Here is a 144,179-nt window from a genome sequence, read left to right as displayed (position 1 = left end):
GGTCGTGACGTACCGACCACCCTGGATGCCCTGATTACCCTAGCGACCCGAGTGGACATCCGCTTTCAGGAGCGATCCAAGGAAGTGTCCCGTGAGAGACGTCCGGTACGGCATTCCTCTCCTCCGCAGAAGCCCTCCGTACTTCAGTCATCAACAGCTGGGGCCCTCGTCCACGAGCCCATGCAGATCGACAGAGTGCGGCAGTCTGAACAACGTAGAGCTGAGCGGCTCGCCAAGGGCCTCTGTTTTTACTGCGGAGAGGACACACACCTGCTACGCTCCTGTCCTGAGAGGCCGGGAAACTCCAAAGCCTAGGGTTGGTAGGAGAGGCCACCCTAGGTGCTGGGACTCTCTCAGACCCGGTTACATGGACTGTGCAAGTGACAACGGGAGAGACGCGGTTCACGGCTGAGGCATACCTCGATTCCGGGGCAGCAGGCAATTTCATCCAGCAGGCCACGGTGGACAAGTACCAGGTGCCTGTTACTCCACTTGACAAGCCCCTCGTGATTGCCTCTGTGGATGGGAGACCCCTCTCTGACACCATCTCCTGGATCACCAAGCCGGTGGAACTGCGTATCGGTGCCCTGCACACCGAGAACATCGCTCTCTACGTCCTCCCACACATGTCCCATCAAATCCTGCTGGGCCTTCCCTGGTTGCGGACACACGAACCATCAGTCAGTTGGGGCACTGGCGAAATCACCCGATGGGGCTCTTCGTGCCATGAGAAGTGCCTGAAGACCATACAACCCATCCGACGACCTCCGGTTCCAGAGAACCTACCGGGGCTGCCCTCGGCCTATTGGTCCTTTGCAGACGTCTTTGATAAAAAGGAATCCGAGGTACTTCCGCCACATCGTCCCTACGATTGTGCCATCGACCTGCTCCCTGGAACTACACCACCTCGAGGACGGATATATCCATTGTCTCCAGCCGAAACAAGGGCCATGTCTACTTACATCACTGAGAGCCTGGCAAGGGGATTCATCCGGAGATCCTCCTCTCCTGCTGGAGCAGGTTTCTTCTTTGTCAAGAAGAAAGAGGGCGACTTACGCCCATGCATAGACTACCGGGGTTTGAATCAAATCACCGTAAAAAACAAGTACCCTCTGCCACTCATCCCTGAATTGTTTGACCGGCTTAGAGGAGCTCGTGTGTTCACCAAGCTGGATCTTCAGGGTGCTTACAATCTGGTCCGCATCCGCTCTGGGGACGAATGGAAGACCGCGTTCAACACTCGCGATGGGCACTATGAATACTGCGTGATGCCCTTCGGCCTGTGTAACGCCCCAGCCGTCTTTCAAGAACTGGTGAACGACGTCTTCCGGGACCTTCTTTACCTCTGTGTGGTAGTATATCTGGATGACATCCTTGTCTTCTCTCCGGACCTCCAGACCCACAGAGAGAACGTGCAGCTGGTTCTACAAAGACTGAGAGAGAATCGTCTGTACGCGAAGTATGAGAAGTGTGTCTTTGAGCAGTCTTCTCTCCCCTTCCTGGGGTACATCATCTCTGATACCGGACTGCAGATGGATCCAAAGAAGGTCTCCTCCATTCTCAACTGGCCTCCTCCTTCTGGACTGAAGGCAATCCAACGCTTCCTGGGATTCGCCAACTACTACCGCCAGTTCATCCCTCACTTCTCGGCTCTGACTGCTCCTCTCTCCGCTTTGACCAAGAAGGAGGCTAATCCAAAGGACTGGTCACCTGCGGCCGACGCCACGTTTGGCTCGCTGAAGCGGGCATTCGCCTCCTCTCCTGTACTTCACCGTCCGGAGTTAAACTGCCAGTTCACCTTGGAGGTGGATGCCTCCTCCTCAGGAGCCGGAGCAGTGCTCATGCAGAAATCCTCCTCCGGGAAGATGGTGACTTGCGGATTCTTCTCCAAGAGCTTCTCAGCGCCTGAACGCAACTACACCATCGGTGACCGAGAGCTCTTGGCAGTCAAACTGGCTCTGGAGGAATGGCGCTACCTTCTGGAAGGAGCAGTGTACCCCGTTATCATTTACACGGACCACAAGAACCTGGAATACCTGCGGTCTGCTCAGCGACTGAACCCACAGCAAGCCAGGTGGTCCTTATTCTTTGCCAGGTTTGATTTCCAGCTCCATTTCCGACCCGCGGACAAGAATGTACGCGCTGATGCCTTGTCCAGGTCTTTCATGCCCATGGAGCAGGAGGAGGAGACTACCCAACCCATCATCTGTCCTAGCAAAATCATTCCGGTGGCCCCTGTCACCCTGGCCCAGATACCGCCCGGGAAGACCTATGTCTCTGAGACTGACAGGCAAAAAGTGTTACACTGGGGTCATGCCTCGAAAACAGCTGGGCATGCTGGTCAGAAGAGAACATGGGGTGCGATTGTACGCCATTACTGGTGGCCATCCCTTCGCACGGACGTCGCTGCTTTTGTCTCTGCCTGCTCCTCTTGTGCCAGGAACAAGACGCCCAAACACCTGCCATATGGCCGTCTTCTGCCTCTGCCGATACCTTCAGTTCCGTGGCAACACATAGCGATGGACTTTATTACAGACTTGCCATTGTCCTCCGGAAACACAGTCATATGGGTCGTGGTGGATCGATTCTCTAAAATGGCTCATTTCGTCCCTATGGCTGGATTGCCCTCTGCTCAGGAACTCGCGGACGCCTACATACATCACATCTTCCGCTTGCATGGCTTTCCATCTCACATCGTATCCGATAGAGGAACTCAGTTCACCTCCCGCTTCTGGAGGGCTCTCTGCAACCATCTGGGAGTGACTCTGGACTTTTCATCTGCATACCATCCTCAGTCTAATGGCCAAGTGGAGAGGGTCAATCAAATATTGACCTCTTTCTTACGTCACTATGTCAACGCCCATCACGACGACTGGTCCACGCTTCTTCCTTGGGCTGAATTCTCCCATAACCACCACATCAGTGAGTCGTCCTCCAGCTCTCCCTTCCATGTCGTTTACGGACTTCAGCCCTCCGTCCCATTGCCTGTATCCCCTTCTTCGGATGTCCCTGCTGCTGATACTGTAGCCCGTGACTTTGCAACCATTTGGGACTCTGTCAAGGCGTCCCTTGGGCGTGCTTCCCTGCGGATGAAAAGACACGCAGACAAGAGACGTCTGGATCCTCCGTGTTTCTCTCCTGGAGATCTAGTCTGGCTTGCATCCAAGTACGTCCGATTGAAGATACCATCCTACAAGCTGGGTCCTTGCTACATCGGGCCGTTTAAAGTCCTCAACAAGATCAATGAGGTCTCCTACAAGCTACAGCTCCCGGCCACGATGAGGATACCCAACTCATTCCACGTCTCCCTGCTCAAGCCGGTTGTCCTGGGTCCCTTCTCCGCTGCTGCCAGTTCGGCTCCTCCACCTATTGCCGATGACGACATCTATGCGGTAAGGGATATCGTGGCCATGAAGACCGTACGGGGTTGACAGTTCTTCCTGGTGGACTGGGCAGGGTATGGTCCTGAGGATAGGTCCTGGGAACCCCGGGAGAATGTGGGTACTCCGCTGATCCGTGCCTTCCTGTCCCGGTTGCGGGGAGGGGGGCGTGGGGGGGGGTACTGTCACGCTCCCCGGGTCCCCTGTGCTGCCCTCCGGCTCACCTGTCACGCTCCCCGGGTCCTCCGTCTCGCTTCCCGGTTCCTTGGTCCGGTCACCGCCGCTCCCCGCTCTCCAGCACCCCTTGCCAGCGCGTCCCCAGCGTCCTGGTCCCCGCACCCGGCGTCCGCCGGCTTCACAGCCCCATCCTGGCCCTGCTGCTTCCTCCTCGCAGCTTCCTGCTCTGGCTTCTGGCACTCGGGCAGCGCGCATGCGCATTAGGGCGCGCGCGCGGTCATTGACCCTTTCTTAAAGGGCCAGCGTCCATTAACAGGAAATGATGCAAAACAGGTACAGGGTATAAAGGGGGTTTATGTCCAAGGGGGCGGGGCCTGATCTTCGTGTTTCTTAAGCTAGGAGTCAGGTCTCCTGGTGTATATGTGTATATACTCACCTATCTCTCTTGTAGAGCCGTGCCTGCCTCGCCATCCGGTCCAGACCGAATCCCGAACCCCGAACGCAGTCCATCTGCCATCCTGACAGTCCGTACCATCTCGGATCCCTGCGGTGACCTGTCATCTCGCTCCAAAGGTTCCGGACCCCGCCTGACATCTTCTCGGCTTCCGAACCTGAGCTGCGTCACCCGGACTACCACCAGTGACTCCGTAGTCCCAGGGACTTCTCCGGTATACTCCGGTGCACGGACTGTTCTGCTGCCTATAGTGCTCCAGCTACCGGACCCCTTACCACCATCTAGGAGTTCGGCCCAGTGGATCCACCTCCTGGGTCTGCCCGTCCACCTGGCCCTGACAAGTATATGCTTGTCTTTTCCCCGGTATGGAATATATAGGTCTCTATACATATTACTTAAACCTGTTTTCCAGGACGCCACATGACAGCACGGTAGGAGTTGCTCCTTTGACCTTTACAGGGACAGGAAACGCAAGAGTTTAAAAGCCCCTCCCCATCCCCCTTTCCTCAGTGTTTTTCCTGTCCCTGTACAGGACGGATGCAAGTCTTACCGTCGGGATGTACGGGGTCCAGGCGGATCAGGGGGGGGCTTGCTCTCTCCTTCCGGCCTGTCAAGCAGCCCCTGGCCGACACCTCTAAAGGAGAGGTCCCTCAGCCGGCCGGTGGAGCAGGAGTTCCCGGCAAAAGCCGCTTCCCTCAGGTGAGGGCTCTCGGCATCCCGCTGTTTGCCGCGGCCATGTGGCACTTCCGGGTGTGCGCACGCCATGCGTTCCAGCCTGACACGCTGATGCCTGTGCAGCGCAAAGTCTTCCGCATTTCCTGGTCGGAATATGGCGGCGCCCAGGAAGGCGGCGTGTGATCCGGGTCGGAACACTGGAGGCGGGAACGGGCCCTGTCGTCGCCCAAACAGGTATCAAACCTTGGGCACGGGGAAATATGCATTCTGTGTGTTTCTGTATAACGACCTGCTCACTGCTTATTACAATGGATGAAGGTGACAGGTCTGATGCTAGCCCCCCTGACGAGTCCCAGGGTCACGTAAGTGCAGGTGCGTCAGGAATCTGACCTGTAGTGGTGTGGGTAGAGCCTGATTCAGTCTCCCCTTCCGTTTAGGATTCTTCCACGGCACGCACCGGCACTATCCCTAAAAAAGTTCAGAGGAAGTCGGCCAGAATAAAAAAGTGTGCAGTCTGTCATTCACATCTGTCAGAGTCCTGCACTAAAATTGGAAATTTAGCCTTGGAACTTTCTAAGTAGATTATGCTTCATGGTGAGGTTGCTGCCTCATGTTTTGCTGAGCTCAGCAGACCTCATGTTTAAGTTCAGAATTTACCTGTTGATGGAACCTTGTGTGGATCCTCCTGTTGTGGTTTAATAACACATTTGATTCCACTCTTATCTCACCAGACCAGGTTCTGTCTGATTTACTCCTTCTATAGGAGGGAAAATTGTGGATATAACACATTATCTCGCATTGGAACTTGCCCTCCAGCTGAACCTCAGGGTGAGTTAATTGGTTCAGGTGTGACTAATTTGGCATGTAGGATACCACTCATGCAGTAGGTGTATCCTGAAGTTCACAGATGAATTACACTCTTAGGGGTAACTCTGATCGGGCCTCACAACTCTGGCCTCGTGCCTCAGGGTTCTGGCCTCGTGATGACTCTAGCTCACGTCCTGGCTCCGGCCTCGCGCCTCCTGGCTCGTACCTCCCAACTTGGGGCTCCGGCATCGCGCCTCATGGGTTTGGCCTCGGCCCACACGCCACACAGCTCTGACCACACGCTAGCTTGACGCCTTGGGACTGTCAAGGCCTCACTGCTTGACATCTCTGGTCTTACTGTTTCTCAGCCTTGCCATTCATGGCTTGGCTTCACTGGCTTTGGGCCTCTGGGCTTGTGCCTTGGGCCTCTGGGCTTGGGCCTTGTGCCTCTAGGCTTGTGCCTCTAAGCTTGTGCCTTGTGCCTCTAGGCTTGTGCCTTTGGGCTTCTGCCTTGTGCCTCTAGGCTTGTGCCTCTAGGCTTGGGCCTCTGGGCTTGTGCCTTGTGTCTCTAGGCTTGTGCCTCTGAGCTTGTGCCTTGTGTCTCTAGGCTTGTGCCTCTGGGCTTGTGCCTTGTGCCTCTAGGCTTGTGCCTCTGGGCTTGTGGCTTGTGCCTCTAGGCTTGTGCCTCTAGGCTTGTGCCTCTGGGCTTGTGGCTTGTGCCTCTGGGCTTGTGCCTCTGGCCTTGTGGCTTGTGCCTCTAGGCTTGTGCCTCTGGCCTTGTGCCTTTTAGGCTTGTGCCTCTGGGCTTGTGCCTTGTGTCTCTAGGCTTGTGCCTCAGGGCTTGTGTCTTGTGTCTCTAGGCTTGTGCCTCTGGGCTTGTGCCTTGTGTCTCTAGGCTTGTGCCTCTGGGCTTGTGCCTTGTGTCTCTAGGCTTGTGCCTCTGGGCTTGTGCCTTGTGTCTCTAGGCTTGTGCCTCTGGGCTTGTGCCTTGTGTCTCTGGGCTTGTGCCTCTGGGCTTGTGCCTTGTGCCTCTGGGCTTGTGCCTTGTATCTCTAAGCTTGTACATCTGGGCTTGTGCCTTGTGCCTTTGGGCTTGTGCCTTGTGCCTCTGGGCTTGTGCCTTGTGCCTCTAGGCTTATGCCTCTGGGCTTGTGCCTTGTGCCTCAAGGCTTGTGCCTCTGGGCTTGTGCCTTGTGCCTCTGGGCTTGTGCCTTGTGCCTCTGGGCTTGTGCCTTGTGCCTCTGGGCTTGTGCCTGGTGCCTCTGGGCTTGTGCCTGGTGCCTCTGGGCTTGTGCCTTGTGCCTCTGGGCTTGTGCCTTGTTCCTCTGGGATTGTGCCTTGTGCCTCCGGGCTTGTGCCTCCGGGCTTGCGCATTACGCTTCATGCTTCTGGCATTGTGCGTCTGACATTGCGCCTTGTGCCTCTGGCCTTGTGCCTATGGCATTGCGCCTTGTACCTCTGGCCTTGCGCCTCTGGCGTTGCGCCTTGTGCCTCTGGCCTTGCACCTCTGGCATTGCGCTTGTGCCTCTGGCCTTGCGCCTCCGGCCTTGCACCTCTGGCATTTGCGCCACTGGCCTTGCGCCTCTGGCATTGTGCCTTGCACCTCTGGCATTGTGCCTTGCGACTTGAGGCTTGCGCCTTGCGCTTCATGTTCGGGCCTTGCGTGTCTGGCATTGCGCCTTGTGCCTCTGGCTTTATGCCTTGTGCCTCTGCCTTGCGCCTCTGGCCTCTGGCCTTGCGCCTCTGGCTTTGCGCCTCTGGCCTTGTGCTTTGCGCCTCTGGCCTTGCGCTTCTGGGCTTACGCCTTGCGCTTCCTGTTCTGGCCTTGCGTGTCTGGCATTGGGCCTTGCACCTCTGCGCCTTGCGCTTCTGTGCCTCTGCACCTTGGGCCTTGCGCCTCTGCGCCTTGGGCCTTGCGCTTCTGCGCCTTGGGCCTTGCGCTTCTGCGCCTTGGACCTTATGCCTCTGCGCCTTTGGCCTTGCGCCTCTGCGCCTTTGGCCTTGCAGTGGCCTCGTCCCTTGCGCCTCGGGTTGCATACTTCGCATTGGGTCTCTCGCATCGGCTTTGGTTAAAGGGGCCTCACACTTCTGGAACGGCACTTGGCTTAGCCGTAATAGGCTGTCATGTTTGAGTTGGCCTAGTTTTCTCCTTATTATGGCTCAGACCTGGAATCTGAGGTCAGCTACGGTCCTTCTTTTCTAATCAGTAGTATTCAGCGGTGCTTAATTGCTTAGCTCTGGTCTTTCTTTTATAACTTATGACTAAAGAGAAATGTTATTGAGTTCATCCTATGGTGGAAAGAACTGAATGTAGCCAATCATGGTAATAGCCCGTTTTACTGTGACAGGTCCTTTGATGGCAATTGGACTGGTTTTCTGGCCATTGTTCAACATCCAGAATCTCGTAAATAACCTGTGAGGTTTTCCAGCCTCTTGTGGCAGGGAACTCCATAGTCTCCCTCATAGGCTCGCTGTTCTCACGAGAAAACATCCAGGGTCTCACCACTGTCAAATGAACTATCACTCCTCTGGAGGATGTTCCCTGGTCACTATGGAAGACTGTGTGGTATGTTTACGCTAGTGTCCGATATAGTGGTACTTACAGGCTAATGGAGTATAGTGCATTTCTGGTTGGGTAGTCTACCCGGGTGGTAGTGGTTTTCTTTCCGCCAGCTCAGGGCAACACTAGTCTCCTGTGTTTGCTGCCACGGATATGGCAAACCACTTCTTTAAATTCCAATATATATACTGTATACAGTGTATCTATGAGGTTGGCCACCTACATTTTCTGGGACGCTTCCTCCCATCTAGATTCCATACCCTGCTGTCCTTGGCATCTGCATCTTGGGAACAATGCTTCCTTCAGGTGGTCGGATGATGTACTTGGCTTGCTAATATCGGTCGACGTGCCTTCCGGACTCCAACTCTTCACGTCTTTGGTTCATGATGGTCCTTCTCATTACTCGAGGTCCAGTAGTTTATGCCTTGTCATCTTGGGCTTCTGGAGCCAGGATATGAACTCTGGCGGTACGGTGGGCTGGTCTGTGACCAGGGGTAATCGTTTGAACCTCGGAGAGCTGATGTCCGTACTGACCTGGTTTATTAAGCTCGGACATGTTTATTCTTGATCTAGCCGGTGGTCATTCTATCGGGCTGTGGTTTATTCATTCCTTGATAGGCTGTTAAGGACTTTAACTTCTATTCTATAGTTGCGGTGTTCAGAATGTTCATTAACCCATTTCGGGCATGTCTCACTGTCTCTGGTCGCTGTAGTGTAAGCTGTCTACCTCGTTTATTCTCAGTCCCAACAGGCAGAGCTCCTTCGCTCTTGGACGTCAGACGAGCAGTTCTGGCATATTTAGAGGCTACCAGAGCTGGCGCATAGCTTCTGCCCTCTTGGTGCAAATTGCGGGAAAGTGCCGAGGGAAGACGGTGTCTAAGACAACTGTCTCGGTAGGTTAGGTCCGCTGTTTCAGCTACTTACCAGTCCGCGGGTCGGGACCTCCCAACTCGCATTGGGGCCCACTCCGCCAGGGCTCTGTCCACTTCTTGGGCGGAGAGGGTGGGGGTTTCCTTGGATCTGATTTGTCGTACGGCAACGTGGTCGGGTCCCCACACGTTTTGTAAGCATTATAAACTGGGCCTTCTCACCGATCAGCACATGTTGTTCAGTAGCAGGGCTTTGCAGGCTGTGGTCCCCCCCTCATAGGGATTACTTTGGCATTCTCCTACCGTGCTGTCATGTGGCGTCCTGGAAAATAAGAATTACTACTTACCGGTAATGATGTTTCCAGGAGCCAACATGACAGCACGCTTATTTCCCTCCCGTCTGATTATGTACCGTGTGTTGTGCGTTCTGCATTAATAAAATGGTGTTATCTCCCATCCTGGTGTGGTACTTTAAAAAACACTGAGGAAAGGGGGATGGGGAGGGGCTTTTAAACTCTTGCGTTTCCTGTCCCTGTAAAGGTCAAAGGAGCAACTCCTACCGTGCTGTCATGTTGGCTCCTGGAAACATCATTACCGGTAAGTAGTAATTCTTATTTTCTCTATCGGTTGATCCCTGTCCCTCCTCTACCATAAGGCTTTTCACTTTATCAAGCCTTATTATGCATCTTTAAAGTTACGGATCGCAAAATAAAAAATGACTCCCCTTGTGGCGGCCGCCATGTTTTCGGAGTCCCGCGCATGCGCGGTACCCCGATACTCTCTATTTCCTTATTTTTTGATCCAGCGCAGGCGCAGTAGATACTTCCGGGACGCCGGGTATCTCAAGAGCGCGCTTCTTTTGAAACGCCATTATGGCCTACGCCCAGGACCTTCAGGTATTTAAACCTGTTTTTTTAGGGCACAGGGAAACCCACCCCTGATGAAGTCACCCTAGGTGGTGACGATTCGCGTGGGGACGTGTATCCTCTGACACCTGATTTTGGGTCGCCATGCCTGGCATTCTAGGCTTATAATATCTCTGCGGTTGGTTGTGTATTGTGCTGGGGACTACTGTTTCCCTTAGGCATCCCTTGGTGATATGCTACTCAAATTTTGGGTTATTTGTATCTCTTCAAAGGTTATTTTCTACATGTGGGCAGATATATTTTCTGGGGAACTTTACCTCTATAGAGGCTAACTATTTCTCATGTAAACTGTACCAACATAGTCTATTGCTATTGCATATTGTGGTGTTATATCTGCATATACACCTCTGTATTCTATACCTTCTTGGACAGTTGTTACTATCTGTACTAACACTATTTATTGTTAGCTTACCCCTGTGCAGTAGCCTACCTCTGTGCGGTATCTCACCTGCAAATTGTACCAATATAATTCATTGCTATTGCATATTGTGACGCTATATCTGTATATTTTTAGATACATCTCTGCATATGGTATCCTCGTAGATGGTTGGCATTATCTACATTAATATAACCCACTGTTAAGAAAGCCACGGACCCACTTGGGGGGAGGGGCGACATGACCAAGGGGGAGGTAGGGAGTGATGGGTTAATAGGGACAGTGGTATATGCCTAATATGGCTTTGGGGGATGGTTTTAGCCGGGGAGGAAGAGGAGGAGCAGGGAAAGGGTTAGCTGGGAGAGGAAGGAGTTACCTCCTCTTCTGTTTCCGGACGCCGAACGATCTGCACGTGCACCTCCATGGCAGATCTTCAGGAGCTCCAGCGTCTGATTCAGGCAGCGGTCGCAGCGCACGGGCCCCTGGCAGTGCAGACCCACATCAGGGCTGCCGGGGTTAACCCGTCGGCGCTTGCCCCTCGTCCCCCCAGCAGCGGCGGGCGCCAGTCGCGGCCCCCCCGCAGGTATTCCCCGGGCGCGGGGGGGGCGAGGAGGAGATGTAAGAGCCCCTCCAGGGACCCTCCGCAGAGTGCAGCGCAGCAGCAGCGTCTGGCTGCTGCAGAGGCCGGCGGGAGGAATCTTCGTTCCAGCCGCGGCGGTCGGGAGGTGGGAGTGGCCAGCACGGGGCCTGCTTCCGGTCCCGGCCTCCGGGCTGGAGTTACTGAGACTGCAGCGGCTCCAGGCCGGGAGCGCGCTCGGCGCAGGAGAGAGGCCAGCAGATCCCCCTGCAGTCGGCGGGGGGACCGCGGGGCTGCACGTGGCGGTAGGTCCGGCGCCGGGGGGGGGTCTGCGGTGCCTGACCCCGGTGCGGCTGAGAGAAGGAGTGACGGCGGGAGCCCTGCGGCAACCGCCGGGTCACTCAGTACCGCTGTGCAGCCCCCGGATGTGGCAGTCTCCCGTGGGAGCGGGAGGACTCGGCGGATGGAGGCCTGCAATAGCCCAGGAGGGCCAGAGGCGACGACGGCTGAGATCCGGAGCCGGGCGTCTGGTCGTCCGCGCCCAGAGGCCCCTTGCAGTCGGCAGGGGGGCGGGCGCAAGAGGTCGAGGCCCGGGGTGCCGGCGCGGGGGACAGGACGGTCTCCTGGGTTGTCACCCCGGGGCAAGAGATGGAGCGGGGATGACTCTGCCCACGCGGCGGCCCTGTCTGGCGGCCGTGGTGGGGGGGGTGCTGCGGCGGCGCCCCCCGGATGTCGGATGGAAGATGAGGCCAGCGGCGAGGAGGGGGAAGAGGCTTTCGGTTCGGAGGAGTCGGATGGACGACAGACGGAGGACAGCGAGGCGGCGGTCTCGGGAGACGCCGAGCGGCGGTCGGGTGAGACGGCCGCGGAGGCGGCAGGGGCTGCGCTGGCGGGGGGCTTCGGGGGGGGGGGCGGCTGCGGCTACGGCAGCGCCCGCTGGTTTCGCAGTGTGGAGTCAATTGTTGGGGCTGTTGCAGGGGCTGGCGGCGGCTTCGGGAGCGGGGGGGGAGGGGGCCCAGGCGCCGGTGGCGGCGTGGGTGGGTGCAGCCGGTTTAGGGGCCTCGGCGGCGACGGGGGGTGACGGAGCGGGTGCGAGTAGAGGGGGGGGCGAAGGGGGGAGTGAGACGGGGGGGGGAAAGGAGAAGGAAAAGGAGAAGGAAAAGGAGAAGGAAAAGGAGAAGGAGGATGAGGTGGTGCGCTTAGATGATAGGGCTAAAAGCGAAGTTTATGTTTGTTTTGAGGGCCCGCTGGGGGCCCATTTAAAGAAGGAGGTGCGGGAAAAAATTTGGAAAGGGGAATATGTGGAGATATTTTCTCTGCTTCCCCTGGAGAAATTTAATTTGGATAGGGTTAAGCCGAGTGATTCCAAAAAGGAGAAGGACGAGGAGGAAAAGCGCCGTTATAGGCTTATTCCTCGGACTTTTGCCAACTGGCTACAGGCATTTGCGATTTTGGCGAGCGTGGTCGGGGAGAAGGAGCCGGAGCATTGTTCGGCTTTGTTCGGCTACATGGATGCGATAGGGGAGGCTTATCGAGTTTATGGCGGACTGGCGTGGCTGCGCTACGACGAGCAATTTAGGCAGCGGAAGGCATTGCGGCCAGATATGCGTTGGGACCATAAGGATATTTCCTTATGGATGCGATTGATGTCGGCACCGGCTCAGCCCTTTCGGGGGGGCGCCGGGGGTTCGGGGGGGGCCGGGTCCCCGGCAAGTTTCAAGAAAGGTTTGTGTTGGCAGTACAATGAAGGGCAGTGCAGGTTTGGAGCGGCGTGCCGTTTTAAGCATGAATGCTCCGGATGTGGGGGGGGACATAGCTTGTCCAAATGTTTTAAAAAAGGAAAAGGAAAGGCTGGTGATGGGGCTGGTAAGAGGGACGACGCCGGTGAAGGTAGAAGTGATGGTTCCGTTTTTAAATAGGTATCCGGACAAGGAGGCGGCGGCGTTGTTAAGTTCTGGTTTTTCGGATGGTTTTCATATTCCGTCGGTTGTTAATGCATCGGTTCCGCCGTATCGTAATTTGCGTTCCGCTCGGGATCACCCGGAAGTGGTGGATGAGAAGCTGGAAAGGGAGGTGGCTTTGGGCAGGATGGGCGGCCCTTATGTCGCCCCGCCGTGCGGGAATTTGGTGGTGTCACCGTTGGGGGTGGTACCAAAGAAGGAGCGGAATAAATTTCGGCTGATTCATCATTTGTCTTACCCGGAAGGGTTATCGGTGAATGATGGCATTGCGCCGGAGTTGTCGGCGGTATATTATGTGTCGTTCGATAAGGCGTTGGACCTGGTTAGGGCGGCGGGGCGGGGTGCATTGATGGCAAAGGCGGATGTGGAAGCAGCGTTTCGGTTGTTACCGGTTCATCCAGATAGTCAGCATTTGTTGGGTTGCTGGTGGGATGGCAGTTATTATGTTGATCGTTGTTTGCCAATGGGCTGTTCCATTTCGTGTTCGTACTTTGAGGCATTTAGTTCGTTTGTTGAGTGGGTGGTTCGGGACGTGTCCGGGCTTACGTCCATCATTCATTACTTGGATGATTTCCTGTGTGTCGGGCCGGCGGGTTCGATGGTTTGTGCGGGTTTGCTATTTGCGTTGCAAAAAGTTGCGGCCAGTTTCGGGATTCCTTTGGCGCCGGATAAGACGGAAGGCCCGGCGCCGGTGATGTGTTTTCTGGGAATTGAAATTGACACCATTGCTATGGAATGCAGGTTGCCGGCGGAGAAGGTCCGTGATTTGAGGTCCGCAGTGTCAGGGGTAAAAGCGGCGAAGAAGGTGCGGCTTAAGGCGGTGCAGTCTTTGCTTGGAAAATTGAATTTTGCTTGCAGAATTGTGCCAATGGGGAGAGTGTTTGCGAGGCGTTTGGCGACGGCGACGGCCGGGGTACGGTTGCCGGCGCATTTTGTGCGGATCACAAAGGCGATCAGGGACGATTTGGAAGTATGGGATCAATTTTTGCAGCATTTCAACGGCCGGACGCTGGTGATGGAGAGGGTGGCGTCTAACGGGGCGTTGCAGCTGTTTACGGATGCGGCGGGGTCGGCCGGGTTTGGGGCTGTCTTCAGAGGTCATTGGTGTGTCGGGCAGTGGCCACAGGCGTGGCGGGAGAGCGGCTTGGTTAGGAATTTGGCTCTGTTAGAGCTATTCCCCATTGTAGTGGCAGTGGAGCTATGGGGGTCGCACTTTGCCGGAAGGAAAGTGTGTTTTCATTGTGATAACCAGGCGGTGGTGCACGCGATTAACAACTTGTCTGCTAAGTCGGAGCCGGTGGTGGTGTATTTGCGGCATTTAGTGTTGAGATGTCTGCAGTTGAATGTGCAGGTAGTGGCAAGGCACGTTCCGGGTGTTGACAACGAGGTGGCTGATGCTTTGTCTCGTTTTCAGTTCAGCAGGTTTCGGGCGCTGTTGCCGTGGGCGGACGAAGTTGGAGTGGAGTGCCCCGAGGATTTGTGGCATCTGGTGAGGCGGTGATCTCAGACTTGATTCGGAACTCGGTGACCGAGGTGACTTGGTGCCGGTATGCTAAGGTGTGGGCTGAATGGGAGGAGTTGTTGCGTCTGATGTTTGGTGGGGAAAGCGTGGATTACTTGGTGGCTTTGTTGTCATTGGTGAGTACGGATTTTTCAGCCGGGCGATCGGCATCGGCTGTGGCACATCGGGTGTCGGCAGTGGCATTTTGGTTAAAAATGAGAGGGGAGCGTGATGTTTCACAGGATTTTCGGGTTCGTCAGGCTTTGCGGGGCTTTCGCCGTGGCGTACGGGAGAGGGACAAGAGGCGCCCTGTATCGTTTGGTTTGTTGAGACGGATGGTGGGTGGCCTGAGCGGCATTTGTGAGTCTGTGTACGAGACGGTTCTATTTACAACGGCTTTCGGTCTCGCTTTTTATGGGGCGTTCCGGATAGGCGAGCTGGTGAGCCCGTCCAGGGTGACGGGTGGTGGTTTGATGTTTGAGGACGTGCAAGTGAGCAGTAGTCAGGTGGAGTGCCGGATTCGCCGGTCAAAAATGGATCAGCTGGGCCGTGGTAGATTGGTGGTGTTATATGCGGTTCCAGGAGAGGAATTGTGCCCTGTGCGTTTAGTCGAGAGATTTATGGCCGTGAGGGGAGGCTTACCTGGCCCGTTGTTGCGGCATTTGAATGGGTCGTTTTTGTCGAGGTTTCAGTTTGTGGCGGTGCTGCGGCTAAGTCTACGTAACGCGGGGGAGCGCCCGGAGGAATTCGGGTCGCATTCATTCCGAATTGGTGCAGCAACGGAGGCAGCCCGTTGGGGGCTTGGAGATGAGGTGGTAAAGCGTATTGGTAGATGGGAATCTTCTTGTTTTCGGCGGTATGTGAGACCGCAGTTGTTGTAGCATCATGGGACTTTGGTTACGTGCGGAAGGTTTGAGGAAAGGGGTGTTTTTTGATGTGTTGGTGGTTGTGCTGTTATTGGTTTTGATATTTTCGTTTTGTTTTATTTGTTATAGGGAAGTGCCTGATCTGGATCTTGGGGCACTCCTTCGTATTTTGGGGTGCCCGTCGGGCGGAGGTCCGCCCGAATGGTCGACAGCTGGGTTTGGATCGTGCGCAGGCGACTGTTCGATGGATCGGAGTTCGGGGCATGGAGTGGGGCAGGGTGGTCCCGGAATTTCGTTTCCATTGTAAAGTTGAGCGGCCCCCGGATGTGCTGGTATTGCATGTGGGGGGTAATGATCTTGGTGCCAGGGCGTCGCGGGATTTGATCCGAGACATAAAGATTGATTTACTGCAGTTGTGGAAGCGGTATCCTGGTTTGCTGGTCGTATGGTCTGACATAGTGACCAGGTTGGCATGGAGAGGGGCTCGGTCGGTGGAGAAGGTTAATAAGGCCAGGGCCCAGGTGAATAGGGTAGTGGCTAGGTTTGTGACCAGGAATGGTGGGATTGTGGTACGGCACAGGGATTTGGAGCCGGCTGATTGGCGATTTCGGAGGGGTGATGGTGTGCACCTCAACGAGGTCGGTCTGGATTTATGGGCGTTGGGTCTGCAGGATGGTGTGGAGCGTGCTTTTGGTGTGTGGCGGGTCCAGGCCACGTAAGGTGTCACGTGGTCTGTCCTGTGGCGGTGGGGGTAGGTCTGGTCCAGAGGTTTGGAAGTGATTGGTGGCTGGACCGGGAGTCATTGTCTTGGTATGGTGGCTCTCGGTTTCCGGGATGTGGCAGGCACGGGGTTCTGCCAAAGTGTGGGGGTCAATCCGTGGGTGATTGGCACCTCGTCTCTGGGTCGGTGTGTTGCGGCCGGGGACAGGGGGAGTAGTAGTAGTGGACTGGGCCTACCCCGGGGGGTATTGTAAATGTTATTGTCTATTGTTACCGTTATGTGGTTGTTTTGGGTCGCCCGTTGGACGGCGTCCCTAAGGTACTAGTCTGTAAAACAATAGGCAATAAAAAAGGCTGCTGTGGCCATTTGAACCAAGTCGCATGCAGTCCGTGTGTTTAATTTTAGAGGATAAGGGGGTTTGGTTACACAGACATCATGACCGGAGAATCCTCCCTCAGCTGGTCAAGAAAGCCACGGACCCACTTGGGGGGAGGGGCGACATGACCAAGGGGGAGGTAGGGAGTGATGGGTTAATAGGGACAGTGGTATATGCCTAATATGGCTTTGGGGGATGGTTTTAGCCGGGGAGGAAGAGGAGGAGCAGGGAAAGGGTTAGCTGGGAGAGGAAGGAGTTACCTCCTCTTCTGTTTCCGGACGCCGAACGATCCCCGCCCACCCTCCCTTTGTGTTGTCATGTGGGAGATGTTTTTGGGTAGTTGGGATACCTTTTGTCACAGTAGCGGTGGGGGTAGGTCTGGTCCAGAGGTTTGGAAGTGATTGGTGGCTGGACCGGGAGTCATTGTCTTGGTATGGTGGCTCTCGGTTTCCGGGATGTGGCAGGCACGGGGTTCTGCCAAAGTGTGGGGGTCAATCCGTGGGTGATTGGCACCTCGTCTCTGGGTCGGTGTGTTGCGGCCGGGGACAGGGGGAGTAGTAGTAGTGGACTGGGCCTACCCCGGGGGGTATTGTAAATGTTATTGTCTATTGTTACCGTTATGTGGTTGTTTTGGGTCGCCCGTTGGACGGCGTCCCTAAGGTACTAGTCTGTAAAACAATAGGCAATAAAAAAGGCTGCTGTGGCCATTTGAACCAAGTCGCATGCAGTCCGTGTGTTTAATTTTAGAGGATAAGGGGGTTTGGTTACACAGACATCATGACCGGAGAATCCTCCCTCAGCTGGTCATGGCATATTGCTGTGTTATTGCTACATATACTTTGTCACTCTTTGTATTGTACTCTCTTGGATGGTTGCACTAATACAACCCACTGTTACTGTATATTGCTGTGTTATAGCTACATATAAAATTATACTGCATGGCTCCCCTCTTTTGGCAGTGTGAAGCCCCACAAGTGTTGTGTCGGTGCATTGCCTTCAGGGACTCCACATGGATGGAACAGTCTGGTCACAGGTAGGGAACCTTCTTCTAGGATTGTCGTGACGCCACTCTCAGAATTGCGGTCAGTGGAGACCGCCACTGCAGGTTAGGGGTGCCTGGGGCTGATGGTAGGTGCAGTCAGTTGTAGTAGCCTCCTGAGAGTGAGGCATGCCCCAGGGTCCCGTGTAGGTGTGTAGAACCACAAGGCGCAGAATAACTCAACACAAGCAGGATGTCTTTCAGGGGTTTTACTCACGGAAGGTGGCAGGGTGAGTAACCCGGGCGTAGCTGGGATGAACCAGGCTGGAACCAGGTGTCCTTCAGGCTGACTGATGAGGGTGGCTACCGACTCGCCTTCCTTAGCCCTTTACGTTTTGGGGTAACCCCGACTTTTAGTCCCTATGGGGGTCACCCAGGGAAGTTGCTGGCGCCTCTCTCCCCTTCTTTTTGGCCCGTTTGCTTGTAGCCTGGACCAGGACACTCCGGCTGCTTGCCTCCTGTGAACTATGGGCCCTAACTGTGGCTACGTGGCTGCGGACTCTGTAGTGTTGTCTTGGGGGTGTAAAGTGCCCCCTCATGCAGGTTTGGCAAAGGAAAGGTGAATCTATCCCTGCACTGGGACCTGCTACCCGTTTGGGCCTGGTTCTCCCTGACAGTCTCCTTACTTTCCACTCCGTTGCTCTCTCTTTAGCTGTGTGTGGATTTCGGGTAGCACTCCCAGGTGACCGTTCTCCCCCGTCGGTAGTCACTGCGCGGACGCTGTTAGACTGCCACAGCCCCAGGGTCTGCTCCTCACGTCTGCTTTCCCTGAGCTGCACACTAAACCGGCTCACTCGTGGGACCTGCACTGCTGCTCCTGTCTGAGCTCCACTTCCATGCTCCTCACTCCTCCACACTCTGCCTCAGACTGCTCTTCTCCTCCTCCTTCCTCTTTTCCCTTTTGTGCCTGCCTACGCCACCTAGCAACCAGGCTCTCTACCACACCCCTTGAGTGGAGATGGAGGCTTCGCCCCCTCCACCCCTCGAGTGGAGATGGAGGCTTCGCCCCCTCCTGGGATCCCCAGGGGTCCTCTCAAAGGTAAATGTGTGAGACCTGATCACTATGCGCCTGTGTAGTCACACCTCGGTCAGCCTTCTGGATTACCTGTGTTGTACTGTCCCCAGCATGGGTGCAGTACTCAGTGGTGCCTGACCAGGTCAGGGGCGCCACATTCCCCCTTAGTTATCACCAGCACGTCCTCGGGCTGCAAGACAACATTTTAAAATGCGTAAAACATTAAAACATGGTAAAACGTTTTAAAACCACCAGGTACCATACATCACCACCCTCCACCCACAAGTCCGTTAACCCACCCTAAACCCTCTCTCGTTGGCCGCGCCTTCAGCCACTTCTGGCAGGATGTAGAGGCGGCTTTCATGGTCTGGTGGTTTCAGGGTATACCTGGCCTGGTGGAGCCGCGCCTTCAGCCTCTTCTGGCAGGATGTAGAGGCGGCCTCCACAGTTGGTGCTGACCAGGTACCCTGTTTGTGGTGGAGAGCCAGGCCCCATAAACAGGCATGCTCCCTGGTTGCAGGCGAGCCAGGCCCCTAAACAGGCTGGCTCTGGTGGTGGTACCTCTGGGGTAACTATAAACACTGCGAGAGTTTGTGGCTATAGCCAGTTCATAGCCTTAAGGTTCATGGGTTTCTCACATTAGTTCATGTGGGCACATTTCTTGAACATGTAAACGTTGCAAAACTTCAAACTTTAACTTCTGTACTTTACTTTACTTTACATGCTTTACACAGATTCCTCCTTACCAGGGCTTGGGCCTGTAGGGCTGCGGCACCTGTTGCTTTCTCCATCTCTGTCATCATCTGTAGTGGTCTCATCAATGGGTTTTTTGTCTTTTCTTTCCTCTTCTTCTGTGTCTGTTTCTTTTTCAGGATTACTGTAGGGACTTCTGGGACATGGTGTAACATCCAGTGCGTACCATCCGCGTTCTCCTTGGTGCATGGTGAATTCCACTGAGTCTCCCATCTGTAGATTTCTTCCTGGATGTCCTCTGGGTAAATGTGCTCTAACATCCCTTCTGTTCACAAAGATGCCTTCTTTCATTCCAGGTACAACTATAAAGCCATATCCTGATTTTAAACTAAAGTCTTCCACTATTCCACGACAAAGTGGGCCTCTGACCTGTGATTTGGCTCTTCTTAAAGACCGTTTCTCTTCCAAGTCTCTGGCTGTTACTTCATCCTTCCTATTCGGAGATTGCTGTGCAGGGGAAAACTTTGTTCTGCTGCGGCGCCGTGTCTTGCGGGCTGGATTCTGCTGGGTTGCTACTTCACTGCTTGCAGGCTCCCAGGTGAGGTTTCTGGACAAATCTTCCTCAGCGGAGGGTGTCGGGCTCTCTTCATCCCAGCGGGAATATGGCAACATCTCTGGCTCTGGGCATGGATCCACTGCTGATGGCTCCGGGGTCAGCTCCTCAGCCTTCTGTTCTCCTCTCCCCCTTAGTTCTTCTGAGCACTCCTGTTGTGGCAGCGCTGGGGATGGGTGTTCATCAGCCGGCCAGGGCAGTGGACTTTTTGGCGTGGATATTGCCGGAATCATCCTGGGGGTGTGCGGAGGGAGCAGATACCGGTCCACCATCTCCTGTGGGAACTGGGCCTCTAGGTCAGCCTTCAGCTTCCAGTATTCGGGGTCCTCCCCTAGCAGGGACTTCCTAGCAGGGACTTCCTTAGACTGGGGAGCGGTGTCTGCTCTGGCCTTGCAGGCCGGGGTAAACAGTGGTACAGTCTTGTCTTGGCGGGCCGCGCCTGACATGGCGGCGGCCTGGTCTTGGCGGGCCGCGCCTGACATGGCGGCGACCTGGTCTTGGCGGGCCGGGCAGGGCCTCGCTGCGGCGGCCTGAATTGGCGTCGCAGCTGCGATGGGATCTGTGCAGGCTGGGCTGGGCGTCGCTGCAACGATCTGGGCTTGGCAGGCCGCACCTGACGTGGCTGCGGCCTGGTTCAGCACCTCACTTGCGGCGCGGACGAGCGTCGCTGCTGCGGTGGGGTCTTGGCGGGCCGGGCCTAGCATGGCGGCGGCCTGGGTCAGCGTCACACCTGCGGCGTGGATGAGGGTCGCGGCGGCAGCCGGATCTTTGCGGGCCGGGCAGGGCATCGTTGCGGCGGCCTGGGCTTGGCGGGCCGCACCTGGCGTGGCTGCGGCCTGATTCAGCGTCGCCGCGCCGAGCGCCTCTTCAGGGACCGCGGGCGTGGCAGCAGGGGTCGGGGCACTCGCGCTGGCAGGGGCAACACTGGACTCACCCATCGGTGGCATCATCGGGGTCTGAGTCGTCGCCGCTCGGTCTGGCACTCGTCGCGTGGCTCTCCCCTCGTAGGCCTGAACCGCCGCAGCCATCTCCAGAAGCTCCGTGCGTCCCTCTCTGATCTGCTGCACGATCCTCGCCTCCAGTCGGTCACTGAACTGGGCAAGCTCCCGGGCCCACCAGGCAGCGGAACCCGGCTCTGGGCTCCTATCTTCAGACACCATCTTCACCGCGTCGTCGCTGCTCTCCAGGTCTTCTCTCAGCAGCAGACTTCTGACTTCTTCTTGCAGCCGAAGTGCCAATTCCTTCACTTCCTGCAACTTCTTTCCCAGCAGCAGGCTTCTGGCTCCCTTTCTGTCCCGACGTCTCTGAACGCCTCCGCTCTCATCACTTGCGAGGTCAGGACTCTTCAGGGGATCTCTGGGTAGCCACACCTCTTCGTGGGCGGTAACTTCTCCCAGCGCGGGCTGCTGTTGTTTTTCAGCGCGCTTTTCATGGTGGCAATATGGCGGCGCTTCCAATTTTCCAAGCGGACCGCCCAGGCACATGGTCACCTGTCTGGACAGGTCTAGTCCTTATCCTGTTCGTGACGCCAGATGTGAAGCCCCACAAGTGTTGTGTCGGTGCATTACCTTCAGGGACTCCACATGGATGGAACAGTCTGGTCACAGGTAGGGAACCTTCTTCTAGGATTGTCGTGACGCCACTCTCAGAATTGCGGTCAGTGGAGACCGCCACTGCAGGTTAGGGGTGCCTGGGGCTGATGGTAGGTGCAGTCAGTTGTAGTAGCCTCCTGAGAGTGAGGCATGCCCCAGGGTCCCGTGTAGGTGTGTAGAACCACAAGGCGCAGAATAACTCAACACAAGCAGGATGTCTTTCAGGGGTTTTACTCACGGAAGGTGGCAGGGTGAGTAACCCGGGCGTAGCTGGGATGAACCAGGCTGGAACCAGGTGTCCTTCAGGCTGACTGATGAGGGTGGCTACCGACTCGCCTTCCTTAGCCCTTTACGTTTTGGGGTAACCCCGACTTTTAGTCCCTATGGGGGTCACCCAGGGAAGTTGCTGGCGCCTCTCTCCCCTTCTTTTTGGCCCGTTTGCTTGTAGCCTGGACCAGGACACTCCGGCTGCTTGCCTCCTGTGAACTATGGGCCCTAACTGTGGCTACGTGGCTGCGGACTCTGTAGTGTTGTCTTGGGGGTGTAAAGTGCCCCCTCATGCAGGTTTGGCAAAGGAAAGGTGAATCTATCCCTGCACTGGGACCTGCTACCCGTTTGGGCCTGGTTCTCCCTGACAGTCTCCTTACTTTCCACTCCGTTGCTCTCTCTTTAGCTGTGTGTGGATTTCGGGTAGCACTCCCAGGTGACCGTTCTCCCCCGTCGGTAGTCACTGCGCGGACGCTGTTAGACTGCCACAGCCCCAGGGTCTGCTCCTCACGTCTGCTTTCCCTGAGCTGCACACTAAACCGGCTCACTCGTGGGACCTGCACTGCTGCTCCTGTCTGAGCTCCACTTCCATGCTCCTCACTCCTCCACACTCTGCCTCAGACTGCTCTTCTCCTCCTCCTTCCTCTTTTCCCTTTTGTGCCTGCCTACGCCACCTAGCAACCAGGCTCTCTACCACACCCCTTGAGTGGAGATGGAGGCTTCGCCCCCTCCACCCCTCGAGTGGAGATGGAGGCTTCGCCCCCTCCTGGGATCCCCAGGGGTCCTCTCAAAGGTAAATGTGTGAGACCTGATCACTATGCGCCTGTGTAGTCACACCTCGGTCAGCCTTCTGGATTACCTGTGTTGTACTGTCCCCAGCATGGGTGCAGTACTCAGTGGTGCCTGACCAGGTCAGGGGCGCCACAGCAGCAGAGGATAGTCCAATCTTAACAGAGGTTGGGACATCTTTTGATATAAAGCTTCTAGGCCTTATGATTTTTAAATGATTTTAAGTGTGTGATCCTGTGTTCTATTTTGTAATAAAGTACCTTTTTATACAAATTTGATGTATCCCTCCTTTATGCACACTTCTTTTTTTCTCTCCTTGGTATAACCATTGCTAAACTATTCACTGTAGATGCAGATGCCATCCACTCAGCAACCTCCTCCACCACCGCGCTTCAGCTAGGCAGTGATGCCCCGTCTAGACAGTTAGAGAAGTGGTGTCAGGAGTTACATGTAGGCACTGAATCCACACACACACATCACAAGGAAGGGGTGTATAGGGTAGTGTAAGAGTATGAGCAGGTATTTAGCAAACACCCGTTAGATTTTGGGATGATTAAGGGGGTGCAGCATCATATTCCCACTGGCATACACCCACCTATTAAGGAGAGGTACAGGCCAATCCCACCTGCACATTACCAGTGTGCTAAATATATGCTAAGAAACATGAAGGAGGCAGGGGTCATTCGTGATAGTTGCAGTCCCTGGGCAGCCCCGTTGGTCCTGGTAAAAAAGAAGGATGGCACTATGAGAATGTGTGTGGACTACCGAAAAATCAATCAGATAACGCATAAGGATGCGTACCCTCTCCCCCGTATTGAAGAGTTGTGGCGCCCCAGGACCTAGTCGCCACAACAGCATTGCCCCTCCAGAGGGTTAATGCTGAGCCTGGAGGTAATTGAGAGGTCTATTGGCCAGTAAGTTTAACATCCAACGCAGTTCCTCCCTCAGGCCAGCAGGGGGAGCTCTGAACCTGGAATTCCAGGGAGCATTCCTTAAGCCTGACCTGAGGGAGGGGTTAGTGGTCAGTCTGTAGAGAGAAGTGATAGCAAGCAGACGCAGAGTAGTGCTGTCCTGTGGAATTGGGGCCTAGAGCTGGAGCAGCTTGGCCCAGTGAAGCAGGAGGAGCAGAGAGGCACAAAAGAGACTCGGACATCGGAGTCTGTGGCCACCAGGGCCTAAAATACTCCCTGGTAGCTCAATCCAAAGGGCAGGAGAGCTGCAAGCACCTGGCCCATAAACAGCCCGAAGGTACAGCTGCATCATCAGAGCCCGGTGTGGACTCCAGCAGAGACGCACCAGAGAGGGCCTGCGCAGCCTACCACAGAGGGAAAGGGATGTACCACCAGTCCCAGCAGCAAGAGGGCCATTGCTAAATTCAGAGAGCAGGGTCCTATCACAGTAAGGAAAGAACAGGAGTAGGCCTCATACTCATCTGGCCAAAACGACATCTCAGTTACTTCCAGGCCGGCCGGAGCCCTCTACCACCTGTAACGGTCTCCCAGGACTAACCGTTTGTGAAGCAAAAGAGGAGAAGGTAAAGAGACTGTTGTTTGTGCCTGTTTCTTTCATTGCCTGTCGGCCCTGCACCATGTTATCCACACAACACCATAGCCTCTCACGAGCACCAACAGTGTCCCCGGGGCACCGCTCCACCTGTGGGGAGCAGTACCACCATTGCTGCCATATCATCACCCCGGAGGCCTCACACAGCAGCGGCGGCTTAATAGCCACAAACCACAGGTGGCGTCACGACAACCATAAACTTTATTCACCAGCCATATTTAACTGACACCCACCAGGGCCACGGAGCCGGGCCCCGCCACCACTGATGACCCCCGGACTAGTCCGGCCCGGCACCGGGTGTCCCATAGCCCTGGGGTGGGCGAGTCAATTTTGGCGTCACGAACAGGATTTCATGCCTGGTCCCACCGGGTACTGTGCTTAAAAGACTGTGTTACTGTTTGAAAACTGCCGCCGCCATTAGCCTCGCTGAGCGCAGGAAGCAGGGGGGCGTGCCCGAAAAAGAGCGCGAAGGGAGCGCGCCATCAGAGCGGAGGGTCGTTAACCCCGCGCTACCCGGAAGAGATTTTGAAAAGAAAGCGGAGCCTGGTAAGGTCCACTAAGGGGGAGGAAGATGTCCGACACAGAGGGAGAGCAGGTGGCTGTAGTAGCTCAAGACGCAGCAGCACCGGCCGATGTAATCCCAGTCGCCGTCGCCCCAGCCCCCGCTGTAGCGCCGGTAATGCCGATCACAATGCCGTACATCCCAGGAGCAGAATGGCTGCCACAGTACTCCGGGGAGTCACATACCCTGAGCGACTTCAGAGAAAGGCTGCACAGCTTGTTTAGAGTGTATCCGCTGACTGAGAGCCAGAAGGTGGGCATATTAATGGGGCAGCTTGCCGGCGCGGCCCAGCGTGAAGTGAAGTCCTGGCCTGATACAGATAAAGGGACAGCAACCCAGATACTGGCCAAGTTAAAGAGTACTTTTGACATCCGCACCGCAGCAGAAATAAGGATGAGATTCTTTGGGTGCAAACAACGGGCCACAGACAGCATAAAGGACTATGCCTTAAACTTGCAGGAGGCCCTGAAAGCAATTAAACAGGTGGACCCAGAGAGTGTACGTGAAGAAGCCAAACTCCTAACTGAGCAGTTCATAGAAGGGCTCCTGTCAGATACCCACAGGACCCAGCTGCGTATCATGGTCCTGCAGAACCCTGCTCTGGACTTTGCAAAGTTTAAGGACCAGGCCATCCGGGTACTGAGAGAATCTACACCGAATGACCCAGTACCCCTCCGGCCTCTTGCTATCACGTACCCAGGGGTGGTGCCTGTAACACGAGCCGCTGCAGGGGCTGAGGCGCAGTCCCTGGATAAGGATCCCGCTGCAGAGCTCAGACAGCAGGTCCAGGAGCTGACCAAGACTGTAGCTGCCCTTGCCAAGACCGTGCAGTCTCTACAAGTGACCCCATCGCCTGCAAGTATCGAGTTGACCTCCAGCCCAGATGACATCCCATGGATGCGACAGAGGAGGATTCCGCCGACCCGAGGAAAAGACACAGACCGCTATGATTCAACGGGACAACCGATCTGCCGCCGCTGCAGCCAGGCGGGCCATATTGCAAGACACTTTCCTTTAAATGGGCCGAACCTGGGGCCAGGAGCCAACCCCCAGGTGTAAGGAAGCCTGGCTCAAACCCCAGTCGCAGCAAGTATGTGGGAGGGCGCCCGGTCCTTCCTATTGTGCTGCATGGGATCCCTTTGAATGCCCTCCTGGATTCAACAACCATCCCTTATAATCTGTACAAAAGATATTGGGCTGATTCAGACATTGACCATGGCCCAGATGATGATTTAACAATTGTGGCCAGTAATGGTCAGCCCTTGCCTCAAATTGGGTACAAGGAAGTAACCATTTTAGTGGGGCGGGTAGAATTGCCGTGTCAGGGGATGATAATTGTAGATATTGATCGCAAAGAATCTAACCCACTGCTAACCATTGGTACAAATGTGATGGAAAATTGTCTTGCCGAAGTGATAATTTTGTTGCAGCAGGCGTCTGAAGGTGCCAGCTCCGGGCAGCAGCGTGCCCTACAGAGGGATATCAGAGCCCTGATGAGGAGGCAGCAGGTAGAGCTGGCCGGAGGAGAAATTGGCAGTGTGAGGGTAAGTGACCCCCTCCCCATTGCAATACCCCCAAGAAGTGAAATGTTAATATGGTGTCGGGCAGCAATAGGCCTCAAGGGTCAAGATTACCAGGCCTTGGTAGAACCTGTGTATTCAGAAAGTAGGCCTGGAGTCCTGATAGCCAGAGGGGTAGCAGACGTCCGCAAGGGAAGAGTGCCCGTCCGTGTCCTGAATTGTGGGGAGGAGGAAGCCAAATTGCCCCGATACGCCACTGTAGCAAAACTGTACACTGTCAGTAACAATACCATCAAAGCAGTGGAACCCTTGATCCCGTCCGACCAGGCGGAAGACAATGGCTCCAAGGGACAGCTGGAAGACTGGTGCCGAAAATTACATGTGGGCACCGACTCCACCCCCTCACACCAAAAGCATGGGGTTTACCGGGTGGTACAGGAGAACGAGCGGGTCTTCAGCAAACATCCCCTAGATTTTGGGCAGGTAAAAGGGGTTAAACATCAAATCCCCACGGGTGATCATCATCCCATTAAAGAGAGATACCGCCCTGTACCCCCAGCACAGTATCAGCGTGCCAAAGAATTGTTACGGGAAATGAAGGAGGCTGGGGTTATCAGAGATAGTTGTAGCCCCTGGGCAGCTCCACTAGTGCTCGTAAAGAAAAAAGATGGTACAATGAGAATGTGTGTAGATTACAGACTAATTAACCGCATTACACATAAAGATGCTTATCCACTACCCAGAATAGAAGAGTCACTAACAGCCTTAAAATCAGCTAATTATTTCTCCACCCTGGATCTCACCAGTGGGTATTGGCAGGTTCCCGTGGCAGAGGCGGACAAGGAGAAGACTGCATTCACGACACCAATGGGTCTCTGCGAGTTCAATTGTATGCCGTTCGGGCTCTGCAATGCCCCAGGGACATTTCAGAGATTGATGGAGTGCTGCTTGGGCCATTACAACTTTGAAACCGTGCTATTGTACCTGGATGACGTCATAGTCTACTCCAAGACCTACGAAGACCACCTGAGGCACTTAGCAGAAGTGTTTGAGTCCTTGGAGTATGGCCTGAAGATAAAGCCATCCAAATGTCACCTCTTGAAGCCAAAGGTACAGTACCTGGGTCATGTGGTCAGCGCAGAAGGTGTGGCACCTGATCCGGAGAAAGTCACCGTAATCAAGGACTGGCCAAGACCCACCACGGTAAAGGAGGTGCGGCAGTTCCTTGGGCTGGTGGGCTACTACCAAAGGTTCATTGATGGTTTCACCAAGATAGCAGTGCCTCTTCAAGATCTCCTGGTGGGCCAGCCAAAGAAGGCTAAGAAGCAAAGCCCTCCATTTGAATGGAACAGTCAAATAGAAACATCTTTTGTCCGGCTGAAAGGGGCCCTCACGGGAGAAGAAATTCTGGCCTACCCTGACTACAGCCAGCCGTTTGTTCTGTACACAGATGCCAGCAACGTGGGACTGGGAGCAGTTCTGTCCCAGGTGCAGGGAGGCCGGGAGAAGGTAATAGCTTACGCCAGTAGGAAGCTTCGTCCCACAGAAAGGAATCCAGAAAACTACAGTTCCTTCAAGCTGGAGTTCCTCGCTATTGTTTGGGCAGTGACTGAATGCTTCAAGCACTGTCTGGCATCGGCCAAGTTCACCATCTTCACGGACAACAACCCGTTGACACATCTGGCAACAGCCAAGTTAGGTGCGTTGGAGCAGCGATGGATGGCCCGGCTGTCTAACTTTGACTTTACCATCAAGTACCGGGCTGGCAAGAAGAATAACAATGCTGATGCGCTGTCCAGAATGCCTCACTTACCCGAGTCTGGAGAAGACCTGGATGAACTCGAAGAGATAGAGTTACCGGCTTTCCATCACCAAGGTGTTTCCCAGTGTGAGCATGCTGTAGGAGTGAAGCGCTCGAGCCAGCACGAGGTCTCGGTCAACCCATTACTCCACCATAATTGGGAAGAGACAGAACGATGACCCGGCCGTGCGATTGGTCAAAGAAAAGCTACCACAAGCTGAGACCCATCTCGGTCCAGACGCTCCACAAGAAGCCCAGCAGTTGTGGAAGGAGAGGGGACGACTGTTAACCTACCAAGGCAAGCTCTGCAAGAGATATGTCAACTGGCGAACGAATGAACTCGTCTGGCAGATAGTGGTCCCACAGAGGGATGCTCCAATGGTCCTAGCAGCTTACCATGATAAAGCAGGACACTTCGGGTGGAAGAAGTTGGAGACCCTACTCCGCGATCGGTTCTACTGGGTGCACATGAGAAAGACAGTCGAGAAGTGGTGCCGAGACTGTGGTCCGTGTAACCTGAGGCGGAAGGATGATGCCAGCCAGAGGTCTCCCCTACAGCCAATTGTCACGAAGCAGCCCCTGGAGTTGGTGGCCCTGGACCACGTGAAGTTAACACCAAGCCGGTCAGGCTATGTGTACGCCCTCACCATTGTGGACCATTACTCTCGTTTCCTGGTAGTAGTGCCTGTGAAGGACCAGACAGCCAGAACAGCAGCTAGAGCATTTCAGGCATACTTTTGTCGACCTCACGGTTATCCAGAAAGGGTACTGACTGCTCAAGGTCCTGCATTCGAGGCAGAAGTGTTCCAAGAGTTCTGTTACATGTACGGCTGTAAGAAAATCAGAACAACACCGTACCACCCCCAAACCAATGGATTGTGCGAGAAGATGAACCATGTGGTTATTGATATGCTCAAGACTCTACCTCTGGAAGAAAGAAACCAATGGCCAGAGAAATTACCAGATCTGGTAGACCTGTATAACCATATCCCAGTAAACTCGACCAACTGCAGTCCTGCTTACTTGATGCGAGCAAGACCTGGCAAGTTACCTGTAGACTTTGAAATGGGAACTGTGTCACCTGAAGCGGTTCAAGAGATAGAAGATTGGGATACAGAGCGACAACAGCAGTACCGCAAAGTCCAGGAATGCGTAGAAAAGAGCCTGTCCCAAGCAAGAACGAGACAAGAGCAGAACTACAATCAAACAGCCCCAGCAACTCCCTTAGCACCTGGAGAACAGGTCCTCAAGAAAAAGCGGAGGGCGCATAAATTAGATGATCAGTGGGAGAATGAACCCTACACCATTATTCCCTCCAACTTTGACAATAGTAAGGTATGCCTCATAAGCAAAGATGAAGGCAAGACTTATCAAACAGTGCCCAGAGACCGCCTGAAACCGTGCCCTGAGCGGTGCAAAATCCAAAAAGAAGTGGAAGAAATTCAAGAAAAAGAGGAAGAGATGATACAAACAATCCTTGGCAAATTCCCCAAAACGTGGACCCGAATAAATAATGCCATAGTGGTACCAGTCTTGACATTCCCGCAGTTGGTCGAGCCAGAGACAGAAGAGGTTCCAGATCCATCTAAGGAACTGTCCGCCCCAACATAAGATGACACACCAGCAGTAGAACAGGAGAATCAACCCCCTGCCAGTGGTGAACCTGCCGTACCCTTGGCGAATCTGAGACCCCGTAGGCAACCAATACGCATACCTGTCAGGGTTAGGCCTACCAGTAACACGGAGGGGGCAGGCACTCCAAGTAGTCAGGGACAAACCCCAGAGCTACGCCGGTCCCAACGTAGCACTCGGGGAAAGCCCCCTCCTAGGTATAGAACATAGAAAGTAAAATACCTAACAGAATGTATATAGGTAGTTGAAATGTCTTGCATAAAATGTTTTTGTCTTAGGTGATTAAGTAAATGGACAATTGGGCCACTGGACTATGGGTGGCCAACACTCTAGCTGTACATAGTTAGCACCAGCGTGCTCAGCACCCCTGAAGAAAAACCCGTCTGGCGTGCATAGAGTGGGGTCATCAATGCTCTGACGCACGCCCAGAGCCTACGTTGGGGGTTTTATCGCGGCGGGTCCCCCATGGAGCAGTGTAATGGACACCCGGCAGGGAGCCACACTGGACTCTTATAGATGTTTAAGGTTGTAACATGTTTTGTTTTGTTTTCTTCAGTCCGGGAGAACTGAGTTTAACTAAGGGGGAGTGTGGCGCCCCAGGACCTGGTCGCCACAACAGCATTGTCCCTCCAAAGGGTTAATGCTGAGCCTGGAGGTAATTGAGAGGTCTATTGGCCAGTAAGTTTAACATCCAACGCAGTTCCTCCCTCAGGCCAGCAGGGGGAGCTCTGAACCTGGAATTCCAGGGAGCATTCCTTAAGCCTGACCTGAGGGAGGGGTTAGTGGTCAGTCTGTAGAGAGAAGTGATAGCAAGCAGACGCAGAGTAGTGCTGTCCTGTGGAATTGGGGCCTAGAGCTGGAGCAGCTTGGCCCAGTGAAGCAGGAGGAGCAGAGAGGCACAGAAGAGACTCGGACATCGGAGTCTGTGGCCACCAGGGCCTAAAATACTCCCTGGCAGCCGAATCCGAAGGGCAGGAGAGCTGCAAGCACCTGGCCCATAAACAGCCCGAAGGTACAGCTGCATCATCAGGGCCCGGTGTGGACTCCAGCAGAGAAGCACCAGAGAGGGCCTGCGCAGCCTACCACAGAGGGAAAGGGATGTACCACCAGTCCCAGCAGCAAGAGGGCCATTGCTAAATTCAGAGAGCAGGGTCCTATCACAGTAAGGAAAGAACAGGAGTAGGCCTCATACTCATCTGGCCAAAACGACAGCTCAGTTACTTCCAGGCCGGCTGGAGCCCTCTACCACCTGTAATGGTCTCCCAGGACTAACCGTTTGTGAAGTAAAAGAGGAGAAGGTAAAGAGACTGTTGTTTGTGCCTGTTTCTTTCATTGCCTGTCGGCCCTGCACCGTGTTATCCACACAATACCATAGCCTCTCACGAGCACCAACAGTGTCCCCGGGGCACCGCTCCACCTGTGGGGAACAGTACCACCATTGCTGCCATATCATCACCCCGGAGGCCTCACACAGCAGCGGCGGCTTAATAGCCGCAAACCACAGGTGGCGTCACGACAACCATAAACTTTATTCACCAGCCATATTTAACTGACACCCACCAGGGCCACGGAGCCGGGCCCCGCCACCACTGATGACCCCCGGACTAGTCTGGCCCGGCACCGGGTGTCCCATAGCCCTGGGGTGGGCGAGTCAGAGTCGGCCATGTTAAAGGAGGCTAATTATTTCTCTACTCTTGACCTCACTAGTGGTTATTGGCAGGTGGCAGTGGCGGAGAAGGACCGCGAGAAGACTGCATTCGCTACCCCGATGCAGAGTTCAACAGTATGCCATTTGGGCTGTGTAATGCCCCGGGAACCTTCCAGAGGCTCATGGCGTGCTGTTTGGGACATCGCAACTTCTAGACAGTCTTCTTGTACCTGGATGATGTGATCGTCTACTCCAAATCGTACGAAGCCCATCTGGAATACCTCGCGGAAGTGTTTGAAGCCCTCTCCAAGTACGGGATGAAATTGAAACCCTCTAAGTGCCACCTGTTGAAGCCCAGAGTGCAATACCTTGGGCATGTGGTGACTGCTGAAGGTGTGGCCCCGGACCCTGAGAAGATCACTGCCATTCAGAGTTGGCCGCAGCCCACCACGGTTAAGGAGGTGCGGCAGTTTCTGGGCCTGGTGGGTTACTACCGTCGCTTCAGCAAGGGATACACCAAGATGGCTGCCTGCATGCAGGATCTCCTCGTGGAACAGACTAAGAATGGCAAGAGTCCCAGAACCCCGTTTGCCTGGGGCGAGAAGCACAAGGAATCCTTCCAGCAACTGAAGATGGCCCTAACTGGAGAAGAGATCTTGGCTTATCCCGACCATGGTCTCCCGTTCATTCTCTACACGGATGCCAGCATTGTGGGCCTGGGTGCTGTCTTGTCCCAGATGCAAGATGGCAGGGAAAAGGTGATTGCCTGTGCAAGCAGGAAGCTCCAGCCGACAGAGAGAAATTCCGAGAACTACATCTCTTTCAAGTTGGAGTTCCTGGCACTCGTCTGGGCGATAACCGAGAGGTTCAAACACTACCTGGCGTCGGCGAAATTCACCACCTATACAGACAACAATCCTCTGACGCATCTGGACATGGCGAAACTGGGGGCCCTGGAACAGCGCTGGGTAGCCCGGCTTGCTAACTACGACTTCACCATTAAGTACAGAGATGGCCGCAAGAACACCAACACAGATGCTCTGTCCCAGATGTCCCACCTGCCTGATGAAGAAGTAGATGAGGGTGGGCTGGAGGAAATCGAGGTGCCCGCATTCCGTCAGCCGAGGGATGAAAAGCCTTATGTTGGCCAGCAGCAAGCGAGCTTTGACCCGTTGCCCCGCCACGGGTGGCGGGAAGCCCAGGATCAGGAACCTGTGGTCCGGTTAGTTAAAACAATGATTGCCTAAAGTGCTTCCAGGCTGGAGCCCACTGACCCCTCCGAAGAGCAGTGGTTATGGAAAGAGAGGGATCGTCTCTACCTACAACACTGCAGGCTGTACCGAGGATTGATTAACCCAAAGACGCACGAAAAAGTCCGCCAGCTGGTGGTTCCACAAGCATATGTACCTATGGTTCTGAAGGCTTATCATGACGGGGCTGGACATTTCGGCTGGAAGAAGCTGGAGATGCTACTGATAGAGCGCTTCTTTTGGAGCGGGATGAGAGAGTCTGTAGAGGCCTGGTGTAGGGAGTGTGGTCCCTGCACGCTGAGGAGATGGGACGAAACCAGTCAAAGAGCCCCACGGCAGACGATTGTTACCCGCCAGCCGTGGGAGTTGGTTGCCGTGGACCACGTGAAGCTCACGCCCAGTCGGAGCGGATACACGTATGCCTTGACAATCGTAGACCATTACTCCAGGTTTATGGTGGTAGTCCCTGTTAGGGATTTAACAGGTCGCACTGCGGCAAAGGTCTTCCAGGCATACTTCTGCCGACCACACGGATACCCAGAGAGGCTGCTTACGGATCGAGGTCCAGCCTTTGAGGCGAGGTTTTCCAAGAGTTCTGCAACTTATACGGGTGCAAGAAAATTAGAACCACGGCCTACCATGTCCATACTAACGAGATGTGTGAGAAAATGAATCACTTGGTTCGCTATCTCCTCAAGACCTTGCCGCTGGAGGAAAGGAACTTGTGGCCTGAGAAACTGCCCGATCTAGTGGACATGTATAATAACATTCCTTGCGGTTCCACAAAGTGCACCCTCGCATACCTGATGAGAGCCCGGCCTGGGAAGCTGCCGGTGGACCTAGAACTGGACGTTGAAGTACCTGAGACCATCTCCCCCACTGCCAATTGGGACGTCAAGCGCCAGCAGCAGTATCGGCAGATCCAGGAATATGTGGAGAAGAGCCTGCGCCAGAGCAGAGAAAGGCAAGAGCAGCGATTCAACAGGCGGGCTTGGGCTGCCCCCTTTGGACCTGGGGATGTGGTACTGAAGAGAAAGAGAAGGACTCACAAGCTGGATGACCAGTGGGAAAGAACCCTTTACGTTATCCAGCCCACTGGGTGGGAAGACCAGAAAACATACCTTGTTAGTCGAGATCATGGGAAAACTATGACCACTGTCTCCAGGAATCACCTGAAGAAGTGCCCAGAATCCCTAAAAGGAGTGGAATAGGTCCTCCCTCCTGCGCCGAGCATGGAGAAAAAGAAAGAGGTGTACCACACCGTGATGGGTTACTTTCCAGCCGACTGGCCTACGCAGAATGGAGCGGTGGTGGTGTACCCGCACCAGCGCCCAGGGATATACCTACACCCTGACCCCTTAAGTCTCCACTAGCCGTACCTGACACGAGGGAAGAGGGACCTACTGTTCCTTCTCCCCCACCAATTCCCTGTGAACCTAGTGGGCCCAGGAGGTCCACACGCCCTAACTTGGGCCGGCCACCACTTAGGTACAGAGAAACCGCACTATAGTGAGTGGTGTCTGTGCGTTGTGTAAATACGTTTTTGAATGAATGCCAATCAACTGAGACTGTCACCTGATTAAGAAAGTTAAAAATTAGGTAGCAGTTTCCGGCTACCCTTACAGTTCAGTTCCCAGTTGGGACAGTGTGCAGTTTTCAATTCTTCCCGTTTTAAAGTTAATAACCAAAGACAAAGGCTGAGAACTTGCAGGCCAACCCTTAAACTATTGGGCGTTGTAAATAATCCCTGGACCCCCTTCTTCTCTTTTAAGCAGTCTCCGAAGAGGCTGATTGGAGGATGGGCCTGCGGTAGAGTAGGCTGAGGCCCAGTCACCAGAGGGACCGGTGACTATCCTCCGGGTTAGGGGTCCCCTGGACGTGGGGCTCCTGAAAGGACTGCTGGGTAAGGAACTTTTTACCTGGCCCGTTTGGGCAACACCCGGACTTAACCTGGACTTGGGCAAGGGGTGCCAACCTGTGTTTTAGAGGTGGTGTCGCGGACGGAGGAGGTGCGCTGCGCTCACCCACTGCTCGGGTCCGGCTGCTGCTGCTGCTCGGTGGTGGCTCAAGCGGTGGGCCGGATCCCGGGGCCTCGAGCGGCGCTCCTCGCCCGTGAGTGAAAAGGGGGTTTTGATTGTGGGGATTGGATATTGTCCGTGACGCCACCCACGGTTGTGGTGAGATTGGTGACACCACCGCTGCTCTGGACGGGGATCCCGGGAGCGATGACAGGGAGCAGCCTGGATGTTAATTCTCCCTTCCGTGGGTAGGGGGTTGGTTGTCCCGGGGCCCGGTGATGGGGTAGGTAGGGATGGATGGATGGCAGGCGGGTTGCGAGGCCTGGTGAGGTGCAGGGTCGCGGGGGCAGTGCTGTGCCACACGGCACGGTGGTACTCACTCAGCCAATGATGAAGACACAGTTCTTGGTAAAACACACGGCTGGATGGACGGGTCCCACAGGCGGCTGCGGTGGTTTCGGCTCCCGGCCGGTTGATGGTGACTGCCTTTCCCTGCACCTGTGTACTGTTTAGTTCCGATGGGTTCCCACCGGTAACCCGCTCCCCAGCTTGGATATTGGGCTGGAGGAGCCCCTTTTGCCCGCAGGCTCTGGCCCTGGGAACGGTAGCCTTGGCGGTGGCTGTGTTTCCCTCTCTTGGTTGGACTGTTGCCTTCTGTCGGGACTTGGCTGCTGGGAAACCTAGGAGGTTGCCTTCGCTAATGGATTTGACAAATTCACGGCGACTCCTAGCCTTGTCAGGGTCCGTAAACCCATGCCGGGTGGTGCTGGCTTCTCTTTGCGTATCGGTCCGGTACCGCCGGGCCACCGCCCGTCCACGGTCCTTACGGTCTGCTCCAATCGGCCACTCCTGCAGACGGTCACCACCGTCTGCCAACCTTGCTGCTCCGTCCGGGCCACACACCCGGACCAACTTCAGTCTGTTCTACTGCTACTTTTCTCTTCTCACTTCCTCCTCCAAACTCTATCTCCTCTCTCCTCCAAACTCTAACTGACTGTTTTCCCGCCTCCAGGACTGTGAACTCCTCGGTGGGCGGAGACCAACCACCTGGCTCCACCCCCTGGTGTGGACATCAGCCCCTGGAGGAAGGCAACAAGGGTTTTTGTCTGACTTTGATGTGCCTACCGGGAGTGTGGGGTGTGTTGGTGTTGTTCTCTGTGGCCCCTGGCTTGTCCAGGGCGCCACATTCCCCCTTAGTAAAATGCAGACCGTCCGCGGGCTGCCCGTCCATCACCGGTTTTATTTTCACAACTGAAAAAGAGAAACGGTAAACATATTACAAGCATATTAACTTCTTCCCACATCGTGAGGTACTCTTACTTAAACGTTGCAAAACGGTAACGGCTTCCGCTCTCTCCCACCTAAGCAACCTGGCCCTGATGCTGCCCCTAAGCAAATGGGCAGCACCCCTTGACCCCAGTCCAGCACAAGTTACCCGAGTGGGTTCTGTCCTTTTCAGGGGACCCAAGTCCATGGGGAACCCCTGAAGTCCTCCAGAGGATCGCCACCGGTTCCGGTGGTGGCTGGGCCCATGCCTGCTCCACTGCGGGCCCTTCCTCCAATCTGCCTCTCCGGAGGCGGTTACGGTTAAGCCAACAAAAACATTTTATTTACATGCCAGAAGTTTGTGGTTGCCCTGCTACTTCTCGGGCTTGTCCGTAGTAGTTTCTACGCAGTGGTTTGTAAAGGGGGGTCCCAACGGGGACCAGCTGCCGGCAACGACCAGTTCAAATCAAGGTTGTCAATCAGGTAACTTTCTCAGTAATCATTCTTTTTCATTCACAACTTTAAACAGCACTCTGGTGGTCCCAACGGGGGACAATTGCAACGGGACTCCGCTGCCATTACTCCGATTCTTCGGCATCGGTTGGGGGAGGGGGCGCGGTGCACACACGGGCCTCTTGGCTGCCCCTCAACTTTGCATCCAACGCAAACCACCCCCTCTCCCCGCAGTGCTGGGTGTACTGCACCAGGTCTCCTGGCATCAGGTTACGGCCCGGGTGATCCTCCGGCAGGTGGGCGTTAACATCCCACCGGGCTATGAAGACTTCGGCCTCCAGGCCTGGCTCATAGATAAAGCCATAGCCCCGGCGGACATCAAACTGCCTCACCTGCCCTTCATACAGGGGGCCCCGGACACGGTAGGTCGCTTGCCTGAGACTCTCCTTTTCCCGGATCGTACGGGCCACCATCTCTGCCTTCTTCTTCTCCCTTTCTGTGATCTCTGGGCCCAGCGGCGTCGGCTCCCTATCCCAATACGTTGCTGCTGCGAGCTCTGGCGCACAGGTCGGGCCCCGCGAGACCTTCTGGACACTGCCCACCGCTGGCAATCTGGGTGGAAGGTCCCGCGGTAACTTGGCCTGGGGTGCTGCCTTGCAGCTGCAACCCGGCGCAACCTCAGCCGAGGTGTGGGGGATGGGCATAGGGGTCCTCTTTAGCCGGGCCTCCTGCACGGAGCGGTCTGTCGGCTCCGGCTCGGGGGAAGTCTCTACAGGTGCCTCCGGTTCGGGCTTCGGCACCTTCCACGGTAGCCTCTCGGTTTGATCACGGGCTCCGGCTGCTGGCCGATCCGCCTGGGCGGACGTGCGGGGTACCGCTACCGGTTGCGGTGGTAGCGGGCCTAGTGGCGGGGTCACGGCAGCCAATACGGGTAGCGAGGGAGGTAGCAGGGCAAGCGGGTTTAGACCGGGTCTCGCAGCCGCGATGACCGACCCACTAGGGGTACCGGAGCGTGGGTCACTCACCCTCCTTTCCGAAACTCCCTCCTCGCGTCTTCGCACGGTCGCTATAACTTCCGCCATGTCGGCCTCCCTCTCCTCCAAGAGGAGCTGCATTTTGACCTGCAGCCGTTGTTGGAGCTGAGCTGTCCGGATCTCCACCCACGCCGCAGTTCCAGGCGCGGGGGCTACGGTGCTGCGGGACGGCATGAACATGGCTTTGGCGGCCTCTTCCAGGAACCAGCAAAATGATGGCCGCAGGGTCCTGGCATCCCTGCTTTTATAGCCGTGCTCACATACGACCAGCTGCCATCTCGTCCCCCTTAGTTTCTTTTCGGCTCCACCTCTACAGGGGCGGGGTTTAGGCCTTCGCGCCTCCACTGCTCGAGGAGACGCTCGAGCGGGAATTTTTCGCGCCCAAGATGGCGGCTTCTCCAATTTTTCGGCCGGACACCTCCGGCGGTCACAAGGCGCACCTCTACCAGATGGCAGAGCGGTAAGATCCTGTTCGTGACGCCAAGTTGTCGCGGGCGGAGGAGGTGCGCTGCGCTCACCCACTGCTCGGGTCCGGCACGGCTACTGCTGCTGCTGCTCGATGGTGGCTCGAGCGGTGGGCCGGATCCCGGGGCCTTGAGTAGCGCTCCTCGCCCGTGAGTGAAAAGGGGGTTGATTGTGGGGATTGGGTATTGTCCGTGACGCCACCCACGGTTGTGGTGAGGTTGTGACACCACCGCTGCTCTGGACGGGGATCCCGGGAGCGATGACAGGGAGCAGTTTGGATGTTGGTTCTCCCCTCCGTGGGTAGGGGGATTGGTTGTCCCGGGGCCCGGTGATGGGGTAGGTAGGGATGGATGGATGGCAGGCGGGTTGCGGGGCCTGGTGAGGTGCAGGGTCGCAGGGGCAGCGCTGTGCCGCACGGCACGGTGGTACTCACTCAGCCAATGATGAAGACACAGTTCTTGGTAAAACACACGGCTGGATGGACGGGTCCCACAGGCGGCTGCGGTGGTTTCGGCTCCCGGCCGGTTGATGGTGACTGCCTTTCCCTGCACCTGTGTACTGTTTAGTTCCGATGAGTTCCCACCGGTAACCCGCTCCCCAGCTTAGATATTGGGCTGGAGGAGCCCCTTTTGCCCGCAGGCTCTGGCCCTGGGAACGGTAGCCTTGGCGGTGGCTGTGCTTCCCTCTCTTGGTTGGACTGTTGCCTTCTGTCGGGACTTGGCTGCTGGGAAACCCAGGAGGTTCCCTTCGCTAACGGATTCGACAAATTCACGGCGACTCCTAGCCTTGTCAGGGTCCGTAAACCCATGCCGGGTGGTGCTGGCTTCTCTTTGTGTACCGGTCCGGTACCGCCGGGCCACCGCCCGTCCACGGTCCTTACGGTCTGCTCCAATTGGCCACTCCTGCAGACGGTCACCACTGTCTGCCAACCTTGCTGCTCCGTTCGGGCCACACACCCGGACCAACTTCAGTCTGCTCTACTGCTACTTTCCTCTTCTCACTTCCTCCTCCAAACTCTATCTCCTCTCTCCTCCAAACTCTAACTGACTGTTTTCCCGCCTCCAGGACTATGAACTCCTCGGTGGGCGGAGACCAACCGCCTGGCTCCACCCCCTGGTGTGGACATCAGCCCCTGGAGGAAGGCAACAAGGGTTTTTGTCTGACTTTGATGTGCCTACCGGGAGTGTGGGGTGTGATGGTGTTGTTCTCTGTGGCCCCTGGCTTGTCCAGGGCGCCACAGTGGCATCAAGGCAAGGTTTGTTTGGGTGTTGAAGGCAAGAAGGACCCGGTCCCGTCCCGGTTATAAAAGTTATGCAACGTTTAAGCAACCTGCCTTCCGTAAGAGAAGAAACAAAAATGTACAAATGTTAGTATAATTGTAAGTGTTTTACCGTTTTTTCTATCTTTCAGCATTAAAAAAGCAAAATAAACCGGTGGTGGTCGGACAGCCCGCGGACGGTCTGTATTCAACAAAGGGGGGAGTGTGACGCCCTGGAGAATCCAGTAAAGAATGGAAGCACGGTCTGATAGAGCGCTAAGGAGGCCACAGTATTAGATTCATTTTTGTAGAATTTATTGTTTTCTATCAGCCACAACGCGTTTCGATATACACGATACAGTATCTTCATCAGGTGGATATAAAACGGAATGTGGAGAGTACTATTTAAACGGACAGGTGCGATTCCATTGGTCAACACCAAATTAATTTAAATGTTAACCCTTAATGTATCACAACCAACCCTTCAACAATAATATAAAAGCTAATAAAAGATATTTAAAAAGGATTTTTCAACAAGACTCTTTGCCATAAAAACATTATTTAAAAAACACATGTGATAATATAATCATATAATCATATATTAACTGCTAAAACTTAATACATAAAATCATGAGAACTTTTCAAAAAATGATCTGAGTATGCCTGTACTAGTAACATGTAATAATATTGTTATAATGTATGTCAGTGTGGGTGGATCAAGAATTTAATTTTATAAATTTAGGGAATGGATATCCTTATTTTAAAATTGCGTTAAATGTCTATTGAATCTCAACCACTGGGTGCATATGCCAGCACAATAGGTGCTGTGAATCATTTTTCCAGCACAATAAGTGCTGTGAATCACTTTTCCAGAATCCGAGCACTAGAATCCTGCATATGCCAGCACAATAAAGGTTCCGATTCCATTGTTAAATGTCTATTGAATCTCAACCACTGGGTGCATATGCCAGCACAATAGGTGCTGTGAACCACTTTTCCAGAACTGACAGAAATGTCTATTGAATCTCAACCACTGGGTGCATATGCCAGCACAATAGGTGCTGTGAATCATTTTTCCAGCACAATAAGTGCTGTGAATCCCTTTTTCCGAACCCGAGCAACAGAATTCATTAAATCAATTCAATGTTTGGATACATTCTCAATAGTCAGATTAAGACCCTCAGGGTGTAAGGTACCCAATCTGAATATCCAGTAACTCTCTCTTTTAATAAGTCTCCCAAACTGATCGGATCCGGAGTTATCTATGTGATCAATAATTAATAATCTCAATTGTTTGGAATCCTTCTGATGTGCAATTTGAAAATGTCGAGATAGGCTGTGTTGTTGGAAGCTGTTTTTGATATTGGACCTATGTTTATTCAACCTGGCGTGCATCATTTGTACTGTACGGCCCACGTACTGTAGACCGCATGTGCACTCAAGCAGGTAAATAACATAGGTGCTCTGACAGTCTAGGTGAAATTGAATGGGGAAAGGAGCATTTGTGGTCCGGGATGTAAAGCAAGTGATCTTATCACCAATAACCTCACAGCATTTACACCTGGAGGTGTTGCACCAGTAGTTTCCATTGTTACTGGAAACAATGGTGGTTTTGGAAGAATCTTTAAGATTAGGATTACTTGGCGCTACTAGATTCTTCAAGTTTATATTCCTCCGGTAGATGATGGAGGGCTTAGGGGGATCTGATCTCGAAGTAGCGGGTCACCCTGTAATATAAACCAGTATTTCTCTAGGAGTTTGTGAATTTGGATCCTGGATTTGCAAAAAGTGGTTACTAAGCTCCATTTTCGTGGATTCAATTTATCTTCACTCTATGTAATACTATGCTGTTTCTCTTGGATCTTTCGGATACAAAGGTCCTGAGTGAGTCTTGCTAAAGGCATCATCCAGAAGTTTAGATGGATAGCCTTTTTGTCTGAACCTTTTTCTCAGGAGATTGGAGATTGGAGAATCCACGTAGTCACAAATAGGCCCCCGCACAACACCCTTCCCCACACTTAGGGGCACTTTTCACACTGCGACATCGCAGGCCGATGCTGCGATGCCGAGTGCGATAGTCCCCGCCCCCGTCGCAGCAGTGATATGTGGTGATAGCTGGCGTAGTGAACATTATCGCTACGCCAGCTTCACACACACACTCACCTGCCGTGCGACGTCCCTGTGGCCGGCGACCCGCCTCCTTGTTAAGGGGGCGGGTCGTGCGGCGTCACTGCGACGTCACACGGCAGGCGGCCAATCGGAGCGGAGGGGCGGAGATGAGCAGGATGTAAACATCCTGCCCACCTCCTTCCTTCCGCATAACCTACGGAAGCCGCGGTGACGCCGGTAGATGTTCCTCGCTCCTGCGGCTTCACACACAGCAATGTGTGCTGCCGCAGGAGCGAGGAACAACATCGGACTATCGCGTCAGCGTAATTATGAATTACGCCGACGCTGCACCGATGATACGATTACGACGCTTTTGCGCTCGTTAATCGTATCATCTAGGCTTTACACACTGCGATGTCGCATGCGATGCCGGATGTGTGTCACTTTCAATTTGACCCCACCGACATCGCACCTGCGATGTCGCAATGTGCAAAGTGCCCCTTAGGAACATCAGCCAACCATTTAAGCCTAGTCACCCCCTTAATGCTGGAATCACATTTGTGAGTGTAAAATCGGTCCGAGTTGAATGATAAAAAGTCGGCCGATTTTAGTTCACGTTAGATCATTGTGCAATGCACCTGCACTGCGATCCTGGGATTTTTCTCATGATTGCAGTGCGTGTGCAATGCGTGTTTGATGCTTATGGGATCCATTTTAACTATGTCATCAGCCATTCAGCTCTGCTACATGGCCGCTGACAGCAGACACAGACAGAGCCATGTAGCAGAGCTGAATGGCCGCTGACAGCAGACACAGACAGAGCCGCGCGATCAGAATGAAGTCGGATGAACTTCACCCGACTTCATTGTCATCCTGCGGCTCTGTGTGGCATGGCCCCTGATTTTCGGTCAGCGGTGAAGGTATCACCGGTAACCGCAAATCCACTGAGTGACCGCAGTGAGCCGCGCTATCAGCGGTGCCGTCACTGAGGTTACCCATGGCCACAGCAGAAGTCCTCCCACTGAGATCTGTGCCCATGGGTAACTTGAGTGACGTCATCGCTGATAGTGCAACTCACTTCAGTCGCTGCGGGGAGCTCACAGAGAGCGGTCGTGGTCTGTGGCCGCTCTCTGTCAGCTTCCGATGTAGTAGAGCTGAACGCGTCGTGGGAGCGCTGTGGATTATGTCGGACATGGAGGGGTATTTGGGGACTTTATTAAAATGGAGAAAGAGGTTGCTGTTTTTTGTGTTTTATTACAAATAAAGGATTTTTTGGATGTATGTGTTTATTTTCTTTAACTAACAGGTTAATCATGGAAGATATCTTGGGGAGACATCTGCCATGATTAATCTTGGACTTAGTGGCAGCTATGGGCTGCTGCCATTAACTCCTTATTACCCCGATTGCCAACGCACCAGGGCAAGTTGGGATGAGCCGGGTACAGTCCCGGGACTGTCGCATCTAATGGATGCGGCCATTCCGGGCGGCTGCTGGCTGATATTGTTAAGCCCCCCAGCTCCCCATAACGTGGAGCTCCCCATCCTGAGAATACCAGCCGTCAGCCATGTGGCTTTACCCAGGCTGGTATTAAAATTGGGGGGAACCGCACGCCTTTTTTTAATTATTTATTTATTTATTTTACTGCATGATATAGACCCGCCCACCGGCAGCTTTGATTGGTTGCAGTGAGACAGCTGTCACTCATCGTGGGGTCGAGTCTGACTGAAACCAATCATAGGCGCCGGTGGGCGGGGAAAGCAGGGAATAGGAGATTGAATAATGAGCGGCCGGCTTTTTCAAAAGAGGAGAAGCCGCCGGAGCAGTGTGAACGCCATGCAGCGCCGCTCCGGTGATCGGGGATCGGTGAGTATGAGAGAGGGGGGGAAAGGAATAGACTGACATGGACAGAGAGAGAGGGAGACCGACAGGGAGAGAGACCAACTGACAGAGAGAGAGAGACCGACAGACTGACCGACAGAGAGAGAATACAGAGGGAGAGACCGACTGACAGAGATAGAGATTGACGGACATTGTGAGACCTCACTCATTTCCAGTGTTTTGTGAAACATGCGAGAAATGTATTTAGAAAAACGAATGTCACTAGGATGTTGTGAGTGTCGGTCCGTGTGACATCCGTTTATTTACCCGCTCCCATAGAGTTGCATTGGAGAGACTCGCGCGAGCAACTCTCCAAAACGCAGCATGCTGCGATTTTTTTTTCTCAGTCCGATTTGAGAAAAAAATAGCAGATGGGAACTGCCTCATTGATTAACATGACTCCGAGTGCAATGCGAGAATTTCTCACATTGCACTACTGTGAGAAAATCGCAAGTGAGAAGCTGGCCTTAGGGACAGATAGACACACCAGTGGGTGTGGCCAGGCGGTTGGTGCACACCCACCTAGGGGTTTAGACAGCCCAGGGCGGGAAAGTAGATAGTTGAGTCATATCAGTGTTGAAGTTCAAGTTGAGAGGAGCTGGGGCTAGGTGTAGTCCCAGCAGGAGAAAGAGTTCAATTTGAAAGTGCCAGGGTTGGAGCCCTGGTACCGCTGGCTAGGAGGTAGACGGTGGTCTTCGTCAGCAGGAGACAGGAAGACGGCTCGGTGGAACCAAGGCGTGCCGGGCCAGGGTTGTAGCCCGCCGGTACCAACACGAGGAACCGACCCGGAAACCGTAGCACAAAGGGGGTTTACTCAGACCCTGAAGCCAGAAACCAGAATCGATTGGAGCTGGTTAACTAACCGATTGAGGCCAGGACTAGAGGTTCTGTCCTACCCAAAGTCCCTCATAGAAGATAACAGCCCACCGATTGGGGATAAGCGGTCACCGCCAAGGCACATAGATCCCATGAGCCAGCGTCTGCAGGCACGGCTCCTTAGGTCACATCCAGCTGGGAGTGCACTCCTACGTTACACACGGGGAAGTCATACACTAAGAAAACAGTAAAGGAGGGGAGCCAGCACTGCTTATGAATGGCTTGCAACAAAGAAGAAATAAAAAGTGTAATATTCACAAATTCGTTCCTACTGTAAAAATTCAATGAGATTTTTTGCAAATGATTGATCAATGATTTGAGCCCCCCTGCCCCGTCACGGCAAATCTCTATAGGGGGGTCCCTAACGCTATATTATAAATTATTATGTACCATAAGGTCTCATATAATGAGCAGGACCATATGCCACACACACTGGCACCTGGGCTGCCTTTATTCGCGGTTGTCAGTCCTGGCAGCATGGGAGCGGTTCAGACATGTCTCAGGTAAGTGGTGTCTTCATATGGTCCTGCTCATTATATGAGACCTTATGGTACATAATAATTTATAATATAGCGTTAGGGACCCCCCTATAGAGATTTGCCGTGACGGGGCAGGGGGGCTCAAATCATTGATCAATCATTTGCAAAAAATCTCATTGAATTTTTACAGTAGGAACGAATTTGTGAATATTACACTTTTTATTTCTTCATTGTTGCAAGCCATTCATAAGCAGTGCTGGCTCCCCTCCTTTTTCGTTTACTGGTCAGGTGGTCGACCGCCACCATGCCGTGCACGCCCAGTGTGGTTTGCAAATTCCTTCTGTAGCCAGCAAAATTCAGTTTGGTGCTTGTTCACACACAGCCACCGTCTCCTGCTCCAAGGCATCATTATTTAAACACCACCTGCCTGAACCTTGTTCCGCCCTCATCCATGTTTGCTGGTCTGGCACTGTGAGGGCCAGTCCTGACATTGTGCTGGTGTGTGTGGTTCTGCCACACACACTGGCACCTGGGCTGCCTTTATTCGCGGTTGTCAGTCCTGCAGCATGGGAGCGGTTCAGACATGTCTCAGGTAAGTGGTGTCTTCATATGGTCCTGCTCATTATATGAGACCTTATGGTACATAATAATTTATAATATAGCGTTAGGGACCCCCCTATAGAGATTTGCCGTGACGGGGCAGGGAGGCTCAAATCATTGATCAATCATTTGCAAAAAATCTCATTGAATTTTTACAGTAGGAACGAATTTGTGAATATTACACTTTTTATTTCTTCATTGTTGCAAGCCATTCATAAGCAGTGCTGGCTCCCCTCCTTTTTCGTTTACTGGTCAGGTGGTCGACCGCCACCATGCCGTGCACGCCCAGTGTGGTTTGCAAATTCCTTCTGTAGCCATCAAAATTCAGTTTGGTGCTTGTTCACACACAGCCACCGCCTCCTGCTCCAAGGCATCATTATTTAAACACCACCTGCCTGAACCTTGTTCCGCCCTCATCCATGTTTGCTGGTCTGGCACTGTGAGGGCCAGTCCTGACATTGTGCTGGTGTGTGTGGTTCTGCCACACACACTGGCACCTGGGCTGCCTTTATTCGCGGTTGTCAGTCCTGGCAGCATGGGAGCGGTTCAGACATGTCTCAGGTAAGTGGTGTCTTCATATGGTCCTGCTCATTATATGAGACCTTATGGTACATAATAATTTATAATATAGCGTTAGGGACCCCCCTATAGAGATTTGCCGTGACGGGGCAGGGGGGCTCAAATCATTGATCAATCATTTACAAAAAATCTCATTGAATTTTTACAGTAGGAACGAATTTGTGAATATTACACTTTTTATTTCTTCATTGTTGCAAGCCAATCATAAGCAGTGCTGGCTCCCCTCCTTTTTCACTAAGAAAACAGTGTAGGAGAAGGATAGAGACCACCAGCCGCGTGCGGGACATGGATACAGCCGGCCGTGGCACTGGCCACCACCACCTTGGTTTACCAGAGACTCGTGTGTTATTTGCCAACAGTGAGTACCCCAACACCCCCTGCGGTTGTCATTCCCTCTGCATTGGAGCCATCGGGTCTCTGGGCCACTATCCCTGACAAACGGAGGGGTTAAAAGCTTGCTGCACAACATCTCCCCCGGGTGTCCCGCAACAGCAGCGGTGGTGCCCCACTTCACCACACACAGTGGGTGGCGTCACAAACTGACAACGTACATATACGTCCAACCACCTTTTCACTCGGCGTGTCCAAGAGGCCCCCGGATCCGGAGACCCTCGAGCCACCATCCCTGAAGGTCCGGACTCGAGCAGCGTCGGCTGCTGGCATGGGGCGGCACATATGCACCAGGGTGTTATGGTAGTATGCACCAGGCTGTATTAGGGCAGTATTCACCAGGCTGTTTTAGGGCAGTATGCACCAGGCTGTTATGGCACTATGCACCAGGGTGCTATGGCAGTATGCACCAGGGTGTTATGGCAGTATGCACCAGGCTGTATTAGGGCAGTATTCACCCGGCTGTAGTAGGGCAGTATGCACCCGGCTGTTATAGCAGTATCTCCCATGGTATTATGGCAGTATGCACCAGGGTGTTAGGGCAGTATGCACTAGACTGTATTAGGGCAGTATTCACCAGGCTGTTATGGCAGTATAAACCAGGGTGTTAGGGCAGTATGTGTAGCGCTCCTGAGACTGGGGTATATCATTATATCCTTCCCGGGCAACAGAGAGCAATAGAGGAAGGGTCTAAAATCCGCGCCAAGGACTCAATGGATCCAATGAAGAGATTAATGCTTCTTTTAATATCATGCACAGGTCTACGCGTTTCAGGGGTCACAGCTCCCTTCTTCAGGACAACAGGCAGAAAAACATCAAATCTGTTACAATGGGGAATTGTGCGGTTTAAAAGCATGCATTGACGTCATGGGACCACCCATCACAGAAAAAAACCCAAATTGCAGGCGGGATCATGATCATTCTAGAATCCTGTGACGTTATAGCGAACATTGGAAAATAGGATTGTAATCAAACAAATACGTGAAATCCTAATTAAATACACGCAACTGATCTGATTTATTATCATAGGAACAACGTGCAGAAAAATATGAAAAATAAAATAAATAAATAAAAAATGGTGAAACATTCATGTGATTCATGTTGTCATATTGCCTATAAATGTTTAACGAGGAATTGCCTTTGCTGTAACTCTATCCAGCACAGGAGGACACAATTCTGTTTATTTTTGGGTGATGACTCCTTTTTTATCAGAGCCCATTAAACGTGCCAATCTGACTTTGTCATATACCTGATCGAATGTGAGTGTGACAAACAGTATGTGGGTAGAACGACACAACCACAACATAATAGGTTGAATTTCCATCGCCATAACATCAAAAAAAGGTTTTCTTTTACATGGATTATCAAGGCATGTCACTTTGGTACACAATAAAAAATCTAAACTAAGGGTCACCCCAAGTGAACAGATTCCTTCTCATATTCCCAATCGTATGGATATGCTTAATAAAAAAGAGACATATTGGATCTACAGACTACATACACTTAAACCTCTGCGCCTCAATGAGGTCACCGATTTATTTTATTAATTTTAATATTCAGTATATATTTCTTATAATTTATGATAATATATATTTTTAATCACATAATGTTTACCCTCTTAAGGCTGCTTTACACGAGTCGATATATTGTGCGATGCATCGTTGGGGTCACGGATTTTGTGACGCACTTCCGTCATTCGTAACGACATCTCCTCATGTGACAGCTCCTTGCGAGTTCAACCGATGCCTAATCGTTTGAAATTCGGCCATCGTGTACTCATCGTTTAATTCCATAAAATCGGTCAGTTTAGTCTTAATGAACGACACATCGCAAAGTGTGACACCGTGTAATCGGCCATCCTCGTAGTTGTTTGTGACATCAGTAAACGTTCAGGGCGTATTTGTGGTTTTAAATAATCACGCCTAATCTAATCGGATTGGTTGTAGCAGATGCGTTTTGATTGGTTATTACTGTTATAAAATACGGCGCTGTAGTCATGTGTGAACATTCAGTCTTGGCGTCATGCACAGTGTTTTATAGTGCATTACTCCTAATTTTTCTTACGTTAGTTTGTTCGCTGGATTTTCCAACCTCACTCCTTGTATACCTTTTTTGTGGTAAGTTGTTATATGCCAATCTTTCCTTTTTGGATCAAAATCGACATTTGTCATCATTATAATGTTTGTGTTTTATATATTTTAAGGTAACAGGATGTTCAGCAATGTCGAAACTGACATTTTATCTGTGGGTCTCCTTATGACCGAGATATTGCAGGAGGAGGAGGAAATGGACCAAAATACACGTATGAATCCTCGGCCCAAAAGATTATGGTCACGTCAATGGCTGCTTCGAAGGGATGAGATATCCCACGTGCGTCTAGTGCATGATTTACAGGAACGCAATCCGCATGATTACCGCAACTATCTACGTATGTCGGAAGAATCTTTCTCATTAGTCCTGACGCGTATCAGCCCATACATAAAGCGCAGAGATACTTTAATGCGTAAGGCTGTTCCTGCGGAAGAAAGGTTGCTGGTGACGTTGCGCTATCTTGCCACAGGCCGTAGCCTCACTGATTTACAATATTCTGCCGGTATTTCGAGATCCCTATTAAGTTCATTAATTCCGCAGACTTGTCAGGCAATAATACATGCGTTAGCAGATTTCATGCCTTTCCCCAAGACAACTTCAGAATGGTCTGATATAGCTCATAATTTTGCGACGAGGTGGCAATTTCCCTGCTGTGGTGGTGCGATTGATGGCAAGCACATAAGAATAATTAAACCCCCAAATAGTGGTTCTTTTTTTTATAACTATAAAGGTTTCTTTAGTATAATTTTATTTGCAGTTGTTAATGCAAATTATGAATATTTAACAGTGGATGTAGGAATAAATGGCCGTGTTTCCGATGGTGGCGTTTTAGAACAAACTGCTTTTGGAAAGCGTTTATTTAGTTCACAATTACCTTTGCCTCCAAATTCAGGAAATGAAAATAATTTAAATTTTGTTTTTTTAGGGGATGAGGCGTTTCCTCTTCAAAGCCATCTCCTGCGTCCTTATCCCCAGACTACTTTGAGTCCCGAGCGTCAAAATTTCAATTACCGTCTCTCAAGGGCACGTTTGGTTGTTGAGAATATGTTTGGAATTATGGCAAGTCGGTTTCGTGTATTCTCAACACCAATAAATCTCAAACTCTAATCCATTGATAGTGTAGTTCTTGCCAGCTGTGTTCTACATAATTTTTTACGCAAAAAGGATGCAGCAGCCTACATGCCCCCGGGGTATGTAGACAACATTGTCAGTGATGATTCCGATGTTGTCCCAGGAGTTTGGCGTTGTAGTGATCCACAGTTGCCATCCCTGCCGACACCTCAATCTTTTGGTCGTGTCCGGCATGATGCCATAATCAATCGGGATCGTTTTTGTGATTATTTGAATGCGTCATAATTTTTTTTTTTTTATTATTTGACCATTTTTTCCTTTTTTTTTTTTTTATTTTTAAAAATTTTATAATAGAAAAGGCATTTCTGAACATTATAGTGTGTTAACAAAGTCGGAGAACATTACCTTTTGTGTAAACTAAATTTTTTTTTGGAAACAATGAAACAAACATAATTAAATTAAAACTTGAAGTAAAGTAAGAAATAACTATCAACAAGCAAATTCCCTTTGTTATTAATATATGAATACAAATATATTTCTAAAATACATACAGGACATGATTTCCAAGCATTACAACTTTATTCTATGTTTGAAAAATAAACACTGCCATCACTTCCTTTCACTACAAGGCAGGCAGGAATTTTCACTTCCGGTTTAAAAATCGCATAAACAAACATGTCTGCAAACATGCGAGCAACTGTCTGGGGAGATGCAGAAATCCATCTTCTTGTCAGCGAAATGGATGAAAGAGACTATGATTGTCTACTTATATCTGAACGTCCAAGGGAGCATAAAAAAAAAGTTCTACGCAAGATTAAGAAATCTCTTCGGAAGAAATTTGGCCTCCACCGCTCAAAAGCGCAGATCAGGAAGAAAATGGCTGATCTGAAATATCGTGGCAAGGAACGTCTAGCAGAAATTAGAGCACAAAATAACACTACTCGAGGTATATTTTATCAATACATGAGTGGTTTTTTTACTTTGGCCCTTTTTTCAATAAACCATGTGTATAATATCAATCATACATGTGTTTACATAATATGCCATGTTAGTCATGTGTTTTTTGCTAAATAAATTTTTTGTTTTATCTCATTTTTGAAAGGATCATCACATGTAGCGGACCAAGGGAGCGCAATAAACAATAATCCAGGAACTTCATCAGAACCAATTCCTGTTTTGGATCAAAATGAGGTTTCAGAGCAAGGTTTGTTTTTATTTTAACTTGCCAGTTTTCTTTGATTTTTAAAAAAAAAAAAACAATAACCAAATAGTGAACTATTATGTCACTCCCTAGATAACATTGAAGATCATCCTCCTATTGCTGCAACACGTGTTTATGCTGTTGGTTGGACACTCAGCTCTGATTCAGATTCTGCGTCTGTGCAAGTTAGATCAGGTTATTATAGTTGTTTTTTAAATTTTTGATGATAAAATTTTTTCAACGCAAAATGTATGTTTTTTTTTTTAATTTTTTTTTTTATTTTTGTTTTTTAACCAGATGATCGACCAAAGCTTGAAGAAGTGTATCAGTCATAATGCAGATTATACCAGACAGCACAAGATCATGTTCAATTGTTAAAAACATACATGGATGATAATGCATAATTTTGTTTTGTTATTTTAATTTTAAACCGTTTGCAGTCACAACATGTAATGATGTTTTGACCATGTTATTTTTGTGTACATAAGGCCTAAAAATATTTTCTGAATGGGTAGTTAAAACACTATATAATAAAAATATTTAGAAAAAAACATTTGGATTTTGTTTGTATTGTATTTTTTTTTTTTAAAAGAAAAAAACATGACAATTATTTTGTTCTCAACCTAACATTTATTGTGAAATATATACAGCGAAAATTATGTGAGTCTGAAAAAGCAAAAAATTAACAGTTTGTAGACAAATATTTTCTTTGTCTTATTTTGAATGCGAATTGCGTATCTAAATTAAAAAAAAAATACACCTAAAGAAAAATAAATTACCGACGCCTTTTGCTTTTAACTTTTCGAGGTGGTGACAATGCAACAGATTCCCCAAGGGTTGCCACATCAGCAACAACAGATGTATTTTCTGGCAAAAAATCTTCTTTTAATACTGTAGCAGATGTAAGGCGATTTTCTTGTGCCGCATGTAGGACTTGGGAGATGATTCTTTCTGCATGTAATTTTTGATTCTTTTCCAGTATTTTGCAAACATCATCAACATAATGCGCAAATCCAGATACAGGTGGACGGTCATGTTTCTCAAGTATTGACCGACAAATAGACGCCAACTCGTTTCCACGTGACAATAAAGTTGGTCTTCTCATTCTCCTTGGTAATTGCCTTAACAAAGGTCTTGATGTGGCAGGTGTTTGTTCACACGATGTTAAAGATGGATTCTGTGAGCTATTTGGAGTTTCCTGCTCTTGAGAAGTGCTTTCAGTAGCATAATCCTACATTTGTAACAAGAAAAAAAAAACAAACCAATTAGTAAGATGTGTGAACACATTAGAGAGAAGATACAACATATTTTGGAACTACAATAATGGTAAAAAAAGTCATGTAACCCTTTTGTGTTTACAATTTTTTCTGTTGGTTATTTATGTTGGTACATAAAACAAAATTTAAAAAAAAACAAAAGCAGATCATACAACACCTTAAAAAAAATAAAAAACAAAAAAAAAAAAGGATCATAGTGTGTAAAGATAAAATTAGGAATAAAGGTAAATATACCAATTGTGTCGCTGACTCGCTGCCAATCGCCCCATTTTGTGACTCCTGAATGGAAAGCATACTTGTTGATGACCTTGGAATCTCTTGATCTCTTGTGAAGTCAAGTAGATCAAAATACCACAGCCGTGGGACATAAAGATCGGCAGTCGCAGCCCCTGAACGTCGTGACTCCTCGACTTTATTTAGTTCCTTTTTATATACAGTGCGTATTCCTTGTATTTTTTTCTTGATAAGATTTACATCCACAGGCTCATTAGGAAAATGGTTTTTACAGATAGTAATCAGATCCACATAAGCTGCTTGTTTGATGCGTTTGTTACTATATTCAGGCGATTTAATTTTCCAAAGACAGGTTAATGTGCGATATTTTTCAATGAAATCACGCAAAAATAATTCGTTTTGATGAGCCGTCATCTGTGAATGAATATATGAGAACATTTTATTTTACACTGTTATAATAAACATGTAATCTTTTTTCTATTAAAAAGAAAAAAATAAAAAAACCATAAAAACATTATTATGTGTCAAAAAACATAATACACGATAAAACATACACAAATAACAATAAAAAAGAAACATTAAAAAAAAAAAAAGATTGTGAACGGCTAAATGACACAATAAATAAACCATACAAAAACAAATTTAACCCACCTTTGGAGGATAGATACTCTGAATTCGTCATAAACCAGACCACAAACAAGATTGATGCTAAGGACACACGAGGCAACAAAGACAGGCGCAGAAGCGAAACTATATATATGGTATGTAACCAATCAACCACATTAGCAGAACTGGATTGAGCAGGTCAGAAGAATTCAGGGCGTGCAACAATCCAGACAACGTCACGGAGGGCTGTATAGTTTGCCTAATTACGCCCATACAAAAGACAGATTGACCAAAGGAAAACATGTGTGAAGCCTTTTGGACGTCCGCCATGGCCAATCAATATATCGATGAGCGCTTTGTGGTCGTTTGACAACACTCAACGTGTGACACATGGACAACTACCTATCAGCGATACAAACAAAAAAAAAAAAAAAGACTTTGCCAAATAAATCGCACGATGGATTGACTCGTGTAAAGCAGCCTTTACTTGTCACTTTTTTATATATAAATATAGATTAGTGTGCTTCTTAATCCCATTTTAATTATTTTAATGTTCCAATAAAATTCCTTCCTCCATTTTTTCCCCCATCCCCCCCCCCCCCCGGTTCTTTGAATCTATACCCTTCATGCCAGGTTTTAAAATAATAATCACCCGTTTTTAGGAATATTGTGACCTCCCTTAGATATATATAGATATATTTTATAATTCCATTTTTTTGGTTCGTATATATTAATATATAGTTTTCCCATTTATCACTTTTCCTCCTTAAGATATTACTGCACAGGTGCAGAGAAATATATATTATACATTATATATTATTTTTCCCACACTGTTGAATTTTCGCACCCACCTTGCACTGGTCCTTTATTGAACCTCAATTCACCCTGCCGGGACACCGCTTGAATGTGCGGCTTCCCGTCTACGTTCCTAAATCATATAACCTAATAGAAACTTTTTCTGGTATGTGCAGGTTATCGCCAGCAAAACAAAAGATCATGACATGGAGTAAATCTTTTTTCCGGCTACAAATCTCGCTTCATACTGTTTATATGTTGCTTGGTTTGTGACCGTTCCTCACTGAAATGTTATTTTTAACTAGAGACACAAATTTTTCCACTTCTTTAGTAATTTATTTTACATTTCTGTTCAGAGCCCATTCAATCATGGTTGTGCAGACAGACTAAGGCGGGCTTTGCACGCTGCGACATCGCAGGCCGATGCTGCGATGCCGAGCGTGATAGTCCCCGCCCCCGTCGCAGCAGCGATATGTGGTGACAGCTGGCGTAGCGAAAATTATCGCTACGCCAGCTTCACACACACATTCATCTGCCGTGCGACGTCCCTGTGGCTGGCGACCCGCCTTCTTGTTAAGGGGGCGGGTCGTGCGGCGTCACTGCGACGTCACACGGCAGGCGGCCAATCGGAGCGGAGGGGCGGAGATGAGCAGGATGTAAACATCCCGCCCACCTCCTTCCTTCCGCATATCCTACGGCAGCTGCAGTGACGCCGGTAGGAGATGTTCCTCGCTCCTGCGGCTTCACACACAGCGATGTGTGCTGCCGCAGGAGCGAGGAACAACATCGGACCGTCGCGTCAGCGTAATTATGAATTACGCCGATGCTGCACCGATGATACGATTACGACGCCTTTGCGCTCGTTAATCGTATCATCTAGGCTTTACACACTGCGATGTCGCATGCGATGCCGAATGTGCGTCACTTTCAATTTGACCCCACCGACATCGCACCTGCAATGTCGCAGTGTGCAAAGTGCCCCTTAGGCCCGTTTCACACGTCAGTGAAAAACACAGACGTTTTTCACTGGCGTGTAAAACACGCACATGTCCCTGCGTGTGCCGTGAATCACGGCACACGTGGGTTGTTTAAGTGCAATCCGGGCTCCGTTCTCTGTGACCCGTGATTGCACTTAGAGATTAACTCACCTGTGCGCGCTCCCGCTCTCCATGGTGCTGATCGCTCCCGTGGTGCAGCATCCGGCCGGCGCTGACCCCCGCAGCAGCTGCTTCCGGGTCGGCTCTGTCGCGCATATTCATTATGCTTAGAAACAGCCGGCAGAACGGGCTGTAGAGAGCGTCGCTGGAGTGGGGTGAGTAAAAATGCTTTTTATTTTTATATGCACGTTTTTTTCTGGCACGTATTTCACGGACCACACCACTGTTTCAAGGACCTCAACGATGTTAGTGTATGGGGCACAGCAGCAAAGAGGGAACCTGGGAACGGGGACAGAGGTCCGACCCAAGAAAGGTTCAAGCTGCCTGCCATACGGGCCAAGACAGAGAGTGAGAGAGAGCAATAGGGGATCCCAAGACATTTCAGGCCACGGGAACCCACCAAGTACAGAGTTGTGCACGGAAGAGAGAGCCCACCGATTACCAGACTGGACTGGACCTCTGACCTGCCTGGGATCTACCGCAGTCTCTGATGGTGAGGACCAGCACCTGGGGCATGATACCATCTTAACCAGAGAATAAAAGCATCTGGAACCCGCACCCGGTGACTCTTTGAGAAAATGCCACCACCCTGCGCTCCGGCGCTCCCGTGGACTGCCACCCCGTTCTCACCAACCTCCCAGGGTAATCCAGCTCCACCTGTCTGTGGGGAGTGACACCATCCTGACTGCACCCAACACCTGCCCCGGAGAGAGACTCTGCATCAGCGGCTAATTCCTGGCCGCACACCACAGGTGGCGCTGCAAAGCATTCCCGATTCCCATCCAACACCGCTCCTGGGAGAATAAAAGTCACAGTGTGAAGCCCCGGGCAGCTGCTGCATTACCTTCAGGGACTCCACGTGGAGGTACCGTCTGGTCACAGGGAGGGAACCTTCCTTTAGGATTTTTCGTGACGCCACTCTCGGTATTTGCGGTCAGGGGACTGCCACTGCAGATTAAGGGGTGCCTGGGGCTGATGGTGGGTGCAGTCAGTTGTAGTGGCCTCCCGAGAGTGAGGCAAGCCCCAGGGCCCTGCGTAAGTGTGTGGAACCACAAGGCGCAGAATGACTCAAACACAGTCCAGGCAGTCTTTCAGGGTTTTTACTCACAGTTGATGGTAGGTGAGTAACCCGGGTGTAGCTGGGATGAACCAGGCTAGAACCAGGTATCCTTCTGGCTGACTGATGAGGGTGACCACCAACTCGCCTTCCGAGCCCTTTGTGTTTTGGGGTGACTCCGACTTGAAGTCCTGCTGGGATCACCCAGGGAAGTTGCTGCTGCCTCTCTCCCCTCAATTTGGCCCGTTTGCTTGTAGCCTTGACCAGGTCACACCGGCTGCTTGCCTCCTGTGAACTATGGGCCCTCACTTTCCTACGTGGCTCCAGACTCTGTGTGTGGTTGGTGGAGAGCATGCAGTGCCTCCACCGGCAGGTTCAGCAGGCCTAATAAATAGGTTCCTGCTCTGGGTACCTGTAACCCGTGCGGGCAGGGTCCACAAGACAGTCCCCTTAGTTCACCACCTCTCAGCCCTTCCGGCCCTAGGTAGCTTTTCAGGCGGCACTGCCAGGTAGCCCTTTCTCCCCCGTTGGTAGTCACTGCGCGGACGCTGTCAGCTTGTAACAGCCTGCAGGGTCTGCTCCTCACATCTGCTCTCCCTGAGCTGCACTTACTAACTGGCTCACTACTCCCTCCCCTCTGTGCCTGCCTATGCCAGCTAGCAACCAGACTCTCTTACACACCCTTTGTGTGGACATGGAGGCCACACCCCCCTCCTGGATTCCCCAGGGGTCCCTAACGTCAGACCACACTTGGAGTATTGTGTGCAATTTTGGGCGCCGGTGCTGAAGAAAGACATTACTGAACTTGAAAGGGTTCAGAGGCGAGCTACTAAAATAATAAATGGAATGGGTGCATTACAATACACGGAAAGGTTATCAAAATTAGGTCTATTTACTCTAGAAAAGAGAAGACTTAGGGGAGACCTAATAAATATGTACAAATATATCAGAGGGCTATATAGAGATCTCTCCCATGATCTGTTTGTACCAAGGACTATGACAAGAACAAGGGGGCATTCTTTTCGATTGGAGGAAAGAAAATTCCTACATCAGCATAGAAGAGGGTTCTTCACGGTAAGAGCAGTGAGGCTCTGGAACTCTCTTCCTGAGGAAGTGGTTATGGCCAACTCACTGAATGAATTTAAGAGAGGAATGGATGCATTTCTGGTTAGCAAAAGTATAGAAGGTTATAAATAGCATAATCTTACAGGTAGATAGAAGAGCGACCAAGATTATTAGAGGAATGGGTGGGCTGCAATACCAAGACAGGTTATTAAACTTGGGGTTAGTTAGTTAGGAAAAACAAAGGCTTAGGGGGATCTAATCACAATGTATAAATATATGAGGGGACAGTACAGAGACCTTTCCAAAGATCTCTTTACACCTAGGCCTGCGACTGGAACACGGGGGCATCCGCTACGTCTTGAGGAAAGAATGTTTAATCATCATCACAGATGAGGATTCTTTACTGTGCGAGCAGTGAGACTATGGAGCTCTCTGCCGTATGATGTTGTAATGAGGGATTCACTAGTAAAATTTAAGCAGAGCCTGAACGCATTTCTTGAAAAATATAATATTACCAGTTATGTATATTAGATTTTATGACAGGGTGTTGATCCAGGGAACTAGTCTGATTGCCGTATGTGGAGTCAGGAAGGAATTTTTTTCCCCATTGGAGCTTATTTGACACATTGGGGTTTTTTTGCCTTCCTCTGGATCAACATGTTAGGCTACAGGTTGAACTAGATAGACTTAGAGTCTCCCTTCAACCTTAAAAACTATGAAACTATGAAACTATGAAACTATGAAATGTGGGAGACCTGATTACTATGCGCCTGTGATCACACCTCGTTTAGCCTTCTGGTTTACCTGTATTGTACTGCTCCCAGCATGGGTGCAGTACTCAGTGGTGAGTGACCAGGTCAGGGGCGCCACAACAGCAAGGGTCTGCGGCGGAGGAGGCCAAGACCCAGTCACCATTGCAACCAGCGACATGCTTCCCAGGGACCCTTCGCCCTCCTTCCATCCCCCTTGCACTTATTTGTCTTCTCATGTAGCCGACGGTGCCACGGAGCCAGGTCAGGTCAGTCACAGGAACCCCAAGAAACCACTGGCCCGGTGACGAGTAACCCTAAGGCCCCATGGGGCGCTACATATGCACCAGGCTGGATTAGGGCAGTATGAACCAGGCTGTTAGGGCAGTATGCACCAGGCTGTATTAGGGCAGTATTCACCAGGCTGTATTAGGGCACTATTCACCAGGCTGATATGGCAGTATGCACCAGAGTTTTATGGCAGTATGCACAGGCTGGATTAGGGCAATATTCACCAAGCTTTTATGGCAGTATGCACCAGGCTGGATTAGGGTAGTCTGCACCAGGCTCAGAAGATCTCAGAATAGCAGTGCAACCCATGATCAGGCCTTAAACAGGCTGGTTGATGTGGTATGCCAATACTTGGCATGGCTGTGATGGGTCAGGAAGTGCCTACAGCTGAAATGATTGCTGGTTGGCTGCGCTGCAGCTTTTCTACAAGCTTTATTTGGCTGCCAAAGTCAAACAATAGCACAGACTTCTATTTAGAAGGCTCTGTTCGGAGTTTAGCATCAGACACTAGGTGTTTGGTATGAACCCCGAACTCTACTGTTTGAGTTCGCTCATCCGTAGCAGCGCCACAGTGTGTCTGTGGTAGGATCCAAATAACTTACCCGCACATCCAACAAATGTAAACAAGTGCTAGCCGAAAAAACATAGTAACTATAAAATGCATACAGCTGCACACTGAAAAGCCAAAAATGTACAAGGGAAAATATGGCACTGCATTACTGCAAAAGAGAGATATTTAGTTTATGTATTGGCCAATGCATGTAAGCCCGGACACCAACGGCAAGGTATATCTCTGTAATCCGTGAACCTAACTTAAATGCCACGGAGTGCTCAGTCAGAAAGATGTTGGATGTGCGGGTCAGTTATTTGGATACTTGTAGTGAGTCTCTTTCTGACTGAGCACTCCGCCCTAAGACCTGGCTGTGTTCATAACCATTATAGCAGGAGCCTTGCTGCCCATACATGGAGGTTTGTAGTCCAAATAGTGGCATTTTGCCCAGACACGGATGTTTTTAATCTAGATAGTGGCATTTAAGTTAGGTTCCCGGATTACAGAGATATACCTTGCCATTGGTTTCCGGGCTTACATGCATTGGCCAATACATAAACTAAATATCTCTCTTTTGCAGTAATGTAGCGCCATATTTTCCCTTGTACATTTTTGGCTTTTCAGTGTGCAACTGTGGTAGGATCCAGTCTGTCAGAGTTATTTCCCTGCATTTTCTCTGTGCCATGGAGGAATGAAGAGCTTATAAAACTATTGCTCTTACACATCATTCACAACTATTCACTTCCATTGCCAGAACATAACCACTCATCTCTTTTATTTATAGCATGGGATTACACAATATTAGCATTTAATAAAGGACTAGATGCTTTTCTCACAAGACGTATCAATTTGGATAATAAATAATCTAGTGATAGAGAAGCTATAGGTGGTCAGAAAGGTTGAAATTGATGGACCTATGTCCTTTTTATATACAATATGTAACTTTTAAACTTCTGCACAATAAAAGAAAAATGGTAACAATAGTATAACATTACACTTCTTTAGTTAAATATTTTTCACATATTTAAACAGTCTTTTAATCTGTTCTTTCAGTTTCTTCTCTTCACCCTTCAATTACATTCTTTCTTCCGGTCGACTGCATTCTAAATTTAACTCACATAGTATTAAGTGTGAATCCTCTGAAAAAAGCAAAGTCAAATATTAACATATCCAACGTATATAGCCAGCTTACTTACCGTATGTTGGATAAAGCTACAGACTAATTAAATGACCAATACAAGTCCTCTATATATAGCATAAAATTTCCCGTAAATTACTATATCTAAGCCTAAAAAAAAAAAATCATCAAATATAAATCTAATGCTTTATTAATAAACTTCAAACATATTAAAATGCTATGCAAGTTGAAATCATGGGCAAGGAGACTGCTGTACAGAGATTAATGAAGTATGTATAGAGTTCTCACACTACAGATCAACATGGCCACATAAATATACAATTAGAAGTATATAAACAATGGCTTCTAAGTTTATATAATATACAATTATAGCAATAATACAATCACAGAGACTTATGCATAATAATTACTGTAAATATAATCATAAAATAAGAGCAAAAATAAATACAAATAGAACCTCAATATATTAAGAGAACCTGGTTGTATTCCCATATGCAATTAAATGTTGTCTAAAGTAGCTCGAGCTGTCTTAAATATAAAGGGAGACCCAGTTGAATGCAATAGCTAAACAAACATTCAATGTCCTGCAAATACCTGTGGCCATGTGGATGAGTGTGAAGTAGTAGCCTTAAGAATCCCCACCTTGAAGCGCATTTTACTGCCTCACCGATTTGGTCAGGTGTATGGGAATATTTCTATAATCTTTTTATAGTTATCAGGGAGGTGGTGAAACACGCATCCAGTTCTTAGGGTATATCCGCACGCTGCGTTTTGGATTTGTCAAAAAAAATGCACCCTCTGGCAGACATTGACAAATGTAAACACTGCTTTTGACAAAAAAAAGCGGTTAAAAACGCATGCATTTTCGATGCGTTTTCCCTACGTTTGGGCTGCGTTTTGGACAGTGCGTTTTTAAAGGAGAAATAGAATATGATAGTTAGACTACATAGATAGAAAGAATAGATAGCTTGACTGCCCACAAACAGCAGACAGAGACAGAGGCATGCCATGAGAATGAACTCAGGGGAAACCTCTGAGGTCTGTGCCAGGATACAGGCAGTAGGGCGGAGCCCACAGCTGTGACGTCAGAGTTTTATCAGAATTCACTGTCATTGCCCGGCCTGATTTGCGGTCACAGGTGAAGGACTCACTTCTGACCGCAAATCACCTGAGTGAGGGCACCGTTGATTGCACAGCTCACTTCAGTGGCTGCATGGAGCTCACAGGGAGCGGTCGTGCTCTATGGCCGCTTGCTGTCAGCTTCCGATGTAGCAGAGTTGAAAGCGTCGTGGTACCTCGTGTGGATTACGTCGAACCTGGAAGGGTGTTTGGGGGTTAATAAAGTGGTGAAAGAGGGTGTTTTTTTGTCTTTTATTCCATGTAAAGGATTTTTTGGGTGTATGTGTTTATTTATATTCACTTACAGTTAATCATGGGGGGGTGTCTCATAGACGCCTGCCATGATTAACCTAGGACTTAGTGGCAGCTATGGGCTGATATTAACCCCTTATTACCCCGATTAACATGGCACCAGCATAATTCGGGGATAGCTGGGTAATATCCCAGGACTTTTGCATCTAATAGACGCGGCAACTCCGGGCAGCTGCTGGGTGATATTTTTAGTCTGAGTATACCAGCCCTCAGCTGTGTGGCTTTATATTGCCTATCAATTGGGGAGACCACACGTCGTTTCTTTTATTTCTTATTTATTTATTGTACTGCACAATATAGACCCGCCCACCAGCCGCTGTCATTGGTTGCAGTGGGACAGCTGTCACTCAGTGTGAGGGCTCGTCTGACTGCAACCAATCATAGGCGCCGGTGGAAGCAGTGAATATGAAAAGAGAAGCCGAAGGAGCAGTGTGACAGCCGTGCAGCGCCGGTGATCGGTGAGTATAAAAGAGGCAGAGACCGAGACCGAGAGACCGAGACCGAGAGACAGAGAGAGAGAGAGACACAGTGAGAGAGACAGAGAGAGAGAGAGAGAAACAGAGAGACAGAGAGAGAGAGAGATATAGACAGACAGAGAGAGAGACAGAGAGCTGGGTTTTTGTTGACAAGAATGCATACTACAAAATGCAACCAAAATGCATTGATTTCAATGGGTGGGAAATGCAACCAAAACGTATGGAAGAAGTGACATGCTGCTTTTTTTAGGCAACGAATTTGAGAAATAATTAACAAACAAAATGCTGCCTAAAAAAGCAACGTGCACATGGAATTTTCTGACTTTTCATAGACTTTGCTTGGGAAGCACAACGCATGCATTTTGTCAATGACGCGGTGCAGTTTAAGGCCTCTTTCACCCGTCCGTGACAATCACGCATGTTTTTCACGGATGTGTTAAAGGTGCGTTTTGCCCTCCGTGTGCCGTGTTTATGGCACACGTGTGTTCTCTGTGAGTTATCTGTGAAAACACACGGAGAACGGTAACTTTCTGCTCACCTGTCCCTGGCATTGCTGTCCGTGGTGCTGATCTTCGTTCTCCGGTCCTGCCGACTCCCCGCTACTGCTGCTTCCGGCCCACAGTGGAGTGAATATGCAATGAGCATAATGAGCGGGGGTCAGAAGCAAGTGACAGCAGCGGCAGAGACAGCAGCGCTGGAGAATGTGAGTACTTTTTATTTCACAGGCACGTGTGTTTTCTCTGGTGCGTGTCACACGGATCACATCCGTGTGTTTCGTGTGCGATCCGTGTGACACCCGTGATGCCGGAGAAAAACGGACATGTCTACGTGTGGAGCACACGGGCACACGTATGCTCCACACGTAGACGTGTCCGTTTTTCTCCGGCATCACGGGTGTCACACGGATCGCACACGAACCACACGGACATGCACACGAACGACACACGGTCCATGGCAAAACATGCACGTGTGCGCAGACCCATTGATTTTAATGGGTCTACGTGTGCCCGTGTCTCCGGCACGTGAGGAATCGGACCAAACACATACCAGAAACACGGATGTGTGAAGGAGGCCTAAAACAGAGCCAAAACACCGGAAAAAAAGCACATGTGCACACATGGCCTTAAGGGTGCTTTACACGCTGCGACATTGCTACCGATGTATTGTCGGGGTCACGTCGTTAGTGACGCACATCCGGCGCCGGTAGTGACATCGCAGCATGTGACACCAAGGAACGACGATCAACGATCGCAAAATCGTCCAAAAACGGTGATCGTTGACACGTCGCTCCTTTCCTTAATATCGTTGCTGATTCAGGTACAATGTTGTTTGTCATTCCTGCGGCAGCACACATCGCTATGTGTGACACCACAGAAACGACGGAATGTTACGTCCCGCTCATCTCTGCCCCAACGCTTCTCTTGGACGGCCGCTTGACATCGCGGTGACGTCGCTGTGATGCCGAACGCACCTCCGCCTTGAAGGAGGGATTGTCCGGCGGTCACAGCGACGTCGCTGACAAGGCATGTGTGTGTGACGCTGCCGTAGTGATAATGTTTGCTACGGCAGCGATCACCAAATGTCGCACGTACGACAGGGGCGGGTGCTATCGCGCTCGACATCGCTAGTGTCGTGGGCGTAGGGGTGCGCTCACCACGCTCGGGTCCGGGGACTTCTGCTGCTGCTCGGTGGCTCGAGCGGTGGGCCGGACCTGGGGACTCGAGCAGCGCTCCTCGCCCACGAGTGAAAAGAGGGTGGTTTGTTTGGGGAGATAGTTCGTGACGCCACCCACGGGTCATGGTAATAATGGGCACCACCGCTGCTGATGACGGGGATCCCGGGAGCGATGGTAGGGAACAGCTAGGATGTTGTCCCCTCCGTGGGTAGGGGTTGGGGATCCCGGGGCCCGGTGGTGGTACGGGGAGGCTGAATGGCTGGGGTGCAGGGTTGCAGGGGCAGCGCGGTGCGGTGCCGGATGGCACTGTTGTACTCTCTCAGACACAGATGCACAGAGTTTCTGGCGAACCAAACGTCTGGATGGACGGGTCCCGCAGCCAGCTGCAATGTTTGTTTTCTCCCCGGACAGGGTGATGGTGGCTGTCTTTCCCTGCACCTTGTTAGACTGTTCTGACTCCTGTGGTTGCCCACCGGTAGTCCGCTCCCCGGCGTATAGGTACCGAAGGAACCCGTTTTGCCCGCAGGCGCTGGCCCTTGGATCTCTAGCCTATGGCGGTGGCTGTGTGTCCTCACCGTGTGGACTGTTGCCTTCTGTCGGGTCTTGGTTGTTAGGAAACCCCTGGGGTTCCGGACACTTTCGGATTTGACCATTGTCGGCGGCTCCAAGCCTAGTCGGGGTCCGATGGCCCTGCCTTTGTGCTTAGCTTCACTCCACTCCCCGGCTTGGTACCGGCGGGCCACCGCCTGACCCCGGTCCTACGGTTCCGCAGAGATCCACTAACTCCTGCAGACGGCCAACACCGTCTGCCAACCTTGCTGATTGTGCCTGGGCTCCGACCCAGACACACACAGACTTTTGCTCCTCTCACTTCCACACTCTACTACAATCTGTCACTTTTCCCGCCTCCAGGCCTGTGAACTCCTCGGTGGGTGGACCTGGACATCAGACCCTGGAGGAGGCAACAAGGGTTTTGTTTGACTGGTGTGAACTGTCCAGGGAAGGGGGTGTGTGTGATGTTATGTCTGTGACTACCTGGCTAGTCCAGGGCGTCATATTAGCAATCGCTAGCGATGTCGCAGCGTGTAAAGCACCCTTTAGAGTATGAAGCAGAGCTATGAAAGCTGCGGTTGCCCGCACCAGACTTTCCATGTACATAGTCTATTCACAGGAGGGAACTAGCAGGCACTCGCTGATGTAGCTGATGTAGTCCAAGATCTCACTGAATGGGATAATAAAACTTAACCTTTATTCAGATGCATAAATTTAAAATAATCCTATATGTTCACAAGCATGAGGTGCACCTAAATACTATTTGCTGCTGTTGTCCCAGGAACAAATACAAAGCAAAAAAATCCCATCTCTGTAGAGATATTATCGCACTGTTGTCTCAATCTTGTCTCAACGCTGTGATTACAATAACTCATCAGGAAACACAATGAATTATAGAGATTCAAAAACAAACTCCTAAAAACAAAAAAACTATAGTGGATTCCAATACACTTATTGGCATGTGTCATATGTAAGACATCCACTTAGTGTAGAGTCAGTGAATATTGAATATAGTTTGCTGAGGTAAAATGCTTCACCAGCAAAAGGCAAAATCTCAAGTCAGAGATATAGGGCAGTTATAATATGTGGAACCTTGTTTAGCTCCACTTATGATTAATCTATTTTATTGAATTTTTCAAAAAATAAAAAAACAGCATTTTGAGAGTAAGTGAGAGAGCCTTAGTGGCTAATAGGAAAGAGTAGAGTGAAAAGTACAAGTGAGGTCCCTCTCCGGGTCCAACGAACATACATACTTCCTTACATGTCATGACTAAAATACAAATCAAAGTCTTATCATATACTCTGCAGTAACATTGTATTCTGTATGGCCAATTCCAAAGTCCTTCTATTCCCGAGTCCCTTTCCTTCCTGATGTATGTCAGATGAATTGACTTACATAAAACAAACGATCCTAACTGTGCTGTTTTCCTGTTTTCCGGTCTGGGGAGGATCTTGGGCATAGCCCCCTCGTTGTCTATAAGTCTATTCCCTAATTGGGATCAAGAGTATGGACCTAAAAGTGTCATTTATAGGAGTGTCGGGTATATGAATATGAATTCCCCAGGAACAAACCCTCAAAGGGAGTAGGTAGCACCGGGCGGGTGCGCTGTCTCTCCGACATCCATCTCCCTAAGAAGGACCGCAACTGTCCATACTGTAACCAGGATAGTTTCATGGGGGGTCCCTTGCCTCCAGCTGCTCCCGCGTGGGGATGTGGGCATCCTGTAAAAAGTGAGCCACTCGGAGATCAGAGTTTTGGTGCCCGCGAAGGAACCTCTCCCTCCCCATCGCTGGAGGGAACTCCGGATTGTTAAATATGGGAGTCATTGGGCTAAGGGGAGCTGCCCCGCGACACTGCACCTCACCGTCCCTGCACATCCACATCCCCGTCATCTCACCGGGCCCCAGGACCACCAACCTTGCTACCCACGGAGGGGAGAGATACATCTCGGCTGCTCCCTGTCATCGCTCCCGGGATCCCCGTCCAGAGCAGCGGTGGTGTCCCAACCTCATCACACACCGTGGGTGGTGTCACGAACCGACTTCCCAACCACCCTTTTCACTCACGGGCGAGGAGCGCCGCTCGAGTCCCCGTATCCGGCCCACCGCTCAAGCCAACGAGCAGCAAGCAGCAGCAGCACCGGACCCGAGCGTGGTGAGCGCAGTGCCCTCCCTGCCCGCGACACCTGCGGCGCCAATGCAGACCCCGCTCCACGCTGCTCTGACTGACCCGCTCCCGACATGAAGCGGGATATGTCCTGGGATAGGGGTGCCCGTCACGCTGGAGGGTGCTCCTTTCTTTTTTCTGGCACCCATAGGGTTGTTTCTGAGTGCGATGGTACTCTGGGTATCAGTGATTCTGCCGGCCTGGGCTGGGAGCTGAAGAGACTAGCGTCTTTACTCCTCCATAGCCAGGACATGCCCCGTTTAGCTCCACTTATAATAAAGATGTATTACTTTATAGGAATACCACACTACTTAGGGCATTTATGTTTAATTATTTAAATCCTACTTCATATGATGTGATGAAGTTTACACTTACACTAAGACATGTATTGTGCATAACTGCTTATATTTATTGCACATGCCCATACTACCATTTGACCATATATTCAAACCTAATGGCCTGCGTTTAGGGAAACGATTAAGGGCATGTGCGCACATGTGCGTATTGCATGCATTTACGCTGCGTCTAGCACTGCAGCGTGAATGCAGGCGTCCTCTGTATAATCTATGAAGATTGTGCATAATCCTTGCGCACCATGCTTTTTTTTTTAATTTGGATGCTGATTTTGATCCAAATCGGTGCATTCAAAAATGCAACATGGCACTTGTTTCGTGCGCTTTGGATGCTGCTCACACTCTGTCTATGGGAGAGACAGCATCCATAGCGTATGAAATCGGCATTTATTCTGCATCCATTACGCAGTGTTTCTGCAGCGATTTGAAGCGCACATGCACTGCCAAATCGCTGCAGAATTTTCAGCATGTACATGCGCATAAGCCCTAAGGAAAATTTATCAAGCCCAGAAAATGCTTAAAAATGACACCATTCTAAAACTGCACCCCTCAAACTACTAAAAACCTCATCCAAGAAGTTTATGTTACGAATCAGCGCCACCATAGCCGCAAGCAGCCTGCTGCGGTTCCTGTTGCGCCCACGCGCCGGCTGCCGTTTTTGGCTGTGCCTCGGGTCGTCCAGCTGGCTGCTTCTTCCTCCACGTCTAAGTGTGGAGAGGCGGCTAGTGCGCATGCGCGCCCCGATTTACCCCAGCCAGAGTCTACGTCCAGTGTTTCGCCTAGTGAGCATGCTCAGCCTGATAGTGCCATTTCTGAGGCTAAGTCCTCAATTCAGGCAACTGAGCATGCTCCTACACTTAGTGCGAAAAGCCTCTTTGCACAGGTACTTGGACATCATGCCGTGTCTAAGTCCTGTGTTGTGCCTACTGAGCATGCTCGGGCAGATAGTCTGATTTCCGAGACTGTTGTTCAGGCTACTGAGCATGCTCAGGCACTTAGTGCATCAGAGGCAAGGTCCGGTAAGGACCTCACTGGGCAACTCCGGGAGGTGGCAGGCTCTGATAGACCGACACACATCAGGTGTCCTGATGATGTGGCCACTCCGGACTGGCTCGCAGAGGCCCGCCCTATGACACGACACCTCACCAATGGTCGTCAGACGATGACTGGTGAAGTGTTTGGGGCGTGGCTGCCATGAGGTCATCAATGACGTGGCGGTTCCGGATAGGCCGCTGGTGACGTCACTGATGACATGGCACTCTGTTGTTGGACCCTAGAGGTGCCATTGTGGTCCACCCTGGGTTTGGGGCGGACCCAGGTTATAAAAGGGGCTGGGGACAACATGGAGGCGCGCAGTCTTCACATTTGCTCAGACAGAGCACACCTCCATGTTAAAGCCTTATTGCGGCATAAGCCTGTGTTTAGAAGCGGTAGGTAGGGTTAGGCGTCCAGTGCTTGTCACGCCAAGACACCCGTGACTCAGCACGTTAGGGTCAGGCGCCGGGTTTCCACCTCCTACCGTCCAGTTCTGCTTGTGCAGCCCAGTGGAGTTAACTGGGCTGCGGCTGCTGCGCCTCCTGTCTGATTGTGCCCCCTACGCACATGGACAACGCACCTGCTGCGCCACCTGTCCGGTTGTGCCTCCTACACGCACGCACAGCGTACCCCAGGACCCCTGTGGCATTAACAGGGTGTTCCTGGATTAGGTGTGTGAATCTATTATCCTCCTTGGCTTCCCAGTCAATGCTACTGGTGTGATTTCTCTGCCTGACGTGTCCTCTACACACGTGGCCATTCGCATTGTGACTAGAAACGCTAATCTGAGGACCGCTCGGCCTGTCGTGTCTGACACACGTGGTCAACAGGGCGCTATCGCAGCGGTCTTCTCGGTCAATGCTACATGGTCACCATCCGGCCTGACTTGTTCCCTGCACACGTGGTCAGGGTTTGCCCCAATTCCACCGAAACGCTAACTGGGTTGTCGTCCGGTCTGACGTGTCCCTACACACGTGACCGGTTCCCTGGGTTATCTCAGAGCCATCCCGCTCTATAGTCTCTACCTAACCCTCAGGTGCCAGCAGCTCCTTTGTCATCTGGAGCACGGTGGGCCCCGACTGGCGATTAGGATATATACTCCCTGGTCCTAATCTGCCGGTGCCCCCGTAACAGTTTATTAAACCTTTGGGTGCTTCACAGGAAATTAAGCAAAGTGGAAGGAAAAAAATGAAATTTTTCTTTTTCCTCAAAAAAGTTATTTTAGGTGAAAATTATCTCAAGGGTAACAAAAAAAATGCAAAATAAAGTTTGTTGTGCAATTTCTCCACTAATATATAATATATGCTGATTGTATATAATATACTGTTTAGGTGCACAGCAGGGCTCAGCAAGGAAGAAGCGCAATTCGACCTTGGGACTGCAACACTGGTTGGAATAGATAGCAGATGCCATATTGCGTTTGGAGAGCCTATGATATGCCTAAACAGTGGAAACCAAAACATGTGACCCCATTGTGGAAGTTAGACCCCTCAAGGAACTTATCTAATTGTTTGCTGTGCACCTTGAAACCCATTTTTACCACAAAAATGTTGTTAACTTGAAATCTTTCATTTTCACAAGAGTAAAAGGAGAAAATTCATTGTACCATTTATCTTTTTTTCCTGAGTGTCACAAGTGTGTCGAGCCCTGCAGAGACCTCCAGAATTCGAGGATCAGAAGGTCTTAAGGCCCTGTCACACACAGAGATGAATCTGCAGCAGATCTGTGGTTGCAGTGAAATTGTGGACAATCACTGCCAGGTTTGTGGCTGTGTACAAATGGAACAATATGTCCATGATTTCACTGCAACCACAGATCTGCCAAAGATTTATCTCTGCGTGTGACGGGGCCTTTAGCTTTTGGTTGATCACAGATCCAATTTAGAATCAACTCATCGCTTATCCTAGTCTAGTAGTAGGAGCTTATTTAATTCCGTTTGGTGCTGAAGGGGTTAAGGTCTTTTTTTATCCTGCTGAGATTAACTTGTAGCTGGTTATCTCAGCTGCAGCTACATCTTTCCGCTATATAAACTCACTCCTATGCTGCCTATAGCACATTCTATAATTTTACTACTTTGAGGGTGCTTTGCTAAGCAGAAGCAGAGGTGTTGTTTCTGTTGCAGCTCAGAAGCTTCCTGCTTGAGTAGCTGTGGAGAACTATTTGTTGTGTCTTTCCCGTTTCTTACTTTCCTCATGTTATTTTATTGTAGTGGTGAGACTAGCATCTCGCTGGCTATAACACTAGTCAGGATGAGTTCATGGCCAGTTGAGGAGAGGCTAAGGACCTATCTAAGGACATGAGAGAGTGCAAGGATGAGCCTCAGGTGAGTGTTGGGAGGTGGCTCTACTCTTTCCCTAGCATGTACTGTTTCCCTGGTGTACCCTTTGTGTTTGTCACTTGCTGGGGGCCCTCTCATTCCCGGCGTGACATTAAAACTGGTCCAATTTTTTTCCAGGATTCTAATATGGATGCAGTTGCGACTCTTGCACTGCAGAGTTTATCTCTGCAACTATCGGATCTGCGGTCGCAAGTTGTGCACCAGTTGCATTAGATTGCAGGAGCCTCAATAGCCCCCCAAGACAGGTTTTCTGGGGAATGTGAGGCAGCGGCTTCATAAAGCCAGTCAAGTGAGGTAGTGACCAGTAGCGTAACTAGAGTTTGATGGGCCCCGGTGCAAAGTTCAAACCTGGGCTCCCCTCTCCACGTACACTGACAGTTGGGGTCCGGGATAATGACACTGACACTCGGGGTACAGGATAATGACGCTGACATTTGGCTCTTACCCACAGCACCCAGGTTTCCCCATGATCTGAAATCCCTCTATCAGCACCCAGCTTTCCTATGTTCTGTTATCTATCTTTCCCTCAGCACCCAGCTTTCCCATATCAGAGCATGGGAAAGCGGAGTTCTGAGAGAAGATGTATAGCTGAGTATGGGAAAGCTGGGTGCTGAAGGAAAGAGCTTTTTTCCCCTCAGCACAAAACGTTCACATCCCCCCTGCTTGTATCTTTGTCCCCCTTGTATATAGTTCTCCAAATACTATAATGGCCCCCACATAGCCTTCCAAATAGTATATAGAGTCCCACATAACCCTTCATATATTAGAGCATGAAGGACACCTTATACATGGACTATAGGGGTGTATTATACATGGAGGTCTATGGGGCTGCATTATACATGGAGGTCTATGGGGATCCATTATACAACATGAAGGACACCTTATACATGGACTATAGGGGTGTATTATACATGGAGGTCTCTGGGGATCCATTATACATGGAGGTCTATGGGGATCCATTATACAACATGAAGGACACCTTATACATGGACTATAGGGGTGTATTATACATGGAGGTCTATGGGGATCCATTATACAACATGAAGGACACCTTATACATGGACCATAGGGGTGTATTATACATGGAGGTCTATGGGGCTGCATTATACATGGAGGTCTATGGGGATCCATTATACAACATGAAGGACACCTTATAAATGGACAAGGGGTGCATTATACATGGAGGTCTATGGGGCTGCATAATAGAAAATGAAGGACACCTTATACATGGAATATAGGGGTGCATTATACATGGAGTATGGGGCTGCATAATACAATATGAAGCTTTATGGGGTTGCGTTATAATACATATAGGACTATGGGGGCTACATTATAATATATGGAGGACTATGGCGCCTACCATATACATGGACTATGGGGGTGCATTATAAAACTTTGAGGACACTGTGGTGCAGTATAATATATGGAGTACTATGGGGTGAATTATAATATATGGAGAACTATGGGGTGAATTATAATACATGGAGAACTATGAGAAATTCATAATAATTAGAGGGCTATGAGGGCTACTTTATACATAGAGGATTATGGGGGTGCATTATAATATATGGAGGACTATGTGGTGCAGTATAATATATGGAGGACTATGGGGTGAATTATAATACATGGAGAACTATGGGAATGTTTTGTGCTGAGGGTCCTGGGTCACTACCAGGGGCGTAACTACCGCGGTCGCAGGGGTCACCATTGAGACCGGGACGGGAGGTTAGGGGCCCACGGCCGCCCGGCAGATCAGCAGCCAGCTCCTTTCAGTGAGAGAGGAGCTGCGCTGATATGTCACAGACCACGCGGCCGCTATATGACCCGGTGCCGCCGCTGACACTGGCCCCCCTCCTTGTGGCCCCCTCCTTTGTCTCCCCCTGTGCCTGCGCAGTAGAAGAGGAGAGCGGTGAGGATAGCAGCGGTGGAATGAGGAGACGTGAAGACAGAACAGCGGTGGAAGGAGGAGAGAGGCGAATACTTGTTCTTTTTTTATATATATATATATATATATATATATATATATATATATAAAAATTAGTGAGTACACAATGGCCAGAGGCCTGAGGAGGCTGCATTATACTGGACATGGAGGCCTGGAGAGACTGGCTGCATTATTATACATGGTGGCCTGGAGAGGCTAGCTGCTATATTATACACTATACATTACTACATTATACAGCCTCCCCAGTCCTCCATGTATAATAATGCAGCCAGCCTCCCCAGGCCTCCATATATAATATAGCAGCTAGCCTCTGTACTCACTAATTTATATATAAAAAAAAGAACAAGTACTCACCTCTCTCCTCCTGTCAGCTCCACGCGCTATTGCCTTCATTAGCTGCGTGGAGCTGACAGGAGCGGAAGCTGGAAGCGACGCTGGAGGTTCGTGGATTACGACGGACATGGAGGGCTTTTTCGGGCTTATAAAATTGGTGATGAGGGACTTTGTTAGTGTTTTTTTTTCTAATAAAGGATTTTTTCAGGTGTGTGTGTTTATTTACTGTAATTTACAGATTAATCATGGAAGGAATCTCGGGGAGACGCCTGACATGATTAATCTAGGACTTATTGGCAGCTATGGGCTGCCAATAACTCCTTATTACCCCGATTTGCCAACGCACCAGGGCAAATCGGGAAGAGCCGGGTACTGTCCCAGAACTGTCGCATATAATGTATGCGGCAATTCTGGGCGGCTGCTGACTGATATTGTTAGGCTGGGGGGTTCCCCATAACGTGGGGCTCCCCATCCTGAGAATACCAGCCTTCAGCCGTATGGCTTTATCTGGCTGGTATTAAAATGGGGGGGACCGCACGTCGTTTTTTTTAATTATTTATTTATTTATTTTACTACACAGTATAGACACGCCCACCGGCTGCTGTGATTGGCTGCAGTGACACAGCTGTCACTCAGCGTGGGGGGCGTGTCTGACTGCAACCAATCACAGGCGCCGGTGGGTGGGGAAAGCAGGGAATACGAGATTGATTAATGAGCGGCCAGCATATTCAAAGTAATTGTTGCCGCGTATTCTCTGCACAGCTGTTCCTCGCCGAGCTGGTGATCGGGGAGCGGTAAGTATGAGAGAGGGCTGCTAACTTCAGTCACTCGGGGGATTATCGGTCACCGGTGAATCCTTCACAGGTGACCGCTAATCAGTACGCGGCACACAGACAGAGCCGCGGCATGACAATGAAGTCGGGTGAAGTTCACCCGAGTTCATTCTCATCGCGCAACTCTGTCTGCTGTCAGCCGACATGTATCAACGACATTGTGCAAGACACAAACGGACATTCCACACGGACATTCTACGTACACATACACGGGCATTTTACACACAAACACGGACATTTTACACGTACACACGGCTCGCATACGCCATCACACGGATGCCATACGTACCGGAGAAACGCCCGAAAAAACCGGAACACGGACCCGAAAAACGGACCGTGTCACACGGACGTTTTTTTTGCGGAAGTGTGTTTTAGGCCTAAGCAAAATACTTGGTCAAATATCTTGACCAAGTTCACACTCTTATTTTGTGTTGCACTCACAGCAGTGACTGTAATCACAACACACTTCAGCAGGTCTCACAAGTTCTCCAATCACATTCTGGGGGAAACATAGCGACCTTCATATATGTCACCTGTCAGTGCATCACAGGAGCTATAAAGATATATACAGTTAGGTCCAGAAATATTTGGACAGTGACACAATTTTCGCGAGTTGGGCTCTGCATGCCACCACATTGGATTTGAAATGAAACCTCTACAACAGAATTCAAGTGCAGATTGTAACGTTTAATTTGAAGGTTTGAACAAAAATATCTGATAGAAATTGTACACATTTCTTTACAAACACTCCACATTTTAGGAGGTCAAAAGTAATTGGACAAATAAACCAAACCCAAACATAATATTTTTATTTTCAATATTTTGTTGCGAATCCTTTGGAGTCAATCACTGCCTTAAGTCTGGAACCCATGGACATCACCAAACGCTGGGTTTCCTCCTTCTTAATGCTTTGCCAGGCCTTTACAGCCGCAGCCTTCAGGTCTTGCTTGTTTGTGGGTCTTTCCGTCTTAAGTTTGGGTTTGAGCAAGTGAAATGCATGCTCAATTGGGTTAAGATCTGGTGATTGACTTGGCCATTGCAGAATGTTCCACTTTTTTGCACTCATGAACTCCTGGGTATCTTTGGCTGTATGCTTGGGGTCATTGTCCATCTGTACTATGAAGCGCCGTCCGATCAACTTTGCGGCATTTGGCTGAATCTGGGCTGAAAGTATATCCCGGTACACTTCAGAATTCATCCGGCTACTCTTGTCTGCTGTTATTCCATCAATAAACACAAGTGACCCAGTGCCATTGAAAGCCATGCATGCCCATGCCATCACATTGCTTCCACCATGTTTTACAGAGGATGTGGTGTGCCTTGGATCATGTGCCGTTCCCTTTCTTCTCCAAACTTTTTTCTTCCCATCATTCTGGTACAGGTTGATCTTTGTCTCATCTGTCCATAGAATACTTTTCCAGAACTGAGCTGGCTTCATGAGGTGCTTTTCAGCAAATTTAACTCTGGCCTGTCTATTTTTGGAATTGATGAATGGTTTGCATCTAGATGTGAACCCTTTGTATTTACTTTCATGGAGTCTTCTCTTTACTGTTGACTTAGAGACAGATACACCTACTTCACTGAGAGTGTTCTGGACTTCAGTTGATGTTGTGAACGGGTTCTTCTTCACCAAAGAAAGTATGCGGCGATCATCCACCACTGTTGTCATCCGTGGACGCCCAGGCCTTTTTAAGTTCCCAAGCTCACCAGTCAATTCCTTTTTTCTCAGAATGTACCCGACTGTTGATTTTGCTACTCCAAGCATGTCTGCTATCTCTCTGATGGATTTTTTCTTTTTTTTTCAGCCTCAGGATGTTCTGCTTCACCTCAATTGAGAGTTCCTTAGACCGCATGTTGTCTGGTCACAGCAACAGCTTCCAAATGCAAAACCACACACCTGTAATCAACCCCAGACCTTTTAACTACTTCATTTATTACAGGTTAACGAGGGAGACGCCTTCAGAGTTAATTGCAGCCCTTAGAGTCCCTTGTCCAATTACTTTTGGTCCCTTGAAAAAGAGGAGGCTATGCATTACAGAGCTATGATTCCTAAACCCTTTCTCTGATTTGGATGTGAAAACTCTCATATTGCAGCTGGGAGTGTGCACTTTCAGCCCATATTATATATATATAATTGTATTTCTGAACATGTTTTTGTAAACAGCTAAAATAACAAAACTTGTGTCACTGTCCAAATATTTCTGGCCCTGACTGTATATATATATATATATATATATATATATATATATATACACATGTGGTATCAACGTGTTCAGAGAAGTATGATCTTTGAAAATATAAAATTAATTAACCCAATCTGTAAAAAGTGTTAAGAGAAAAAAAAAACAAAATGCCAGAATTATTGGTTTTTGGATGCTACAACTTCACATAAAAATGCATTAAGAAGCAATCAAAGAGTCTTATGTACCCCAAAATATTATCAATAAAAACATCAAGTCACTACGCCAAAAAAGAGCCCTCAAATAGCTACATCAACTGAAAAAAAAAGTGTTTAAATTTTTCAGAATTACATTTTTAGACCATTTAAGTAATAAAATATGCATATTTCCAGGTCATTTTTACTGCAGAATAAACATCGAGAAAACAAAACACAAAAAATTATTGTGGAATTGCATTATTTTTTTCACAATTTCACTTGACTTGAATTTTTTTTGCGATTTACTTGTAAAATGTAAGATCAAATGAATGCTGTCAAAATCACAACTGCTTCAACAAAAAAGTCCTCACGTGGCTGCGGCGAGAAAATTAAAAAAAAGGGAAATGAGAGGGAAAATTGAAAGAGCAAAAACTAATAGTTGCTTGGTTCTTAAGTGATTAATGCAATAAACTTTTCTAATATACAACAAATAAGTCCCTACAGTTCCCTCTCTAATCAATTTTTTTGTGGTAAGTAGCACTGCAAGGAGAGCGGAAACCACACACTATAACGGTTTCATGAGGGGTGGCTGTTCTCCACTCTTCCAGCTTGCCACATGTTAACCTTTTCCATTAACAGTGACAGTGTGCTCTCTTGCCGCCACTTGTCATTAGGGATTTCACTGACACTGCACATTGAAAAGGAATATCGCACAGTGAGCAGGTAGCGTTGGAATTGACAAGCGATGCATGCTCAGTAAAGCAGGGCCTTGCCCAGCCACTGAAATAGATGTCACTAAAGACTCTTCATTTCTGCGTGGGGAAAGCAGCTGCGGCAGTGCCTGTAGCCCCAGCCCCCTAATGATAGCCTTATTAAGTATTCTACCAAGCACTGGGGATTCTCAAAAAAACCATCACCAAAACAGTAATGCAAAAAAAAAAAAAGCAAAAACAGATGGTGTAGGGAAGCAATGTTAGGGACTTTATAATTAAGGTATATTAGAAAAGTAATTATTACTAGGGATGAGCGAATGTATTCGCCACAATTCGGTATCCGACGGTTAACAGGCTATTCGCACTATTCGCTAGCCGACGAATAAAACAGTGTTCTCTCCGATACTTTCAGTTTCATTTCTGACTTCCTAGCGCCTGTTTTCCAGTCAATGAACACATCTGATGTTGCTTGCCCTCGCAGTAATGCCGCAGCCATCTTTGTTGTGGTGTTACTGTGATTGGCTTGGCCGCACAATGTCATAGGGGCTGTAAAAGCCAGCGGCCATTATGTGAACACGCATTCATTGGGGAGCTGGCGGTGTAGTTAGACTGTATTGTGTGCGGGAGAGCCTTCGTAGATCCAACTACTAAATAGTCCTTCTAAGGGCTGAAGACAGTGTTCAGTAGCTGCTAGCTGCATAAATCACCAGACCGCAAATCTGTGAATGCAGACCCAGCTGTAGGGCCAGTGACAGTGCAGTGCCTTGTAAGTGATAGCGTTCGTGCTGCAAACTCCTAAATAGTCCTTCTACAGCCTGCTTTACACGTTGCAATTTTGCATACGATTTCGTATGGTTTTTGCAACGCCCCCATCGTATGTGTGGCACGTTCAATTTGTTGAACGTGCCGCACATACGAGTAACCCCCGTCACACGTACTTACCCGTCCATACGACCTCGATGTGGGCGGCGAACGTCCACTTCCTGGAGTGGGAGGTACGATCGGCGTCACAGCGACGTCACACGGCAGCCGGCCAATAGAAGCGGAGGGGCGGAGCTAAGCGGGCGTAAACATCCCGCCCACCTCCTTCCTTCCGCATTGTGGGCCGGGAGGCGCAGGACGCTGGTAAGATCTGTTCATCGTTCCCGGGGTGTAACACACTGCAATGTGTGCTACCCCGGGTACGATGAACAATCTAACGTGCAATTCTAAAGACAGGTACGATGTGTATGCGATGAACGTTTTAACGTTCAATCGCAATCGCACGTACCTGTCACACACTGCAATGTACCTTACGATGCCGGATGTGCGTCACTTACGACGTGACCCCGCCGACACATTGTAAACATTGCAGCGTGTAAAGCGGGCTTAAGGGCTGAAGCCAGTAGTCAGTAGCTGCTTGCAGCTCCATAAATCGCCAGGCCACAAAACAGTGAATGCGAACCCAGCTATAGGCCCAGTGTTGAGAGTGATCCATCTTTAAAAAAGAAAAAAAAAATCCTCTTATTAGTGCAGCATATGTGGCGCCCTGGACAAGCCAGGACGTCACAGGTACTGCAACAACACACCCCACACCCCGGTTAGGAACACCAGAGTCAGACACAAAATCCTTGTTGCCTCCCTCCAGGGGCTGATGTCCACACCCGGTGGGGTGTAGCCAGGCGGTTGGCCCCACCCACTGAGGAGTTCACAGTCCTGGAGGCGGGAAAGGAAGTCAAAACAGGGCAGAGAGTAGTTGAGGAAGAGAAAGTGAGAGGAGTGAAGTAGTAAAGGAGCAGACTGACCGTGTCCGGGTACGTGGCCCGGGCACCTACGAGCAAGGTTGGCAGACGGTGGTGACCGTCTGCAGGCGAGGCCGATTGACGCACAACCGTAAGGACCGGGGTCCGGCGGTGGCCCGCCGGTACCGAACCGGGGAGCGAAGAGAAGCAAGCACCATTTGGCAGGGCCTACGGACGCCAACCAGGCTTGGAGTCACCGTTAAACCGGTCAAATCCGTCAGCGACGGGAACCTCCGGGGTTTCCCAGCAGCAAAGATCCGACTGAAGGCAACCGCTCAACCGTGAAGGGAAATACAGCTACCGCCACAGCTAGAGTTCCCAGGGCCAGAGCCTGCGGGCAAAAAGGGGCTCCACTGGCAAACACACCGCTGGAGAGCGGGCTGCCGGTGGGAAGCCATCGGGGCCGAAAACACACTAAAGGTGCAGGGAGAGACCGTCACCGCCAACCTACCGGGAGTGACTACCGCAGCCGTCTGTGGGACTCGTCCATCCAGCCGTTTGTTTTACCAGAGACTCCGTGTACGTTACTGGCTGAGTGAATACTACCGTGCCGTCTGGCACTGCGCTGCCCCCGCGACCCTGCACCTCACCGTCCCTGCACATCATCACATCCACATCCCCGTCACCTCACCGGGCCCCGGGACCACCAAATCCCCCTACCCACGGAGGGGAGAGAAACATCTCGGCTGCTCCCTGTCATCGCTCCCGGGATCCCCGTCCAGAGCAGCGGTGGTGTCCCAAACCTCACCACAAACCGTGGGTGGCGTCACGGACTGACATCCCAAACCCTAAACCACCCCTTTCACTCACAGGCGAGGAGTGCCGCTTGAGTCTCCGGGATCCGGCCCACCTCTCGAGCCACCGAGCAGCAAGCAAGCAGCAGCAGCGCCGGACCCGAGCAGTGGGTGAGCGCAGCGCCCTCCCCGCCCGCGACACATACGGTATGTTAGTGCAGTGTCTGATGTAGGGAGAGATTTTTGTGAGGCAGGGAGAGATTTAAAGCTGTCTTGACATCTGCTACTAATTAACCCCTTAACGACCTTTGACGTACTGAGTACGTCATGGTGACATGGTGCTAAACGACCCATGACGTACTCAGTACGTCATGGCGAAATCGCGGTCCCGGAGCCCCGGGGAGTGAAATTTGTTTAATTAAACGGTAGATTCGGGAAGGAGGGGACCTCTGCCTGACCTCAGGAGGGGTGGTGCCTCCTCCCCGAACCTACAGAGGCTGTGATTGGCTGACGAATGCCGCTCAGCCAATTACAGCCACTGTAATGTTCCAGCCATTGAAAATGGCTGGAACATTGAAATCCAGCCCTGATCAGTGCCGCTGTAGCACTGGCCATTGGCTGGAGCTGGGTGATCGATGCTTCACCCGCCCCCAGCTCTGATTGGAGAGACCGGTCTTGTGACCGCTCTCTCCAATCAATGTGGATCTGCGGCCTGTGACCGTCCCTGGAAGCCGAGGAGAGCGGTAAGTTGTTGTCCCCGCCGCCCGCCCCTGTCCCCGATCGCCCTGCCGCTGCTCCCGATCCACCGCTTTCCCCGCCGCAGTCTCCGATCGCCCCGCCGCTGCTCCCGATCCACCGCTGTCCCCGGCGCCACGCTCCTGATCCACCGCTGTCCCTGGCGCCATGCTCCCGCTCCACCGCTGTCCCCGCCGCTGCTCCCGATGCACCGCTGTCCCCGCCGCTGTCTCCGATCGCCCCGCCGCTGCTCCCGCTTCACCGCTGTCCCCGCCGCTGCTCCCGATGCACCGCTGTCCCCGCCGCTGTCTCCGATCGCCCCGCCGCTGCTCCCGCTTCACCGCTGTCCCCGCCGCTGTCTCCGATCGCCCCGCCGCTGCTCCCGCTTCACCGCTGTCCCCGCCGCTGCTCCCGATGCACCGCTGTCCCCGCCGCTGTCTCCGATCGCCCCGCCGCTGCTCCCGCTTCACCGCTGTCCCCGCCGCTGTCTCCGATCGCCCCGCCGCTGCTCCCGCTTCACCGCTGTCCCCGCCGCTGTCTCCGATCGCCCCGCCGCTGCTCCCGCTTCACCGCTGTCCCCGCCGCTGCTCCCGATGCACCGCTGTCTCCGATCGCCCCGCCGCTGCTCCCGCTTCACCGCTGTCCCCGCCGCTGCTCCCGATGCACCGCTGTCCCCGCCGCTGTCTCCGATCGCCCCGCCGCTGCTCCCGCTTCACCGCTGTCCCCGCCGCTGTCTCCGATCGCCCCGCCGCTGCTCCCGCTTCACCGCTGTCCCCGCCGCTGCTCCCGATGCACCGCTGTCCCCGCCGCTGTCTCCGATCGCCCCGCCGCTGCTCCCGCTTCAACGCTGTCCCCGCTGCTGCTCCCGATGCACCGCTGTCCCCGCCGCTGTCTCCGATCGCCCCGCCGCCGTTCCCGATCCACCGCTGTCCCCGGCGCCATGCTCCCGCTCCACCGCTGTCCCCGCCGCCGCTCCCGATCCACCGCTGTCCCCGGCGCCATGCTCCCGCTCCACCGCTGTCCCCGCCGCCGCTCCCGATCCACCGCTGTCCCCGCCGCCGCTCCCGATCCACCGCTGTCCCCGCCGCCATGCTCGCCACTGTCCCCGCCGCCGTCGCACCCACCTTTTTCAGCCGCTGCTGCCGATTCACTGTTCCCGATCGGCGGCCGCCGCCGCCTCCTTCATCGGCTGCCTCTTCTCCATCGCCACACCTCCTATCCCTCCATGTGCTGCAAGCCACCCTCCCCCCACGTGGGGGGAGGGTGGCTTGCAGCACATGTGGGGGGGGTGGCTGGCTTGCAGCACATGTGGGGGGAGGGTGGCTGGCTTGCAGCACATGTGGGGGGAGGGTGGCTGGCTTGCAGCACATGTGGGGGGAGGGTGGCTGGCTTGCAGCACATGTGCTGCAAGCCACCCTCCCCCCACATGTGCTGCAAGCCACCCTCCCCCCACATGTGCTGCAAGCCAGCCACCCTCCCCCCACATGTGCTGCAAGCCAGCCACCCTCCCCCCACATGTGCTGCAAGCCACCCTCCCCCCACATGTGCTGCAAGCCACCCTCCCCCTACATGTGCTGCAAGCCACCCTCCCCCCGGGGCCCCCCCTCCTCCATGTGCCATTTCTCTCTCCCATCAGACTCTGCCCCCCTCCCCGATCTGCTGCCTGCTCTCTCCCATTTTCCATCTACTGCCCCCTCTCACCCTCCTCGATCTGTTGCCTCCTTCATCTGCTGCCTCTTCTGTCTGCTGTGATCCTGCTGCCTAGATCCATTCTGTAAGGTAGGTATCCCCATCTCACCTCCCCCCCCCATCCTCTGCCGCTCCTCCATCCGCTGCGCCATTTCCCATCCATCCGCTGCGCCATTTCCCATCATCCATCCGCTGCGCCCTTTCCCATCCTCTGCCGCTCCTCCACCCGCTGCGCCCTTTCCCATCTTCCATCCGCTGCGCCCTTTCTCATCTGCCGCCCCGCCCTCTCGCATCGCATTATCCAGCGCAGTTGCTCGCTTCCAGACTGCAGTGGATGATGCGATGCGAGACTCGTGCATTGCTCTCACGTTTGGCACTGGTCTTAGTGGCAGGCGCTCCTTTTTTTTTTTTTTTTACTGATGTCTGTATTTTTTATTTCGCCAAACTAATTTTTTTTGTATGGGGGGGGTCTAGTTTCTAAAATGGGATCACATGTGGGGGAGCTCCATTGTTTAGGCACCTCAGGGGGTCTCCAAATGAAACATGGCGTCTGCTAATAATTCCAATCAATTTTACTGTGAAATGGCGCTCCTTCTCTTCTGAGCCCCGCCGTACGCCCAAACAATTGATTTCCACCACATATGAGGTATCGTCGTACTCAGGAGAAATTGCACAATACATTTTATGGTGCATTTTGTCCTGATACCCTTGTGGAAAAAAAAGCTACCTGTTTGAAAAAACAATTTTGTGGTAAAAAAAAGAATAAAATATTTTCACGGCTGAACATTACAAACGTTTGTGAAGCCTCCAGGGGTTCAAAGTGCTCACTAAACAGCTAGATAAATTCCATGAGGGGTCTAGTTTCCAAAATGGGGTCAATTGTGGGGGAGCTCCATTGTTTAGGCACTTCAGGGGGGTCTCCAAACGCAACATGGCGTCCGCTAATAATTCCAACCAATTTTGCTGTGAAATGGCGCTCATTGCCTTCCGAGTCCTGCCGTGCGCCCAAACATTTGATTTCCACCACATATGGGGTATCTGCGTACTCAGGAGAAAATGCACAATACATTTTATGGTGCATTTTTTCCTGATACCCTTGTGATAAAAAAAGCTACCTGGTTGAAGCAACAGTTTTGTGGTAAAAAAAATGTTTTTTCTTTTCACGGCTCAACGTTATAAACTTCTGTGAAGCCCCCAGGGGTTCAAAGTGCACATCAAACATCTAGAAAAAATATTTGAGGGCTCTAGTTTCCAAAATGGGGTCACTTATGGGGGAGCTCCATTGTTTAGGCACCTCGGGGAGTCTTCAAACCCGACATGGTGTCCGCTAATGAGTGCAGCTAATTTTGCACTCAAAAATTCAAATGGCGCTCCTTGCCTTCCGAGTCCTGATGTGTGCCCAAACATTTGATTACCACCACATATGGGGTATCTGCGTACTCAGGAGAAAATGCACAATACATTTTATGATGCATTTTTCCTGATACCCTTGTGAAAATACTAATTTTTATGGCTAAAGTAACATTTTTGTGTTAAAAAAGTAAAATTTTCATTTTTTCGTCTACATTGCTTTGGTTGCTGTGAAGCTCCTAAAGGGTTAATAAACTTCTTGGATGTGGTTTTGAGCAGAGTGAGGGGTGCAGATTTTAGAATTGGGTCACTTTTGGGTATTTTCTGTCGCCTAGGTTTCTCAAATCACTCCAAATGTGATGTGGTACCTAAAAAATTTTTTTTTGTAAATTTTGTTGGAAAAATGAGAAATTGGTGATGAACTTTGAACCCTTCTAACTTCCTAACGGAATTTTTTTTTTTTCAAAAATTGCGCTGGTGTAAAGTAGACATGTGGGAAATGTTATTTAGTAACTTTTTTGTGTGACATATCTCTCAGATTTATGGGCATAAAATTTCAAATTTTGAAAATTGCAAAATTTTCAAAATTTTCTCCAAATTTCCGAAATTTTCACAAATAAACGCAAAACATATCGGCCTAAATTTACCACTGACATGAAGTACAATATGTCACGAAAAAACAATCTCAGAATCGCCAGGATCCGTTGAAGTGTTCCAGAGTTATAACCTGTCAAAGTGACACTGGTCAAAATTGCAAAAAATGGCCGGGTCTTTAAGGTGAAAACAAGCTGGGGGCTGAAGGGGTTAATCAACAATCCCAGCACTACTAAATTCCATGTGTCTCTTCTACTAGGGATAGGTATTGCAAATTACTAAAAAAAAAATCTCAAAATTTACAAAACAACGGGTTTAGGTGTAGTGTAGTGCCTGTCAGCCACCATCTCAATTCATACCAGCACAGTTGTGTCGGCTTCATAGCGTACATAAACTCCATAGTACCCTACTGCTAAATAAACCTAGTGTAAGTGTAAAAAAAATAAATAAATAAAAAAAAATTGCTGTCACTGCCTGTAGTTCTACCTAGCAACCTGGTGTTTCATTCATATCGTACAGAACCTAGATAGTGGCCTGCAGCTACTAAAACACAGTGTCAGTATTACAAAATTTTAATTAATAGTCGGTGTCAGTGGCTCTACTTCTGCCTGAAGCAAAATACCGTTATAGCACCAACCTAACATCCTGGTGTTTCATTCATATCTTACAGAATCTAGATAGTAGCCTGCTGCTACTTAAACACAGTCTGAGTGCCAAAAAACAATACTAAAATAAAAGTGGTGTCAAACCCTGTTTTCTTTTAGGGCTGAAGGACATTCACGACATCTTTGTCAACTCCTCCAAGTGGTACTTTGTCCAAAAAATGTACCTTGCGTTTTTTAGACTTACAGAAACAGCTATTGTGGGAAACTATTAACACAAGTTTACAGACCCGGCATCAGTGTTGTTCCACTGTCTGTACAAAAGGTCACGTTACAGTGTTCACCTTCAAATAATCAAACCCAAAAAAATGGGAAAAATAGGCGGTAAGGGCCGCGGACGAGGTGGTAGTGACAGTGGTGGTCGCCCAAGCAGTGTGACCAAGCCAAAGAAAAAGGTTCCCGCTTTATCTACCTCTGCCTTCCTTTTTTCCAATTTTCCAATTTTCTATTCCACGTGGGAAACCACTCTTGCACCCTGAACAGTGCGAACAGGTAACCAGTTGGCTAGCAGAAAATGCCTCCAGTTACTTGTTGAGTAGCAAATCCCAAATCTGAGCCGGCAATATTCCATATAATTTCCACACCCAGAATAGCGGGCCCTACTTCAATCAAAATTTTAGTTGCCTCCTACACAGCAACAAATGCCTCCTCCTCCTACTCTTCATCTGGCTCCTGTGCATCTTCCTCAACATCCGCCGGTGTCCAACCGTCGACATCATTGCCCAGCTGGGATCTCGGCAGCACTGCCTCAGCTAAGCGGCAACACGCTCTACTGAAGCTCATCTGTAAGGGTGACAAATTGCACATGGCACCTGAGCTATTGAAAGCAATAACTGAGCAGACAGATGAGTGGCTTGCACCATTGGACCTCCATCCAGGGATGGTAGTGTGCGATAATGATCGTAATCTGGTGGCGGCTTTAAAGCTTGGAAAACTTGCACACATTCCTTGTATGGCCCATGTTGTAAATTTAGTAGTTCAGCACTTTAACAAAAAATACCCTGAGATACCAGACCTACTTACCAAGGTTCAACGTATTAGCGCCCATTTCCTGAAAGTCATCTCCCTCTTTTGCTGGACTGGCAGTGCTGCAGCAGTGCTTAAACTTGCCTCGTCACAGACTAATATGTCCCCTTCTCCTAGCCAGCCTGGTGGGAGGGGACAGCAGTCAGTCTAGAGAAGTGTGGCACACAGAGAGGTGTGCAGACATGCCTGAGCTGGGTCCCTGCAATGGTGACCCCGGGGGAACGGGAGAAAGGTCACCAGGTCGGGTACAGGAGATAGCGTTTACCGTTGGGGGCACAGGGCCCTAGATCAGATGCCAGTTCTACATGGCTTGATAAATACCTGCCCGGTGAGGACACTTTCATGGACTTCACTGTACCAAATAATCCGGTGGCATCAGCAGTAAACTAGGTTCAAGGTTCGGATGCTTACCTCCCCACAGGGTCAGCACTGCCCGCCGTATGGAGAAGGAGACTGTACCCCAAAAGGGACAGTCGGCCCCCAAACACTCTACACTACGGGGGACCCAACCAACAGAGATTGCCGGGGACAGAGAAACCTGGGTCACTACATTGGCACTTATGCTCTAAGGGACCTGAACCAGCAACCCCTGGGTCCTAGTGAGTAGAGACTGTTAAATACAACCTTGCGTGGTCTCCGTTATTACCCCGTTACATCTCCCAGGCACGGCCCTACCTGCGGAGGGCCTAACACCATTGCTGCAATCACCACCAGCCCTGGGAGCACCCACATTCAGCAGCGGCGGTTCACCATCCTTAACCGCAACCCGCAGGTGCTGTCACATAAACATTAACTCTTATCACCCCTGTAAATACCCCCTTTTACAAAAGAAGCCCCAGGGCACAGGACCAGGCAATGGCCACCAGAGTGACATTCCCATTTGTTACCGACGGGACCAAGTACCCCCTTCCCTGGGCGCGACAGCTTATTTTTTCTGGCGTCATGAACAGGATACGGACAAAGCCCGTTAACACGGGTGACGTGTGCCTTAAGGAACTGTATTTAATGGACTGCTTGTGCAAAGACTGTCGCCATCTTTAATTCTGAAAAACGGGCTGCGCCATCACTGTGCCCAAAAGAGTGCGAAACTGCAAAAGCGCGCAAATAGAAGCCCCGCCCACGAGCCCTGAGAGAATAAGCAGCAGCACCCGTAGCCGTGGCGGCCGCCTCGATAATGCCGATCACCTGCCCAAATATAATGGGAAACCCGACGCCTTACTGGGATTTAAAAAGAAAATTTGCACTGTACTGGACCGGCTGACCGGCAGACAACGGGCGTCTGTGGTGTTGGGACAGTTAACGGGTGCAACTGAGTTGGAGGTGGAGACCTGGTCAAATGACGATTGGAAGTCAGTAAATACTATATTTGAAAAACTCAAAGCTGCCTTTGAAACTCACACTGAGGCAGAGCTCAGAATGGAATTTTATAACTGTAAACAGCTGTCCCAGGACAGCATCCGAGATTGCGCCTTGAGGTTTCAGGCAGCGCTGCGAACCCTAAAGCTTGTGGACCCCATTACTGACCAGGAAGAAAATAAAATGATGGTTGAGCAATTCCTGCAGGGTTTACAATCAGGGTTTACAATGGACGACCGCAAGCAGCTGCGGCTGTGAGCCCTGGAGCACCCAAATGTGAACTTTGTTGTCCTCAAGAACCAGGCCATCAAAGCCTTGTAACCCCCTGAGATCATTGACTCTAATCCACAGTCCTGGCAAGCCAACACCTCCCCTCTGCGGGCAAAACCCCCTTCTTTAACTGTGGCAAAGACTATACCTCAGGTAGCGCCCCCCTGTGCTCCCAATGATCTGTGTTTTCAAGTACAGCGGCTGATTAAAGATGTGGCCAGAATCCTAGAGGCGATGTAACTTCAATCAGAGGACAAGCGGGCAAAACAGATCCAGTTAGCTGATTGCCCTGAGGATGTCCCTTGGATGAGAAGAAGGAGGACCCCACCGCTTCGAGGGAGGAGCAGCGACCGCTACAGTGCATCTGGCCAGCCCATCTGCCGGAGGTGTGACAAGGTTGGCCATATTGTCCGGAGGTGTCCTTTAAACTGGCAACCCCTGGGGCCAAGGCCCAATCCCCAGGAATAGGACAACAAGGCCTAGCTGACTGGCAAGACCGGTATGTAGGGGGGCGTCCCATCATCTCCATCACCTTGGATGGGATCCCTACCTCTGCCCTGTTGGACACCGGCTCACAGGTAACAACCATCCCGTATGTACTGTATAAGAGGTTTTCGTCAGATGCTGAACTCACCTGGCCCCATGCAGGCCTTACCATCTATGCTGTCAATGGTTCACCAGTGACTCAGATTGGGTTTAAAGAGGTGACCATAAAGGTGGGACGGGTAGAGTTAGAAAAACAAGGACTGATTGTTGTAGAAAATGATGCTAGTGATAAAAACCCTAAAAAGATTCTGGGGACAAATGTCATTGAAACCTGTTTGGGGGAAGTGTTGTTTTTGCTCCAACAGATTGCTAAAACTGCAGGTGCTGGGAAGCAGAGGGCTCTGCAACGAGAGATCTAAGCCCTCCTGCAGAGACAACAGGTAAACTTGTCTGGTGGTGAAATTGGCAGTGTAAGGGTAATAGATGCTAGTTCTATTGTGGTAACCCCCCCAAGAAGTGAAATGATATGGTGCCGGGCGGCCATAGGCCTTAGCGGACAGGACTACTAGGCAGTAGTAGAGCCACTACATTCTGAACACTGGGCCCACTGTTTTGACAGGTGGCGGGTAGTGGATGTCCGCAAGGGGAGAGTACCTGTGCGAGTGTTGAACTACGGGGATGAGGAGACCACATTGCCCAGATATGCCACCATTGCCAAATTATTCACTGTCACTGAAGACTTCATCCAGGCAGCAGAACCCACAACCCTACGGGAGCAAACAGAACATGGAAGTCCCAAGGTCAATTAGAGGGTTGGTGCCAAGAACTGCATGTAGGTACTGACTCTATATCCTCAAATCAGAAACAAGGAGTCTAGCGGGTAGTGCAAGAGTATGAGCAGGTCTTTAGCAACCACCCATTAGACTTTGGGAGGATAAAAGGGGTACAACATTACATACCCACAAGCAACCATCCACCCATCAAAGAGAGATTCAGGCCTATACCACCCACACACTATCAATGTGCCAAGGAAATGTTGACGAACATGAAGGAGGCAGGGGTCATCCAAGATAGTTGAAGCCCCTGGGCAGCCCCACTGGTTCTGGTTAAGAAGAAAGACGGCACCATGAGGATGTGCGTGGACTACAGGCAGATCAACAAAATCACTCATAAGGATGCCTATCCATTACCCCGTATTGAAGAGTCGCTGGCAGCACTGAAGGCTGCTAACTATTTCTCTACCCTAGATCTAACCAGTGGCTACTGGCAGATCTCAGTTGCTGAAGAGTATCGGGAGAAGACTGCCTTGACAACTCCCATGGGCCTGTGTGAATTCAACAGCATGCTGTTTGAATTGTGCAATGCACCAGGAACGTTCCAAAGGCTAATGGAATGCTGTGTGGACCACCGTAACTTCGAGACCATACTGCTATACCTATATGACGTGATCGTATATTCAAAAACTTACGAAGAACATCTGGAACACCTACCAGAGGTATTCAAAGCCTTTATCGAAGTATGGGATGAAGCTGAAGCCGTCCAAGTGTCATCTGCTAAAGCCGAAGGTCCAGTACCTGGGGCATGTGGTCAGCGCCGAGGGGTTGGCCCCCGACCCTGAAAAGATAACAGCTATCAAGAAATGGCCAAGGACTACTACCGTCAAGGAGGTATGCCAGTTCCTGGGCCTAGTGGGATAATACTGGAGGTTCGTGAAGGGGTACACGAAGATGGCTGCACCCTTACAAGAGCTCCAAGTAGGCCAGACCAAGAAAGACAAGACTTCCGGCCCTCCGTTCACATGGGGTGAAGGAGAAGAAAGCTCCTTCGTACAGTTGAAGTTGGCCCTGACAGGAGATGAGATTCTGGCGTATCCAGACTACCGTCTTCCTTTCGCACTGTATACGGATTCCAGAAATGTGGGATTGGGAGCTGTACTATCCCAAGTACAGAGTGGCAAAGAAAGAGTGATTGCCTATGCTAGCAGAAAGCTCCGTCCTACTGAAAGGAATCCTGAGAACTACAGCTCCTTCAAGTTGGAGTTCCTGGAATTGGTCTGGGCAGTGACTGAAAGGTTCAAAGATTACTTGGCAGCTGCAAAATTCACTGTGTACCGGTCTGATGAAGGGACAGATGAAGATGAACTAGAAGAAATCGAGTTGCCAGCTTTTAACCGCCCTAGTGACTTAGGAGACCATCAACCTTACAGTATGCGGCAAGAAACCACATTAGATCCCTTGCCTCACCACGGGTGGAGAGAGGTATAAGATAACGATCCTGCGATCAAGCTGATCAAAGAGCTGATAGTCCAACCAGATTCATATCTGGATCCTGGAGCTCCACAAGAGACTCAGAAGTTGTGGAAGGACAGAGGTCGATTGTATCTTCATCGGGGAAAGCTGTGCCGAAGCCTCACCAATCCTAAGACACATGAGAGGGTATGTCAGATAGTGATACCAAAAAGCCATGTTCCGGTAGTTTTACAAGCATACCACGATCGAGCAGGACATTTTGGCTGGAAGAAATTGGACGTCTTATTGCGTGATCGGTTCTATTGGGTTGAGATGAGAGCCACCATAGAGGAATGGTGCAGAAATTGTGGTCCTTGTACCTTAAGAAGACAGAATGGTAACCGTTAAAAAGTGCCATCGTCACTAAACAACCTTTGGAAATTGTTGCCCTGGATTACGTCAATACCCTGGATTTGCAGAGAACTCACATCTCCTCCATGAACCTCCCTGATATGTTTAGACAGACCTGAGGTTGTGGTTGCAAATTCAGGGTATTGAAAGGGTTAATAGACCTTATAGAGGATAAGATTGGCAGAAACTTCTCTTTTCAAGGGTAGCATATTGGATCCTTAAACTGAATGCACGCTATTCTGGAGGACTAAATTACCGCTCCGATTTATTGTATCTCTATTAAGTGAAATGGTTTCTCTAGCATGCTACAACCACAGAGAGATCATATTAGTATAGATCATAGCAGTGAGTGGAATATAGAAATCCCCCTTTTTCATAAATTTCCCCATAAAAAATAAAAAATTAAATATTTAAAAAAAAAACTAATAGTAACAAGAACAGAAAAGGTAGTAAAAAATTGATAAGTGGGATCATTACCTTCTCTACCCCCTCCCCCTCCCCGCTCCCATCCTCTATTCTAATGATTTTTATAAAACTACAAATATATTGAGACATAATTTACCCATACTTTACCAAGATGATAAATGATATAAAATTCTTTGAGAATGTTATTTGTGGTAAGAGAAAAATAAAAATAAAAGTATTGGAGATCATGTCTCCCCATCAGCACCCCCCCCCCCCTTCTTTGATTTAAAAAACAAACAAACAAAAAAAAAAAACATGATTGTGCTATTAAGACATGTTCAGATGTGGTTAAATAGAATGCGGTATTTGCCATTTTATTTTAAGGGGTAATTAATTCTATGATTAGAGGTAAAAAAAATGTGATACAAAAACACCAAACTACTACAGTATTGACCATGCAGTTTTTATGACAATTTGAGCTGTCATGTACATTATATAGGTTGCACTGTATGGAGTATATTAAAGAAAAGATCTAGTGAATATATATTGGCAGCCACATCTGATCTCTAAACAAGAACCTACAATCTTAGGCCTGTTTGAAGATTTCAGGGAGGTTTATGGAGGAAATGCGAATTCTCTGCAACTTTCAGGGTATTGAGAGGGTTAATGGACCTTATAGAGTAGGAGATTGGTAGAAACCTCTTTCAAGGGAAGCATATTGGATCCCTAAGCTGAATGCACGCTATTTAGGAGAACTAAATCACTGCGTTAATTCATTGTATATATATTAAAATGAAAATGTGGTTTATCTAACATTGATTTTATATTTCTGTATGTTTGTATTTCTAATATTTTGAATGTATTATCTCTTTTATATATAAAGTGAGCACTATTTTGTTGGTTCTGTATGTAGATCCGGCTCAGATGAGGGACGTATAAATATATATATCACCTTGGCTACTCATTCTGATTTTGTTGCTTATGAATAAGGAGTCTACTTTCTCCGAAACGCGTCAAGCGTAAATATAGTCTGCACTTGGTTGTAATTACCTTTTTTATGAATTTTGAATAAAGATTTTTTTTATTACGTCGGTACTGGATCTTCTCTCCTCCCCTCCTCCTCTTGATGTGACTGATTATTGAGCTGTGGAAGCCAAACCACTTGTTACGTGCACCGGACCAGAAGTTGGAGATACCTGCTTTGGAGTGGTGAGCTGAACTAAATTCCTTATTTGTGCACTTGAAAAAATGCCCAGAACAACTGAAACCAAGAGAAGAAATACCAAACCACCCAGTAGAAGAGAAGAAAGCTAAAGTGATCCACACTATCATGGAAGAATTTCCAGAGAATTGGCCCCAGTATAATGGAGCTATCATTGTGTCAGTCCTTACATTTCCCAAGCAGTGAAGCAACCAGTTCCAGAAGAGCCCTCAGACCATACACTTGTAGGCTTACGGAGAACACATAGACAATTGCCTAGTCCACCTGCAGACAGTAGGGAGACACCTGCCCTAGACATCAGAACACAACAGGGGTTAGATGAAGAACCGGAGTTTCGTAGGTCTCCGCAATTTTGGGCAACCCCCACTTAGGTATAGAGAACAAGAGGAATATACAGTCATTAATGTAAATAATGTTGAAATGTGTGTGTATTTGTTATTTTCTTTAAGAATCTGCATGAACCTGAAAAATGTTTTAAAAACTGTTGATAATCCTTGGAATAGTAACCTGATTTACCTGTTTGCCTAATGCCTGCAAATATTGAAAAGTTACTTTAGATATGGACCACTGGTCATTGGACTGGGAATGACCCTAACTCTCACAATGTAAATAGTTGCACCAAGTGTGCCTCCCAAAATAAACCTTTTTGCCATCAGGACATTGATACCGCCACTGAGGAGAGGAAGGTTGGAGGAAATGTCTAGGATAGAGACAGCCCAGACCTGGTCACCACAGGGACCGGTGACCTGCCTCCTTAGACGGTTCTGGGGACTAGGATCTTTATGGGTGGCGGGTTGATGGGGGGTTACTGTAACATTTAATAAATGAGCCTCCCCCGTGTGGGAAGAACGTTATGTCTTAACTAATTACTTTTTTTTTGCATTCCGGTAAAATAAATACTCTATTACACTTACAGCCCGAGGACGTACTGTGTTTAACAAAGGGGAAATGTAGGGCACTAAAAGGAACTGCATCCTCTTGGGGATGCAGGACCTAACCCCTGGGACCTGGAGTACCACTACCGATACCACCAAAGCACAACCAAAATCTTAGTTCTCCACTCTGCACCGGACCGGAGAGGGTTAACCATGTAAGGGGATGGTCACCATGGGAACGAGTCCCGGGTTTAGCCAGCCTGGTGGGAGGGGTCAGCAGTCAGTCTAGAGAAGTGTGGCACACAGAAAGGTGTGAAAAAAGAAAGGAAAACTCCAGCTTACCATATAGCTCTGTGCAACAGGACTGGGCGTGCTCGTGATCCGTCAGAAGGCCAAGCTGCAGTCAATCATAGTCAAAGGAGGGTTGGATCCAGCATCAAAAAAATCCATAGTTAAAAAATACAGCTTTATTGAAAATATATATATAAAAATATACAGAAAGCGTATATATTTATAGCAGAGGGATAGGGCAAAGTGCATGAAACACCTTACGCGTTTTGGACGGTGAAATTTAAAAACAGTCCTTAGTCATAGGTGTTGAAGCAAAGAGAAAACATGTTATAAGCTCAAGGGTAAGAATCACAATGGAAGTAGGGAACGCCTCTCAGTGGGGGAGGGAGGGAGGAGAGAGAAACATCACAGCTGATACATCATGCAGAGGAAGATAAACAACAGGGCTTATATATGAAAGGGTATATACTGAAATATAAAACCTAATTATTGAAACCGCTTATTATAACTGAATGGGTGGTATTAATGCATGTATTAAAAGGAACATAAAAAGGTGTTAACATTAATGATGGATATGGAAAATATAGTGATATGTTATTTTATATTTTTACGTGTATTCACGTGATTATATCGTACATATATCATAAAACATATATATATATATATATATATATATATACTGAAATGGTAAGAGCTGTAATATATGGTTGAAAAATTGAAAAATGCATATTTGTATCATGCAAAAAAAAAAAAAGTAAAATCATGCGATAAAAAAACGCATGTGTGTTTATGTGCGGTATTCAATGACTGTGTATGATAATAACGCTTGTCAAATAAAGTATATTTATTTGTTATGTTGTAGAGTATATCTAAAATCTGAGCAGTAGTTTATGTTTTAACGTGTGTGCACGTGATTGTATCGTACATATGTTATAAATACATATATATATACTGAAGTGATAAGGGCTATAATTAATGGTCGATGAAAGCATATTTATATCATGCGATAAAAATCATGCGATAAAAATCGCATATGCGTTATATGCAGTATTCAATTGCTATATGTGATAATAATAACGCTTATCAATTAGAGCAGGGGTCTCAAACACGCGGCCCGCGGGCCGCATGCGGCCCTTCAGGTGGCTTCTTGCGGCCCGCAGGCCCGTGGACCTGGTAAAGATGGCGACCGGTGCAGGGGCCGCAGCTGTCAGTTACTTATTTCAGCCTACAGTTTTGTGTTTGCCGCGCACAGTGAAGTTCTCGCTGCAGAACGCAATAACAGCCGCCTGCCAATCAGAGGCAAGCACCTGCTGCATATGACCTCAGATGCTTGCCTGTGATTGGCCAGTGGCTGTTGTGCAGTGAGAACTGCTCTGCACGCGCCGGCCGAACGTTCAGCGATGACAGCAGCTGTGATCATTACCGGGTCCACGTGCCTGCGTGCCGCTGACAGCAGGTGAGAAGAATGTTTTCGTGTTGCTGGCTGAGGCTGCAGTGTGTGTGTGTGTGTGTGTCTCATGCCGTGTGTGGTTCTGTTGCTGGCTGAGGCTGCACTGTGTGTGTGTGGTAGCTGAGGCTTCACCGGGTCCACGTGCCTGCATGCCGCTGACAGCAGGTGAGAAGAATGTTTTCGTGTTGCTGGCTGAGGCTGCAGTCGGTGTGTGTGTGTGTGTGTGTGTGTGTGTCTCTCATGCCGTGTGTGGTTCTGTTGCTGGCTGAGGCTGCACTGTGTGTGTGTGGTAGCTGAGGCTTCACCGAGTCCACGTGCCTGCATGCCGCTGACAGCAGGTGAGAAGAATGTTTTCGTGTGTGTTAGCTGAGGCTGCACAGGGTGGGGGGGATGTGTGTTAGCTGAGGCTGCACAGGGTGGGGGGGATGTGTATTAGCTAAGGCTGCACAGGGTGGGGGGATGTGTATTAGCTGAGGCTGCACATGGTGGGGGGGATGTGTATTAGCTGAGGCTGCACAGGGTGGGGGGGATGTGTATTAGCTGAGGCTGCACAGGGTGGGGGGGATGTGTATTAGTTGAGGCTGCACAGGGTGGGGGGGATGTGTATTAGCTGAGGCTGCACATGGTGGGGGGGATGTGTATTAGCTGAGGCTGCACATGGTGGGGGGGATGTGTATTAGCTGAGGCTGCACAGGGTAGCGGGGATGTGTATTAGCTGAGGCTGCACAGGGTAGCGGGGATGTGTATTAGCTGAGGCTGCACAGGGTGAGGGGGATGTGTATTAGCTGAGGCTGCACAGGGTGGGGGGGATGTGTATTAGCTGAGGCTGCACAGGGTGGGGGGGATGTGTATTAGCTGAGGCTGCACAGGGTGGGGGGGATGTGTATTAGCTGAGGCTGCACAGGGTGGGGGGGATGTGTATTAGCTGAGGCTGCACAGGGTGGGGGGGATGTGTATTAGCTGAGGCTGCACAGGGTGGGGGGGGATGTGTATTAGCTGAGGCTGCACAGGGTGGGGGGGATGTGTATTAGCTGAGGCTGCACAGGGTGGGGGGGATGTGTGTATTAGCTGAGGCTGCACAGGGTGGGGGGGATGTGTGTGTTAGCTGAGGCTGCACAGGGTGGGGGGGATGTGTGTGTTAGCTGAGGCTGCACAGGGTGGGGGGGATGTGTGTGTTAGCTGAGGCTGCACAGGGTGGGGGGGATGTGTGTGTTAGCTGAGGCTGCACAGGGTGGGGGGGATGTGTGTGTTAGCTGAGGCTGCACAGGGTGGGGGGGATGTGTGTGTTAGCTGAGGCTGCACAGGGTGGGGGGGGATGTGTGCGTGTGAGTTGAGGCTGCACAGGGTGGGGGGGGATGTGTGTGTTAGCTGAGGCTGCACAGGGTGGGGGGGATGTGTGTGTTAGCTGAGGCTGCACAGGGTGGGGGGGATGTGTATGTTAGCTGAGGCTGCACAGGGTGGGGGGGATGTGTATGTTAGCTGAGGCTGCACAGGGTGGGGGGATGTGTGTGTTAGCTGAGGCTGCACAGGGTGGGGGGGATGTGTGTGTTAGCTGAGGCTGCACAGGGTGGGGGGGATGTGTGCGTGTGAGCTGAGGCTGCACAGGGTGGGGGGGATGTGTGCGTGTGAGCTGAGGCTGCACAGGGTGTGTGTGTGTGTGTGTGTGTGTGAGCTGAGGCTGCACAGGGTGTGTGTGTGTGTGTGTGTGTGAGCTGAGGCTGCACAGGGTGTGTGTGTGTGTGTGTGTGTGAGCTGAGGCTGCACAGGGTGTGTGTGTGTGTGTGTGTGTTAGCTGAGGCTGGGGCACATTGCTACAAGGGGACAAGGATGCACACATTTTTACAGAATGGGAAACAAGATGGGGCACATTACTACAAGATGTTGGCCAAAATTACTATGCGGTGGTTATTGTAAAACTGTATTACTTACAAAAAGGGGAAAAAAATGTAAAAAAAAGTGTATGTATTTTTGTATATATATACATACATATACACACACTACACATTTGTTATAATGGACAAATGAAAAATGTTCAAAAACAGTGATTCAAGGGTGTATAGAAAGAAAAAATGGTACCACTACCAATGTCACTTTGTCCTGAAAGGAATGCGGCCCCTCAAATTATTTTTTTCCTGTGTGCGGCCCATACACCCAGCCGAGTTTGAGACCCCTGAATTAGAGTATATTTATTTGTTATAATGTTATAGAATATGTCTTAAATCTAAACAATAGCTTATGTTTTTTTGCGTATATGTACATGATTGTATCGTGCATGTGTTATGGATATATATGCTGAAAAGTAATAAGAGCCATAATGTATGGTTGATAAATATATGTTTATATTATGAGCAAAAAAACAAAAATCCATAAAAAAAATTGCATATACGGTATTTAATTGCTATATGTGATAACAATAACATATGTTATTGCATTATAGAATATATCGCAAGTCTGAACGGTAATTTAAACCTTTGGGGAAACTTGCATTTAATTTTAAAATCCATTTAGCTTCAGTGTATAAAAGCTTCTGAAACCAGTCTCCGCCCCAATGAGGGCGGTTAACTCTTTCAATGCCGATGACCTTAAAAGCTGAAAAATCTCCATTATGCGTCTCATAGAAGTGTTTAGTGAGACCTGACATGGCTCTGGGTTTAGTAATCTGACCTGATATTGTATTGGTTGGGATATTTAAATGTTCTGATATACGTCTGCGTAAATTGTGTGATGTGCATCCAATGTAATGTTTGCTGCATGTTGAGCAAGTTGCTCAGTATACGGTATACGACATATGTTGTAGCACAGTTTATGAATGAAGTGATGTTATATTATTTATGTTCATCATCTGTGAATGTTGGAGTTTTTTTCATGTGTGGACATAAATGGAAGCGACTGCCACTACATTTGTATGAGCCTGTGGTTTTTAGCCAGGTGTCTGTAGGCTTGTTGGATATGTACAAAGATGGAGATATAATATTGCCTATATTTGTGGACCTGCGGGCAACTACATTGATACTACTGGTAATAATGTCTGATAAAGTGGGATCTTGACAAAGCATAGGAGTAAATTGGTAAAATATTTTTTTGATATTTTGGAAATCTTTACTGTATGGTGTGGAAAATACGATTTTATTACTCCAATTATTAGGTGTTTGTTTCGTATACCGTATACCGAGCAACTTGCTCAACATGCAGCAAACATTACATTGGATGCACATCACATAATTTACGCAGACCTATATCAGAACATTTAAATATCCCAACCAATACAATCTCAGGTCAGATTACTAAACCCAGAGCCATATCAGGTCTCACTAAACACTTCTATGAGACGCATAAGGCTATGTGCACACGCTGCGTTTTTTTGACGCTGCGTTTTTGTGCGTTTTTGGCCGCTAAAAACGCAGAAAAACGCACCTGCGTCGAAAAAACGCGGCAAAAAACGCACGCGTTTTGCCGCGATTTGGTGCGTTTTTTTGCTGCGTTTTGCTGAGTTTTTGCTCACTGCGTCCTTATGCGTTTTTTATCAGTGAACAAAAAAAAAAGGTCTGATGTCATTTCCTTCAATGTGTTCTTCATTCTCCACTAGTGTATGCAGAAGAGCAGACAGCTGCAGAACTACAAGGCTCAGCATCCTCGATCCAATAGTGTATGCAGGAGAGCAGACAGCAGCTGTCGAACTACAAGGCTCAGCATCCTCCATCCAATAGTGTATGCAGGAGAGCAGACAGCAGCTGTCGAACTACAAGGCTCAGCATCCTCCTTCCAGGACTGTATGCAGGATTTCTTTCCCCCCCCCCCCAAAAAAAAAAATGACGTGGGCTTCGCCATATTTTTGTATGCTAGCCGGGTACAGCAGGCAGGTACGGGCTGCCCCCAACCCCCAGCTGCCTATTTGTACCCGGCTGGGAACCAAAAATATAGGGAAGCCCTTTTTTTTAAATTATTTCATGAATTTCATGAAATAATTTAAAAAAAAAATGACGTGGGCTTCGCCCATTTTTGAGTCCAGCCGGGTACAACTAGGCAGCTGGGGATTGGAATCCACAGTGCAGGGTGCCCATGCTTTCTGGGCACCCCCGCTGTGAATTGCAGTCCCGCAGCCACCCCAGAAAATGGCGCTTTCATAGAAGCGCCATCTTCTGGCGCTGTATCCAACTCTTCCGGCTGCCCTGGTGACGGGTGGCTCGCCGGGTAATAATGGGGTTAGGGCTAGCTGTATATTATCAGCTAGCCCTAAGCCCGAAATTCATGGTGTCACGCCAATATTAGACATGGCCACCATGAATTTCTAGTAAAGATAAAAAAAAAACACAACACACAGAAAAATATTTTTATTAGAAATAAAACACAACACAATTAGTGACTCCATCTTTATTGAAATAAACCCCCCTCCGCAGTAATCCTGGGTTAGGGTCCCGCGCCGTCCAATCCGGATCCAATATCATCTGATCGGTTTGCTGGAAGGCAAAGCGATCAGATGATGTGTCAGGATCAAGTGCCTGAATCCCATCACACATGAGCTGATTGTATAAAAGCCGGTTATACAATCAGCTGATGCATCGGTGCAAAAAAAAAAAAAAAATACATACTCACTTATGTGCTGATTACCGATTACCGGCAGCTCCTGCAGCGATGGGGCGGGAGTCTGATCCCGTCCGATCGCTGCAGCAGCTGCCGGTAGGATGAAGTCTCCTGACGCATCCGCTGATACCGCCCACGTCAGCCCGAGACTCGATCAGCTGATGCGTCAGGTGACTGCATCAGGTGATCCATCGCCAGGTCCTGTAAGCAAGGTCCTGCATCCATCGGAGCTTTCCCGGCCGTCTGCACACAGCCGGAGCGGGGGTGGCGATACCGTGAGAGGAGATGGGAGCGGGCATGGCACCGGGAGGCTGCACACAGGTGAGTATAACTTTTTTTTTTTTTTTTCTACTGTTAACTTTTGTTTTCGCAGCCGCTTCCACCTCCTGCCTGTACATGGCGCCGCACGGCAGCATACATGCACAGGACGGGAGGTGGAAGCGGTGGTGACGGTACCGGGAGGATTCACGCTTCTGTGTATACTGACAGAAGGAATCCTCTTCCTGTACACGTCACTTTACTACCCACCTCCTCCGTTTATAGCTGCGTTTTTGGTCTTAGAAACGCACCAAAACGCAGCTATTTGCGTTTCTCATTGCGTCTTTCAACATCCCATTGAACTCAATGGATGAAAAGCGCAGTGAAAAACGCGGGAATAATTGACATGCTGCGTTTTTGTGACACCACAAAAACGCAGCTGAAAAAAAAACGCTGTGTGGGGACAGCAAAAATGAAAACTCATAGACTTTGCTGGGGAAGCAAAGTCATGCAGTTTTGAGGCCAAAAACGCACCCGAAAAACGCGCAAAAACGCCGAGAAAAACGCACCGTGTGCACATAGCCTAATGGAGATTTTTTAGCTCTTAAGGTCATCGGCATTGAAAGAGTTAACCGCCCTCATTGGGGCGGAGACTGGTTTCAGAAGCTTTTATACACTGAAGCTAAACGGATTTTAAAATTAAATGCACGTTTCCCCAAAGGTTTAAATTACCTTTCAGACTTGCGATATATTCTATAATGCAATAACATATATGTTATTGTTATCACATATAGCAATTAAATACCGCATATGCGATTATTTTTTTTTTTTAATGGATTTTTTTTTTTGCTCCTAATATAAACATATATGTATCGACCATACAATTATGGCTCTTATTACTTCAGCATATATATCCATAACACATGCACGATACAATTATGTACATATACGCAAAAAAACATAAGCTATTATTTAGATTTAAGACATATTCTATAACATTATAACAAATAAATATACTCTACTTGATAAGCGTTATTATTATCACATATAGCAATTGAATACTACACATAACGCATATGCGATTTTTATCGCATGATTTTTATCACATGATATAAATATGCTTTCATCGACCATATATTATAGCCCTTATCACTTCAGTATATATACAGTCATATGTAAAAGTTTTGAGCACCCCTATTAATGTTAACCTTTTTTCTTTATAACAATTTGGGTTTCATATATCTAATAACTGATGGACTCAGTAGTATTTATGGATTGAAATGAGGTTTATTGTACTAACAGAAAATGTACAATCTGCATTTAAACTAAATTTGACAGGTGCATAAGTATGGGCACCACAACATAAAAGTGACATTAATATTTTGTAGATCCTCCTTTTGCAAAAATCACAGCCTCTAGTCGCTTTCTGTAGCTTTTAATGAGTTCCTGGATCCTGGATGAAGATATTTTTGACCATTCCTGTTTACAAAATAATTCCAGTTCAGTTAAGTTTGATGGTCGCCGAGCATGGACAGCCCGCTTCAAATCATCCAACAGATGTTCAATGATATTCAGGTCTGGGAACTGGGATGGCCATTCCAGAACATTGTAATTGTTCCTCTGCATGAATGCCTGAGTTGATTTGGAGCGGTGTTTTGGACCATTGTCTTGCTGAAATATCCATCCCCTGCGTAACTTCAACATTTGTCACTGATTCTTGCACATTATTGTCAAGAATCTGCTGATACTGAGTTGAATCCATGCGACCCTCAACTTTAACAAGATTCCCAGTGCCGGCATTGGCCACACAGCCCCAAAGCATAATGGAACCGCCACCAAATTTTACTGTGGGTAGCAAGTGCTTTTCTTGAAATGCCGTGTTTTTTTGCCTCCATGCATAACGCCTTTTTGTATGACCAAAAAACTCAATCTTTGTTTCATCAGTCCACAGGACCTTCGTCCAAAATGTTACTGGTTTGTCCAAATGTGCTTTTGCATACCTCAGGCGACTCTGTTTGTGGCGTGCTTGCAGAAACGGCTTCTTTTGCATCACTCTCCCATACAGCTTCTCCTTGTGCAAAGTGCGCTGTATTGTTGACCGATGCACAGTGACACCATCTGCAGCAAGATGATGCTGCAGGTCTTTGGAGGTGACTGTGGATTGTCCTTGACTGTTCTCACCATTTTTCTTCTCTGCCTTTCTGATTTTTTTCTTGGCCTGCCACTTCTGGGCTTAACAAGAACTGTACCTGTGTTCTTCCATTTCCTTACAATGTTCCTCACAGTAGAAACTGACAGTTTAAATCTCTGAGACAACTTTTTGTATCCTTCCCCTGAACAACTATGTTGAATAATTTTTGTTTTCAGATCATTTGAGAGTTGTTTTGAGGAGCCCATGATTCCACTCTTCATAGGAAATTCAAATAGGAGAACTACTTGCAAGTGGCCACCTTAAATACCTTTTCTCATGATTGGATACACCTGCCTATGAAGTTCAAAGCTCAATGAGGTTACAAAACCATTTTAGTGCTTCAGTAAGTCAGTAAAAAGTAGTTAGGAGTGTTCAAAACAAGAAATTGATAAGGGTGCCCATACTTATGCACCTGTCAAATTTAGTTTAAATGCAGATTGCACATTTTCTGTTAGTACAATAAACCTCATTTCAATTCAGAAATATTACTCAGTCCATCAGTTATTAGATATATGAAAATGAAATGGCTGTTGCAAAAACCCAAATTGTTATAAAGAAAAAAGGTTAACATTAATAGGGGTGCCCAAACTTTAACATATGACTGTATACATGTATTTATAACATGTACGATACAATCACGTGCACACACGTTAAAACAAACTACTGCTCAGATTTTAGATATACTCCACAACATAACAAATAAATATACTTTATTTGACAAGCGTTATTATTATCATACACAATCATTGAATACCGCACATAACACACATGCGTTTTTTTTATCGCATGATTTTATTTATTTATTTTTTTTGCATGATACAAATATGCATTTATCAACCATATATTACAGCTCTTACCATTTCAGTATATATATATATATATATATATATATATATATATGTTTTATGATATATGTACGATATAATCACGTGAATACACGTAAAAATATAAAATAACATATATCACTATATTTTCCATATCCATCATTAATGTTAACACCTTTTTATGTTCCTTTTAATACATGCATTAATACCACCCATTCAGTTATAATAAGCGGTTTCAATAATTAGGTTTTATATTTCAGTATATACCCTTTCATATATAAGCCCTGTTGTTTATCTTCCTCTGCATGATGTATCAGCTGTGATGTTTCTCTCTCCTCCCTCCCTCCCCCACTGAGAGGCGTTCCCTACTTCCATTGTGAATCTTACCCTTGAGCATATAACATGTTTTCTCTTTGCTTCAACACCTATGACTAAGAACTGTTTTTAAATTTCACCGTCCGAAACGCGTAAGGTGTTTCATGCAGTTTGCCCCATCCCTCTGCTATAAATATATACGCCTTCTGTATATTTTTATATATATATTTTCAATAAAGCTGTATTTTTTAACTATGGATTTTTTTTGATGCTGGATCCAGCCTTCCTTTGACACAGAAAGGTGTGCAGACGTGCCTGAGCTGGGTCTGTGCAACGGTGACCCTGGGGGTACGGGAGAGAGGTCGCCAGGTCGGGTACAGGCGATACCGCTGGGACCGGAGCACGCACAGGGCCCTAGATCAGGCGCCAGTTCTACACGGCTTGATAAATACCTGCCCAGTGAGGACACTTTCATGGACGTCACTGAACCAAATAATCCGGGGGCATCAGCAGTAAACCAGGATCGGGGTTCGGACACTTACCTCCCCACAGGGTCCGCACTGGCTGCCGTACGGAAAAGGAGACTGTACCCCAAAAGGGACAGTCGGGCCCCAAATGCTCTACGCTACGGAGGAGACCCAACCAACCGGGGACAGAGCAAACTGGGTCACTACATTAGCACTGATACTCCAAGGGACCTGAACCAGTAAACCCTGGTCCAAGTAAGTAGAGACTATTAAAGACAACTTGGCATGGTCTCCTTTATTACCCTGTTACATCTCCCAGGCACGGCCCTACCTGAGAAGGGCCTAACACCATTGCTGCAATCACCACCAGCCCTTGGAGTACCCACATTCAGCAGCGGCGGTTCTCCATCCTTAACCGCAACCCGCAGGTGGCGTCACATGAACATTAACTCTTATCACCTTCTTAAGGATAAGTAATTTGAATAAAATTTGAATAGAGGGCCACTGGAGCTGGTAGTGTTGGTGGAGGAGGAGAGCAAGGCCAACACCCAAATGGCCACATTACCAACAGCACTGTAAAGTGTTATGGAGTACGCATTCCAACTTTCACACTAATGACATAGGGGACGCAGAAAACTATAAATGACTGCCGTCCCTCCCCAATGTATGTTACAGGGCCCACCTGAGGGCCCTAAGAAGTCTGAGATTTGAGGACAGCCAGTGGCCCTTTCTACATTTGAATAGTTGGGGTGTTGGTGGAGGAGGAGGGCAAGGCCATCATCCCAACGGGCACACTGTAGCTGACCTTTTAAAGTGCTGTCAAATATGTCCCAAAAGAGGAGGTGCGAGACAGACACCAATATAATGTATAAGGCTAAATTCAGACGACCGTTCCATTTTTGCAGTCCGCAAAAAACGATCTTGTTTGTTCACGGATGCATCCGTTTGGCATCCGTATGACATCCTTTCCGTTCCATATAGGGTCCGTGTGTCATCCGTGTGCCTTCAATGTTTTTTTGTGGAACACAATACGGAAGCAGCTAGAAAGATGAATAGATAGATAGATATAGAGATGGATAGATAGATGGCTGGATAGATAGAGAGACAAAGAGATAGAGGGATGGATGAATGAATGAATGAATGAATGAATAAATACCGATAGATAGATAGATAGATAGATAGATAGATAGATAGATAGATAGAGGTATAGTTAGATAGAGGGATAGATAGATACCCCATCCTGGTAATGATCCCCATCCTTGTATATATGATTCCCATCCTTGTATATATGCCCCCCATCCTGGTATATATTCCCATCCTGCTATATACCGCCATCATGGTATATATTCCCATCCTGCTGTATACCGCCATCATGGTATAGCCCCCATTCTGCTACATAGCGCCATCCTGGTATATGCCCTTATCCTGCTATATACCCCCTTCCTGCTATATACCCCCATCCTGCTATTTACCCCCATCCATCCTGCTATATGGCCTGTATCCTGTGGCACACAAAAAAAATAAACGTTTATACTCACCTTTCCTCGCTCCATGCAGCATCGCTCCTCCTCCTGTCAGTGCCGGCAGCAGCGCTGCTGGAGTGTGGAGCCGTCACCGTTGTCTGCAGCATCGTTTGTCCTCCTGTCTGCCTGTCAGCTGACCTGTGTGGAAACTAGCGATGCGCACAGCAATTACATCATCGCTGTGCTCACCGCTCTCTACATAGATCAGCTGGCCGGCAGACAGGAAGACAAGCGATGCTGCAGACAACGGTGACGGTCGCCACCAGCACAGACAAGAGGACATCACAGTGCTGCAGGAATCGTGGCCGGTGAGTATACCGTACTTATTCACTGCCCCCTGTGCTGATGATGATGATGGGGGGCAGTGAATATAGCCACACATGATCACTCCAGGCTGCAGTTGCCAGGGGTGATCATGCGAGCCGGCTGTTAATTATGCACGCACCCCCCGCCCATCATCCCGCCCACCTCTCAGTGCCGGCTTCAGCGCTGGGAAATGATGGGCGGGAGGATGGGCGTGCATATGAAATGAGCGGACTCACGTGGTCACGGCAGGCTGCTACAGCCTGCTCATGCCCCCAATGACCAGCTCCACCGCAGCACCCTCATTCCCCGCAGCCACATTCAGACTATAAGATGCACCCCCCACTTTCCCCCAACATTTGGGGGAAAAAAAGTGCATCTTATAGTCCGAAAAATACGGTAGATAGAGGGATGGCTAGAGAGATAGATAATAGATGAGAAAGACATATATAATGTCCCACTCCCCAGCATATTGTAATTTTGCGCCCTTTGGTGCTTTTCATGTGGCACTAAAGGTGGCTTAGCCTTGTATTTAGCCAAAAAAATAAATAATTAAAAAAAAATGATGTGGGGCCTGGCCTATTTTTTGTAGCCAGCTCGGGTAAAGCAGACGGCTGCAGCCTGCAGACCACAGGTTACACCTTCACCTTGGCTGGTAATCCAAAACAGAGGGCATCCCACGCTTTTATGTTAAGTTAAATAAATAATTTAAAACAAAAAACGTGGGGTCCCCCCCAAATTGGATCACCAGACAAGGAAAAGTGGACAGCTGTGGTCTGATATTCTCAGACTAGGGACGTCCACCGTTATTGGACACTCCACAGCCTAAAAATAGTAGGCCGCAGCTGCCCCAGAAGTGGCGCATCCATTAGATGCGCCAATTCTGGTGGTTCGCCTCATCTAATTCCGTTGCCCTGGTGCGGTGGCAAACGGGGTAATATATGGGGTTGATACCAGATGTGTAATGTCACCTGGCATCAAGCCCTGGGGTTAGTGATGTCACGGCGTCTATCAGATACCCGACATCATAACCCAGTCAGTAATAAAAAATAAATAAATAACAAAAAAAAATTTATTTGAAAAAACACTCCCAAAAACATTCCCTGTTTCACCAATTTATTGGGAAAAAAAAACCAAACAATCAAATCCGGGTCTGCAGTAATCCAAAAAGGGTCACACGACGATCCATACTCACTGTCCCAGTTAATGAAGAACAGAATGTTCCCCATTGACTGGGAGAGCAGTGCAGTGACCTGAGCTAACATCATGAGGTCAGGCCAGGTCACCGCAAGGGATGACCATCGCTGACTTCAAGAGGTTAGCTAGGAACATTACCTGTGGTGATGAAGTCCTGCCCTCCTGACGTCAGCGCTCGCCACTGACTTCAATGACCGCCTTGTTCACAAGGAAGTATCGTGAGTGGCCCGTGACGTCACCGCTAGTCACAGTCTCGGGCTGCCCGCGAGAGGTGATGTGAGAATGCGGCGAGCATAGAAGGCAGTGACAAGTGCTGATGTCAGGAGTGCAGGAGATTGTCAAAGAAGGTAATGATCTCATCCAACCTTCTGACGGCAGCGCTCATCATCCCCGCACTGCTGTCTGAGAAGATGCTGACATTGCAGTGCAGGCATCTGCTGACACACTGCAGTGGGGCACTGTGGGGCAGGAGCGGGACACAGATTGCAGGGGCACCCGACAGAAGTCACACGAAAGTGATTCCGTGCGGCTTCCGAGGATTTTGCGGACCCATTGACTTGTATTGAGTCACAGTCCATTATTACGGATCAGAATATTACATGTTCCATAATAGCGGAACGGACATACGGCATCCAATGTGTTTTTTTAGTATGATCTGATCGGATGCACACGGAAGTGCTTCTGTGTGCCATCCGATCCTACACAAAAGACATTGAAAAAGATGGTCCTGTCAGTAGGTCCGCAAAAAAACAGGAACTGAACAGGACAGACGGAATCGTCATCTGAATAAGCCCTAAGTTAGAGCCCTTTCTAATCGAAAAAGGGAGAAAATGTAAAAAACGAAACGTGTGAACATATGCTAAAGTGTTTTTATTTTAGGTCGGGGCTTGATTTTATGTTTTATTAAAGTGATTAGGCACTACAAACTGTTCCTTCTCAATTTCCCCTCTTTTACTTTGGTTTGAGAGCTATTCTGGTGACTACGTAAACGCCACGTACTGCTCTGAGCGCGTTATTCAAAGACACCAGAAATGCAGTCAGGCACCTTCTACAGGCTGTACCCATACTGTTTTTGCCTTTTGCAATCCATTTCAGCCTTCTCCTCACCACAGCTCGACGTTAGGTCCAACATGAAATTATTCGGGTTTCCCATAGACTTACATTGCGCATCGAATATTCGCGAATAGTCGAATAGTGGCAACCTATTCATCGGATATTCGTGAAGTCGAATATTTTGGTATTTGATCATCCCTAATTATTACACTACATGGTTAGATATTTAGGATTAAAGTCAACCTTAGTTTCGGACCTCACAGTTAAGTGGTTAAAAGTATTATACAGGGCCTTTATTATTTTTGTATATGGGGCTAAGAACCAAGGGGCCCTTCGCACACTACGACAACACAAGCCGATGCTGCGATGCCTAGCGCGATAGTCCCCGCCCCCATCGCAGCTGCGATATCATGGTGATAGCTGGCTTAGGGAACATTATCACTACGCCAGCTTCACATGCACTCACCTGCCCTGTGACGTCGCTCTGGCCGGCGACCCACCTCCTTATTAAGGGGGCGGGTCGTGCGGCATCATAGCGACGTCACACCGCAGGCGGCCAATAGAAGCGGAGGGGCAGAGATGAGCGGGACGTAAACATCCCGCCCACCTCCTTCCTTCCGCATTGGCGGCCGGGACACAGGTAGGAGATGTTCCTCGCTACTGCGGCTTCACACACAGCGATGTGTGCTGCCGCTGGAACGAGGAACAACATCGTAACTAGAGTTGAGCGCGGTTCGAGGTTCGAGGTTCTCCAGTTCTAGGCTCGAGTGATTTTGGGGCCTGTTCTAGATCGGACTAGAACTCGAGCTTTTTGCAAAAGCTCGATAGTTCTAGAAACGTTCGAGAACGGTTCTAGCAGCAAAAAAACAGCTAATTCCTAGCTGGCTTTCCGCTGTAATAGTGTAAGTCACTCTGTGACTCACACTATTATGAAATTTCAGTGTATAGTGTGCGTGAACAGCGCCTTCAGATCACTCCTGTTTGTATAATGGCGATCGCCATTTTTTTTTTTTTTTTCCTTGTCTTCCTTCCCTAAGCGCGCGCATGTAGTGGGGAGGGCCATTATGTCAGCCAATCCCAGACACACACACAGCTAAGTGGACTTTTAGCCAGAGAAGCAACGGCATGTGTGATAGGATGTCCATGTCACATGTCCCTGCATTATAAAACCGGACATTTTCCTCCAGCACGGCATTATCTGCCTTCTGCGTCCTTGGTGTCAGACATCACTGGCGCAGCTCCGTCCTGAGTCCTATCGCCGATACTGCTGTATACGCTCCATACACAGCGCTAGACAGCTTAGGGATAGCACTTTCTATCAGTCCTTTTAAGGGCTCGTACCGGCAGGGTCAGAGCTATAGATGACAGGTCCTGAAAACAGAGACAGCATCTGTGTAGCTAAGGTCAGGGATTTCGTCACTGCATTTCCCCATTAGGAGGGAATAGAAAGGCAGGCTTCCATTCCTCTACCCAGAGCCCCACAACCCTGGCACTGTACCCTCCTGTCCTCTGCACGCTCCAACTCATTATAACTAAGCCATTATACTAGCAAACACTGAGTGTACCTAGTAGCATCCTAAACGTGGCTATTGAACTTCTGTATAGTCCCAGTAGTGCACAGATATTTGCAGCACCTCTGCCTGCATTGCACACTCAAACTCATTATAACTAAGCCATTATACTAGCAAACACTCAGTGTACCTAGTGGCATCCTAAACGCGGCTATTGGACTTTTGTATAGTCCCAGTAGTGCACAGATATTTGCAGCACCTCTGCCTGCATTGCACACTCAAACTCATTATAACTAAGCCATTATACTAGCAAACACTCAGTGTACCTAGTGGCATCCTAAACGCGGCTATTGGACTTTTGTCTAGTCCCACTAGTGCAAAGATATTTGCAGCACGTCTGCCTGCATTGCACACTCCAACTCATTATAACTAAGCCATTATACTAGCAAACACTCAGTGTACCTAGTGGCATCCTAAACGTGGCTATTGGACTTTTGTATAGTCCCACTAGTGCAAAGATATTTGCAGCACGTCTGCCTGCATTGCACACTCAAACTCATTATAACTAAGCCATTATACTAGCAAACACTCAGTGTACCTAGTGGCATCCTAAACGTGGCTATTGGACATTTGTATAGTCCCACTAGTGCAAAGATATTTACAGCACGTCTGCCTGCATTGCACACTCAAACTCATTGTTACTAAGCCATTATACTAGCAAACACTCAGTGAACCTAGTGGCATCCTAAACGTGGCTATTGGACTTTTGTCTAGTCCCACTAGTGCAAAGATATTTGCAGCACGTCTGCCTGCATTGCACACTAGAACTCATGGTTACTAAGCCATTATACTAGCAAACACTCAGTGAACCTAGTGGCATCCTAAACGTGACTATTGGACTTTTGTCTAGTCCCACTAGTGCAAAGATATTTGCAGCACGTCTGCCTGCATTGCACACTCAAACACATTATAACTAAGCCATTATACTAGCAAACACTCAGTGTACCTAGTGGCACCCTAAACGTGGCTATTGGACTTTTGTATAGTCCCACTAGTGCAAAGATATTTGCAGCACGTCTGCCTGCATTGCACACTCAAACTCATTGTTACTAAGCCATTATACTAGCAAACACTCAGTGAACCTAGTGGAATCCTAAACGTGGCTATTGGACTTTTGTCTAGTCCCACTAGTGCAAATATATTTGCAGCACGTCTGCCTGCATTGCACACTCAAACACATTATAACTAAGCCATTATACTAGCAAACACTGAGTGTACCTAGTGGCATCCTAAACGTGGCTATTGGACTTTTGTCTAGTCCCACTAGTGCAAAGATATTTGCAGCACGTCTGCCTGCATTGCACACTCAAACTCATTGTTACTAAGCCATTATACTAGCAAACACTCAGTGCACCTAGTGGCATCCTAAACGTGGCTATTGGACTTTTGTATAGTCCCACTAGTGCAAAGATATTTGCAGCACGTCTGCCTGCATTGCACACTCAAACTCATTGTTACTAAGCCATTATACTAGCAAACACTCAGTGTACCTAGTGGCATCCTAAACGTGGCTATTGGACTTTTGTATAGTCCCACTAGTGCAAAGATATTTGCAGCACGTCTGCCTGCATTGCACACTCAAACTCATTGTTACTAAGCCATTATACTAGCAAACACTCAGTGAACCTAGTGGCATCCTAAACGTGGCTATTGGACTTTTGTCTAGTCCCACTAGTGCAAAGATATTTGCAGCACGTCTGCCTGCATTGCACACTCAAACACATTATAACTAAGCCATTATACTAGCAAACACTGAGTGTACCTAGTGGCATCCTAAACGTGGCTATTGGACTTTTGTCTAGTCCCACTAGTGCAAAGATATTTGCAGCACGTCTGCCTGCATTGCACACTCAAACTCATTGTTACTAATACATTATAATACCAAAAATTGAGTAAACTTAGTGGCATACAAGAAGTGGCTGTTGTACTCCATTAGTGCCCCACTGGTGCCAAGCTATTTCCAGCACCTCTGCATGACACCCTCCTGCTCTGTTTTTAATAAGCTATAATGATAGCAAAAGATACTGCCATTTAGTGGCATCATAGAACTGGCTGTTGTATTCCATTAGTGCCCCACTGGTGCCAAGCTATTTCTAGCACCTCTGCATGACACCCTCCTGCTCTGTTTTTAATAAGCTATAATGATAGCAAAAAATACTGCCATTTAGTGGCATCATAGAACTGGCTGTTGTATTCCATTAGTGCCCCACTGGTGCCAAGCTATTTCTAGCACCTCTGCATGACACCCTCCTGCTCTGTTTTTAATAAGCTATAATGATAGCAAAAAATACTGCCATTTAGTGGCATCATAGAACTGGCTGTTGTATACCATTAGTGCCCCACTGGTGCCAAGCTATTTCTAGCACCTCTGCATGACACCCTCCTGCTCTGTTTTTAATAAGCTATAATGATAGGAAAAAATACTGCAACTTAGTGGTATACAAAAAATGCCTGTAGGACTCCTTTATTGTGCCACTGGTGCCAAGCAATCTCAAGCACCTCTGCATTCTACCCTCATGCACATTTTGCTATGCTAATTTTATAGCAAACTCAGGGAATTCCTTGCTGCATTTGATCATTAGGAGGGATAGAAAGTGAGGCTTCTTTTACTGTCCTGGTACCCACAGAACACGGCCACTGTACCCATCTGTCCACTTTTGCCACGCTATTTAATTTGCACAAAGAGCTGACTCTTTTTCTGCCTTCCTAAAATTGTCTGGAATACTAAGTTAGTGTTCCTTTGCTGCCAAGCAAGGTACAACACATGTGCATTCTACACTCCTTTCCATTTCTGGAATACAATTATTAACTGCAGGTAGTCCAGGCAATCTGTGATGAAGGTGCAGGCGTGAATATAATGTAGCCTGCATCCAATGATGGTTCTCTCGATGTCTGACAGCTCAACAATACCTTCTGTTTCCACTTCCAAAACAAGTGATGACCTGCCAATCACACTCCCTGTTGCGGGTTAAGGAGTGGAAGTTCAGTGTGAAAAACCATGTGTGACTGCTGTCCCCACAGTCACAGAGGATGAAGTGCACGCAGATGCACTTGATGGGGCAGGCGGTGGTTGCACAGGCACGCTAGGCCGCATTGTAGCACAGTGAAATTCACATTGCGACTTATGCTTCATTTTAAGTCGTGTACAGGGTGGGCTCCCCAGTATGCAGCAAAACCAGGCAAAAGGAAAAGGACTCTAGGCAGTTGGGTTGATAAATGATTGTTTAACTTTACCAAAACAAACAATAAGAACCATGCATACAATTAAAATAATTGAACAATCTATTCTGTTGCCTACTACCTGCTAATCCCTCTGTGTAGCAGTAATTGTGTGTTTGTGCGTGTGTGTGTGTGTGTGTGTGTGTGTGTGCGAACACGACTTACCAGTGGCGCATCACAAGAGCTTCCAAGTTATCTACCTAAACATAGACAAAACACATGACCCCCCCTGAATACCCTTGTTAGCTGAAGCCTCACAGATAATGCAGATGACAACAGTGTGAATGCAAACCACACAGCTCTGCAACACAGTCATGGAAATCTTGAAAAGCAACAGTCAATGCAAACATGTGTTGCTGTCCCTCTATGATTTAAACTGTACGTGACAATTTGACAGTGCAGAGGCAGCAAGTCTTATTGTCTATATAGTCCGGCTACCCAGAACAGATATGTGTTTTGCTAATAAAACAAAGTGTTGCGTGCCCGCATTATTGTCTGGGCACAGCCTACCGTACCCGGGTACTGTGATGTCCAGTTGCCAGAAATACAGACTTTACGCTCCTCTCACGGTAAACAGTATAGACAGCACCGTAAGAATGTTGGTCTGTGGCACAGGATGCTGCTCACTGACGTTACAGTGCTCATCATCAAAGTACAACACAACTCCCCTCACAATTGAACGCAGTGTTTCCGCGGTGGCTCCTTGCTGTAACACACACCTTTAGCTTTTCCTTCTGTTCATAGACAGCATCTCCAAGTCCACCCCCAAAGAGCAATTTTCTATTGCTATAGTGACCAAAGGCAGATCCAAAAAAAACAGCAGCCCCTTGTGTGTAGTCTGCAACAATGCATGCAATGAACGGCAAATAAGCATATTGCGTTGACAGTTGCTAAAGCTGAGCAATACACCTTCACGCTGTCAATTCACATCCATGTGATACTTCATGGAGGAAGTACTCAAAAGTGTGAGTTTTTGCCTTCTACTTACAGATTGTTGACAAATCTTACAGATTCCATGACTTTGGTGATCCTTTGCGATGTCCAAAAATTCATAGGTTAGGAAAGGCTTACAGCCCATGCGACCTGCATAGCCAACACGACATCTGCTCAGAGTCAAAGTTGTGGTCCAGGATTCAGTTGTTGACGTGCTTCCAGTACTTTGTCTCTGGCCAGGAAGACGCAACGTAACCTCGTCGTCAGTAGCATCCTCCTCCACCTCCTCTGCTGGCCTCATCGACTGGCTGACTTTGGTTTGACAGTAAGTGTTGTCTCCAACCTCATCAATAACCCTGTGTGTTTTCATTCCCCTCGTCCTGAGTCCTCTGAGACAACCTCTTCCTGCCCTGACCGAATAGTAAAGTTGTCCTTCCAATCAGGTATCTGTGCTCCTCATCATGTTCCCCATTGTCTCCACCAGGAGGATTTACTTTTTGGAAATGAGGGTGTAGATTAGGCTCAGCACCTTCTTCATCGGGGCCTGGATCCCAGTCACAAAGCTTCAGGCTATCTGCGCAGATCATTTCCCCTGTCTCATGGAACTCGCTATCTCAACACGTTAGATTATCTGCTACACACGCAAGCTTCAAACTGAATCTGAAAACTCATCTGTTCAGAAATGACTATAACCTTCAATGACACCACCACCATACGTACTTGACGCTCAACCTAAATAACTCCTACTGTCTCCTCCCAAAAATCCTTTAGAATGTAATCCCGCAAGGGCAGGGCCCTCTTCCCTCTGTACCAGTCTGTCTATAGTTACTTGTATATGTATTCTGTATGTAACCCCCTTCTCATGTACAGCACCATGGAATCAATGGTGCTCTATAAATCAATAATAATAAAAATAATAATAACTTCCTTGTCTGTACTCATTGCAGCTTTGGAGCAGACCTCTGATTCCCAGGCTATAGTGCGACTGAACAGCTATGCAAACTCAACCATCTCTGTCACCCCATACTCAGCAGGGCTGGTGGAAACTTGAGAGCTGTTAGGAAGCAAGTGCAATTGGATTGACACCACAGAGGAATGGAGTATTTGGGATCTTGAAATGGGGGTGGAGGAGAGGCCACTTTATGGAGCAATTCAGATCCATTGAAGCAGCTGCTGATTTGGCCTCATCTACATTTGTTAGCGATGGTCGTGTCCATGAAAAAAGGGATCATATCAGATTATCCATGGGAAGAAGTACACCTGTTCTTTTGGATGGTATTTGTTGTTACAAAACGGTGACGCCTTAAACGCAAGCAGCCTGCTGCGGTTTCAGTTGCGCCCAGGCATCAGCTGCCATTTAGGCCTGTGCCTCGGGTTGTCTAGCTGGCTGCTTTCTCCTCCACGTCTAAGTGTGGAGAGGCAGCTAGTGCGCATGTGTGTGCCGATTTACCCCAGCCGCAGCCTAACTCCAGTGTTTCGCCTAGTGAGTATGCTCAGCCTGACTGTGCCATTCCTGAGGCTAAGTCTTCATTTCAGGCTACAGCGCATGCTCCCACACTTAGTGCGAAAAGCCTCTTTGCACAGGTACTTGCACTCCGTGCCGGGTCTAAGTCCTGTGTTGTGCATAGACACCATGCTAAAGCTGATAGTCTTTTTTCAGAGACTGTATTTCATGCAACTGACCATGGTCAGGCACTTACTGCATCAGAAACTAGGTCCGGTAATGAACTCTTTGGCCCTGCCCCTGATGTGGGGGGCCCATTTAGACCACAGGGCATCAGGTGTCCTGACGATGTGGCCAGGCCACTCCCAAATGGCTTGCAGAGGCACGCCCCTATGACTTGTCACCTCATTATTGATGGTCAGACGATGACTGGTGAGGTGTTTGGGTCATGACAGCCATGAGGTCATCATTGAAGTTGCGGTTCCAAATAGGACGCTAGTTATGCCACTCATGACGTATCACTCTGCTTTTGTCTCCAGGAGGTGCATTGTGGTCCACCCTGGTTTGGGGCGGACCCAGGTTATAGAAGGGGCTGGAGACAACAAGGAGGTGCGCAGTCTTCTATTATGCACACCTCCATGTGTTGAACCCATTGCGGCTTTAGGCCAGAGGTAGGCAGGGATAGGGCGTCGATGCAGGCTGCCACCACAGTTGGTAACACAGAACGGTTAAGACCAGCTCCTGTCCTACAAGTCCTGCTTGTGCAGCCCAGTGGCATTAACAGGCCTGCTGCTGCTGATGCGCCTGCTGTTCACAGGTGTGGCCCCAATGCACACTGTCAGCGTACTGAATAGCCCCTGTGATGTTAACAGGGAGTTCCTGGGCTGGGTGGTCGTGTGGACCCTGTGACGCTAACAGGGCTCCCAGTCTCAAGATCCGAGTGGCGTCTAACTTGGTTCAGGCTACTATTAGTTTCATAGCCACACAGCTCTGTATCCTCCACCGAACCTTCCAGTTGCCAACCTCTCCTTTTCCATCTGGGAGCACGGTGGACACTGACTGCTGATGGGGATATATACCTTTCTCTTTCTTTTCTTATTAATTTTCGTTATATAGCGGTAACATAGTATATGCCACCTTATCCAAATCTGCCAGTCCCACCGTAACAGATGGTGTTTCTTCATCAAATGTTACTTTTGCTTAACCACCAAACCCACGGACCAAAACTTTTTTCCCCTTTCCAACACACCTGTTCCCCTTTTCACCCGCATCTGTCCTTTTTCAACTCATTTTGTATATGACCAAAAGTGCAACTCTGCAGGGACACCGTACTCAATGGCATCTCAGCACAACAGCCAGCCCTCAGTCCCTCAGATGTGGACAAGTAAAAGACCATTTCCTCCTATCCATGACAAACCGTTGAGATTCACTCTGTGCAGCACTGGTGTTTAGTGGAAAAGCAGATCGAAGATTGCGTAACACCTTCTGAAGATACTCCTGTACACGTGCGTCCCTTTATATGGCAGGAATTATTTCGCCAAATTTTGTCTTGTACCGGGGATCTAACAGTGTGGCAACCCAGTAGTTAGCATTACTTCGAATTCGTACAATCCGAGGGTCATGTTGTAGGTAGTGCAGCAAGAAGACGCTCATGTGTCTTGTGCATCCAGGAGGACCAAGTCCTTGGTGTGTTGGTGGCAGAGAGGTGAGAATCGTGCCTCCTTCCTCTGCCCTCTCCCCCCAACCTCGCCCTACCGAAATGTGAGCAAGCTCTCACTCATCTGCTGAGTCTTCCATGCCCATCGCAAGTTCGTCCTCCATTTCTTCATGGCTCCTGCACCTTCCTCAACAATTTTTGCTGATACTATGCGCCCTTGTTAATCCCTATCCCCCACCATAACTGCTGCCTAGGTGCCGCTTACCGTATGGACCTTGTAGATCTTATTATCCCTTCTGCATATGACTCCTCCTGTACTTCCTCACCTTCCTCTTGGATCAATACCTGACTCAGAATAATGCTTACAGTGTGCTCCATCATGTAGATGACCAGAATTGTCACGCTGAGAATGGCATTGCCAGTGCTAAACATCTTCGTCGACATTTGGAAACTGTGTAGAAGGGTGCATAGGTCCTTGATCTGACACCACTCCAGCAGCGTGATCTGCACCACCTCTGGATCAAGTTAGCCCAGGGTATACGTTAGACCGTATTTCAGCAGGGCTCTGCGGTGCTGCCACAGACGCTGCAACATGTGCAGATTCCAATTCCTGCGTGTCAGAACATCGCATTTCAGGCGTTTAACCGCCAGACCCTAAGACTTCAGGAGCGATGAAAGTTGTTGAGCTGCTGGGTGCGAAGGATGAAAGTGAGCATATAGCAGCGTGCCCGCTGCACAAGGCCATGTAGGCCGGGATGGTATTTTAAAAATTGCTGGAGAATCAGATTCAACACGTGAGCCATACAAGGCCCGTGTGTCACATTGCCCCGACGAAGGGCCGCAGACAGGTTTGCATCATTGCCGCACACGGCTGTTAAGTCACCAACGTAGTCCACTCAATCAATTTGTACTCTGGTCCCAATGGGAAGACACCACACCCTTTTTAGGCCCCTCCTGTCTGCAGACCACTGCCAGACAAAACTATGAACCTCTTGTTACTGTTACCCCCAGTTCAGTTTTATGAGTTTGTGTGCTTGTTACCTGACTGCGTTTCCTGCTTGCTGTTTATGTACCTCATTGGCCGATCCGCATTTCACCCCTGCTTGTTTTCTGATTAAGTCCTGACCATCCCATTCTGTTCCTCTTCCTCAATTAATGTTTTTGACCCTGCATGACTACTATTCTCTGGAACTGCAGCCTTCCACAGGTATTGATCAACTTGGGCCCTGTGTAATTCCAAATCACTGTATAGGGGTTAAAGGGTTTCAGGGTTCTGGGTGTCCAGCTTGGTGAGTGGCTTGCCTCTAGCCTATCCTTTACAGCCCATCTGAGTGTGTCGATCCAGGCAGGCATTACACCGTGCCCTCTGCAGAAGGCCATGTAGGCAGGGATAGTGTTTTAAAAATTGCTGGACAACCAGGTTCAACACGTGAGCCATACAAGGCACGTGTGTCACATTGCCCTGAAGAAGGGTCGCAGACTGGTTTGCATCATTGTCGCACCCGACCTTCCCTGACTGCTGGTTGACTGTAGACAACCATTGATGAAACTCGGTCTCACTCTCCAGAGCTAACCGACCACAATTCCTCAGCGGTGTCTCACATTTCCCCTACATTTCAAAGTAAACATTTGACCGCCTGATGGCCTTGAGATCTACTGCCAGCATAGTAAGGAGGTGTGTGGGATTCCTTGGGCGCAGTTACAAGGAAGGGTGGCCTGACCACACAGGGTTTGGGCCGAGGTGGAGGACCCACACGAGGTTGAGGAGGCAGAAGCAGTGGAGGAACTTGTACATACAGAGGAAGGATTGACACACAAGTCGTGGGGACGGCAAGACTTGTACAGCAAACCCTTCTCCATCTCTCACCATAATTACCCAGTGCCCAGTCAGCAACATGTAACTCCCCTGTCCATGCTTACTGGTCCAAGTATCTGTGTTGAAATGCACCCTGTCACACACAGAGTTTCTCAAGGAATCGGTGAGGTTGTGTGCGACCTACTGTGGTAGCGCGGGCACGCCTTTCTTGGAGAAGGAGTGACGACTGGCCATCGGCTCTTGGGGCACTGCAATGGGCATAAGGTCTCGAAAATCCTCGGTCTCAAAAGGGTGTAAAGGCAGCCTTTCTGTTGCCAACAAGTTGCAGATGATGAAACTCAACCTCTTAGGCATGTCATGCCCTTCGAAAATCATGTAAAACATAGCGAGGGGACTCCAACCACAGTCTCCCTCGTTGCCACTAATTGGGCCACACACACCCCACTTGACTGGCATCAGTTGACCCCCTTTTGAAAAAGAAAAAGATGCTTTGCATGAAGCACTCTCAAAAATACGTGTGCCTTTCCCGTCCCCTGGCTGACCCAGGGGAAGAAAAGTCCTCTGAGAGCCATGACTTGTTCATCTTGGTTCTTTTAGAAACACAGCGAGGGGACTCCAACCACAGTCTCCCTCGTTGCCACTAATTGGGCCACACACACCCCACTTGACTGGCATAAGTTGACCCCCCTTTTGAAAAAGAAAAAGATGCTTTGCATGAAGCACTCTCAAAAATACGCATGCCTTTCCCGTCCCCTGGCTGACTCAGGGGAAGAAAAGTCCTCTGAGAGCCATGACTTGTTCATCTTGGTTCTTTTAGAAACACAGCGAGGGGACTCCAACCACAGTCTCCCTCGTTGCCACTAATTGGGCTACACACACCCCACTTGACTGGCATCAGTTGACCCCCCTTTTGAAAAAGAAAAAGATGCTTTGCATGAAGCACTCTCAAAAATACGTGTGCCTTTCCCGTCCCCTGGCTGACCCAGGGGAAGAAAAGTCCTCTGAGAGCCATGACTTGTTCATCTTGGTTCTTTTAGAAACACAGAGAGGGGACTCCAACCACAGTCTCCCTCGTTGCCACTAATTGGGCCACACACACCCCACTTGACTGGCATCAGTTGATCCCCCTTTTGAAAAAGAAAAAGATGCTTTGCATGAAGCACTCTCAAAAATACGCGTGCCTTTCCCGTCCCCTGGCTGACCCAGGGGAAGAAAAGTCCTCTGAGAGCCATGACTTGTTCATCGTGGTTCTTTTAGAAACACAGCGAGGGGACTCCAACCACAGTCTCCCTCATTGCCACTAATTGGGCCACACACACCCCACTTGACTGGCATCAGTTGACCCCCCTTTTGAAAAAGAAAAAGATGCTTTGCATGAAGCACTCTCAAAAATACGCGTGCCTTTCCCGTCCCCTGGCTGACCCAGGGGAAGAAAAGTCCTCTGAGAGCCATGTCCACATTGTCAGTGGACAGACACGTGTGCTTATCTGCCAGCAGACCCCCAGCAGCACTGAAGACAGGTTCCGAGAGAACGCTGGCTGCAGGACACGACAAGATCCCCAAGGCGTACGTGGCGAGCTCAGGCAATTTATCCAGATTGGAAGCCTAAAATGAGCAGGGCTCAAGTTGCACAATAATGGCATCGATGTTTCCTTGCATATACTCATATATCTGTGTGTCCTCCTCTTTTTCCTTGTCCTGCTTTTTTGTTTTCGCATGAGTATATGTCCTTGTCACTTTCCCATGTGTTTGTGTTGTGTTGTGAGTTGTTTGTCACCTTTTGGACACCTTTGAGGGTGTTTTCTAGGTGTTTTTATGTGTTTGTGAATGCCTGCCATTGTTTCCTATGTGGTTCGAGTTCGGTTCGTCGAACGGTCGACGAACCGAACTCGAACGGGACCTCCGTTCGGCGAACCGACCTCGAGCCGAACCGGGACCGGTTCGCTCATCTCTAATCGTAACATCGGTCATTTCCAAATCATGGAAATGACCGACGCTACACCGATGATACGATTACGACGCTTTTGCGCTCGTTAATCGTATCAAAAGTGCTTTACACACTACGATATCGACAGCGACGCCGAAGCCGGATGTGCATCACTTTCTATTTGACCCCACCGACATCGCACCTGCGATGTCGTAGTGTGCAAAGTGTTCCTTAGTCAGGTGCTAACTACCTGCCTGCTGTGCACAAGAGAAATCTCTGCCAGACCGGCTCAGAATGCGATTCCCCTGCTTTATTTCACCTCTTATGAACAGAGCAGTGTTTCATCAGTGTTTGTGTGCCAAAGCCAAGATGAAAAATAAAATTGAAAGACTGATACCTGTTGTGTGATTTGGAGACTCTCCTGGTTTTGGCATCCAAATACTGACGAAAACTGACGTGTGACTGAGGCCTCAAGCACAGTGTTACACATTAAGCCTGATTTCTTACCATTATGGCTGCCTTATCTTCTGGCAAACCGCATAAAGAATCTAAAACACATGACAAATATGGTGCAAGTAATGAAATACTATTTTTTGTGCAAATTACGTCAGAATTCCGCAGCATTTAGCTTCATAAATAAGTCTGTTAATTTTACATCAATGGCTTACAAGGACAACCACATGTTCTCTTTTAATACTTCTACTTACCAGTGAGCTTTTTCAGATCCAGCGAAATTCTGTTTAAGATCTTAATCATTTCTTTAAGCTCAAATTGCTTGATATCAGATTCTGAATTCAGCGCAAACATCTGAAAAAATACATTATACTATATTTTAACTAGAACGATATACTGCTGCATGGTTAATTTAACATATGTGGAGGCTGTATAGTATCACAGGGAAGAGCCACATCACTGTATGTAACCCTTTCTGGAATCACAATGTACATTTGAGATTTGAGCCTGCCTTATAGGCTGACTGTCAGGCACAACACACTGCAAAACAGTTGAAGTTGACTCATTGGACCAAATAAATCAGTATATTAAAATTAAATGTAATCTATTACCAGGTTTTTGCTAATCAGTCTGAATGTCATAATTTAGGAATAGAGATGAGCGATGTTCGAATCGAACCGTTCGCCAATTTCAAATTCGAGTGGTTTTGGGCGGTGTTCGAGTCGTTCGACGAACTCAAACGATTTGCTTCATGTTCGACCGTTCGAGTTACCGTTCGATAACAGTTAGATCACCAAAAGCGTAGCTAGTTATTAGCTGGCTTTTCACTGTAATACTGTCAGACACTGTTACTAATGATATTATCAAAAGTAAGTGTATAGTGTGCGGGGGGAGACGGGGTTTAGATCAGTGCTGCTGAGTGCTAAAAGAATGGTTGAGTCTGCAGATCTGTGCAGTCACACTATAGCCTGGGAATCAGAGGTCTGCTCCAAAGTGAGTCCAGATAAGGAAAAGGAAATGATGTGCAGTGATGGCCAGAAGCTTTGTGAGTCAGATTCAGGCCCAGATGAAGAAGGTTCTGAGCATAATGTAGACCCTCATTCCAAAACTGTAACTCCTCTTGGTGGAGACAATAAGGAACATGCTGATGACGATGAAACTCAGATACCTGATTGGAATGACAACTTAACTATTCGCCACTTGATGAGGTCAGCAGAGGCGGTGGAGGAGGATGCGACTGACGACGAGGTTAGCTTGCGCCTTCCTGGACACAGACGGAGTACTGGAAGCACGTCAACAACTGCATCCTCAGCCACAACTCTGCCTCTGAGCACAAGTCGCGGTGGCTCTGCAGGTCGCATGGGCTCTAAGCCTTGCCTAGCCTGGTCCTTTTTTGACATTGCAAAGGATCTCCCAACTCATGTCATCTGTAAGATTTGTCGCCAATCTCTAAGTAGATGGCAAAACCTCACTAGTTTGAATACTTCGTCCATGAGCCGTCACATGGATATGAAGTATAAGTCGCAGTGGGAAGCTCACTGTGCTACAATGCGGCCTAGCGGAGGGTGCCAACCACCGTCTGCCCCTTCAAGTGCATTCGCGTGCTCTTCATCCTCTATGACTGTGGGGACAGCAGTCACACATGCTTTTCAACGCAGATCTTCCACCTCTTTAACCACAGCAGGCAGTGTGATTGTCAGGTCGTCAGTTGTTTTGGAAGTGGAAACAGCTGCTGGTGTTGAGCTCTCTCAGACATCGAGAGCACCACCATTGGATGAAGGCAACATTATGTCTCCGCCTGCACTTTCCTCATAGATCAGCAGTTTTCCAGTGACACCCTACTCAACGCCATCTCAGCACAGCAGCCAGCCATCGGTCCCTCAGATGTGGACAAGTAAAAGACCATTTCATCCTAGCCATGACAAAGCTAAGAGGTTGACTTTCACCATATGCAAGCTGTTGGCTACAGAAATGCTGCCTTTCCGCATGGTGGACAGAGGATTTTCGAGACCTTATGTCCGTCGCAGTGCCCCAGTACCAGATGCCCAGTCGCCACTACTTTGCCAAGAAAGGTGTGCCTGCGCTACACCAGCATGTCGCACACAACATCACCGCTTCCTTGAGAAACTCTGTGTGTGACAGGGTGCATTTCACCACAGATACTTAGACCAGTAAGCATGGACAGGGGGATTACATGTCGCTGACTGGGCACGGGGTAACTATGGTGAGAGATGGCGAAGGGTCTGCTGTACAAGTCTTGCCGTTTCCACGAGTTGTGTGTCAATCCTCTGTATGTAGAAGTTGCTCAACAGCTTCTGCCTCTTCCACCTCGTCTGGGTCCTCGACCTCTGCCCAAAGCCTGTCTGGTAAGGCCACCCACATTGTAACTGCGCACAAGGAATCCCGCTCAATGGCATCAGACGGTCTTTACGTTGAAATGCCTGGGAAATGTGAGTCACACAGCTGCCCAGTTGTGGTCAGCTCTGTAGACCGAGTTTCAGCAATGGTTGTCTCCACTCCACCTTCAGCCAGGGAAGGCCGTGTGCGACAATGCTACAAACCTGGGTGCGACCCTTCGCCGGGGCAAGGTGACACATGTGCCTTGTATGGCTCACGTGTTGAACCTTGTTGTCCAGCAATTTTTAACCCACTATCCCGGCCTAGATGGGCTTCTGCACAGGGCACGGTCACTATGTGCTCACTTCCGCCGTTCACACGCCGCACCTGAACGACTTGCATCGCTCCAGAAGTCTTTCAGCCTGCCCTTTCACCGCCTGAAATGCGATTTGCTGACACGCTGGAATTCGACTCTCCACATGTTGCAGCGACTTCGGCAGCACCGCCGAGCCCTGGTGCAATACGTTATGACGTATAGCCTGGGCCAACGAGATCCAGAGGTGGGGAAGATCACGCTGCTGGAGTGGTCTCAGATCAAGGACCTATGCACCCTTCTGCACAGTTTCGACATGGCGACGAATATGTTTAGCGCTGACAATGACATTATCAGCATGACAATTCCAGTCATTTACATGCTGGAGCACACGCTAAACACTTTTCGGAGTCAGGTGGTGGGACAAGAGGAAGGAGAGGAAGTACAGGAGGATTCATATGCGCAAGGGATAACAAAATCTACAGGGTCCAGATGTTCAGCATCACCAAGGCGGCAGGCATGGGACGGTGGGGGAGAGGGATTAACGAGGGCGCATGGTAGCAGCCAAACTGTTGAGGAAGGTGCAGGAGCCCAGGAAGAAATGGAGGACGAACTGGCGATAGGCATGGAAGAACACAGCAGATGAGGGAGACCTTGATCACATTTCTGTTGTTCGAGGTTCGGGGGAGATGGCAGAGGAAGGAAGCTTGATTCTAACCTCGACCTGTACTTCAGCGCCACCGTCACAACAACAACCATCCTCCTCATTGGGCCTAGCTCTGCTTGCGGAGAGCTGAAACATCTTAGCTGCGTCACACCATCAACCCTAGCAGTGAGAGAGACTACTCAGCGGGCGGCTCCCTCTTATAGCCGCATACCGCAAGTGGCGTCTTAAACTTTATTTAAGGGCAAATACAACTCCCATCATCACCATTATCATCCCCTTCATTTATTAAAGGCACCGCCAGGGTCACGGAGCTGGGCCCCGCCACCGCTGACATCCCAGGACTGGTCTGGCCCGGTTCTGAGTACCCCCGGCCCTGGGAGGGAGTGTTATTTGTGTACCGCCCCATGGCCTCGGCTGCGGCCGCTGAGCCGCTCGGATCCGTGCTCGGGTTCTGCAGGCGGTGGCTCGAGCTTCTCACGGACCCGGGGGTCACATTGCTCTGCAAGGGAGGTTGGCGCTACGCGTGGGGGATGCAGGTATTTGGTTTTGGGGTGATTGTTTGTGACGCCACCCACGGGTTGTGGTGATGGTGGACACCACCGCTGCGGTGAAGGTACGGGGACTCCCGGGAGCGTTGTAGTGGCGCAGCTAGGTGTTGACCCCTCCTTGGGTAGGGGGTGTTTGTCCTGGGGCCCGGTTGGGTGAGGGACGGGGTGCAGGATGCAGGGTTGCAGTGCAGCGCGGTGCGATGCCCGAGGGCACAGGTGTACTCATGATTAAACCACACAGAGTCACTGGTAAACCAAACGGGGTAATGAACGGGTCTCGCAGCCGGCTGCAGCTTCCTAGTCGGGTTGGCAATGTCCGCCTTTCTCCTGCACCTGTGTTTGTAGTTTGACCACTGTGCCTGGGCACTGGTAGTCCGCTCCCCGGCGTGTATGTGTCGTAGGAGCCCCTTTGCCCGCAGACGCTGGCCCTTGGATCTCTGGCCTCTGGCGGTGGCTCTTATCCGGACGGGTTGGGCTGTTGCCTTCAATCGGGACTTTGGTGGGAATGAACATACAGTCCAGACCTCAATCAGTTAATTCGACTATGGTGGTGGCGTATAGCCTAGTTCGGGGTCTGAGTACGCTGCCTGGTGCTCCGGTATCCAGTTAGCTCCCCGGTTCGGTTTCCGGCGAGTCACCACCCTGTCCCCGTCCCTTACGGTTCTGCCGGTCGTGTTCCTGGTCTCCTGCAGGCGGCCACTGCCGTCTGCCTGCCTGACAGTTTGGGGGTCCTAGGCTCCAACCCATGCCCCACGCAGAACTGTACTCCACTACTCTCCACTCCACTGTACTGAACTGAACTGTCCTCTTTTCTGTGAAAAACTGCACTGTCTTCCTGCCCCAGGCCAGCAGACTCCTCGGAGGGCGTGTCTTTCCACCTGACTCCGCCCACCTGGGCGGCAATCAGGTCTTAAGGTTTGACGGGTGGTACCTCTCTAGTGTGGGGGTGTATGTGGTAAGTGTAGTGACCTGTGACCCCTGGGGTCACATTTTTGAGGTCACAAAGATGCACCAAAATGCAAGCATTTCCTTCCCCCAGAAAAGTATGAGATTTCTATTTTGCTGTCCACACTGGGCATCTTTATTTGGCTGCATCTTGGCTGCATCTATGACAAGTTAAAAAAAAACCTAAAAGTTCAAATCACTCGCCCCATTGAAACTAAAACAGTTAAAAACATAAAAAATAAACACATATTTGGTATTGCCACATTCAGAAATGCCCTATCTATAAAGATATAAAATAAATTAATCGATAGGTACACAGTGTGGCGAGAGAAAAATTCCAAACGCCAAAATTACGTTTTTTGATTACCACAAAAATGTTATAAAATGCCATAACAGGCGATCAAAACATAGAACCTCCAGAAAAATGGAATAATGAAAATCGTCAGCTCAAGACGCAAAGAATAAGTCATCATTGAGCCCCAGATCCCAAAAAATGAGAACGCTATGGGTCACAGAAAATAGCACCAAAAGCGCTACTTTTTTTGGACGAACGTCTGACTTTTTTCAACCCCTTAGATAAAAGTAAAAGTATATATGTTTGGTATCTATGAACTTGTACCAACGTGAGGCATTATACTTATACACATCATATTTGACACATCCCACAAAAAATAAACCCTCATGTCGCAAGATTGAAGGAAAAATAAAAAGTTACCACTCTCAGAAGAAGGGGAGCAAAAAACGAAAACAAAAACAGAAACTCGCCCAGGAGTGAAGGTGTTAATAAGTGTATAGTAGAAGGACTGCAAGGACACTAAGCTTCAGGAAGGTGAATTTCCAACGACTTAGAGATGATCTTGGTGCCATAAACTGGGAAAATATCCTTGAAAATAAATATTCAAATTTCCTCTTCAGAGACGTAAAGGACTGAAATGTCATTGAAAGTAACAAAAAAATTAAAATTGGAAAAACCTCGGGTGCACAGCCTATGGATCATCCCTCCCTATTGTGGGTACCTCCTTGTGTCTGTAGCACCCTTCACTGGTTGGGAGCTTGATATAGCTTTTCACTTGGGCACCTGATTGTGAGCCATCTTTGGGATCGCTGGACAAGGGTTTTTATGATTTTCCTTTCTTTTTTGCATGATTCATGCCTGGTTTATTGGTTTATTGTAATTACTGTATGACTTGCATGCTCTTGTTCTGTCATATATTGATAGCCGCTATCCCATTGGATTCACTACCAGTATAGCTCACAGGTGTGGTCCCTATGTTATAGACTTATTGGTTAAGAGTTATTATATTTATGGATTGATCTAGTATATGTTTTTCTAGGGATCAGATTTATACATTGTTGCACATGTACACAGGGCGGTACCCCATATTTCACATCTTGGAGATGTGGGGGTTCTCTATCTATATGTATTTTAAGTGATTTTAATTGTATGTCTTATGTGTCACCTTGATTGTTTCAATAAAATTCTATATCAATCTTTACTTTTCTGAGGATCCCTGTGATATATATATATTTATTTCTGGGTTTTCGCGTCTCCTATGCATGAGCTTTTTTTCTCCCTGGTTGATTGAAAGTAACAATACTAAAAGTCTGTGCCAAACCTTTAACAACCTTTTCCACATGACTTAGGATTAGAGATGAGTGAACCCGACCTGTAAAGTTCACAGTTTGTACCAAACACTGTGTGTCTGGCGCTCAAACTTGACCACGGTCTTTTAAAAAAACGTCTGCGAGTTCGGGTGCTGTTCATATGCTATCACTGGATTGAGCATCGGGATACCCGGGTACGCTCGGTGCTCGGCCCAGTGTTAGGCGCTTGAATTCTACAAATGGCTCTCATTGGGGGTAAAAAACAACAGCTCTGTGTATGGCTGGCTGTTTGTGGGCAGGGAGCTGAACCACCCAATCATTGACTTCCATTATACTCATAACTTGAGTCAAGACCATTTGTTTGGGTAGCCATTGACATATATGGGGTTTGAGGTCCAAAAACAAGTAGAGGTCAAGTCTAGGCCCCGAAATTAACTTTAAAAGGAAATCTGTCAGCAGTTTTTTGCTATGTAAGCTGAAGTCAGCATGATGCAAGGGTTAACACAGAAAATTCAGGGCTGCCTGTCTTGTCACAGTCCGATCTCTTATTTGCTATGTTTGTTTAGGCAGCAGACTTTTCATTGCTCAGACTACAACCAACAGTCTAGCATGACCCGTTCTCTGATTGATACCTCACTGCCAATGTACAATCTCTACTGCGAGCCTACACATGCGTACTACAGTACTTTGCTCTACCCTCAGCAGGGCAGATCAAAGTGTGCATGTGCAGGAGCACAATGGAGGCCTCTGTGTGAATGATGCAGGACGCATCATGCACAAGGGGCTGTGTAGGAGGACGGCAACTGCACAAAATGGAGGAGGCACCGGACAGAGACCAGTGACACCCCCGTTGTACCGGACCGCCCCCTAGGTGAGCATTATAAAGGTGTTTTTTACGCTATCCAGAGTGGTGTGGGCTCTTATATAGAGTATTCGAGAATGCTGCATATAAGGGCTCACTGGTGGTGGCCGCAGCTCATAAGGGAAAAAACTAGTGACAGGTTCCCTTCATCATCTCACCATCAACAGCTGCTCTCCACCCGACCTCTAGGTGGCGCTTACTGGTAAATAGTCCTGGCTCTGCTATAACTGGAACCTGTATTTATGATGTTAGACAGTATATATACACAATACACTACTATAAACACACATTCCACTATACAGACATAAAATATATGGCATAATCATCATCTATATTACAGGGGCTTGACCAGCTATTACAGACACAGTTACTGCTCTGCTATACACACACACACACACACACACACACACACACACACACACACACACAAGCATCTTTGCTGTATAGATACACACTCAGCATTGCTGCAATTAGACGCATGCAGCTGCATACATAGGCAAAGTTACAGCACAATTCTACACAAACCTGAAGTTAAAGAAGAAAAATTCTTTCCTTACTGTGGGTGTTGGCACCCCCTGCTGGTTATCTATAGCCATTAATGTTTTGCACTCCTAATTTTTCTTCATAAAGTGATTTTTTCCCTTACACTTTTGCTGTGGTACCGAATATTTTCTTCTTTAATATCATATTATCTGTATAGAGCAATGTTCCATGAGAATAGGTACACATCTGAACGGTTTTTAATTTGACAATTCAATGGTGGGTTTTTTGTTTGCTTAAACATATTCTGCAGACCTCTGAAGGCATACTACATCACCTCTACTCAGGAGTAGTCAGTACCTGTTGGACAGTTGCCATCCTCAAGACCTCCATGTTGTCAATGTCCTTGCAAGTCATGTGACTGATCACATGCTTGTGGCATCATGAAAGGTCCTATAGCTAATCTGGATCTTTGATCAGTTGTGTCTAAACTCCCTACTGTTTATTATTATTATTATTATTATTAATAAAAATAATAATCTTTATTTCTATAGCGCCAACATATTCCATATATTTCCAATTCAGAGGTTCATATACAAGCAAGTAATAGTTATAGAAGATACAATAATTAAAGCGAAAATAATGACAACCCTGCTCGTGAGAGCTTACAAGGTTGAGCCTAGAATGTACGGACTGCAGTCAGATCATGGGCGTGACTGGCTTGGGTGGGGGTGGGGTGATGTTTTTTCCTGTCCACTATAATCGTACAAGTGGGGGCTTTGTTTCCCCCCCCTGCACCACCCCCATCACCCCAAGACCCCCACTTCTATTATAATCACCTCTATGCCCGCGTGGACTTAGAATAAACATTTTTTTTCTGTCTGGAAAGGTTGGGCTGGCAACATAAGGCTGCATTTTGAACAAGCCCCATCACATGACAAGTCATACCTGTCAGGAGTACGTACACTCTAGTGTGGCACCCCTGAGGCTTCAGGCGCCACAGGGTATTACACCTCCTTTAAGGGATAATATCCATCCCGGGTTAGGAGGTGGTTAACTACCGGTGCCTTCGCAAAAACACACATATACAACAGTAAGGTGCTTTCCCACAGGGGGTGGACTAGGGCAGACAGGGTAGTTAGCCATCACGAAGCATGTGACTAGGACTGTGCCGCCCCCGTGGCAGCAGCCAAGCTGCTCGGATCCAGGTTCTTAGTGGCTCGAGGGTCTGCGGACCCGGGGGTCGTACGGCCACTCAAATGAAGGGGGTATCTACAAGGGATTATAGAGTTTGTGACGCCACCCGTGGTGTGTGGTAATTAGGAGTACCATCACTGAAGTTGGGAGTACCCGGGGATGATGGAATGAGGCAGCAAGTTGTTAGAACCCTCCACGGGTAGGGGGGAATGCCCTGGGACTCAGTCCATTAAGCAGACACCGACAACCAAGTAAACCAAATCTCTGGACACCGCTGCCGCTGAGGGGAGCTAGTTCGGGTCCCGTCCCAAATGGTGCTGCCTGATGATCCGTGACCTGCTTTCTGGCACTATGTTTACTTCTCTGGTGGTCCAGGTAGGGTGAAACTTGCTGGGTCCTGCTCCCCACTATGGCTAAGTGTGGGAGCTTGCTCTCAGAGTTCACACTTGGGATTTTCTTGACCGTTTTGGGTGCAAAGTCCTATCCCCCTCGTTGCACTAGTACCCCGATTTTGGAGCAGTTGGGAACGAATCTTGAAGGCTTCATTCTCCAAGGGTAAATTATCGGGTTGCGTGCAGCTACTCCCCGACCTAGGGTACACGTACTCCGTCGTGCCTTGGTCCCAGCCCGGTGATGGTGCAAGGCCGCCGGCTGTCCTGCTCGACAGACCCAAGCCCCTTGCCACGATCCCCTGCAACCGGGGGTCCAACTCCTTTAGGCCCAGACCACCGTCTGCCACCTAGACAGTCTCCTTATGGGAGTCCCCGCTCCCGGCCTCCTCAGAGCCCCTCACAGCTCGAGGGCTACTCTCCAACTTCACTCCTCTCAGCTCGACTGACTCAACTCAACTACACACTGACTACACTCCTCACCTCCCCTCCCTGACCCCCCGAGTGGGCGACTCTATTCCACTCAAGCCGTCCACTGGTGTGTCTGGTGGGTGTGGTTCAGGGTGTATCTAGGATTTGTTTAGCTGGTGTAGGCAACACCATTTGGTTAGGGACCCAAAACCAAGAGGGAGGTGGATACTGCATGGAGGGTAAATTGTGCAATACCCTGTGACGACCTGATAGTCCAGGGGCGTCACAGGACAACCACTGGGGGCGGGCACCACTTGGGGTAAGAAGGAGGCGCAACCATCTCACTAGAGCAGACTTTCCCGGGCACATCTTGGGATAACATCCCACACAGACAATGGGAGTTGTGCGTTCCTCTCTCTACTTGGGCCTGTGGCTTGGACCTGGAGGCTCGGCCCGGGTTCCAGATAGCAACCGAGGGACACTTCACTAGAAAGACTTTCACAGGCACCAGCAGTGACTACCAACTATCCGGAATCGGCTGGAGCCCATCGTGGCAGAGACCAATACTCTGGGGCAGTGCCTGAACTACCTGTAAGTAAAAGACCTGGAATCGCAGACCCTGCCTCTGCCTCTCGTCGCCGTCCACTACCCCCGTCCGACCTCCGTCATCCTCCCCAGGGTAACCCCGCTCCGCCTGTGGAGAGCGACACTATCCCGGCTACGACCATTACTATCAGCCTGGAGAGCAGCACCCGCAGCGGCGGTCCGTCTCTGGCCGTGGACCACAGGGGGTGTCACAATCTAAAAAGACTTTCCTAACCGTCACTATCACCCCCATTCTCCATCCTTCCTCCTTTCTGTACGTCTCGGAGTCACAAAACCGGGCCAGGCCAGCACATGACGACGCAGAGGATCTGAACCCCCGACCCGGCGACATCTTGGGTAAAAACCCCCTCTACCCCAGGATGTTACACTAGCATTTACCGAGCTTAAAATCTACATTGGGGTGAGGTGGAATGACAAGGTGCAAATGCTTATTTACATCGACGGGCCAGCCATCTCGAAAAAATGTGGCATAGATAATGGCTTTGTGCTGCCCTTGGACTAGTCAGGTCGTCATAGGGTACTGCACGCAATTTACTCTTAGTGCAGGACTCAACCCCCCCATGGTTCTGGGTTCCCATCTGCAGTACTGTCTCCACCAGCATCTACAAATCCTAGTGACACCTCACACCACACCCTGTCAGGCACACCAGTGGGTTGCTAAGCTGAAATAAGGCCGCCCACCTAGGGGTCAGGCAGGGAGGTGGGAGGTGACAAGTGAGTCGGTTGCAGGGGAGCAAGGAGTTGAGTGGTAGCCCTTGAGCAGTGAGGAGCTCGAGGAAGCTGGGCATTGGAGCTCCCAGGGGAGAAGCAGCCTAGGTCGCAGACGGTGGTCTGGACCTGGAGAAGTCGGAGACCGGGTCATGGGAGATTTGCACTGGGTGCTTGGCTAGTCTTGGAGGATAGCCAGCAGCTGCAGTTCAATAGCCGGGCTGGGATCAAAGGCACATCGGGGTACATGGACCCTAGGCCGGGGAAAAACTTCAAGCAACCCGGCAATTAACCTGCGAAGAACAGGGCCTATATGGACTGTTCCCACGAAGCTCAGAGATCGGGAGCACTAGCGCAACGAGGGGGATAGGGCTTTCCAAGCAAAGCAGCCCACTGAAATCCCAAGCGTGAGCTACTGAGAGCAAGCTCCTCTGCTACTCCTAGAAGGGAGCGGGGCCCGGAAAGCTCCAAGCAGACGGGCCACCTTAACACTCTAAAATTTTGTGCCAGGAGGCAGGCCACAGACCACCAGGCAGTGCTGCAGGGGACGGGACCCGGACAAGCTCCCCCAAGAGGGCAGTGGCATCCCGAGACTTGGTTTACCACATCATTAGCGTCTGCTTCTTTGCTGAGTACCTGATTAACCCCTGCAACCAGCAAGCCTGCGCATCCCCTGCATCCCACTCCACCATGCAGAGTCCTGGGGCCTTCCCTACCCGTGGAGGGAAAACGTCATCTGGCTGCCCCCATTCCATCAACCCCGGTACTCCCATCGACAGCGGTGGTACTCTTCGTTAACGCACACCACGGGTGGCATCACAAACTATCTAACTCCCCCTGTAAATAAACCCGCCTTTTTTACATTTAAGAGTGGCCCCAAGCCTCCGGGTCCGGGAACCCTCGAGCCATGAGTAATCACCCCCGGATCCGAGCGGTTCGACCGCTGCAGGGGCGGCACACCTCTTAAAAACTTGGCATTACAAACAGGATTCGGACAGGACCCACTAACCTGGGTGGCGTGCGCCTTGAAAGTCGAAGCTGCAGTGTCAAAATCCTGTTCCTGTCATTTTCCACCATCTTTGGCGCCAAAACGCCATCTTCCAGAACAAAAGCGCACAAAGCTGAAGCCCCGCCCTTTGTCCTGTGAGTGTGGTCGGAACCGGAAGTTCCCAGAGTGCACCAGCGCAAAAGTGAGTGGCTGGCGAAAACCAAGGGGGCGTGACGGGATGTAACAGCAGAAGTGAAGCAGGGATGCCAGGACTCTGCCATAACGTTTCTGGGTACCGCAGAGGCAAGATGGTAGCAGCACGAGACTGGTCACCAGAGCACGCTACTCCTGAGACTGCGGCCTGGAAAGAACAGGAAACAGAGCAACTCTGCAGGAGGATGCGGACGCAATTCCTCTTCATTTTGGATCATTGGAGGGAAGAGATGAGGAGCCTGGCAATGGCGAGCCCGTGAGATAGAAGTCCCATGCGAGGAGCGGGTAAACAGCTACCCAATCCCGGTTGACCCGGCCTATACGGCTGTGGGATCTGGTCTGCCCCTGCCCGCTGCAAGCATTCAGCCACCGTCACCCTCGGCGGATACCAAGCTGCAAACCCAACACCGGCATCGGAACCTCCGGTTCCTGTGTGTGAAAAGCAGGTTGCAGAGCCCCTAAACCTACCATCTGACCAGGTCACAACAGCGGTGATCCCAGCAGTGGCCCGACCAGACTCGGCCACATCACCGGGCCTGTACCCCGATACGGAGCACCAGGACTCTGCATCCCCAGCTGCGGAGCAGTCAGTTTCTTCATCTACCAAGGCGGAGCCTGTGGAGATACTAGCTCCGCCACCGCGCGGCATCCCGGCGGCTGCTGGGGCCGCAGAAGTGCACTTATGACTCATACCAGTAAGAGAGGCGAGTCTGGACGCTGACGCCCCCTACTGGAAACGAAAACAGCAAAAGCTGCACCTGGAAATGACGACCTGAGAACAGCGACGGCGGGAGATTGCTGCCCGTGTGGCGCCCTGGACTAGCCAGGTCGTCACAGGGACTACAACACAACACCCCCCACCCCGAGATAGGCACATCAGCAAGACACAAATCCTTGTTGCCTCCCTCCAGGGGCTGATGTCCACACCAGGTGGGGTGGAGCCAGGCGGTTGGCCCCACCCACTGAGGAGTTCACAGTCCTGCAGGCAGGAAAAGGAAGGAGACAGAGAGATCAGTTGTAGACAGTGGTAGTGGAGGAGCAGACTGACCGTGTCCGGGTACGTGGCCCGGGCACATACAGCAAGGTTGGCAGATGGTGGTGGCCGTCTGCAGAAGAGGCCGATCGACGCAAAACCGTAGGACCGGGGTCGGGTGGTGGCCCACCAGTACTGAACCGGGGAGCGAAGGGAAGCCAGCACAAACCGGCAGGGTATGCGGACCCCGACCAGGCTGGGAGTCGCCGTTAAACAGGTCAAATCCGTTAGTGACCGGAACCCCAGGGGTTTCCTAGCAGCAATGACCCGATTGAAGGCAACCGTCCAGACAGCGAAAGGGAAATACAGCTACCGCCACAGCTAGAGTTCCCAGGGCCAGAGTCTGCGGGCAAAAGGGCTCCTCCGGCACATATCAACGCTGGGGAGCGGGTTACCGGTGGGAAGCCATCGGGACCGAAGTTACACAAAAGGTGCAGGGAAAGGAAGCCACCACCAACCGTCCAGCAGAAACCACAGCAGCCAGCTGCGGGACCCGTCCATCCAGCCGTTTGTTTTACAAGAGACTGTGCGTCCATCTTTGGCTGAGTGAGTACCACCGTGCCATCCGGCACCGCGCTGCCCCCGCGACCCTGCACTTCACCGATTCTGCCTCCCTGTCACCTCACCGGGCCCCAGGACCACCAACCCCCCTACCCACGGAGGGGAGAGAAACATCCCAGCTGCTCCCTGCCATCGCTCCCGGGATCCCCGTCAATAGCAGCGGTGGTGCCCAAACCTCACCACAAACCGTGGGTGGCGTCACGGACCAAATCCCCAAACCAAACTACGCCTTTCACTCACGGGTGAGGAGCGCCGCTCGAGTCGCCGGATCCGGCCCACCGCTCGAGCCACCGAGCAGCAGCAGCAGCAGCGCCGGACCCGAGCGTGGTGAGCGCAGCGCCCTCCCCGCCCGCGACACCCGCAGCAAACAAGAGAAAGAGCATCTGAGGAATGCCACCTTCCGAGTCAGAGGGCCGCGGTACCGGGGCCATGTAAGGCGCTTCGACCCCGACAAAGGATGGGGGTTCATTATGGAAACGGGCCTCACAGATGGGGTATTCATCTCCCGGAAAGATGTAGAGTAGCACCTCCCGAGGGGGCACCCGGGACGTAACCAGGAACCGGGCGAGGTGGTTTCCTAACTACACCTGGCATTGTGGAGAGCGGGGCTGGTATGCCCTAGATGTGAAAATGTGACGCCCTGGCCAAACCAGGTATGTGACGCCCTGGCCAAACCAGGTAGTCACACATAGGCCCCCGCATAACACCTTCCCTCACCTAGGTGACATTCAGCCGACCTGAAGCCCTAGTCACCCCCTCTTAGGTCAAGACAGGCACACCAGTGGGCGAGACCAGGCAGTTAGGAAACGCCCACCTAGGGGTCTAGACAGCCCGGGGTGGGAAAACAAGAAGGTTCAGCTTCAGATAAGTTTGGAGTTCAAGTGGAGAGGAGTGTGGGCTGGAGCTAGGTGTAGATCCAGCAGAAGAAGCTCAAGTTGAACGGTGCCAGGGTCGGAGCCCTGGTACCTTGGCTAGGTGGCAGACGGTGGTCTCTGTCAGCAGGAGACGCGAAGACGGTTTGGCAGATCCGAGGAGGACCGGAGAAGGGTTGGAGCCCACCGGTACCGACACTGCAGATCCAACCGGAAACCGTGCACAGAGGGGGTACTCGGACCCTGAAGCCAGGACCGAAACCAGCGGCCTAGCTAATCAACCGATTGAGGGCAGGATTACAGGTCCTGTTCCAACCAAAGTCCCAAAAGCAGACAACCACCCACAGACATGGATAGGGCAACTACCAGGGCCCATAGATCCATAGATCCCACGGGTCAGCGTCAGCGGGAACGGCTCCTTAGGCACACAGAAAGCCGGGAGCGGACTCCTGAGTTCCAAACCAGGCAGCCCACAATACACAAAACAGTGCAGAGGAAAGGACCGAGACCACCAGCCCGGGTGAGCGGACCAGAGTACAATCGGCCACGGCGGCCGGCCACCAGCACCTTGGTTTACCAAAAAACTTGTGTGATTCATTCAATTGTGAGTAACCAACTATCCCCTGGTTCACCTGGGCGTGCAAGGCCCTGCCGTCACCATACCCTGCACAGAGACACTGGGCCCCGGGGCAACCATCCCTACCCACGGAGGGGTTAACATCCGGCTACCATTACATCTCCCACGGGTATCCCACAACAGCAGCGTTGGTGTCCCACTTCACCACACACCGTGGGTGGCGTCACAGACATTCTACAATCAATCCCATACAAATACGTCCCCCTTTTATTCAGAGTGTCCACGCAACCCCCGGGTCCGGGGAACCCCTCGAGCTGTACCGTAGGCCCCGGATCTGAGCAGCGCCGGCTGCTGGCACGGGGGCGGCACACCCTGAAACTTGGCATCACGAACAGGATTCAAACTCATCCACCTACCTGGTGGAAGTGCACCTTAAATTGGACAGTCAGCGGTGATCCGTTGAGAAATTTTCAGAAGTCGCCATTTTTGCAGCCATTTTTAGGCACGAAAAACTGCAGCCCTGCGTCTTCTCCCCTGAGAGAGGGCGCGAAGCTGAAGCCCCGCCCCCTGGGAGTACGGCCGGAAGGTAAACCCCGATGTCGTAAAATGAAACTAATCAGCCGCACAAAAGAGTGCTTGCGAAAGACCAAGGGGGGGGCGGGTGAATAATCTGCAGCATGTGACCCGAGCAGTTAAAGGGCAGAGACGCCAGGACTCTGCCACTTTCTTGTTCCTGGATCCCGACAGAGGAAGATGGCCGAGCAGTCCGGCAAGCCCATCATGGAGAGATTTGTGCCCGGGACAGCCGACTGGGTGGAAGCCCAGACAGCGTGGATGTGCCACAGGATACAGGCTCAGGCCAACGTTCTATTAAGGCGATGGACAGCCGAGATGGCGGAGCTGGCTACAGCCATTCGGGCTCGCGAAGTGGAGGTGACCTCGGAAGAGCGGGTAAGCGACCCACACCCCTTTGTCCCACCGGGACCGGCCGACCAAGCCGAAGGGCTCGGTCTGCCCCCGTCCGCCACGCTGCCTCCCTCGCTGCTTGCACCTGCAGCCGACACCCCGCTTGGTCCGCTGCCACACGCAATGGCAGCGGTACCCATCCCATCTGCCTGTGAGGACCCACCAGCGGAATCCTCAGGCCACGAGCACTCCATCGATCAAGCACCCACACCAGCTCCAAGCCAGACCGCGTCCCAGCAGATGTTCCGTCCGGTCCTGAGTCAGGCCGCAACCCTGATGACATCACCCCCGGTCCCGGAGATAGCAGCCCCCGAGATGACAACGGCCCCGGCAGTCCGCCCGGCCGAAGCAGAAGCAGGCCCCGACCAGAAGCCAGCACCCCCAGAGACGCTGACCGCTCCCAAGCTCCCGGCCTCGGCTGAGGCACAGCGGGGATGCACCTGTGGGGCAGCAGAGCATGCTGAGGCACAGCGGGGCCCTCCATTGCCAGTAGTGCCGGTCGTAGCCAGCACGGAGGGACTCCGGCTGGGCCCAGCCCCCGCGCAGGTGGAAGCCGAGCATGAAGCAAGTGCTCCGTATTGGGAATGGCAGCGGCGCCAGCTGAGCAAAGAGATAGCGGCCTGGGAGAAGAGGAAGGCGGAGGTACTGTACCGTACGTACATGGAAAAGGACCATCTCCGAAATGCCACTTTCCGGGTGCGGGGCCCAACACACCAATGCCAGGTCAGGCACTTCAACGCCCAGAGAGGCTGGGGTTTCATATATGAGCCGGGCCTGGAGGCCGAGATCTTTGTATCCCGGAGGGATGTGGCCCCTCATCTGCCCATTGGCCACCCAGACCGAGACCTGGAGCCCGGAGAGTTGGTCTCGTATACCCGGCACTGCGGAGAGAGGGGGTGGTTTGCCCTTGATGTGAGAAACTGGGTGAAAATGGGCGCCCAGCTGCACACCCACCCCTCTCCTCCATCTTCACCTGATTGAATGTTAAGGTAGCGGTTCCCGGCTACCCCAGTTATGCAAGTCCCCGTTGGGACCGTTTACAGTTCATGGACCGTGGCTTTGGACTGGAAAGCCAACTCAAAACTTTTGGGCTTTGTAAATAGTCCCTGACCAACCTTCTCACCTGCCGCAGTCTCTGGAGAGGCTGATTGGAGGAAGGACCTGCGGTAGAGTCGGCCAAGGGCCAGTCACCACCAAAACCGGTAACTACCCTCCGGGTCAGGGGTCCCCTGGACGTGGGACCCTTGAAAGGACTGCCGGGTAAGGAACTTTTTACTTGGCCCGTACAGGCAACACCCAGACCTAACCTGGACTTGGGCAAGGGGTGCCAACCTGTGTTTTAGATGTGGCATCACTGCTAGGTTGTTTTGGGTGGGTGAGGTGAGAAGGACCCGGTCCGCCCCGCCCCGATTTAAATGTGGAACGTTTAAGAAAAGTGCCTCCCGTAAGGGAAGAATAAGAATATACTTCGATGTAGATATCTTATTATAATTAGAATTATGTTTTTTACCTTTTTATACAGTTCCTGTTCAATAAATTTGGTGGTTGGACAGCCCGCGGACGGTCTGTGTTAAACCAAGGGGGAATGTGACCCCCTGGCAAAACCAGGTAGTCACACATAGGCCCCCGCATAACACCTTCCCTCACCTAGGTGATATTTAGCCGACCTGAAACCCTAGTCACCCCCCTTAGGGCAAGACAGGCACACCAGTGCGCGGGACCAGGCAGTTAGGAAACGCCCACCTAGGAGTCTAGACAGCCCGGGGCGGGAAAACAAGCAGGTCCAGCTTCAGATAAGTTTGGAGTTCAAGTGGAGAGGAGTGTGGGCTGGAGCTAGGTGGAGCTCCAGCAGAGGAAGCTCAAGTTGAACGGTGCCAAGGTCGGAGCCCTGGTACCTTGGCTAGGTGGCAGACGGTGGTCTCCATCAGCAGGAGACGGGAAGACGGCTCGGCAGATCCGAGGAGGACCGGAGAAGGGTTGGAGCCCACCGGTACTGACACCGGAGACCCGACCGAAAACCGTGCACAGAGTGGGTACTCGGACTCTGAAGCCAGGACCAAAACCAGCGGCCTAGCTAATCAACTGATTTAGGGCAGGATTACAGGTCCTGTCCCAACCAAAGTCCCAAAAGCAGATAACCACCCACAGACATGGATAGGGCAACCACCAGGGCCCATAGATCCCACGGGTCAGCATCAGCGGGCACGGCTCCTTAAGCACACAGAAAGCCGGGAGCGGACTCATGAGTAGAGAAGAGCGAACTGGTCGCGGTTTGGCTCGAGCTCGGTTCGCCAAACCGAGGTCTGGTTCGCGATCGGTTCGGCGAACCGGTTCTGCGAACCACTCGAACCGCAGAGGAAACAATGGTAGGCAATCACAAACACATAAAAACACCTAGAAAACACACTCAAAGGTGTCCAAAAGGTGACAAACAACACAACACAAACACATGGGAAAGTGACAAGGACATATACTCATGCGAAAACAAAAGAGCTGGACAAGGAAAAAGAGGAGGAGACACAGATATATGAGTATAGGCAAGGGAACATCGATGCCATTACTGTGCAACTTGATCCCTGCTCATTTTAGGCTTCCAATCTAGATAAATTGCCTGAGCTCACCACGTACGCCTTGGGGATCTTCTCGTGTCCCGCAGCCAGCGTTCTCTCGGAACGTGTCCTCAGTGCTGCTGGGGGTGTGCTGACAAATAAGCACACGAGTCTGTCCACTGACAATGTGGACATACTAACGTTCACCAAGATGAACAAGTCATGGCTCTCAGAGGACTTTTCTTCCCCTGGCTCAGCCAGGGGAGACGAAAGGCACACGTATTTTTGAGAGTGCTTCATGCAAAGCATCTTTTTCATCTTGAAAATGGGGGTCAACTGATGCCATTCAAGTGGGGTATGTGTGGCCCAATTAGTGGAAATGAGGGAGACTGTGGTTGGAGTCCCCTCGCTGTTTTTTACATGATTTTCGAAGTGCATGACATGCCTAAGAGGTTTAGTTTCAGCATCTCAAACTTGTTGGCTACAGAAAGGCTGCCTTTACACCCTTTTGTCACCGAGGATTTTCGAGACCTTATGCCCATTGCAGTGCCCCAAGAGCCGATGGCCATTCACCACTCCTTCTCCAAGAAAGGGGTGTCCGCGCTACCTCATCAGGTCGCACACAACATCACCGCTTCCTTGAGAAACTCTGTGTGTGACAGGGTGCATTTCACCACAGATACTTGGAACAGTAAGCATGGACAGGGGCGTTACATGTCGCTAACTGGGCACTGGGTAAGTATGGTGAGAGATGGAGAAGGGTCTGCTGTACTAGTCTTTCCATCCCCACGAATTGTGTGTTTCAATCCTTCCTCTGTATGTACAAGTTCCTCCACTGCTTCTGCCTCATCAACCTCGTGTTGTTCCTGCACCTCAGCCCAAACCCATGTGTGGTCAGGCCACCCTTCCTTGTAACTGCGCCCAAGGAATCCCACACACCTCCTTACCCTGACCCAATAGCAAAGTACACTTCGTTCAATTGTGAGGAGAGTCATTTTGGAGTTTGGTGAGGAGTACCGTAACGCCAGTGAGCAGCATCCTGTGCCACAGACCAACATTCTTCCGGTGCTGTCTATACTGTTAACCATGATAGGAGCATAAAGTCTGTATTTATGGGATATGGACATCACAGTACCCGTGTACGGTAGGCTGTGCCCAGACAGTAATGTGTGCACGCAACACTTTGTTTTATTATGAAAATACATATCTGTTCCTGGTAGGACGACTATATAGACAATCACACTTGCTGCCTCTGCACTGTCAAATTGTCACGTACAGTTTAAATCATAGAGGGACAGCGACACATGTTTGCATTGACTGTTGCTTTTCAAGATTTACATGACTGTGTTGCAGAGCTGTGTGGTTTGCATTCACACTGTTATCATCTGACTTATCTGTGAGGCTTCAGCTAACAAGGGTATTCAGGGTGGGTGATGTGTTTTGTCTATGTTTAGGTAGATAACTGGTAAGCTCTTGTGATGTGCCACTAGTAAGTTGTCTTCGCGCACACACACACACACAAACAAATAATTACTGTTGCTACGCAGAGGGCTTACCAAGCAGTAGGCAACTGAATAGATTGTTCTATTATTTCAATTTAATGCATGGTTCTTATTGTTTGTTTTGGGAAAGTGAAACAATCATTTATGAACCCAACTGCATACAGTGCTTTTCATAATGCGTGGTTTTGCTGCATACTGGGGAGCCCACCAAATACAACACTTAAAATGAAGCATAAGTCGCAATGGGAATTTCACTGTGCTACAATGCGGCCTAGCGGGGCTGTGCAACCACCACCTGCCCCATCACGTGCATCTGCGTGCTCTTCATCCTCTGTGACTGTGGGGACAGCAGTCTCAAATGGTTTTTCACACTGAACCTCCACCCCGTTACCCGTAAGCGTGAGTGTGATTGGCAGGTCGTCACTTGTTCTGTAAGTGCAAACAGAAGGTATTGTTGAGCTGTCAGACATCAAGAGAACCACCATTGGATGAAGGAAACATTATATCCATGCCTGCACCTTCGACAAAGATTGGCTGGACTACCTGCAGTTAATAATTGCGTTCCACAAATGGAAAGGAGTGTAGAATTCACATGTGTTGCACCTTGTTTGGCAGCAAAGGAACAATAACTTCGTATTCCAAATAATTTTATGATGGCAGAAAAAGAGTCAGCTCTTTGGGCAAATAAAATAGCGTGGCAAAAGTGGGCAGGTGGGTACAGTGGCTGTGTTCTGTGGGTACCAGGACAGTAAAGGAAGCCTCACTTTCTATCCCTCCTAATGATGAAATGCAGCAAGGAATTCCATGAGTTTGCTATAAAAATAGTGCAGCTAAATGAGCAGGAGGGTGTAATGCAGAGGTGCTGTAAATAGCTCGGCACCAGTGGGGCACAAATGGAGTACAACAGACACTTTTTGGATGCCACTAAGTTGCAGCTTTTTTTGCTATCATTATAGCTTATTAAAAACAGAGCAGGAGGGTGTAATGCAGAGGTGCTGTAAATAGCCTGGCACCAGTGGGGCACAAATGGAGTACAACAGCCACTTTTTGGATGCCACTAAGTTGCAGCATTTTTTGCTATTATTATAGCTTATTAAAAACAGAGCAGGAGGGTGTAATGTAGAGGTGCTGTAAATAGCTTGGCACTATTGGGGCACAAATGGAGTACAACAGCCACTTTTTGGATGCCACTAACTAGCAGCACTCTTTTAAATTAAAATGGCTTTGCAAAAATGTGCAGGAGGGTGTAATGCAGAGGTGCTAGAAATAGCTTGGCACCATTGGGGCACAAATGGAGTACAACAGCCACTTTTTGGATGCCACTAAGTTTCCTCAGTGTTTGCTAGTATAATGGCTTAGTAACAATGAGCTTGAGTGTGCAATGCAGAGGTGCTGCAAATAGCTTTGCACCAGTGGGACATTAATGAAGTCCAACAGCCACTTTTAGGATGCCACTAAGTTTCCTCAGTGTTTGCTAGTATAATGGCTTAGTAACAATGAGCTTGAGTGTGCAATGCAGAGGTGCTGCAAATAGCTTTGCACCAGTGGGACACTAATTGAGTCCAACAGACACTTTTAGGAAGCCACTAAGTTTCCTCAGTGTTTGCTAGTATAATGGCTTAGTAACAATGAGCTTAAGTGTGCAAAGGGCAGGAGGGTACAGTGGCTGGGTTGTGGGTCAGTGTAGAGGAAAGGAAGCCTCAATTTCTATCCCTCCTAATGGTGAAATGCAGCGAGGAAGTCCCTGAGCTTAGCTACACAGACGCTGTTATCTGTAGCTGTTAAAATCTGTTTCCACGGACCTGACTGTCACTGAGCCTGTTGTCACCGGCTGCCGCTGCTCTACGGCTGCTGCTGCTCGGTGGCTCGAGCGATGGCCGGATCCCGGGGACTCGAGCGGCGCTCATCGCCCGTGAGTGAAAAGGGGTCGTTTGGGTTTTGGGGATATTGTCCGTGACGCCATCCACGGTTGTGGTGATTGTGTGGACACCACCGCTGCTCTGGACGGGGATCCCGGGAGCCTGTGACAGGGAGCAGCTTTGTTGTTATTTCTCCACGCCGTGGGTAGGGGGGTTGGTTGTCCCAGGGCCCGGTGATGGGGTAGAGATGGATGACAGGCGGGTTGCGGGGCCTGATGAGGTGCAAGGTCGCAGGGGCAGCGCTGTGCCGCACGGCACGGAGGTACTCACTCAGCCCAATGATGATGACACAGTTCACGGTAAAGCAAGTGGCTGGATGGACGGGTCCCTCGGACGGCTGCGGTTGTTCCTCCCTGCAGGTTGGTGATGACTGTCTCTCCCTGCACCTAAGTTCAGTGTTGGTAGTGATGGTTTCCCACCGGTAACCCGCTCCCCGAACTGGATATGGGCCGGAGGAGCCCCTTTTGCCCACAGGCGCTGGCCCTGGGAGACGGTTGCCCTTGGCGGTGGCGGTGTCTCCCCTTCACGGTTGGACGGTTGCCTTCTATCGTGACTTGGCTGTTTGGAAACCCTGAGGTCCCCTTCACTAACGGATTTGGCAAATTCACGGCGACACCAAGCCTTGCCGGGATCCGAAAGGCCCCTGCCAATGGTGCTGGCTTCTCTTTGTATACCGGTCCGGTACGGCCGGGTCACCACCCGTCCACGGTCCTTACGGCAGACTCCAATCGGCCTCCACTGCAGACGGTCACCACATCCTGCCAACCTTGCTGTCCTGTCCGGGCCACACACCCGGACCAACTTCAGGCTCTTTGCTGTCACTTTTCTCCTCTCTACTACTTTCCTCCTTCAACTTCCTTAGCTTAACTCTCACTGCCTGTTTTTTCCCTCCTCCTTGGTGGGTGGAGACCAACCGCCTGGCTCCACCCCCTGGTGTGGACAACAGCCCCTGGGGAAGGCAACAAGGATTTTGTGTTTTGACTATGATATGCCTGCAGGGAGTGTGGGGTGTGTAAGTGTTGTGCTCTGTGGCCCCTGGCTTGTCCAGGGCGACACAGAAGCACTGCAGCACTGCCTTGGCGAAGCGGCAACAGGCTGTGCTGAAGCTAATCTGCATAGGTGACAAACCCCACAATGCAGAAGAGGTGTGGAGTGGACAGCTCTGAAACAGCAGGCAGATCACTGGCTCACACCTCTGAACCTAAAGCCAGGAAAGGTCGTGTGTGACAATGGCCGGAACCTGGTGGCGGCTTTGAGGCGAGGCCAGCTGACACATGTTCCATGCGTGGCCCATGTGCTCAACCTCGGGGTTCAGCGGTTTCTAAAGTCATACCCAGAGCTGTCTGATCTGCTGGTAAAAGTTCGCCGCCTGTCTGCACATTTTCGAAAGTCACCTACTGCTTCAGCCGGCCTTGCTGGCTTTCAGCGCCATTTGCATCTTCCGGCTCACAGACTGGTGTGTGATGTCCCCACGCGTTGGAATTCAACTCTGCACATGTTGGTCAGGATATGTGAGCAGAAGAGGGCAGTTGTTGAGTACCTGCATCACCTAAGCCACAGGACAGGGTAGATGATGATGAGGAGGAGGAGGAGGAGGAGGAGGAGGACAGCATGTTCAGTCATCGTGTTGGTCAGGATACTGAAGTGATGGCTGTTAAGAGTCTGGCACACATGGCTGACTTTATGGTAAGCTGCCTGTCTCGTGACCCTCGCGTTAAGAACATCTTGGCCGACAATCATTACTGGTTGGTAACACTGTTAGACCCACGCTACAAGGAGAACTTTATGTCTCTTATTCCCGAGGCGGAGAGGTCAGGAAAAATGCAGCAGTTCCAGAAGGCCATAGTCACGGAAGTAGGCAAAGCATTCCCCTCACAAAACGATAGCGGCATAGGTCAGGAATCAGTGGACAACCAAGGCGTACAGCCGAGAGGGGCACAAGTCCAATCCGCCAGAGGTAGGGGAACAGTCTTTAAGATGTGGGACAGTTTTCTCAGCCCCTCACATACCACAGCCCCTGAGATGCGGGGTAGTGCCACAAGAAATCCTAAGTTTGCCCAGATGCTCAAGGAGTACCTTGCAGATCAAACAACTGTACTCTGACATTCCTCTGTGCCTTACAATTAATGGGTATCCAAGCTGGACACGTGGCATGAATTGGCTCTCTACGCCTTGGAAGTCCTGGCCTGCCCTGCCGCTAGCGTTTTGTCAGAGCGTGTTTTTAGTGCCGCAGGTGGAATCATTACAGATAAACGCACCTGCCTGTCAACTGTAAATGCTGACAGGCTGACTCTAATCAAGATGAACAAGGGTTGGATTGGGCCAGACTTCACCACACCACCAGCAAATGACAGCGGAATTTAAAGTTTGTAACGGGATTTTGCCATGTACCTCCACTCACCCATGGTAACACACTTCTGGACTTTGGCTAATCGCTGGACTGCTCCTCCTTCTCCTCATGTGCCATCATGATGACCGTTACAAGAGTTAGGCCTTTGTTTCAGGTATACCCCCAGTGGTAAATTTTTTCGCCCATTCTTTCAGAATGGGCATTACAACGACAGGAGACCCGCTCCTTTGCAATGGGAACAATGTTTTGAGGCCCTCATGCACATCTCTATCCAGGGACAATATGGAGCCTGACGCTGCCACCGACAGGCACACACATGCGGTTTTTAAAAGCAAGCACGGACGCAATAAGAACCTAACAGGTTTTTAGGAGCGACAATTACTGAGAAGTCTGACACTATCAGCCACTGCTGACTGACGTGTATTATACACTACACTTGTGCGTTATATAATAGTTTGTGAAAAACGTGCACCTGTACGCTGCCACCGACAGGCACACACGTGCGGTTTTTAAAAGCAAGCACGGACGCAATAAGAACCTAACAGGTTTTTAGGAGCGACAATTACTGAGAAGTCTGACACTATCAGACACTGCTGACTGACGTGTATTATTCACTAGACTTGTGCGTTATATAATAGTTTGTGAAAAATGCACACAAGTGCACCTGTACGCTGCCACCGACAGGCACACACGTGCGGTTTTTAAATGCAAGCACGGACGCAATAAGAACCTAACAGGTTTTTAGGAGCGACAATTACTGAGAAGTCTGACACTATCAGCCACTGCTGACTGACGTGTATTATACACTACACTTGTGCGTTATATAATAGTTTGTGAAAAACGTGCACCTGTACGCTGCCACCGACAGGCACACACGTGCGGTTTTTAAATGCAAGCACGGACGCAATAAGAACCTAACAGGTTTTTAGGAGCGACAATTACTGAGAAGTCTGACACTATCAGCCACTGCTGACTGACGTGTATTATACACTACACTTGTGCGTTATATAATAGTTTGTGAAAAACGTGCACCTGTACGCTGCCACCGACAGGCACACACGTGCGGTTTTTAAATGCAAGCACGGACGCAATAAGAACCTAACAGGTTTTTAGGAGCGACAATTACTGAGAAGTCTGACACTATCAGCCACTGCTGAC

General features: G+C 49.7%; 1 long non-coding RNA gene across 1 annotated transcript; it reads right to left on the bottom strand.

The window, feature by feature from the left end:
- Positions 1 to 58,550: 58,550 nt before the first annotated feature.
- LOC142301319 (uncharacterized) lies at positions 58,551 to 126,588 on the bottom strand. Its single transcript, XR_012752759.1, has 3 exons — positions 126,541 to 126,588; positions 118,678 to 118,777; positions 58,551 to 58,899 (listed from the first exon to the last, which is right to left on the bottom strand). It is a non-coding gene; the product is annotated as an uncharacterized LOC142301319 (long non-coding RNA).
- Between the last annotated feature and the right edge of the window lie 17,591 nt (positions 126,589 to 144,179).

Source organism: Anomaloglossus baeobatrachus, chromosome 4 (genome assembly GCF_048569485.1).
Source record: "Anomaloglossus baeobatrachus isolate aAnoBae1 chromosome 4, aAnoBae1.hap1, whole genome shotgun sequence".
In the NCBI taxonomy this organism is placed as follows: Eukaryota; Metazoa; Chordata; class Amphibia; order Anura; family Aromobatidae; genus Anomaloglossus; species Anomaloglossus baeobatrachus.
The sequence above is the reverse complement of the archived record's forward strand: the minus strand, read 5'-3'. Positions and strand labels throughout refer to the sequence as shown.